Below are 142,412 nucleotides of genomic sequence, written 5' to 3'. Positions count from 1 at the left end.
AGGGGGACTAGGAGGGGCAGTGCAGCCAGAGAGGGGAGAGTCCTCCCGCCCCTCTCAGCAGGGTGTGGTCGACCCAGCCCTGGCCTGAGAGTCAGGTGACCCAGAGACTGGACTTAGCTCCATTCTGAGTAAGTCAGTTCCCTCCTCCATAAAACAAGGAGGCTTGACTAACTGGTTTCCAGTGGTTCTTCTTTTCTCTTCCTGATACTACAACATTTTTTGTGTTTCACTGGGCCTGCAATTTCATTGGCATAAGGAACTCCCTCTAGCAATGCAGGTCAGCATTTATCAACTTACAGTCTTAAAGGATTGTCTGGGACACTTAGAAATGAAATGACTTGCCCAGGGTCACATAGCCAGTAGTATAGGTCAGGGGCTGGATTTGAACCCAGATCTTCCTCAGTCTCCACTTCCACACACTGCTTTTCACAATAAAATAGAACCCGTAATCCACTGATGCCATAGCTGGGGATTCTGGTTGCTTTCCTTGCTCATTTAAACTTAACATGTCTAAAGTGGAACTCAGGGGCAGCTAGATGGCACAGTGGATAGAGCTCTGGCCTTGGAATCAGGAGTCCTTTAGGGGGAGCGGTCTGACAGGGTAGAGGAGAACCAGGAGAGAGCAGTGGGGACAGAGTGGGGACAGTGTCAAAAACTGGAGAGACCATGTAGACCATCGGATTTAGTGGGTAAGAGACAGGTGTAGGACCTAATTTCAGTGGAATGGTGTCAAGGGATTGAAAAGGGAAGGGGTGATGAGGGAAGAGCTCCACCGAAGGTAGACCATTCTTTCCAGAAGCTGAATTATGAAAAGAAGAGATATAGGATGGTGGCACTAAATGGACGTTTATTTAACAGGGGGAGGGGACGCATTTGTAGGCACTGGGGAAGAAGCCAAGGTTATGGAAAAGGAAACTGTGTCCAGGGAGTTGAAGTGATTTTCATGAGGACACAGTCATATCCACTGACCTAAGTTCTCCCAATACACACCTTCATGGGGAATGATGGGATCTCAGCTTATGAGATAAGCAGTTCCCCTCTTCTCCTACCCCCTCTGTGCTGATGGTTTTCTGAGCCTCTTTTTCACTCATCTCCCTTACTTGTAGTTGCAGGGAAGATGGTACCCCACTTTACAAGTGAGGAAACTGAGTCCTTGACTCTCACTCTAATCCGCCACTCAATCCATCTCTTAAGATACAGCCATTGACCTGCCTAAACTTGCTGCACAGTGCCACCTACTGGCCATCATGAGGAACATCTCCAGATCACAAAATGGGTTTCAGAGTTTGCATGAAGTGAGACCGGGTCAATTAGGCTAAGCACAGTTTTTGATTATAGGATCAAAGCTTTACAACTGGAAGGAGCTTCACAAGGAACCTCATCAAGCCCCAACCGCCTCCTGTTACAGAGGAGGAAACTGAGTCCCAGAGAAGTTAAGAGCTTAACCCACGGTCACCCAGGAAGTAGCAAAGCCAACATTTGAACTCCAAGTTCGATACTTTCCCCACTACACCACATTAGCCAACTGGATTTAGAATCCACACCCACTGTGGAATGTTACGGGGAAATTCTTGCCATTTAGTCTGTGAGGCATCATCCTGCAGCATCCAGGGAAAAGAACTTTAAACAGGAAATTCTTTGGCTGCCGGACACTGGGTGGTGCTAAGGAGCAGTGTATGTAAGACGCTCTTTCAGTCCCTGCTGGTATCAGTGAAATGTTACCAGCTCCTAGATCTCAGCATGGCAAAGCAGAGAAGGGCTTTGAGATCATTCCCAGTGACCAATCCACATTTTACGAAGGAGGGTGGTGAGCTGGAGAGCCTTTGAAGGCAGGCGATCAGTGTGACAAAGGGCCTTAGATAGATGGCATAGGAGGATTGTCTGGAGGAGCCGGGGTTGTTCAGCATGGAGAAGGGATAGCTGGGTGTGGGGAGGAACCAGCAACTGGAAAACTATCCTACGGAAGAAGAGTTTGGCTTGTTCTTCTTGATCCCAGAGAACAAAGAGAATCGGGCGGAAGTTACAAAGAGGCAAATTTAGGATCACAGGCTCATAGATTTAAGGGACCTCAGGCCAATATCCTTATTTTGCAGATGAGGAAACTGAGTCACTGAGAGGTTTGGGTCTAGTAAAATGCAAAAAGCTTGAAGTCCATATAGAGGTACATTGCAAATGACATGATACAGTATGATTGACATGGTACAATACAATTGATACAGTACAGTGCAGTTGACATGGTACAATGTAATTGACATAGTGTAGTCCAATTGATATAGTTTGGTACAATTGACATGGGTCAGTGTAATTGACATGGTATAGTGCAATTGACATGGTACAGTGCAATTGACATGAGTCAGTCCATTTGACATAGGTCAGTGTAGTTGACAAAGGTCAGTGCAATTGACATGGAGTCAGTGCAGTTGACATGGTACAGTGCCATTGGCATGGTACAGTCCAATTGACATGGGCCGGTCCAGTTGACATGGGGTCAGTGCAGTTGACATGGGTCGGTCCATATGACATAGGGCAGTGTAGTTGACAAGGGTCAGCCCAATTGACATGGGTCATTGCAATTGAACTAGGGATCTAAGAACCTATATGACCATGAGCAATTCTTTTCCTTTCTCTGGTCTTCAGTTTCTTCATCTATAAAAGGAGGAAATTGGACAAGATGATTCCAGCTATACATCTACAATCCTAGGAAGAAACTTTCTGACAATTAGAGCTACCCAGGAGTGGGCTGGGCTATCTGGGAAAGGAGTTTAGTTGGAAATATCCTCATTGGCTATTTCTGTGCAAAGGCTGGATGTCCATTTGTTTGGTCTGTAGGGAGGAACAAGATTGGACTGGATGACCTTTGAGGTCCATTCCAACTCTGAAACTGTGGCTCCGTTAGCAGGCCAGATAAGGCTTGATTTCAGGTAGCAGGAATTGGCCAAATTCCTTCAAAGTCCAAGCTTGTGTTCATGATTCATTAGTCACTCGGAGCTGTCTCCATCTCCCTTTTTTAAAGTGAAGAAGCCTGGTCTAACCAGTTGGCAGTACTGTCTTCCTCTCCCTCCTCCTCCTCCTCCTCTTCCGTGTTTACAGAGGAGGAGACACTAGATTTGGAAGCAGAGGACCTGGATCCTGCCTTGTGACCTTAGGAAAATCACTTCTCCTGTCTGAGACTCAGTTCCTCATCTCTAAAGGAGAAGTTGAACCGGACATCGATGGTCCCTTCCAGCTCTATCTATGATCCTATATAGCCCAGTAAGGCAGCCAGTTAGTCACAGAGCCAAGAATAAAATTCAGATTTCTTGGTTCTTATATCGTGTTCTGTCTATACTGCATACTTCTCTGTACCTTAAAGACTTTATATATGTGTATATATTCTAAGTTTCAGTTATTTATCATGTGTCATTTAGAATCACTATAACAGTTGAATATTCATTTTTAAAATATGAATTGAATAAATTCAAAATTCTTTCTATATTATAGTTCACAAAATTTTACCTAAATGCTGCTGTTGAATTGGCTACAATCAGACTGGGTTAGAAATGTCTTTTTTTTTCCTTTTTAAAGATGAGGTCTCCCCATTTATCTCAGGCTGGAAAACCTAGACTCCTCATGGGCCTAAGCCCACTACTAATTGGCTTGCCCTGTTTCTAACCTTTAAAGTGGACTGGTTGCCCCTCATTAGGCAAGCTGGTGGCCCCCCCACTCCCAGGGGCTCACCGTACTGGTGACGACTTAGAGGAGAGATCCAATCAACATAGCCCAATACAGCTCAACTCCTGAGCTCAAGAGGTCTACCATCTTCAGCCTCTGGTAGCTGGGATTACAAGGTACACCATCATACTCAATAGTGTGACTTCTTAAGTCCTATTGAGTGAGTAGGATAGAAGCAAAAATTCTGTTTTGAGTAAAAGAATAGCACGACTAGCTCTCTACATAAAGAAGATTCATCTAGAAGGGGTGTGAAGGGTAGACTGGAGTGAGGAAAGAGTAGAGTCAGGAAGATCTGTTGGGCTGTTATGGCAGTGGTCAGCTCGTGGGCATGAGATTCAGTGTCAGAGTGATAGCAATGGGGTTGGGTCCTAGCGTGAGGCCAGCTAATCCAAGCCTCTCCTTTTATGGATGAGCAACCCGCCCAGGGTTATACAGCCTGTCTGTGTAGGAAGAAGGCCTTGAGCCCAGGTCTTCCTGGCTTCTAGGCCTGCCTCAATCCACTACCTCTTAGCCTGGTACGTGGTGATTAATAAATGTTTGTTGATTTGTCAGCTCCAAAAACGCGCTTTTGTTGAAGTGGAATGCATGATGGGTTGGGGGAGAACTCGAAAATAAATCAGTAAAGTCTTTCCTTTGGGGAATATGGTTTAGGAGAAAGCAACCAATTTACCAAGAAATTATTTTCAAACAAAGGTTTCTCCCCTACCCCTACTCTGCCCCCTTGACCTAAAGTGAACGGGAAACATGGCTCCTCATTCTTAGTGTTATGTTTTTGTTTTATCTAGAAATTTCCACCCCACCCCAACCGCCCCAAGTCCCTGATACAGCTGAAGAGACGCGGTAAGAATCAACCTCACCTTCATATCTCTCCTTCCAGCCAATGGGGAATTTCTTAATCTCTATCTGCTTTTCTCTCTCTCCCCACCTTTTTCCAAGTTCATAAAAAATAAACCCCAAACTTCTTCCAAGTAACATGCTTGTGGGTTAAACCTTCCTTTTCCTACCTGGGTATTTGTGGAGTTGGTACCAGCAGATTACAGCCAAGCTTCCTTGTCAATGTGGACATTTGAACAAGTCACATACTTTGGTGGCCAAAAATGTTTTATTGGCCTAATGTTCATTCAGCCAACTGGGGAGCGGTTGTGGTGTTTCTCTCTGTGGCCTTTCTGGTATACGATGCATGTGATATGGAAGAGAGAAAATGAAAGATCGCAGCTAGAAAGGGCGCTGTCGGAGTCCACTGCCTCATTTTATTTTTTTGCTTTTTAATTAACAAGTATTTATTTTCTCTCCCTCCCACCCTATACCTAATTTAATAGAAAGAAACCCCCCCCACAACCTTTGGAACAAAAATTCCCAGTCAAACAAAACATTCTACATCCTGAGTCCATCAGCCTCTCTCTGTGGAGATGGAGTGGTGTGCTTCATCATTGAATCTGGAATCATAAGTGGTCACTGCACTGATCAGAGTTCTTAAATCTTTTGAAGTTGCTTCCTTTTACATTGTTATTGTTATATAAACTGTTCTCCTTATCAGCCTTCGTCCTTTTAAGGAGGAAGCAACAAGCCCACATTGGGGAAGTGACTTTCCCAATGTCACACACAGAATTCGTAGTGGCAGAGCTGAGGCTAAAACCCTGGTCCCCTCATTCTAATCCTGTTTTAACCTTCTGTATACTCCCAAAATAGACCTGAAAACCACCACATCTTTCAGAGGTGAACTAGGAAAAACAGAGGTGGATTAAAAATGTGCTTTATCCAGAAGCATTTAGTAACTTGGCTATACCTGACATTAGGAATCATGGTTTTGGCTTGGGGAGAGCCAGGCAGAGATCCAGAAATCCAAACATCCCTGTGGTTTAGCTTTCCGTCCCCAGGAAAACTGGAATGGTCTGCATTGAGTTTTCTTTGATAAATCCTTCTCTCCATAGGGTCAATGACCAACCGAAAGCCAACGTGGCCGAGGACCACGAAACAGAGGTGAGCTTGGAGATGGCACAGCGGGGGTCCCTAGGTCAATCGCTCCCCTCCCGCCCCATGCATGCCTTAATGTCACTATCAGAGTAATGGGTATAATACAGCTTTCTGCCCCTTTGGGAAAGTTGAGAAATGGAGCTGTACCTAGAGGCGAAGGAAAGGCAGCTTCCTTGAGTCCAGTTCTATGTTACAGAAGGTTCCAGGCTAATGTCTACAGGAAGGAAGAACAATTAGAAAATTCATGAATTTTGCTTCCCTTTACATGTTTATCCTTAATGCTTATGATGGCTAACGTTTACGTAGCTTCTTAAAGTCTTCTTTAAGTTTTTACATATATTATCTCATTTGATCCATGTAACAACCCTGAGAGACTTTTTTCTTCCTTTTTGATGAGGCAGTTGGGGTTAAATGACTTGCCCAGGGTCACACAGCTCGTAGATGTCAAGTGTTTGGTCTGAGTCCAGATTTGAACTCAGATCCTCCTGACTTCAGGGCCAGTGCTCGATCTACTTAGCTGCCCCTGAGAGGCATTTTTTTAGATGAGGAAGAAGTGAAGTGATTGGTCCAAGATCACGCAGCTAATAAGTATCTGAGGCAGGATTAGAATTCAGGTCATCTTTGTCTGAGTCCAGTGATCCCTTTGTTTCTCCACTTAGATACTTTCTTAAGACCAATTTGAGTTCTGTGCAATGATAGCTAGGTGGCTCGGTGGGTAGAACGCCAGGCATTGAGTCAGGAAGACCTGAGTTCAAATGTGGCCTCGGACAATAGCTGCGTGACCCTGAACAAGTCACTTAACCTCTACCTGCCTCAGTTTAATCATCAGTAAAATAGAGATAATAACAGCACCTACTTCAGAGTTATTGTGAGGATGAAATGAGATAATAATTGTAAAGCGCTTAGCACAGTGCCTCACACGCAGTAGGTGCCGTATAAATGTTAACTGTCATCATCATTGTCCAGCTACAGCCTGGCTTCTAGATATAAGATACGGCTTGTGAAGGCGAGAGAGACTTTGATTTACTAATGGCCTGAAGGGCAGAAACAGTTTAATGATAAAAATATTTACCAAAAAAAGCTTCTGACTTGATCATTCTTCCTCTTTGCCGTGGCCACTAGCAAAAACTTATATGAGTCTCCAATAGTGCTCACGAGTCATTGACAGATCGTGGAATGTAGAATGTTGGGACCAGTCCAGCCAAGGCTCGACGTGGGGATGGGACTTACACAAGGTCACTCGGGATGAGCCTGGATTTCTGTGATGTAAAGTCCAGGTCCAGCGGCTGCCTCGTGGGACCGCATGGCCTCTCACCCGCTCCATGGCTGCTGCTTCTTCTTCTTCCATTGTAGGTAGAAGAACATGAGGCGAATAAGTCAGAGCTGGAAGACGATGAGGACGAGCTGGACGACCTCCCCAGCTCCCGGAAGCCGTGGAGAGGGATGATCTCTCGGAAGGCCAGCAAGACCAGCGTCTACCTGCAGGAGTGGGACATTCCCTTCGAGCAGGTGGAGCTGGGCGAGCCCATCGGGCAGGGGCGGTGGGGCAAGGTCTACCGGGGCAGATGGCACGGGGAGGTGGCCATCCGCCTGCTGGAGATGGACGGCAACAACCAGGACCATCTCAAGCTGTTTAAGAAGGAGGTGATGAATTATAGGCAGACGCGGCACGAGAACGTCGTGCTCTTCATGGGGGCTTGTATGAATCCCCCGCACCTCGCCATCATCACCAGGTAAGCGGAGAGCCCCCTGTGGCCCCAGGCTCACTTCGTTTTTGAAAACTGATTTTACCAGGCAGCTAGATGGCGCAGTGGATAGAGCACTGGCCCTAGAGTCCAGAGGACCTGAGTTCAAATCTGGCCTCAGACGCATAACACTTACTAGCTGTGTGACCCTGGGCAAGTCACTTAACCCCATTGCCTAGCCAAAAAAATAAAAGGAAAAAAATTAATTTTACTAGCATCTTGTTTCTATATCACCTTCATTTCCCAATATGTCTTTCTCACCATCCTCATCTAAAGAGTCATCTCGTTAACAAAGGGTTTTAAAAGGGACAGGTAGGTGGCACAGTGGATAGAGGTCTGGCCTTTGGAGTCAGGAGGACCTGAGTTCAAATCCAGCCTCAGACACTTGACACTTACTAGCTATGTGACCCTGGGCAAGCAAGTCACTTAACTCCGATTGCCTCACCAAGAAAGAAAGAAAGAAAGAAAGAAAGAAAGGAAGGAAGGAAGGAAGGAAGGAAGGAAGGAAGGAAGGAAGGAAGGAAGGAAGGAAGGAAGGAAGAAAGGAAGAAAGGTTTTAAAAAAAAGTTTAGCAAAATTAACCAACGTGTCATCCAATTTCAATTGCATCTGCTGTGTTCCACACCCATAGCCCCCCACCTTTGCAAAGATGGGAAGGAAGTGCATTGTCGTATTTCTTCTTTAGGCCCTAAGTGTCTTCTCAATATCACAGTGTCCTCATTTTGACATTGTAGGTCTTGGAGGCATGGTGGTTAGAGCACTGGGCAAGGAGTCAGGAAGACCTGAGCTCAGATCTCGCCTTGCTTACTAAGTGTGTGACCCTGGGCAAGTCACTTAACTTCTGCCTGCGTCAGTTCTCTCAACTGTAAAATGGGGATAATAGCACCCATCTCCCAGAGTTGCTGTGAGGAGCAAAAGAGATAATACTTAGAAAAAGTCCTCAGCACAGTGCCTGGTACATGGTAGGCATTTAATAAATGCATATTCCTTTCTCCTTCTTTCATGTAGCAAGATTCCGAAAAGAATCTCATTCCCCTGAAAATTTCTTAAAACATGATCTTTCTGAATGGTGTTTGTTTTAAAACTTTTTCCTACATATAAGAGGTCTCTGCTAAAAGTCCCCCTTGACTTAGGAATTCCCCCGGTTGGCATCAGCCTTGGCCCTCAGACCTCAAAAAGCTCTGTATGAACTTACTGTAGTCCTTATTAAAGTATATTAAAGCATTAGTAAGAACTTATTAAAGTTCTGGCAAACTTATAGAATATTGTGTATTATACCTGTGCCGTCGTCCCTTCCCCTTTCTAGGCTGCCCTTCCTACAAGGGCAGGAATCACGGCTAATTAAAACCTTGTTTTTCATCCAGCAATTAGTACAGAGACCTACATACAGTAGCAGTTTAATAAATGTGTTTTATTCTATTGTATCATCTTGCAAACGAAATCCCTGAAATTTCTGCATTGACATCTTTGAAATTCAAAACTCCCCTGCTCAGTGCACAGGTCTTTTTTTTTTTTTAGTGTAAGCTTTTTTATTTAGAAGCTTATTTTTTAAAATAAAAATATGTCGCCCGCATCTGTAGTCTTCCCTTAGTGAAGGTGAAGGGGAGCCTTTTTAGGCTAGTGCAGTGGAATATAAGGTTTTCCCACGTTGGAAAGGCTTCGAGCGTGTCTGTTGTCCAGAGGCCGGCAGAGAGACTCTTATTAGGCTAGCCAAAGAGGGTTGGATTTTTTTTGGCCACAGCAATACTTAAAGCCCATCTGAGTCTCAGGGAAGGTTGTAATCTATGGGGATGGAGAGAATGAAGCCGCAGATCAACAGAGCAACAAGCATTTATTAAGCACTTACTGCATGCCCTGCACTCTTCTGGAACCTAGGGGAACAAAAGAAAAATGAGACAGTCTCTGGCTTCAGGAAGCTTACATTGTCCTGGGGAGTACCACATAGCCATTTAGATCTGTCCAGAAGAGATAGAAAGGAGATAGAAGGTAATTGGAGGAGGCCGGCCCTGTAGTAGGGGAACCAGGAAAGGCTTCATGATAACAACACTAACAATGAACTACAGCCCTGTGAAGCAGGTGCTATTCATTATCCCCATTTTATGGATGAGAAAACTGAGGGTGGGAGCTCAAGTGACTTGTCTGGCGTCACACGGCCAGTAAGTGTCTGAGGCAGGATTTGAACTTGGGTCTTCCCAAGTCCAGAGCCGGCCTTCTGTTCGTTGTGCCACCTAACTGCTTTAGTGGTGTGAGTGGATGTTACTTTATTCCCTCGGGCTCAGTGAAGGAATGTTCAGCCATGGGAGTCGTGCCCAACTCTCCATGACCCTGTTTGGGGTTTTCTTGGTAATGATATTGGAATAGTTTGCCATTTCCTTTTGCAGTTCATTTTACAGATGAGGAAACTGAGGCAAACAGGGTTAAGTCGCTCGGGTCTGAGGCTACATTTGGACCTGGGTCTTCCTAACTCCAGGCCCTGCACTCTGTGTACTATGGCGCCACCTAGCTGCTGCTGGAGGAATACTAACTTTTTTTTTAATTTACAGGAAATTTCAGGTATTAAAGGTAATGGAGAATAGATAGCTATCAGAGACCCTAGAACAGGGCCGGAGAACCTGCGGCCTCGGGGCCACACGTGGCGCTCTAGGTCCTCAAGTGCGCCCTTTGACTGACTCCAGACTTCACAGAACAGATCCCCTAGAATCAGGAAGACCTGAGTTCAAACTTTGTGACTTTACACTGTCTCTCAGAAACCATTTGTGTGACCCTGAACAAGTCACTTACCCTCTGTCGGTCTCTGTTTCCTTATCTGTAAAATGGTGATAATAATAACTCCTGCCTCCTAGGCTTTGCAAACCTTAAAGTGCTGCCTACATATGAGCTGTTACTATAGGACCAGAGAATTCTACATCCAGAGTTGGAGGAGGCCTCCAGGGCCGTCTAATCCAACCCACTCATTTTACAGATGACAAAACTGAGGCCTGAAGATGTAAAGTTCTCTGCCTAAGGTCACCCAGGTAGTAATAGTCAAAGGTGGGATTTTAACTTTTAATTTTAATGATCTTTCCACGGTACCTCTTTCATTCCTGCTTTTACAGATGAGGGAACTGAGTCATGGGGAGGTTGGGGGACTTGCCTAAGGTGGCAAGGCTAGTAAATGGGGAGGAATCAGATGGGATTCGAACCCAAGGCCTCTCGCATCAGAACCAGTTGTCTCTGCCCACCACCCAGGAGGTGTTGGAACCACAAGAGGCCTGAGATCCCTTCTGGGCCAGCCCTCGTGTGCAGAGGGCAGCTGCTCATGGGGTCTTTCTCTCTCTCCCATTTCCTCTTTGCTCTCCTGCAGTTTCTGCAAAGGGCGGACGCTTCACTCCTTTGTGAGGGACCCCAAGACGAGCTTGGACATCAATAAGACCAGGCAGGTTGCTCAGGAGATCATCAAGGTAAGTGGATGGCCACCTTTCCTAGGGAACACGGCTTTTCCAGCTCTCGCCTCCCCTCCATGGTGTTGGTTTGAAACAGATGATAAGCTTCTTGAGGGCAGGCGGCGACCTTTGTTTCATTTCTGTCTTTGTATCTACGGTGCCCAGCCTGTAGCTGATTGATTGAAATGGATGGCTTTCTACCCATGTGTCTTTCAACCCTTTAACCCTTTCTGCCCATAATCTATAAAAATGACGGTGTCGAGTAAAATCAGAGGACGCTATTTGTGTCCTGGACCCCTTTGGTCGCGTTTTGGTGACCCCCGTGGACTCCTTCTCAGAGCAATGAATAAAATAAAACACATAGGAGGGGGAGGGAAAGGGGACAAGCCTTTACTAAGAGCCTGTTGTAGGCCAAACACTGTACTAAGCACTCTGCAAATAGGATCTCATTAAATACTCACAGCAACCTTGGGAGATAGGTGCTCTTGTCGTTCCCATTTTACTGCGGAGGAAACTGAGGCAAGCAGAGGTCGAGCGCCTTGCCCAGGATCACCCTGCTCTAGGAAATGTTTGAAGCTGGATTTGAATGAGGGCAAACAAAACCAATTCTATGGAAATAGAGTTATCAAAATATTGACAAATACACGTTCACAGATCCAGGTTCTGAACCCCTGATCTAGCCTGAATCCCTTGATTTTACAGAGGATGAAACTGATGTCCAGAGAATTTCTCAGTCATGTAGGGAGTTAGTAGCCAAGAGGGGATTACTGCCCAGGTCTCCTGAGTCTTTTTCCATATCCCCTCTCCCTCCCTTCTCTCTCTTCCTCTCCCTCCATCTTCCCTTCCCTCTCCTCTTTTGCTTCATCCCTTCTCCCCTCCCTCGTCTTCCTTATCCCTGTCTCTTTCCATTTCCCTCCTCTTCCTATCCCTTCTTCCCCTTCTCTTCTCCTCTTCTCCCCTTCTACCTCTCCCTTTCCTCTTCTCCTCCTGTCCCTCCATCTCTCCCTCTCCTCTTCCCTGTCCCCTCTCTTCCCATTTCCCTCTTCTTCCTATCCCTTCTTCCCCTTCTCTTCTCTCTTCTCCTCCTCTCCTCTTCCAACTCTCCCTTTCCTCCTTTCCCCCACTCCCTCCATCTCCTCTCCCCCTCTCTTGCCTCCCCTCTGTTTCTTTTTCTTTTCTTCTCCCCCTTTCCTTCCCCTGCCCTTCTTCTCTATGTCTATATAAACAATTTGGAGGTAGAGAAGAGACTGGCTATAGGATTTCTTCAATTAAAAGTACTCCCAGTATGGAAGTTCCATTGACAGACACCACCATTCTGTGCCTTGTGTTTTCAGAGAGTCTCCCAGGGGCACTGAGAGCTGCCATTGCCGGTGGCCACAGAGCTAGTCTTTGCCCAGAGCAGGACAAGGCTGCCTCTCTCTGAATGAGTCAAGCATAATTATTTGCTGAAGACCCAGCTTAGGCCTAATCTCTTTTGATGTTTCTGAACTGAGTGCCTGCAGACTCATAAAGACCTAATACTGGTCAGTGTGGGGGCAGAACAAGGGGTGTGGTTGTATTCCCAGCCAAAAAAAAAGTGTTCATTGATTGACGGCCCAGTAAAAATACAGCCGGCATTTAAAAAAAAAAATAAGAAAATTCCTAAAATTTCCATTTTCCTCCCACTCCATGATGTAGTAGATAACTCTGGACCTGGAGTCAGAAAGTCTGGGTTTAAATCCTGTCTCTGATATTTACAAGCTGAGTGACACTGGGCAGGCCATCCATGTCTCTGCACCTCCTTTGTAAAATAATTATAAATATAAATATAAAGTAAAAATAAAAATAGCTCACATCTATACAGCATATACTCCTTGCCTGGCACTGTGCCAGACGCTTTACAATTATTATCTGATCCTCGCAATGGAGGTAAGTGCCATTATTATCCCCATTTTACAGATGAGGAAGCTAAGGTGAACAGAGGCTAACAGAGAGCAGGGTCACACAGTCAGCCAGTAAGTGTCAGGGCAGGATTTGAACCCAGGTCTTCCAGCTCTCTATCAGCTGCACCAGCTAGCTGCCTGGGGTGATAATAGCACCCACCTCCTCTGCTTGTTTGGAAACTCCAGTGAGCAGAATATTTTGCAGACTTTAACTGGGCTCTTTAAGAATGTCAATTATCATCATTATTTTTATGGCATGCCACCTCCTCCCCTCCCACATACAAATCAAGGCACTGCATGGAACAGTGGTCTGGGCGTTACAAGACCCGAGCTCACATCCTAGCTTTGCTACTTGTTACATGCATGACCCTGAGCAAGTCACCTCCTTCCCCAGATCTCAGTTTCCTCATCTGTAAAATGAGGGCCTCTGAGGTCCCTGTAAGCTCTGAGTCTGTGAGACCTTGTGCAAGTCCCCATCCCTCCATGAACCTCAGTTTCCTTCTCCGTAAAATGAAAGCACTGAGCTAGTCGTCCTCTGAGGTTCCCCTGAGCTCAAAGTCTACGAACCTCTGATTATTCCCACCACAGCATGTGCTGATACATGTTTAACAACCAGCTCTCCCAGGTGGGGTTGGGGGTGAAAACCTGTACTCGGGACACATTTTAACATTGAATATGCACTCTTGATGTTTTCTCCATCACTTTCTTAAGTCTGGCAATCCACAAAAATGGCAGATCAAGCCCAGGTTTTTGGTGTTTGATGATTCCGGAGGTTTAAATGCTCACCCTGAGTCAGCTCAGCTGCATAGCCCACCTCTGCTTCCAAATTTGTACAAAGTTTCAATCTGCATGGAAATAGGTGACCACTGATGTCTTCCCTGGCCCATAAGATCCCTAGGTCCTGAGATAAGAGCCACAAACAGGGACTTCGATCTTTAGGGTTTAAAGGAGCTGGGTCATGATGTTCTGGGGTGAATGACAGCGCTCAGAAGGCCCCCTGCCCGTGACCTGCTTCTTCCCTGATTGTGTGTTAAGCGGCCAGCAAGCATTTGTGAACACTGACCATGTGCCGGGCACATTCAGTGAAACAGCCCCTGCCTTCTGGGGCTTATGTTCCATATATCTCTAAGTAGGTACGAAACATGGGCAAAGAGAATTCAAGGCCATTTGGGGGAAGAGGTGCGAGCAGTTAGAGGGTGTGTGTGTGTGTGTATGTGTGTGTGTGTGTGTGTGTGTGTGTGTGTGTGTGTGTGTGTGTGTGTGTGTGTGTGTGTAAGCCAGGGCATCTCAGAGGCTGAAGGGAGAGCATTCCTGCGCCAGGCTGATTTCTCACCTTGCTCCCACTGTCTCTGATTTCACGCCCTTCCTTCAGCTCTCTTCTGTGGTCCAGGAGAAGAGAAGAGACCTTTCCCAGGGGTCTCCTGGAGTGGATGGGAGGTGACTCCGGCCTTGGGGAACAGCTGGAAAGGAAATGTCAAGGGGGCGAGAAAGGGTGGGAAAAGCAAACATGGCCTGGTTCACAGTCTTGGAAATGGGCCCCATGGGTGGGCAGGGCCCATTCTGGATGTAGGAAAGACTCTTTTCCTGGAAATCTCTTGCTTCACTTCAAGGGATGCCAGACTTGGCAGTCAAGGAAGGGAAGGGCTTCGGGAGTGAGACAGGTGAGGGGGAGGGAGGCTGCTCCTCTGGTTAAACAGGGGAGGAGGGGCTAAAGAGGGGGCTGTTTTAAATGCTTTTTGGATACTCTCAGGAGAAAAAGCCTGAGCTGATAGGCAGGCTAACCCTGGGGTCAGCCTCACCCTAGGTCACAGTTTCTGTTTCCCAGAAGTGATGCCTTTCCCTCCTTCTGCATTCACAGCTCCTCCCCCGTACAATCAGTCAAGTGCTTACCAAGTGTCATGCAGGATGTAAGCTGGAGATAACCAAGAGAAAGCAAAAACAATCCCTGCCCTCAGAATACACAAGATAAATTGAGTCTTTAAAAAAAAACAAAACCAAAGAACCAGAGGAATTTTTTTCTCCCTAAAGGCAGGTATGGATACTGAATAGGCTGGCATAGAGAAAATAGAAGAAGGAGATTTGACACGTCAGAGAAAATGAGATGGAGAAAGCACTATACAAGTGCTTTATATATTTGTATATTTTCATTTATAAATATATTCACATATATTATATATTTATAAATCCTTCTATATAGTTAATGTCATTGAGAGAAGTCTTGGCAGAGGGAATGCCAGGGGACAGCCCTGGCATTCAGTCCCCTCTTAATCCTCCTCAGCAGCTTTACCTTTGTCATAGAGAGATTCAGTTTTGATTTCTATGCCCTAAGTTTCCTTGACTAATGAAGAGTTTACCATATGCAGGCTGCTCCTGCTAGACTTTGTGGTGAACTAGAATGTAAGCTCCTGGAGGACAGGGCCTTTTTGTCTCTGGGGCTTGGCTCCTAACACAATGTCTTGCATATGGTGAACACTCCATTAGTGTTGAACAAATAAATCATAGCTCTAGAGCTGGAAGAGACCTTTTTCCAACTCCCTTGTTTTTTACAGTTGAGGAAACTGAGGCCTTAGAGGTCAAACAGATAGGAAGTAGCAAACTTGGGATTCAAACCCAGGTCCTCTGATTCCAAATCTAGGTCCTTTCTGCTACCCCACTCTCAGACACGTAGTAAATGCTTGTCGATATAACTTGATTTGACTCGACTTCAGACACTCTCTAGCTCCGTGACTGTGGGCAAGCAAGTCCCATAGCTACTCTAAGCCTCAGTTTCCTCATCTGTAAAATGGGGGTGGTAATAACACTTCCATAACTTATACCTCACAGAGTCATTGAGAAGGAAGTATAAACCTTATAAGGTTTATAGGCCATGTGAGACATTATGGCCCTTTAATTCCATTCAACTGAACAAATATAAAATGCCTACTATGCTCAAATAATGATAATAATAGCTAACATTTATACAGCGCTTACTTTGTGCCAGGCACTGGCTAAGGGATTTCTAATTATCATCTATTTATGATTATCATCTCAACGACGTTGGGAGGTAAGTGATGTTATTATCCCCATTTACAGATGAGGAAACTGAAACAAACAGGTTAAGTGACTTGCCCAGGGTCACACAGCTAGTGTAGACTGGCCTTGGGTTGAATCAAGCCCATTTCTGAATCGCCTAGAATTGGTGCCACTGTCTCCATTTGTTTAAACACAAACGTGTTACTGTTTCTTCCTTTCCTGCCATCTTGTCCCACCCTAATCTCCCCACTCTGACACCCATTCTCCACGGAGCCACGTCTCAGTCAGGCACCTTCAGCACCACAGCCCCTTTCCTGGTGTGGAAGCCCCCAGACCCAGCCTCTCAAGGCCATCCCTCCACCTGACCTGTTTGTGGGGCTCTCTTCCAGGGAATGGGGTACCTGCACGCCAAGGGCATCGTACACAAAGACCTGAAGTCCAAGAACATCTTCTATGACAACGGCAAGGTGGTCATCACGGACTTCGGGCTGTTTGGGATCTCTGGAGTGGTGCAGGAGGGCAGGTGAGGCCCTACTCAGTCTGACTCCCTCATTTAACAGAGGAGAAAATTTAGATTCAGGTCAAGCCATGGACAGCTCCCATCTCAGCAAAGACAGTGAAATGATAAAAAAAAATCTCAGCCATCTGTGAATTGCTGTTCACTCCATTTATGATATGCCTAAAACAAACACAAAATCCCAGCCTAATACTAATTTGCAATTTTATAGATTAAACTTGCTGCTTGGTGACATATTTATCTAGACCTAGAGTTAGTTTTTTGCTTTGTCTTTGTCCTGGACCCCTTCAGCAGACAGTTTTGCAAAGCCCGTGGACCCCTTCTCAGAATTGTGGCTTTAAATGCATAAAATAAAATACATAGGATTACAAAGAAAATCAGTTCAATTGACATGCAGTTATAAAAGTATTTTTAAGAACCACCTTCACAGACCCAGGTTTAGAACCTCTGATCTTAATCTGTGTATTGCTTTTTTAGCTAATGTGAGAAATCAGCTAATCTCCTTTATGGAAGCAGAGGAGAACCTTGGAAATACCCACTCTCCCAATTCTTTTTTTCTGCCTTCTTGTGATTCAGGCGGGAGAATGAGCTGAAACTGCCACATGATTGGCTGTGCTACCTGGCCCCCGAGATCGTCCGGGAGATGACCCCAGGGAAAGATGAAGACAAATTGCCCTTCTCGAGAGCTGCTGATGTGTATGCCTTCGGGTGAGCTGAAGCCTCCAGGCTCCTTTTCTCTTTTCTCCTTGCAGGGGCTATTTGAGGGAGTCTGGGCCAAAAGTATGTAACATCAGCCACAATGCAAGGCCCCCCAAGTCTCCAAATGCTCCCCATGTTTAGTGGTCAATGGGTCAACGAGCATTTATTAAGCTCCTGTGGTTTGCCAGGCACCTTGTTAAGTGCTAGGGACACAAAGAAAGACAAGAAATAAACAAAGATAGTCCCTGCCCTCCAGGAGCTTATAGTCTAATGGGGGAGGTAATGTACAAACAGCCATGTACCAATAAGATGTAGACAGGATGAAATCTTATCGGGGAAGGCACAAGGCTTCTTGCAGAAAGTGAGACTTTTGGCTGAGACTTGAAGGAAGCCAGCGAGGACAGGTGTAGACTGGCCATCTCCAGCTTTGGGCTGCCTGAGTCACATCACACAGCCCCTGAAGGGCCCCTTGGCCACCGTGAACAAGGCGTGGGAATGATCTTTCCTCTTTGTGAAGAGGAAAGATGCCTCAGATGAAAGCAGGTTGAATAGATGAGTGACCTTCACTTCAGAAACTTCAGAAAGGAACAATACGAAATTGGAGTCAGAGATTGATGTCAAAGAGTCGGTAAAGAGCCTGGGGAATGATGGTGATAGCTGAGAGGGCACTTTAAGGTTTACAAAGCATTTTATATATGTCTTATCTCACCCAACTGTCACAGCACGCCTAAGAGAGACAAGTATTGTCAATCCAATTTTATAGATAAGGTAACTGAGGCTCAGGAAAGTGACTTGTTTTTGCCTTTCCTTGTATCCTCACTGCTTCACGCAGGGCCAGGCACAGTAAATAAAGGCTTGTTGCCTGACTTGCCAGTGGTTACAGTAAGTGGAAGAGGCAGGATTTGAACCCAGGTCTGTCTGGCTCTTAAGTCCAGCTCTGTATCTACGACTTCATAGTCTATAGCTTTACCAGCCCAGTGGGTACCATTCACCAAAGGCAGTTAGATGGGTGGTGCAATGGGTAGCGCCCAGGACCTTGAGTCGGGAAGACTTGAATTCAAATTTTACCTCAAACACCTACTAGTGGAGAAAGTGATTTTACCTCAGTATGCCTCATTGGGGTGGGGATGGGGATGAGGAGGTTGGCTGCTAGGTGCTACAGTGGCTAGAGCACCAGCCTTAGAAACAGGAGGACTTGAGTTCAAATCCAGCCTCAGATACTTCCTAGCTGTGTGAACCTGGGCAAGTGACTTCACTCTGTTTGCCTCAGTTTCCTCATCTGTCACATGAGCTGAAGAAGGAAATGGTAAACTGCTCTGGTATCTTTGCCAAGAAAACACCAAATGGGGTCACGGAAAGTTGGACAAAACTGAACAACAAAATGCCTCATTTTCCCTGTCTGCAAAATGAGGCTCATAATGGCACCTCCCTCCCAGGATCACCTGAGGATTAAATGAGATGATATTTGCGGAGCCCTTTGCAAGCCTCTAGAGTGCTAAATAAACATGGGCTGTCGTCATTATCGTTAACGTAAATGCCCAGCAGCCAGGGTGCTGTGGGTTGGAGTTCTCCAGTCAGACAGCCTCTTGACCATCTCTGTTATGTGAAGCTGAGGAAACTAAAGAAAAGCCTGGAGAAGGGAGCCCTCCGGCGGGCCCTGGAGGCCCAGAAAGCAGGGCTGGGTGCCCCTGGGGAGGCAGCGGGTGAGGGCCGGGGAGGCCGCCAAGAGACAGATCTAGGCCTCATGGTAAGGGACAAGTTCCACATGTTTGGGCTGTCTAGAAGTGGAAGGCATTGCCTCAGGTTTGTTTTCCTTGGAGACCTGGATGGTCATTTGTCAGGTTCTTTTTGGGGGAGTGGGAGGAGGAGATGGGTTGAACTGGATGGCTGCTGAGGTCCCTTTTGACTCTGAAATTGTGGGATTCTAATTCTAGGGCCCTTCCTTCCTCCTTCCTCCTTCCTTCTGTCTTTCCTCCTCCTCTTCCTCTGTCCTTTTCTTTCTTTCCCCTCCTCCTTCTTTCCTCCCTCCCTTCCTTTCCCTCTCTCTCTTTACTTTCCTCTCACAATCAGACTCTACAGATCACCTTGCTCCTAAACCACTCTCGCATCCTGGCATATTCTCATAGGACAGGCCAAGATTTGGGAGCGAATCCTTAGAGCTCTGGCATCTTTCGTGGGCTGTTACTTTTCTGCCCTCAAAGTCTCTGGTGATCTTGGATTGGGGAGGGGGCACATGGAAGGCTTGGGGTCATAGAATCAGAGCTCCAGGGGAGAAGGAGCCCAGAGACCTCCCAGGCCAGCCCAGAATCCAGCCTTGTCCCCACTGTCCCGCTCTGCTTTCCCAACTGTCCCGATTCAGTCTAAGTGATCTTTCCAGGACGGTGTGGTATGAACTCCAAGCAAGAGACTGGCCTTTCCAGACCCAAGCTGCTGAAGCCCTCATCTGGCAGATTGGAAGCGGGGAAGGCGTCAAGCACGTGCTGGCGGGGATCAGCTTGGGGAAGGAAGTCAGTGTAAGTGGCTGCTGGCAGCCATGGTGGCTGCCTCCCTGGGACAGGAGCCAGGTTAGGGCGGGCGCTGGCGAGCAGGGTTCTGAATCTGGTGCCTGTCAACTTTTTAAAAACTCTGGATGACAGCATTTCAGTAGAATTGGTTTCCTTTGCAATTCTCATCATGTATTTTTATGCATTTAAAAAACATGATTCTGGAAAGGGGTCCATAGCTAATGTTAATTTGTGGTTTTCTAAGTCAGTATGTGGCCCACAGGGATTTTCACTTACGTTTGATCTTTAAAGTCCTTCAAAGGCCCCTCTCCAGGAATGTTTCCCCTTTATCATCTCCCCTTCCTGCCAAAGCAGCCTACTTGTAGTTCTCCCAACCTGACAGTTTGTCTCCAGCCTTGCCCCTCTCCAGGAATGTTTCCCCTTTATCATCTCCACCTTCCTTGCCAAAGCAGCCTACTTGTAGTTCTCCCAACATGACAGTTTGTCTCCAGCCTTCCCACCTTTGCCCAGTCCCCCATGCAGGCCCTCCACATTATTGCCACTTAGAATCCTTTGCTTCCTCCATGCCCCCTCCTACAGGAAGCCTTTCCCCAATCCCCTTAGTTGTTAGTACTTCCTCACTGCCTAAATTATTCTGTATTTCTTTATCTGCCTATGAGTTTCCCCACCCCTCCCCCTAAGCTCCCTTTTTGGTGAGGCAACTGGAGTTAAGTGACTTGCCCAGGGTCACACAGCTAGTGTCAAGTGTTTGAGGCCGGATTTGAACTCAGGTCCTCCTGACTCCAGGGCCGGTGCTCTATCCACTGCACCACCTAGCTGTCCCATCCCCCTAAGCTCCTTGACAGCTTGGGTGTGGATAGTTTCTCCTCCTTTCCCCTGCTGGTGCCTAGCACAAGAGTTCTCGCACAGTAAGCGCCTGACAGACGCCTGGGGAATGAACCAATGACCTGTCGCCCTGCAGGAGATCCTGTCCGCTTGCTGGGCCTTCGACCTGCAGGAGAGACCCAGCTTTCCCCTCTTGATGGAGATGATGGAAAAGCTGCCTAAATTGAATCGGCGCCTCTCTCATCCGGGCCACTTCTGGAAATCGGCTGAGTAAGTATCCCCTGGAGCCGCCTGCAAGCCCGAGAGCCTCTGCCCACCCCTCTCCTGAACCCTCTGCTCTCAGGTTCCAAAGGCCCGAATAAGCCTGTGCAGGCTGCCCCGACCCCCTGCTGGAGGGAGGGGGATCACTTCTGTGGCCCGGGGGCTTTGGGGAAGGAGATCAGGCATGGTGAACCTCCTTCCATCAGTGCTCTCCAGTGGCAGCTTCCAATCCTCACCTATAGGAGGGGAAGGGGAGGGGACACAAGGGGTCAGGTTGGGACCAAGGCAGGGCCACTGGGGCTGAAACACTTCCTTCCACAAAGGTGTTGGCTTTTGCAAATTTTAAAGTACGGTGAGAAGCGAGGAAGCATCATTTCCATCCCCCTCTACTTCCCCCATCCAAAAAATGATCTTTATACACAAATAGGATTTTTAATACATGGGCCTGCCTGCACCAGGACCACCTATGTCGAGGCACACCTAGGCCTCTGGGTTCATTTAGAGCCCATTCACATTTTTCCCACCTTCCCCTCAGAACGGTCTTATGAGAGTTATAGGGTAGGTGCTGACCTTTCCATCTGACAGATGGAGAACTCTGTCACATGTATGTGTACACACACACACACACACACACACACACACACACACACACACACACGGAGATAGAGGAGTTGTTCTAACTACATATATATGGGGGAGTGTATAATGTGGGTATGTGTATACATATATGCACACACATACATGTGTGTGTATTTACACATGTGTATACATATGTATACACATATACACATACATGTATATATCACATATATATAAGGTTGTCCTAAAAATCTTAGGGCAATCTGAAGCTTATAAAAGCCAAAAAAAAAAACCAAACCATATAAGTTCAAACCTGCTCTAAGACTTTTGGGACAACCTATATTTTTCAGACACCCATTGGGTCACAGGATTTAAAGCTGGAATCAATTTTTAAAGATCAATTAGTCCAACCCATCCTTTTAGAGATAGGAAAGCTGAGGCCAAGAGAAGTCTCGTAGGATCTTGTTTTTAGAGCTGGAAAAGGACCTTTGTGGTCATCTGTTTACTTTTTTTCTTTTTTTTTTAAGCGAGGCAGTTAGGGTTAAGTGACTTGCCCAGGGTCACACAGCTAACATCAGTTTACTTCTGCCCTCGTCTTAGTAGACTGGAAACTCTTTGAGGGCTCATGGCTGGCTTTTTCTCTCTCTCTTTTTTTTTTTTTTGTCTTTGGGTACCCACCACCTAGCATAGAGCTTTGAGAAGCCAAGTCACTCACCCAGGGTCACACCCCCAAAAGGTGTCAGAAATGAGACTACAACCTGGGATTTCCTGGGTTGCTGCCTCTGAGGCCAGCACCGTCTACCACCCCACACTGGTTGGGACACAGAAGCTGGGTCATAGATACAGACTGAATCTGCAGATGGGGACACTTAGGCCAAGGGAGAGGATGTACCTTCCCCAGTTCATGGCAGTAACTAGCTGAGCCAGAATTCACATCAGCATCTTCATACTTCACATCCGGTGCCATTTGTAACATAGAAAGAAGATTGGATTCGCAGTCTGAAGACCTAAGTTTGAATCTTGACTCAGCACCTTAAGTTCCTGTGTGACCTTGTGTGAATCACTTAACTCAGCTGGGCCTCAGCCTTCTCACCTGTAAGATAAATACAATTAGATTTGATGACGTTAGCACCCTTCCACTTCTAAATCTATGTGTTCTTATGTCTACATTGCCCTACCTCTGTATAACCATAGTCCACACACACACACACACACATTCAGAGAAAATACCTAAATTCCCTAAAATACTTAAATCCATATGTTTTGACCAAATGCATAAGCACTTACTTCCTCCTCCATTTCATGACGTCCCATTTCAGGCCATGTGCTTAGAATATACTGTTTCCAAATGCATCCATCTCAAAAGCTGTCTGGTATGATTGTTTCAAATGTAGACTTGTGTTTTGGGACATTTCCATTTGTCAAAAATATATTGGCATTCCTGGGAAGGGAGCATTCACTCATGGATAAACTGGCGGCCCCCAGTGAACTATTGGTGCAAAGGAGTATGGTCATAGCCAAACTTTGAGCTGCATTTCTAAGGTGCCTCCATGGGTTTTGTCCACATTCAGCTTTGGAAAGGGAGGAAGTCAAACCTCCAACTTTGAGCCAAGTTGGAGGGAAGATCAGTCTGGCTTCATGAAGTCTTAACTTTAAGTCTTTAGCTTTAGAGCTGGAAGGGAACTTGGGCAGGGAGGGGGTCATCTAGTCCAACCCCCTCATATTACAGATGAGAGAGGTAACATGGTAAGAATGTATAGCCAACCTGGACCTAGGCTCCAGCCTTGCCCCTGGCATCTCCTGGCTGTGTGACCCTGAGCAAGTCACTTAACCTCTAGGCTGGAGACAGTAAACTCAAGTCAGCCCAGAAATGTAATTGGGAAGTGTTGAACAAAATATTAAAAACTAAAACAAAGCATAGATAAAATTAGTTTGTGTTTTTCTAAGTCTGGCATCATTTTGTTTGGGTTTACCATCACCGGTATATATAGCTCTTTTTAAAAAAAATTTATTTTTTTCGACGATTGGGGTTAAGTGACTTGCCCAGGGTCACACAGCTAGTACACATCGAATGTTTGGTCTGTGGCCAGATTTGAACTCAGGTCCTCCTGACTTCAGGGCCGGTGCTCTATCCACTGTGCCACCTAGCTGCCCTGGTATATATAGCTTTTGAAGCTATAGAAAAAGTGCCAGCCTGCATTGATAGAGGAAGTTTTTGCTTACCTGGGAGTTTCCTATAGTAAAATCATAGGTCCAGTCCTTATTCCTGTGTACCAGGCACTACATCTATATTATATTAATTATCATATTTATTATTAATTATTTACATATTTTATTTTATTTTTTTTGCTTTTTGGTGAGGCAGTCAGGGTTAAGTGACTTGCCCAGGGTCACACAGCTAGTAAGTATCAAGTATCTGAGGCCAGATCTGAACTCAGGTCCTCCTGACTCCAAATTCAGTACTTTTTTAATTAAGTACCTTTTTTTTTTCTGCAATTCAACAAAGACTAGGCATCTTACACAATACAAGGCATCAATGTGATGCCGGGGATACAGAGATGAAAAGCAAACCCTTTGTTCCCTCAGGGAGCTTCCATTCTGTGGAGACAAGCTACCTGATCTCCTCCTTGAGGCTTGGTTTGAATGAATGAACCAATGAAAAAATGTTTCATCTTTCAACAGATCATTGATTTAGAGGCAGAAGGGACTGTAGAAATCATCTCATTATCATACGATAATGAGCACTTTTAGCTCTTCTACTTGAAAGTAGTGAGATGTTCCCCCCAAAACAGTTTAGGTAGAGCAGAGGATATCTGTCCTGTTGGTGTAGGAAATTCCCAGTGTGGAACCTCCGTCCACTAATGCAGAATGGCCACTCCTCTTGTCTGAGACACCGATGGGTTGTAAGTGATTTGCAGACCAAAGATAACTCTGAGATCTTGAGCTTTTGAGTTGGCCTCTTGGGCCTCATTTTCCTTCTCTGTGAAATGAGGGGATTGCACCAGATGTCCCCCTTCTAAGATCTAAGATGTAGATCTAAGATCCTGTGACCCCTGAGGTCCCTTCCACCTCCGATATTCTGGGATTCTGGGATGTAGCAATGCAGTTCCATCAAGAAGAGACCCAACACTCAAAATTTTAAAAAATGATTGGTAAAAATTCTTTTAAATGTAATTGGCAAATATTTAGTGAAATATGTAAAAATAATTTTAAATGATTATGTCATTTTTTTAAAATGAAGAGACCAAAAAAGGGGCCCCCAATGCCAATATATCTGCTTCTGGTTGAACACCAGCCGCTTTCTGTTCATGACTCCTGCTTTCTCAGGCTCAGCCTCTAATTTGCATTTTTCTCTTCTTTTCCAATGGTGCCTGTCCTGGGGTGCATTTCTTCTCCAACCTGGCCTGTCACATCTACTCTTTCTCTACCACTCCATTTCCTGTCGTGTCTTCCTTCACCCTGTTCTCATCTCAAACCTCCGTCCTGTTGGCTTCTGACTGTCCTGGATGGCATTCCACACCTCTCCAAATGTCAATATGGCGGCACGGCTCGGCCCCAGGCGCTGGCGGAATCGCTACTCCAAAGGGCGCTACTACCACCCAGAATTTAAGGGGACCTTCCGCCCCCTCTTGGAGGAATAGTGTGTGTCCTGGTGGTTGTCTGGTTCTCCCCATCCCCATCATATGTCCTGTATCCTCCCACCCTTCTCCTCTAGCTCCTGACTCATGTTTTCATTTTTTACTCCCATGCAACAAAGTGGGTTTTTTAGAAGTTGAACTGACACGTTGAGAGACTGATGCTTTCTTATTTCTCCGTGAATGATCTAGTTCCTCAAATAGAAAAGCAGTTTGGCCTAAGCCGCCTCCATGTCCTCCTGGTCTTCCCATTGACTGGGACCCCCAAAGCTGGAGATCCTTAGAATATCCTCCCTCCCCCCAATACAGAAGTTAATTGTCATTTCATTGACTGAGGGGGAGGGGCACTGTCGAATAATTGACAGAGGGCTAACCTCGGAATCGGGAAGAGCTGGGTACAAGTCCTGAACCTGACACATACTGACTAGATCGCTGAGTTAACATATGTAAAGTCCTCTGCAAACCTGAAAGTGCCGTCTAAATGCTAGTAATTCTGATTATGATTTTGGTTTTGTGACTCTGGGCAAGTCACTTAAGCTCTCAGTACTCCAGGTGAATTAAGTTACTGAGGAGTGGCTGCTTTGTATCAGGGAAGGGACTTTCCACAATGAGAGTTCCCCAAGGCAAAGAAATCGCTGCCCTTCGCAGGACACGTTTCCTGCTTCCCAGTTTTCTCTGCTATCTTTCCACTCTGGGTAGCGGAGCCTTAGGAGACCAAAGGAAAGATGGCAGTGGCTGGCCGACAGAAAGTGTTCGCTCCTTTAGGTCCCCTTAGGGTGGTTTATTGGTATGGTCCCTTTGCCCAGGCTGGACCAAGACGCTACATCTTAGCCCCGGTTAACCACGGAAAGACACAGCTGCTTCCGTGTGTCACAAGACCACTCCTTAAAGGGCACTGGTTGTGTTTTTGTGCCTCACACCTAAAAGGGCTCCCCTCACCCTCAGGCACCTTTCCCCTTCAGCTTTGGCTATGGTTGGAAGCATCCCTGTCACTGGTTCATCATTAAAGTTCCCCTCTGGTTTAAAGAGGGTCCTTTTCTCTGGGCCCTGGGTTTTCTTTCTGCCTTTGTGGGAGCCCTGCATCTCTGCCTGTGCTGGCTTCCCTCTCACCTCCGAATTCCTTTGTCTATAATCCCCTGCTCCACCCAAATGCACTGGGCTTTGTCTCTCCTCTTGGCTTTGACCTCATCCATTAAGCTTTTTGGGGGGAGGAGAGGTGCCCACAATGACAAATTTCCTTTGGGGATGATTGCTTAATCTGATTCTTTTGGATTTTGGAAACCTTACCTAGTTACATCCCTTCTCCAAAATGAAGGGCGAATGCTAAAAGTGCAAACACCATGTTCTTTCCTTATCAGTCAGTCAAGTATTAATAAACAGCAGCAGCATCAACGAGCATTTATTAATCACCTATTGTGTGCCAAACACTGTGTTAAGTCTAGGGATACAGAAAGAGGCAAAAGACAGTCCTGCCCTCAAGGAGTTTACCGTCTAAAGAGGAAGACAACAAGCAAATAGCTATGTACAAGCAAGCCAATTAAGAAAGGGAAGGTGCTGAAATGAAGAGCTGTTGGGAAAGGCTCCCTGTAAATGTGAGCACATGGTGAACTGTGGCCAGTCCAAGTGCACTGAGTAGGTAGGAAAATAAGCAACCCAAGAGATGCCCTCGAATCAACTCTTTGAGACCAGTTTTGTTGTGGGGGAGAACTTTAGAGAGAAACCTCTGACCTCAGGCCACACAAAGTGACATGGGAAGAAAGCCCTACCACCCCACGAAGCTCTTGCTAGGTAGAAACCAGGCTGGGGTTGGGCCAGACAGGCAAGCCGCTGAAGACGCGAAGCTTGTCTGTTTCATCTGTGGAAGGAAAGCACAGGTGCTATCAGCCCCCTCTTTTTTTCAGTGTTCTAGGACAAAGCCCAGGTTACAAAGCCCTAGTTACACCCCTGCCTTTGCTTTGAGTTTTAATGAAACTGATGCGATTGATTTGGAAGTAAGACTGGGGAATTCAGCATTTCTGATCCTTCCTTGTCACCTAAGTCAAGGAGTAAGGGCCTGGACTTGAATGGGGGCAGACATAACTTCCACAATCCCACTGCACCCTGGGAAGCCCGAATACACCAGCCATAGAGTTCACTGCTATGCCAAGAATGACTCACAGAATCATAGAACTGGAAGGGCCCTTAGCATTCAGAAGCTCACTCGCTCACCAAAGTGCTTTAGAGTTCCAGCCAGTCCAAGTACCGCAGTAGACCCCGATTTTAGGAGGCCGCTAAACAGACACATTGTCCGCTGCCTCGGGTCACTTCCCTTAAGGATGGCTTGGTTTACCAAAACATTTCTCCTCTCTTTGACTCCCAACATCTGCCTTTATGTTATGTTGGGATATTAACTCTCCAAGATAAATTCTTCCCATCCAAAAAGAAAGCGGGAAACAAGTCAATTCTGCTTCTTTCCTGCCTCCGTGCTCTTGTTATAGGAGGGGACAAAGAGATATGTTATTTGTTGTTGTTTAAGATGGGTGGGGGTTTTTGTTGTTTAATACAAGTATCTGGGCCAGTTTTTAATGTAAGAGAATTCCATGGGAATAGGATTGGTTATTCATAGTTAGCCAACAAGCATTTATTAAATACCTACTGCATGCCAGGCATGGTGCCATGTGCTGGAGAAACACTAAAGGCAAAAACAGGCTCCCTGCCCTCCAGGAGCTTACTATCTAACGAGGGAAACAACATGTAGACAACGATGTACGTGCAAGACATCTCCAGTGTCCACAGATTCATTGAGCATCAGAGATGTGGGGCCAGCAGGCACCTCAGAGGTGACCATGTCCAGTCCCCTTGTTTTGTAGGTGAGCAGATTGAGAGGAAGAGAGCCTCAGTGACTTGTCCTCTAGGTTGTAGGTGTCAGAGGCTGGATTTGAACCCAAGGCCTCTGACTTATTTATAGCCCCTCATTCTTTGTCATGAGGGTTGGACACAGTCCAAGCCCAGTTTTTGGTCAAATTCTTTGCAAAGTCTAGGGCTAGCACATCTTTACTTATTTAGGCAAATACCAAGCTTACCCCAGCATGGATGCTGGATCTATAGTAAACAAAATTATTTCTAAATTTCATTTTATCTGCAATGACATAATATCCCAGACTTTGTAGTGCACAAACTTTCAGTGGTACTTAGGGCCTGCTAGAGTGTCGGCCACAGCTTTTGAGAACCACTGGACCAGCTGGGCTTGGAGGTCCCTTCCAGGCCTAGATCTCATGATGGTTTGAGCCTTCAGAGGCAGGGCTAACATGCCTTGTAAGCTAATTGAGTTAGGTCAGGCGTGATCTCAAAGGGCACCATTTAGCCTGTTTACTCTCCAAGTCTGGGTAAGAAAGAGTTGAACAGTGGGCGATGCCTTTTTCAAATCTCCTTTAATATGGATCAACATTCAAAAGTTTTGTTTGAGAGTTTGGTGGTTAGCCTGGTTGAGTTTCCCTAGATCAGTTGATATTTACCTGTCTGCCCTCTGTTCAGAGAATATTTGGGCTTTTTTTTTCCTTTTATTTTATTTTTTTTAGCTGTTTTCTGGTGGTGTAGAAACAATAATATACGCTTTCAGTTTAATTCAACAAGCATTTATTAAGTGCTTACTATGTGCAAGGTGCTAGGAATACAGAGACACCTCTCTGTCCTGTTATATTTCACTGAGGGAAAAAATTTATACAGTAAGCGGGTCACTGGTGGTCATGAATGGGTTACACCACTTCCCCAGGTCCAGGGCGTGTCCTTCCCAGGGACTCAGGCAGATCCCCAGCTAACATTTCTCTAATGCTCGCTCCCACTGTTTTTCACTGATCGCTAACTCTCCAACGGTATGTGTATGTGTGTGTGTGTGTGTCTGTTTTTGTCTGTCTGTTCCCTTTTCTAGGTTGTAGCTCCTGGTGCTGCCTTGCATGTCTCCTTGGCTTTTTTCCTTCTCTTCTAATCGACTTCTCAACTCCAAACAGTTGCCTCTACTGACTAAAATGCAAACCCGGATTCTTTGCATTAACCAGGGGGATGTAACCTCCGCCTCGTTGAATCCTTTCTCCGAAAGTATTTTTTTATAAAAAAAAAATTCTTCCTGTTTTGTTACTGTCTTTTGTTGTTGTTTTGTTGGGGGGGGGGTTTCTTTTGCTTGTATAACACACAACTTTTTGGGATATAAGTCCTTCACTAACTGCTGGATATGGCTGCCTGTGTTTATTCCCCGCCAAAGCCCTTCAATCAGCTTTGAGCACTCTCTCCTGGATGTCACTTCTGTGTTTGGGACAGTTTTTTCTCCCTATTCTCGTCTTAGCAAGGCAGAGGGCTGGAGCCCATGTAGACAGGGTGAGGGATGTTGGCCCTCTGTCCCAGTGACTCACCCTGCTAGCAGCACCATAAGTCTGAAGCTATAGCAAGAGCCTATAAAGAAATCTGAGAAAGGTTGCCAGCCCTTTCACCCAGGTGATATAATAGGAGCAACGTGTGGTTTGGAGGCAGAGGGTTCAAATTCCATCTCTGCCGCTGACTACGGAGTGACCTTGGGCAAAGCACGTAACCCAGCTGGGCCTCTAAGGTTTCCTTAAATCAGGGGCTCTTAAGCTCATTTGCACCTGGACCCCTTAGGCAGCGGTCTGGTGAAGCCCAGGGAGCCCTTCTTACGGTCATGTTTTTAAATGCTTAAAATAAAATACATAGGATTACAAAGGAAATCAGTTCTATTGAAATACAGAGATCAGAATTTTTAAAAGAACGAGTTCACAGACTCCAGCCTTAAATCCCTGGTCCTGTGATCAGGAGGACCCCAGCCTGGAATGTCCATGGAAGAAAATTTCCTGTAGCTGCTGCTTCTGTTCCCACTATCACAGCAAGGACAGAAGGGTCGATGTCACAGGGGCTACCCTTGAGTTTGCCTTGCAAGCCTGGGGTCATCTCACATCCCCACGGGCTTTTCCCAGCACCCCTTTTTAATACAGTAAAACTAGAGGGTGTGTTTTGCAGTGGTAAAAAATATCAGATTCCTGACTGCGTGTGTGACCTTGAGGAAGTCACCTGCTTCTCCGAGCCTCAGTTACCTCATCTGTAAAAATGAAAGTGATAGGAGAGATAATGTCAGAGACCCCTTCTGACCCCAAGTTTGCTATGTGTGACTCTGGCACGGGTTCAGGATTGCCGAGTGCCTCTAATTAGGACCACAAGGATTCCCTGATGGGAGGCAGGACTTCTGCAGCCATCTTGCTCATCAGACTCAGTTTACTTGTTAATCTTGGAAAGTCAGTTTAAAAAACAACAATATTTTTTCTAAAAAGTTGTGTTTGGTGCCTTTTGTTTGTACATCTGAATCTTTTCCAGATTTGCCTCACTTCCTCTTTACCCTGTAGAGTCAGCCTTCTGTTATAAGAGAAAAAAAGACCATTATGCAAAGTCAACTCCAAGTGACCATATGTGCGACATTCTGGGCCCATAGCTCCCCACCTCTCCAGCCAAATGGAGGCAGTAAAGCATTAATTTCATGATTTCGAAACTGACCTTTGCTTTGGGTCTACTGTATCGGCTCTCCACTCCAACAGTCAGGGCTCCTTTAAGATTTGTAAAGCACTGTGCAGATATCTTCTCACCTGACCCTGTGTTATTAGTCACCTCCTTTTATATCTAAAGGTCCTGAGGCTAAGAGAGGTTTAAATGATTCACCCAGGGCTGCATACAGTAAATCACCAAGTTGGGACTTGAACCCATGTTTTCCCGACTCCCGAGCTTTCTCTGCTTATCAGATGGGAGTCTCACACTTGGGGCAGCCTGCTTTAGGAGTCTTTCTGTTATGTGATACAGTCCTGCACTCCACCTCCTTCTCACCCCTCCCCCAAACCTGAGAGACTTCTTCTGGTCTGCAACAACCAAAGCCCATGAAAACAAAATGGTAGTTTGCCTTCCGTCTCTTTCAAGGGGAAGTGATAGAAGGGTCTGTTGGCCTTGTTACTGGTGGAATCCTTTTTGTCAGAGCCTGGGCTCATTGTTGGATTCTTGAGACATCCCCCTTCTCCCACCTGTTTTGAATGTTTAGGGATTCTGGCGGAAAACCACAAGGGGCTAAAATGTGTTTTTCTTCCTTTTTTCAGCATTAACAGTAGCAAAGTTGTGTCCCGCTTTGAAAGGTTTGGCATGGGCATCCTGGAGTCCAGTAATCCAAAGATTTAGCCTGGTGTGCAATATTTCTCACTGCTGTTGATTTTTATTTTATTTTATTTTTTGTTTTGTGGGTTTGTTGTTCTTTTCCCTTATTCTCTGTCTCTCCCCCCCCCCACCCAAAAAAAAAGAACTCAACTCTGCAAAACATCAGCCACCTTCTTAGAATCATCCCGGCACAGCCAACCAGGAGCCCACCGAACTGCCACTGAGTCAGACTGTTTGCACACACATACATTTGTCTGCTGAATGTAGAACTGCACATAGTGTGTGTATGTGTGTGTGTGTGTGTGTGTAGACACACACACACACATAGATATGTGTATACACACATTACATGTATAATATACATGTGTGTACATACATATACATGCACATATATGGATTATGTATGTATGTATGTGTGTGTGTATGTATACAATCCAGACAGACAATAAGTTTACATGTAACTTTGCTGTTGAATGAACTTGGTTTTTTTGCTAGTTAATAATAAAGGAGACCCAAGTGTCTGCAGCATGGATGTTTGGATGGCCTGAATGGTGGTGTTGGGGTGAAAGGATCCTTCCCTTAGGAAGGTGAACCCTGGAAATCCATCAGACTCCCCCAGCTGGGACAGATGTCGGGGGGCTCTGTTGAGGGTAGCCAAGAGCGGGACCCAGCGAACCAAGGTTGGATTTCTTGGTGGGGGGGGATATCTTCCCCTCTCCTTTTCCCTGCTCCCCCCACCTTGGAGGTCTTCAAGCAAAGTTTGCTAGATGACCGCTTGTCAGGTACGTTATAGAGGGGAGCCCTTTTTTGCTATGGTTTGGTGAACTAGATGACTTTTGGGGTCCCTTCTGGCTCAGACATTCTGGGACTCCATTTGGCCCCTATTGTTCTGACGACAAAACTCACCACTTGCTGCCTTCCATGAACCAGTGAAAAATGGTCCTTAGTAGGGGAGATCCTTGAGACATATGGGGCAGCATAATACAATGGAAAATACATCTGATACCAGAGAACCTGGGTTAAAATCCAACCTTCGATGTTTCCTAGCTGTGTGGCCTTGGGCAAGTCATTTTTTTCTAAGCCTTAGTTTCCTATACAATGAGGAGGTTATCTGATGCTCCTCTTTAATCAATTGCTAGTATTTATTAAGCACTACTATGTCCCGGGCATTAGGGATGTGTGTACAGTACAAAGAATGAAGCAATCCCAACTCATGAGAAGCGTATGTTCTAATGGGGAGAAAAGTACCTCTTGGCAGAGTCTTTTTTTCATTCATTCAACAAGCATATGTAAAGCACCTACTATGTGCCTGGCACTATTGTGTTAGGCCCTGAAGATACAAAAAACCCAAACAACTCCCTGCCCTCACTCTGCTAGATTCCGGCTGTATCTTATTTGGGAAAGGCCCCTCTTGGATGAACGCTGTCTATCCCACAGCTCTAAGATGGTCATTGCCATGGGTGCCTTTTTACTAAGAACGGCCAAAGATAGAGAGTCCTTTCACACAGTGTGAGAAGCCCTCAAGTGTAGACAGGTGAATCTGCCTTACATAGGAGGTGTTTCAGAGTATCTCAGAGGAAGAGAGGCCTCTGAAATCTATCCACCAACTCCTTCTGGATTCAAGAACCCCCAGCCTAATCCAACACACTGTTCTGATGAGGCAGTCTTAGAGGGGTGAATGACTTGCCCAAGGTCACATGAGTAGTATCTAAGGTGGGCTTTGAATCCCAGTTCTCTGAGTCTGTGTGGATTTGGACTCAATTACTAGGTTCATAGTATAGACACAGCCAACATTTGCAGTTTGCCCCCATCCCCCCCCAAAATGGGACTTGGAAAATGAAGGCTGATCCAGTAGAGGTCATTAAGCCTGGAGAAAGAAGAAAAGGCCAGGCTTGAAAGACCTTAGGAGGCCCAACCTTTCAGCCCAGCCCAGAGCTTGACTAGGGCCAGCTTCCCAAACAGTGCCTTTCTTTATTGCTACTGAAAGAGCCTTGGGAGTGTTGTGAAGTAGAGGTCAAGCTCACCCCATCCTCATTCCCACCCCATCTCATTCCTGTGGCAGTTAAACTTGGGGTCTTGCCGAAAGGATGGGGGAGAGGGAAGGGATTACTCCTCACACCCATCCCTCCTCCCTTGTTCTTCATCTTCATGGGTCTGTCTTTAACCTGAATTTTCTCAGTCACACCTGAAGGCCCCCCACTCTAAAGAAGGTAACAAGCTTTTTGAAACTGTTCTTCATACACATTTTCATCAGTGTCATGCCATCAACCATTACCACCCCTTCCAAGCAGGGGATTCACACACTGTTCCAGTGTATGAGGGTTCCAAGAGCCCCCACTTATCTGCTAAGGGAGGAAGCCCCCCCTGGAAATGGAGATATTTCCTTTGGAAACAGGTCACAGAGCCTGGGGGTTGCTCCTGAGGGAAGACCACAGGACTCTTAGGCCCTGCTGATCCTTTCCTCTCCCCTCTGCCACATGTCCACCCATCTTAGTGGAGAAGTTTCTTTCTGACCACTTGGCATCTTCGTATCTGTGTCATACAATGTCAGAGCCAAAAAGAGACATCAGAAGCCATTGAGTCCTTGTTTAAAGTGGATGGAGTGAAAGCCCAGGGAGGGGAAAGGATTGCTAATGAGTTAATGGGGACCATGAGTGGGTCTCCAGGCCCCCAGCTCAGTGCTCACTAGAGGCGGAAGGCAAAGCTGCTAATTTCTGTTGCATTTAGATAGATGTGTCCTTGTGTGTGCATGGGTGTGTTCATGTGTGTCTGATTCCACTGGGTTTTGCTAGGCTGAGCCCCACCCACCCTATTAAGGAATAGGGGTTTTCCCCAGACCTTTAGGGTGCTGTTTTCTCTCTCCAGCCTGATACCTGTTCCTAGGCCACTCCCTGGTTTTCAAGCATCCTCCCTCCCCAGAGGGGAGGTTTTGTGCCTCCCATTGACAAGATAGAGCAAAGAAAGGCACTATAGCAGAGGAAAGGGGCAGATTAGAGACAGTGTGATGGAGTGGCTAGAGAGCCAGGCCTAGAGTCCGATCTGGGTTTAAGTCTCTCTTTAAAGGTATCATAGTCAACTAGCATTTATGAGGCACCTACTGTGGGCCCGGCGCTGTGCTAAGTGCTGGGGGTGCAAAGAACAGTGTTGCAGCCCATGCTGTCTATGTGACCCTGAGCAAATCACCGCTCTCTTTCCTACCAATAATTCTGTAAGAGCAGCTACTGTTCTGCATGGTAGATGGAATTTCCTCCCTAGGAGCTCCCAAGTGAATTAAGTCCATCTAAAAGAAAAAAATGGGACAAAGTGCACATTTAATAATGTGGTAGGAGAGGTAGGAGCCCGAGTCAAGATCAGGGCCTCCTCACTGGGCTGAGGCAATAGAACAGACACCCTCAGGATTCCCTCACAGGTGGGTGGGATGGATCTCCCAGCATGAATGTAAAGATAGTATTGCTTTGACAGGCAAGAGGAGCCCTTAGGTACTGAGTGACTCCATTTTTTTGTCAGAGGAGTTAACTCCCTTTTCCAATTAATTTCCTTTTTATTTAGTAAAGGAAGGAGCTAGCAAGCATCTAAACTTCCCTCTTTTTTCCCTGCCTGTGGGGAGTGGGGGGGGGGTGGACATAGAGGGGAGAGTTCTGCTTTTAAAGGTCAGGAAATCACCTGAAACATTTGACCCCCAGTTGGCTTTTTTGTTCATCTTTCGAGGTGACTGTGAAATGAAACATAGCTGTATTGCTTGCATGTGTCTGTTTCCCCCAGTTTTGTCTATGAAATATATTGGAAAGATAATGAATAATGTGAATTATTGGCAAGTGTCTGAGGAGAAAACCCCGGAGTCCTTCATGGGCTGAAAAGACCCCTAATTAGAACCCTGTTTGGGAACTGGTCCTTACCCACTTTTTTCTTTTTTAAAGTAAGGCCCTAATCCAAACTTTTCTTGAGATAAGGAGCAGACCTTAAGGCCTTGGAAGTCACTTCTTAATTCTAGGCAAAACCTCCCAGCCCCAGGCAACCCCCTTCATGGTCCCTCCTGATGCTGGCTGGTGTTCTCTCTATTTGGACATCCAACTTGCCAACATGGACGTCCAACTGGTGTTTTGAATTCTAGTAGGTTCTAGTTCCATTAAGAATGGCAGTAATAGACTGGATTTCTCAATGGCCATTCCTTAAATATGCATGAGGCAATGGAGTTTATGCGGCATTTATGATGTTTCTGATGATATTTAAAGATGTGCTTAGCACTGTCGGCCTGTATCTTTGTTTTGGGTCCTTGCTATGTTTTTAGGCACATAAATGTGAAACTGGTGTGGGAGAGGGAGGCGGGGCTGGTATAATACTGCTACATCCTCTGAGATTTCACCTGTATGTGTATACAGAGTCTCATAGGGTTTTTAAAAAATGGACTTTTTTTCTTTTTGAATGTGATGTAAAATTTGTACAGCAAAAATTTTTATATTTTCTATCAACTGAGTTTGTCTTCCACAGATGCTATTAATTTAATTAAAATGGTTAGTGTTATTAACAAGTGTGTTGTATTAGTCATATGTTACTGGCAGGAGTACCCTCAGTGCCAATGGAATTCTGATTATTTGGAGAGCTCTTCAGTGAATAAAATGATGTGCTCCATCAAACCATAATGTCCAGAGTCTGTGTCAGTTTTTGCTTCATTGCAGCTGGGACCGATGAATATCACCTATGTGTCCCAGAATGTGACGCTCACTGGCATACAAGTAAGTTATCTGTCAGTAGTAACATGAACACTTTGGGGCCAAGGGGAGACACACAGGGGAAAAACTATATTACAAAACAGTAATTGCCTAATCTGTTAGATACTAGTTGAAAAATAGAAAAATTGATCAGTGGACTAGATTAAGTACACAAAACCCTGAAGCAATCAAACATTATAAGAAAGTATATAAGAAACATCATAATAACACGTTCAGTAAATCCACTACTAAGGTAAGAACTCACTAATCAACAAATAACTGCTGAAAAAACTGGAAAACAATCTGGCAGAAATTAACAGGCCAGTGTCTCACACCATATACCACAATGAGTTTGTTCCAAATCAATTCATAACCTAGATTTTAAAAGTCATATCATAAATAGGTTAGAGGATAAGGGAAGGAAATAGCCTCTTGTGACTGTAAAGGAAAAGAGTTCTTGACCTAACAAGGAATAGAGAAGATCACAGAAGAAAATGGAAAAATTTCCATAGAAATTGAAAAGTATTTGCACAAACAGGAATGCAGTGAGACTTAGGAGGAAAAACAAGTAAGTGGGAAGAAGATCTTTATGGTAGATTTCTCTGATAAAGATCTGATATGCAATTTGTTTCAGCTGCCTCCAGCTCTGTGATTCTTTTTGAGGTTTTCTTAGCAAAGTGGTTTTCTATTTCCTTCTTCAGCTCATTTTACAGATGAGGAAAGAGGCAAACAGGGTTAAGTGACTTGCTTAGGGTTACGCAGTTAGAAGTGTCTGAGACACTATTTGAATTTGGGAAGATGAGTCCTTCTGAATCCAGGTTTAGTGCTTCTGTGTACTATGGGGCCACCTAGCTACCCTGAAAAAAAAGAAGATAGAGTAAGCTGATAGAGATGAGTAAGAGCAAATGCCATTCCACAATAGATAAATGGTCAAATGCAATGAACAGAAAGTTCTCAAAAAAGAAAAACAAGGTATCAACGACCAAATGAAAAAAAAATCCTCCGCATCATTAATAATAAGAAAAGTCCCAATTAAAACACCTCTGATGTCCCCCTTTATTCGTCAAATTGGCAAAGATGCCAATAAAAATTGCACACTTCTCTTGGGCAGATTTTCTTGTGTGGTGATGGAAAAAAAAACCCTTTTGATTGGCTTCTAAACTAGAACTGAGTATGCAAACTCTGTGAGAAAAGTCACAAGATCTCTCTTTTTCAAGTGATGAGGAAAAAGAATTGTTGTAAGCCTCTAAATTTCAAATCCTGCCTCAGATATGTATTAGCTCTGTGACCCTGGGCAAGTCTCTTAACCATGTTTGCTGTAATCCACTGGAGAAGCAAATGGCAAGCCATTCCAATAACTTTGCCAAGAAAACCCTATGGACAGTATGGTTCATGGGGTCATGTAGAGTCAGAAACAAGTAAATGACTCAACTGTCAACAATAACAATGCCTCTGTGTGGGGGAGAGAGAGAGGTAAAGGCCACTGAAGGTGATGCTACCGATACCTTATCTCCTCATCTGGGCTCTCATCTGACATATGCTCCTGACCACTTCTGTTTCTTTCTGTCTTGTATAAATTCTTTCTTGATCTTGGACGAATGGGTATGGGAGACAGAATAGACCACATAACAATCTTGTACACTTCAAAAGGTCAGAATAGCCACCAAAGAGAGGTCTAGCAATATAAGTTCTGGGTGGAGAATCTCTCTTTTTGGTCTGTGCAAATAAAAGGATCCAGGCAGACTCTTCTATGGACCCCCTGCTATTGCCTTTACCCCTGGACCCCTCAAGAGGCTTACGATACTTTGTCCTCACTTGGAAGGGAGAGATTTCATCTGTTCTTGCCTTTTCTATGTATACTCAATGACAGCTCAGCAGCTGACTAAATGGCTTTTTTTTTTTTATCACCATACATTAAGCTAAAAAGGAAACTGTCATGGAATGCCTGCACATTCTTCAAATTGGGAGATGGGTGCCTCCATTACCCATCAATACCTATTTCTAGAACCAATCTGTCACCACATGGATTGATTCTAAGGGGAGTATACCATACATGCCCTAAGGACTGGGCCTTTATTGGCTAGTCCCCCCCCCCCCCCACATATGTACACAGTGTTTAAATAAGATATATTGTTGTTGGTCTTTGTTTTTGAAGAGGTGGTATCATGAGTGATGTCTTGACTTACAAATGGATTGGATTAAGTGAGGCAGAGTTGCACAAAGTCATATATAAATCGTATATGTAAATAATATATACACAGACACATAAACAATGGAGTAGAGGTTTAATTCTCTTCTCCCCTACTCCCTGGCTTATTTGATACAATCACTATATGTAATCAGAGATGATGATGTGTTCATGTGTGACTAAGTTGTTAATAAATACTATTATCCCTTTTACAAAGTGTGAATCTCTCCATGATTGATTTTGAAGGGGGTAATTCCATAGGTTGGGCTGAAATTGTCCACACCCTTATAAACTTTCCGTAGCCAGGACTACCAACAGTGCTGAGAATAGAAACTCATCCAGTAGGGCATACACTATCTAGCAATTGGAAAATCTGTTCAAGAGTCCCTTTGAGAGAGTTTAAGGCTAAACTGAGAAAGTAGAGACACACACCCTCCAGATGGACACATAATCACACAGTCACTCAAACCTGGAAGCTGTTTTAAGGAGTGGGAACTCTAGAACAAGAAAAAGAATTAGCCATAGACTTGAAAAAGAGCTCAGGCAAACCAAAAACTGCTCTACAGAGAAGAGCTGATTCTGGGAACCCAGCTGAGTAACCTGTCCAACAGAGAGACACAGGGTTCAAAGAGAAACTCCATGAGGACCCCATAAAGAGAGAAAGGACATTGAGGCCCTGGAGTACCAGAATCACAAGTTTCCTCAGCCACTTACATTTCCTACATGTATGTCTCACTATGATTATACTCTAAGTTTTGGCCCATTCTTGTTAATACCGTGTTTGTTGAAGAGTATGGCTCAAGCATATAGAGGAAGTGTTTTATAGCTATACCATCTTAGTAAATGCCTTGGTTAAGGGCTGATGGTGTCTGCTGGCTGACTTTTAGTGGAAGCATATCAGTGGGGGCTCATGAGCTATAGTTTTAGAAGGATGGTCCTGTAGGGACCCTAGCACCTGAAGTAGCATTTACCCTCATGGATCCATAAGTGTGAGTGCAATTGAGTAGAGTGGCCAAGGGGAGGTGCTACGTACATATATACACATAACATGTGTAAATGCATGATTGTATTTTTATCTTAAAATAAGTTTGATTGATTTTAGGCTTGAATCAGATTACTTCTAAGGTCCTTTCTGGGTCACAGGGACTAGAGTGCCGGGCCTGAAGTCAGGAAGACCCAAGTTCAAATCTGGCCTCAGACAGTAGCTGCATGATCCTGAACAAGTCACTTAACTCTGTTTGCCTCAGTTTCCTCATCTGTAGAATGAGCTGGAGAAGGAAATGGCAAATCACTGCAGTATCTCTGCCAAAAAAACCCCAAATGGGATCACAGAGAGAGACTTGACTGAAATGCCTGAACAGCGACAAACCTGCACGTCTCCTCCTCCCTCCCACAGTAGTCCTTCATGCTCTTGTTTCCCTGCTTCCCCTGTGCCCCCACAGTTCTCCTGGGAGCAGCTTCCTGGTGTTCTCCACAGTAGATGATGGAGTTTCTGCATGAGCCAGACTTCCCTTACACTTGCTTAACCTTGCCTCAGGTCATGTAAGCTTGCCCGTCCATTTCTGAACTCTTTATGTTTAATGTGTCCTACGGCACAGTCATAGTTTACTTCATTCATGTACTACAAGTTGTTTAACTGTTCCCCAGTCAATGGGCATCTACTTTGACTGTAATTCTTCGCTGCTACTACAGGAAGTGCTGCTATATGTGGGTGTACGTGAATTAATGGATGGATCAAAATGCATTTAACACATGCTTACTATGGGCTAGGCACTGTTCTAGGCACTGGGGACAGAAAGTGAGACAGTCCATGTCCTCAAAAAGCCTATATTCTAATAGGCGAAACCCTAATTATCATGACTATTGTAATTATTATAAGTAGTAGTAGTAGTAGTAGTAGTAGTAGAAGAAGAAGTAATGAACATTTTAAGGTTTATAATGAGATTTACAAATATCTCATTTTACCCTCACAGCCCCTCATAGTAAACAAGAGCTAGGTAGTATTATTTTCCCCATTTTACAGATGAGTAAGCAGAGTCTAGAGTACCAAGCTTGGAGTCACCAAGACTCATTTCCTGAGTTCAAATCCGGCCTCAGACACTTACTAGCTGTATGACCCTGGGCAAGTCATTTAACCCTCTTTGCCTCAGTTTCCTCATCTGTAAAATGAGTTGGAAGAAGAAATGGCACACCGCTCCAGTATCTTTGCCAAGAAAACCCCAAATAGGGTCATGAAGAGCTGAATATTACTGAAAAAAATGACTGAACTGCAGCAATGAACTGGGGCAGAGAGAGGTGAGGTAGCTCGGTGGCTCAGTGGTTAGCGTGCTGGGCCTGGAATCAGAAAGACTTGAGTTCAAATAGCTCATTGTGTGGCCCTGGGCGAGTCATTTAACCTCAGCTGGCCTTAATCCACTGGAGATGAAAACGGCGAACCACTCCAGTATCTTTGCTAAGAAAACCCCAGATGGGGTCATGAAGTGTCAGACACAGCTAAACAACAACAGAGAGGTTAAGTGACTTGCCCAGGGTCATACAGCTGGTACATTTCTGAGGCCAGATTTGAACTCAGAACCTCTTGACTAAAGTCCAGGTCTAATGCTCTATCCACAATGCCATCAAGCCCACCGGTGAGCAGGTAAGGGTATTTGTTTGTTTGTTTTTGGTGAGGCAATTGGGGTTAAGTGACTTTCCAGGGTCACACAGCTAGTGAGTGTCAAGTGTCTGAAGCTGGGTTTGAACTCAGGTCCTCCTGACTCCAGGGCTTGAGCTCTATGCACTGTGCCACCTAGCTGCTCCAAGGTAAGGATGTTGTACTCTGGGAAGTCACAGGAGCAGTGAGTGGAACAGTGAAACAGTCCACAGACTGCCCTTTCCAGGATGACCGGACCACTTCACGGCCCTACCAATAGTACATTCATTAACAGGCCTATTTTCTCACAGCCCCTCAAACAATGGAAATTATTATCTTTGCCAGTCTGATGAGTATTGGGTTTGAGTCCCCTAAATTGCAGAGCAGGGACCCATCTGCATTGGTAGAGGGAATTTCCTTACTGGGAAGTCTCCTATATATGAATGAAGACATAGGTCTAATCAAGTCAAGCCAAGAAGCGTTTATTAAGGGGCAGCTAGGTAGCATCGTGAAATCAGGAGGACCTGAGTTCAAACTCAGCCTCAGACCCTAGCTATGTGACCCTGGGCAAGTCATTTAACCCCAATTGCTTCAAAAAAGAAGAAAAATATTAAGTGCCAATTATATTCCAGGCGCTGTGCTACCTGCTGAGAATACAAAGAAAGGCAAAAGGCAGTCCCTGCCCTCAAGGAGCTCATGGTCAAATAGAGGAGACCACTTGGAAATGAACATGTGAAAACAAGATACATACAGGATAAACTGGAGGTGATCCATAGAGGAAAGGCATTAACCTAAAGGGGGATAAGGAAAGGCTTCTTATGGGAGATGGGATTGACCTTAGACTTGAAGGAAGCCAGGAGGCTGGAGATGAGGAAGGAGAGGATTTCAGATAGGAGACAGCTAGTGAAAATTTCCTGAGCTGGGAGACGTGTTAAGAGGGAGCTTCTGAGGCTGGCTTTGAGTAACTCTGAGAAAGTCTTTTCCCTTCAGGATCAAGGTTGTGCACTTGGGTGTCAGGATAATGGGATCTTACTTTCTAAGTGGTGAGGTTTATGTGAAGGAACTCGGATCTGAATGGGAAAGTGAGGCCAAGTTACAGGAAGAGCTGAATTTGTATGTCAACCTAGGACCAGCAACTTGTGATTTATGTTGGGAGGCCCTGGACTTTTGCACCTTGACCCACATTCCATTGATTGAGGTTAAAAGAGAAAAGATGCAGGAGTGAGGAGGACAGGAGACTGGGAACAAATACTCTTGATCCCTTGGGTATCAATGTGGAACGTTTACTCCAAGGGTAGCAAAACTGGCTGGACGGTCTTCTGATGGAAGCTTCTCTGGGCAACTGCACCTGAAGATATCTTCACCACTTCCCACCTTCCTGCAGCTGGGCCTGAGAGTCAGAACATTCCCAGTAAATACTGAGCACCTCTTTACCATGGTCAATGAGGTCTATGGGGTATTCAGGGAGGACCAGCTCCTCTGGTGTGAGGGCTGCTCGTCTACCTTTGGTGTCCACTTTCACTCAACTCTCACCCGTGGCTCCAAGAAGCTGGAGCACGTGCAGCATCCACACCAAGGTGACCATCTTGGCAGACTGGCTAAACCAGGCTGATGGTAACCAACAGGCCTCAAACCCGCAGCGAATTATGGGGGGTGTCCCAAACGTGTGAAGACTTCCCTTGGAAGAATGGGCGGATGAGAATAATTGGTTCCAGAGGCCATGGAGGCAGCTGAAGTAGGTGACATGGAGCCCTTAGACCGGGGTCAGACATTGAAAATGCCAAGGGCATCCCAAGTCATTGCCAGTCATCGGGACTTTTGTCTTGACACTGGACTTTGATGACTTTGGGAAAGAGAGCGAGGCTGATGACTTTGTGCAGCTCTGCCTCACTTAAATCCAATCCATGAATGAATCGACATCGCCCATAACATCGCTGGTCCTCCTCAAAGTCAAAGGAAGAGCCCTGGGCCTGGAGTCAGGAAGACATGAGTTAAAATCCTGCCTTAGACACTTACTAGCTCTGTAACCCTGGGCAAGTCACTTCACCCTGTTTGCCTCAGTTTCCTCGTCTGTAAAATGAGCTGGAGAAGGAAATGGCAAAGCACTCCAGGATTTTTGCCGAGAAAACCCCAAATGGGGTCACAAAGAGTTGGACATGAGTGAAAAAAAAATCATCCTCTATTATAGTAATTAGCTTGATTTAAAAGCCTAGGGGCAATGTAATGGTCCCTTAGGTCTACTAGACTTCTTCCTCTGCTGCTTTTGGAAGCTTATATTAAATAAGAAGTTAGAAATACAATCACAATTGAAATTGAAGGTCCTTTGAAGTATAAAGGTAGTGATATTTGTACCAATGCCCAACAGGGTTGTTGTAAACCTCAAAAAAAAAGACAGTGGGCACAAATTAGCTTCTGTAAATGTAACCTTCTAGGCTATTGACAGGAAGTAATGTGGAGAGGGAAATAGTCACCAAAAGGGAGTAAGTCACTAAGAGGACAATTCTGAGCCTCAGAAAGGGAGGCCCTTTGGGTTATCCTCAGGCCACAGCCTCCTGTGCTCATGGGGCCTCATGTCCTTGCTTTACAAATGACAAAACAGAGGCCCAGGTGACTGTCCCCAGATCACACAGGGAGTAGAGGTCACAGTCAGGCTCTACAGCCTGGCATGGGCTGCTTGTGTCTAAGTAGGTTTGGAGGTGTGTCTGCCCCCCAGGACCCCCACTTTGTACTGACAGTGCAGTAACTGACATTGTCTAGGCTTAGGCCAAGCTTCAAAAAAATAAAAAAAATTGCCAAGGACAAGAGTCCTGAAGCTTCCACAGATTTCTTTAGGAATATCAAAGATGACCTTGTGGAACCTGGCTTTCAGCCAAGCCTGAGTAAGGCTGTCTATGCTAAAGCAGGCGACTCCCAATTGGTAGAGAGATTGCTGAATGCCACACTACAGAGGACCTGTTGTGAGTGGTTGATTGAGAGAGAAATACATCGATCCCAAGGAAAGACTTCGGAAATCACAAGAGACGTCCTGACCTCACCCATGGGGAAACTCCTAAGCTGAGAGGGAGATGGGCTGGAAATTAGAGCTATGATGAGGAATTAGCTTTCCCTCCACTTATAGTACACACAATGCAAATTTAATATGTAATCTGATCACAACCAGTTCTATGTCCTTGAGGTTTTCTTTTTTCTAAGGGATGCTTGCTTTGGCAGCACACCTACTAAAAAAAAAAGAAAGAAAAAAGAAAAAAAGGAGCTCCGAGTGCTAACTATATATTAGCTTTAATAAAAATAAGTATCTTGAAGACAAGGACTGGGTCCCATTTACCTTGATATTTCTGGCACTTAGCACAATGCCTTAGGCTGAGCAGGCGTGAAGTAAGTGAATCAAAGTTGAAATTGGCTTGAGGAGTGGAATAGATTTAAAAGATTGAAATGACAGATGTCAATGTCACATTTGAGCCATAAGAATAGATATCATCTCACTTCAATTCAAAGTCATTTGTTTAATTGGTTTCTTTCAGTTTTAAACAGAGATGCGCTTATGTTTCATAGCATCAAGTGAATGATAATACATGTCTATAATTTTATGCAAATAAAGAGGGGGTAATTTTAAAAGTAGGGGCTCTTTACTTTGTATTATAGACCCTTTGGGCTATGAACCCCTTCTCAGGATAATGGTTTTAAATGCGCAAAATAAAATGCATAGGATTGCAAAGGAAATCTATTACACTGAGGGCAGAGTCTGGTTTTCATTTTTTGCCCTTGTATTCCCAGAGGGGGCAGCTAGGTGGTACAGTAGATAGGGCACCCCATCCTGGAATCAGGAAGAAGTTCTGAGTTCAAATCCAGCCTCAGATACTTACTAGTTGTGTGACCCTGGGCAAGTCACTTAACCCCTCTTTGCCTCATTTCCTTATCTGTAAAATGTAAAATCTGGAGAAGGAAAAGGTAAAACTGAACAACAGAACAGCATCAATATCATGCCCTCATTTGAAAGTACATGCAGCATTCCACACTTGTAGCAATCCCCCTTCCCCCTGCCCCCTTTTCTTGCCCTCAACCACAGACAGCTAGGTGGCTCATTGGATAGCTTGCTAGGCTTAGAGTCAGGAAGACCTGGGTGCAAATCTAGCCTCAGACATTTTACTAGCTGTGTGACCCTGGGCAAATCACTTGAACTCTATTTACCTTAACTCACTGGAGAAGGAAATGGCATAGCACTCCAGTATCTTTGCCAAGAAAATGCCATGGACAGTATGGCTTATGGGATCGCAAAGATTTGGAAACAACTGAACAACAGCATTCCCAGAGTGGTATCACAGTTTTTTGTACAGAGAAGATATCTGATAAAAATTGCCATATTCTCCCCACAGTTCAAATTTCTCACTGAAAGAGAGAGCTACCCCCGCAATGGCTACCAAGAAGAAGGAAATCATTGGTACACAGGTAGGGGAGGGAGAAGGGCAAGGGAGGGGCCAGTTTCATAGAGGATATATGCAAAACATGATAGATGGTCACCTTTCCTTTGGCTGGAGAGTCTCACCTACTTCTCTGTTACAGATTCAGTATCGATTATAAAGGGTTAGAAATCTGAAGTAAGAATAGTCAAGGAGTTCAGAGCGAGTTAGAAACTTAGTGAAAGCCTGTAACTAGTTTTAACCTTGTATCTGCATCTACCAAAGGAAATGGGTTTCCTGCTTCTGACCTAATCCCCTTGACACTTCCGCCCAGATACTCTTAGCTCAGTGAGGCCAAGACCACAGGTGAGGCCACCGCATCGCCTCAGCAGCTCTTGTAGAAATGATGTCTCATGACCTTGCTTCTTATCATGGACTTGTACCTTGAAAACAGGGTCAGGCTAAGTACCACCTAGGCAGTACGGGCCCTGAGGGGTGAGGAAGGGCTGGGGAAGTGACCCAGTGTGCCAGCCTAGACACTGAAATGGGGAGAAGGCAGAGTTTCTATCCTTTGTTGCTTGTTGGAAGCTAGATTGCATAACACTGTAGGGAGAAACTCGTGGTGTTTGGCAAGAAAGAGAAGGAAACAACTGAGTTAATACTTCCTATATGGAGCCCTTCTCCATGTCCCAGGACCTTAATGGTCTTTCCACTGTCCCCAAGTAAATTAAACATTTATTTCTCTGTAGATGATGGGATTTTCTTGGCAAAGTTACTAGAATGGTTTGCCATTTCTTTTTCCAACTCATTTTACAGATAAGGAAATTGAGGCAAACAGGCTTAAATGACTTGCCCAGGGTCATACAGCTAGTAAACCAAGACTACCTGGGTTCAAGACTGATTTGTTATTGTTCAGTTATGTCTGGCTCTTCATGACCGTATTTGGAGGTTTTTTTGGCAAAAATACTAGAAAGGATTTTTTTTTTGTTTCATTTCATTTTTTTGTTTGTTTGTTTTTTGCCATTTCCTTCTTTAGCTCACGTTGCAGATAAGGAAACTGAGACAAACAGGGTTAAGTGATTTGCCCAGGGTCATAAGTGTCTGAGGCCAGATTTGAACTCAGGTCTTCCTGCCTCCAAGCCTGGAGCCCTATATCCATTGTGCCACTTAGCTGTCCCTTCAGGGCTCATACAACCTGACTTTGTGACTCTGGATAGGTCACTTAAACTTTCAATATCCTCAGCAATCTCTCTAGGATTATAAATTGCAGAAAATGTGTCAACCTGCCTTGGTAGAGGGAATTTCCTCACCTGGATGGGAAGCGTTTTTAAAAATGTTCCCTTTGTTTAAGTTTCTCATAGGAGGTGTTCTGGATAGACATAGGAGGCAGTTTTGTTTGCTCTTTGCTAGAATATGCCCCCAAAGCCCTTTCTCTCTCTCTCTCCCCCCTTCCTATCCCACACATATGACCCTCCTAATTCTGTGCCTGGAATGTTGTCCCTCTAGTTCCTTTCCCCAACTTCCTTCAAGAAGGCTCAGGTCCCGCCTTTTGCCCAAGGCTTTCTCTGGTGCCAGCTGCTAGGGATTTCCTCTATGAGGGCTTTTTTGTTGTTCAATTGTTTCAGTCACGTGTGACTATTCATGACTGTTTTCAGTTTTCTGCTTTCCAGAATGGTTGTATGACTCCACAGATGGACTGACATTTGAATATGTCAAGTCCCATCTCTTCCATGAAGCCTTCCAGGAGTTCGTTGTAGGCACAGTGGGCAGAGTACTGGTTCTGGAGTCAGAGGCTCTGGGTCAGAGGATCCTGCCTCTATTACCTGGGTGATCTTGAGCAAACCTCTCTGAGCCTCAGCTTCTTTACCTGTAAAAAGAAGGGGTTAGACTTGATGTGCCTTCCAGGCCTAAATCTGGACTCTTCCAACTCATCTCTCTCCTATTGAACTCTCTTGTGCTTTCATTGTGTGTGTGTGTGTGTGTGTGTGTATGTGTATGTACAAAAAACACTTCCTCATATCCAAATTCTTTTATGTGTGTATGCATTAGTTTTCCCTCCCCATCTAAATTGCAGATTCCTTGAGGGCAATGAGCATAATTTGTATTTCTTCTGTATCTCCATTTAGAACAGGGCTGAGCACATAGCATACGCTCAGTAACACAAACCTGCCTGTTCAGTGACCAGTGAAATGAGCAATGTTGACACAAACACTACTCCCTTCTCCCTGCCGCTGTGCCCCCCCCCCACTGCTTTCCATCTACCTGCTCCCCTGTCTGCCTGGTACAAGTTTCACATGCTTCTTCATTGCTCTCCTACATTGACACCTACGTCCTTTCCCCTGCCACCCCCTATGGAAGCCAGCGTTTTATGCCCCAGGGCAAAATTTAGAGGGGATTGAGTCTATGTGTAGCAACACAGAAACAATGGGAATAGCACCTAGCTAACCTCTGCCTCAATTAGAGGAAAGGTGCCAGGTGACCAGCTTGCACCACACCTATCCCCACCTCAACCAAATATCAGATTCCCAGTTAGCAGCCTCAATAAATTAGCAGTCTCATTAAGCTCTGGGGTCTTTGCCCTTGAAGACTGACATTCTAGGGTCTCTGTCTCCCCACCACAGAACAGTCACCTAGTGCTACCGTTCCCACAGATCCCATTGTCCGAAAGCCTTCCCTTTAGTACCCACTTCCTCAACTGAATCTGTCCTAAAAATTGATTTGAGGGCATATTTGGGTGCTGCTTGCCCCATCCCCAAAACTGCTAGTTAAGGCTCTGCACTTCTAACACTGATTGTGCTCCCTAGCCTTTGCAGGTGACATAAGGGTACATAAGAAGGTATGATATTTTCAGTTGGTATGGCATTGGGCAAGTGGTTAAATTTCCCTGGGCCTCAGTTTCCTCATCTATAAAATGAAGATGTTACTGGACACCCTCTGAGGTCCCTTCTAGATCTAGAATCCTCTAACATGAAGCCCCTGCCCTCAAGGAACTTACAAATCAGCTGGTTTCATCCAGTCACATCTAACCAGGAGACAATTTACATTAGATGCCTAAGAGTAATAGGGATCCTACATGTCCTAGGAGCTCTGCTTAGCCCAATGGGAAGAGTTGCTGGATTTGGAATAAGGGGGCTTGGATGTGAATCCAAGCTCTGCCACTGATTCTCTCTGGGCCTCAGTTTCTCTTACTGTCAAATGAGGGAGTCTGACTAGCACACTTAAAAGAAGGTTCCTTCCGAGTCTCCATCTATGAGTAGCTTCCTTCAAGCACAGCTCAGATGGCCCCTTGAGGCTGGCGGTCTCTCCCTCTGGAAATGACTTTGTATTGATGGACTTGAGTACATGTTATATTGATGTATTCGAGGGTAGAATGAACAGCACAGTGCTCCACCCATTCTTATCTAACTCTCCCCAATCTCTTCCTTCTTCTTAACAGCTCCCTCCCCTTGAGCTGCTGCCAGCTTAGTTTTGCTTCAGTTTCTATTTCTCTAGAAAATCCTCCCCGTTTCCAGCTTTTGGTTTCGTGAAAGCAGCAGCAGTAGCAGCAGTGGCAGCAGCAACAGCAGCAGTAGCAGCGGTGGCGGCGGCAGTAGCATGTCTTTCGGTGGTAGTCAGCCTCCCTACCAGAATCCGGTGAGTAAACCTGTGGTGGGTACCATATAGAGGTAGTGGGCTGTGATGGAGTGAAGCAAGCTACTTCCATGCATGTATAAGGAGCCTGTTCTGGGGACATGCATCTGGGGGTACCAGGGGAAATAGTCAGGGGAGGATGGTTTATTTTAGAGAGGACAGGGGGTGAAGGGGAGCAGCAACGCTACTCCACAGAGAATGTCAAAAGGTTGGAAGCTTTAGATGATCCAATCCAATGGTCCATTCGACCCAGAGATCTGTCCTTGATAGCAGTCAGGCCGTGAGACACATGGTAATGACTAAATGTGCTTCAGCCTGGTAGATGAGAAATCCGGGGAAGTGATTGGGAGTGTATGAAGGATCCAGTTATGTACCTCAGCTTCCCTCTTCTAGCCCAGGACCCTCTTCCGGTTCCTTTCCTTCTGCTTTTCCACAAGGGAGTCTCTGATGTGGATGACACTATCTCCCCATGAAACCTACAAGAATCATAAATTAGGCCTTACAATTTAGAGCCCTAAAGGACCTTAGAGGTGATCTGTATAGCAGTGGGGTTGGACGAGACCAATGGTTTGCAAACTCTTTTTTACACTCTAAAAATTATTGAGGATCCCAAAGAGCTTCCATTTATGTGGGTTACTGATCTCAATAGTTACTGTATTAGAAATTAAAACGGATCAAATTTTAAAATATTTAATTTAAGATCACTAATTCAAATTAATGCATTAATTTAGTAATTCCTTTTAAAAGGCAATAAAAACCCATTACCTACTAACATATTTTTAATGAAAAATAGCTATCTTTTCCAAAACAAGAAAAATGAAAAGTGAAACTGTTTTTACATATTTTTGAAAGTCTCTTTAATGTCTGGCTTAATAGAAGCCAGTTGGATTCTTATATTTGCTTCTACATTCAATCTGTTATGATGTATTGTTTTGGTTGAAGTATACAAAGAAAATCCAGCCTCACACAGATACAAAGTTAGAAAAAGGAGGAACATTTTAATAGGGTGATAACATCTTCATATTATTATGAAAATAATTTTGATCTCACAGACCCCCCTGAAGGATCTTAGGAACCCCTTCCCCTTTTCCCCACCCAAGGGTTCTCACACCATGTTTTGAGAACGGTTTGATTAGATAAACTCTAAGGTGTCTCCTAGTTCTAGATCTATGATCTAGGCTAAGTTCTCTCATTTTTACAAATGAGGAAAACAAGGCCCAGAGGAGCTAACAGGGTAGCCCAAGGCCACATCCACATGTAGCTGAGAGTGTGGAGAGGAGAGAGGAAAAAGGCGGGAGATCATAGATTTAGGACTGGAAGGATCCTTAGAAGCTGCCTAATCCAATCCTTTCATTTTCCAGATATAGAAACTGAGTGCCAGAAAGGTTATGGAATGTACTCCAAGTCACATAGGTAGTAAGTGACAAAAGCAAGATTTCAACCCAGGTCCTCTGACTACAAAAGTGGGGGGGGGGCTTGGGGGAGAGGGCTAGGCAATGGGGTTAGGTGACTTGCCCAGGGTCGCTAGTAAGTGTTATGTGTCTGAGGCTGAATTTGAACTCAGGTCCTCCTGACTCCAGGGCTGGTGCTCTATCCACTGTGCTACCTAGCTGCTCCACTAGTGTTCTTTCTCGATCCACTCCAAAATTCTTACCTTTGAGGCAATGTACATCTGTCACCAGAGGACTTAGAAACTATACTCTCAGAAAACTGGCTAGACAGGAAACTTGGTGAGTCAGGCAGGCAGTTAGTACAATGAAGAGAGTGCTGGGCCTCAACTCAGGGAGAACTGAGTTCAGATTCTGCCTCAGATACTTACTAGCTGTATGACTCTGGACCAGTCACTTAACCTCTCTAAGCCTCACTTTCCTCAACAATGAAATGGGAATGAATAATAATAGCACCTACCTACCTGGATTGCTGTGAGGGTCAACTGGGAGAATATTTGTATAAGTAATATAAATTTAATATAATATATATATATATATATATAAAACACAATATTATATGATATACAATTCTATTATCATATAAATAATATAAACACGAGTTCCTTGTGTTTAATAATGTATTTGTCTTTCCTCTTCCCTTTTCTACCCCTTTCTCCCAGTCCCACAGTCTTCAAGTTATTAAATCTCTCCAGGCCTCAGTTTCCTCATCTATTCAGGGATCAGACTAGATGCAAAATTAAGGCCCTTCCAGCGCTAAGAGCTGTGATTCTCTGGATCTCAGCTCCTCCCGTCTGGGGTAGGTCAGTCTCATGCCTGTCTCATGCCCTGGTTTCAGCCTTGCTTTGTACTATACTAATTCTCAGTTAAAGAAATTCTCTATTTCCTTCCAGGAAATGCTAACTCAAATTCAAGTGAGAGAATCTAGTCCCACAGGCCTGGACGTAGGGAAACTGCCAAGAAAGGTTGATGCTTTCACATATCCTAGATGCCGCCCTAGCTTTGCATGCTAAACACACACTGCTTTTCTGCCCTTCCAGTTACATTTGGGGTGTCAGCAGGCCATTTGGTGAGAGCCTCTCACATTTAAGAGGTAAGGGAAGAAAAAATAAGAAGCGATATTGGCAGCACCCAGTGGTGGTCTAAGGCCTGAAAAGCAGTCACTGGGCCAGGAAGGATTTGCATATTGGGTCTGAATCTTCTTTATGTGGACCGTGCTCTGACCCCACCCCCAAGATTGTGGCTGCCACTGTCCGAGCTCTCCGAAACTGAAAGCTGCCAGCAGAACAAGAGAACTTTCTGTCTCCCCCTCCTCCCTTTGTGAGAAATTAAGTGCATTCCTCAAGCTTTCTCAGGGAATAAGTGGCAAGGTGGGATTGGAAGCCAGGTCTAGCTCTCTTGCTCCCATGATACCACTTCCATAGTAGAGGCTGTTTGGTATTATGGAGGGTGCTGGGTTTGGAGGAAGGGAGAAATCTTAAGCTCCATTTCACAGCTTACTAACAATGTGACCCTGAATAAGTCACAACCTGGCTGGGCGTGAGTTTTCTCCCCTGGAAAAGGAGGGTGGTTGGACCAGATGGCTTTGCCAGCTTTCCTTTCTAGCTCCAAGTCTCCAAATCTACTAAGTCATGGAGATGTCCCAAAGACCCTTCTCATGTCCCTGTCCTCACAACAAAGTTGTGTGGTGGAGTATTATACATTACAGAACCCTATTGGACAGGCTCAGGGGTCTCAAGTCCAACCTTTTCCATTTCCAGAGAAAGAAACAGAGGCACCTGCAGGTGAAGCAACCTGTCTGGGTCACACAGCTAGTCAGCATCAGATACAGCATCTGAATCCAGCTCTTCCTCATTTCAATTCTAGCTTGATCTCCACAGCACTCCCTGCCTTGTTCTACCCTTGTTACCTCACATTCCATTGGCTTCAGGGAGAGGGGAAAAGGGTAGGGGTCTAAGAAGTCTGATTCAGCTTTGACTCCATTACTTAGTGTATGAGGAGGCAGCCTCATCACTCAACTTCCAAAGCCTTGGGCTCCATGACTGCTTGAGATTTGGAACTCAGGGGCACAAGGGAGCCACTCAGGTGGAGCATACAGAACACAGCTAAGGGCATGAACAGGGGTCTGGACATCAGGTGGAATCTGTTTTGGTCATGTTGGAAACCAGCTGGAAATCTGTGTTTAGTAAGAATCTTAAGAAGAGGTCTGTGATTTGAGTAAATTTCCTACCACTCTAGCAAAGCAATGCTTATTCTGGAAGAGCAGTTCTCAGACTTTTTGGTCTTAGGATCCCTTTATACTCTTTTTTTTTTCCGGTGAAGCAATTGGGCTTAAGTGACTTGCCCAGGGTCCCACAGCTAGTAAGTGTCATGTGTCTGAGGCCAGATATGAGCTCTATCCACTGCACCACCCAGCTGCCCCATCTCTTTATACTCTTAAAAATTATTGAGGAATCCCTGAAGAGCTTTAGTTCATGTGGGTTATGCCTATCAACACTGATTATTAGAAATGAGAAATTATTAGAAATTATCATTATAGAAATTAAAACATCTTGGTATTATGGTAAAAATAATTTTGTCCTCATGTACTCCCTGAAAGAGACTCCTAGGGGTCCCCAAACCACATTTTAAGAATGCTGGTCTAAAAACAGCTGTAAATATTTGTTCACCAAAGATGCGATGGAAAAAAAGATTGGGCAGGACAGGGTTGCCAGTTAAAAGTCATGGGACAAGAACTGAGGACTTTCATTTTTTTGGAGGGGGATTGCTGGGGGATGTAGTGATAGTATGGCAAAAAACAATAAGAAGAAAGGTAATAGAATATTTAAACATTTAAGAATGCACAGAAGACAGCAGAAGTTCAGAAAGGGGACACAGAGAAGCAGGATGTGTTGGAACTACCATGTGAAATTTAATATACCCCTTTAAAAAAAGGGGGGGCTTATAATAGATGTTCACAGTGTGATGGGCATCTGATGCACGTGTGGACCTCACCAGTTTTCTAGGATGGTCTACATGAGCCCCTCCCATTAGAATAGCTTCTTGTATAATCCCCCCGTTATGCTCTTCTTTGTATATTGAGATATTCTTATTTGATGATGTTTATTAAGGGCATAAAAACAATAAAATAGGAAGAATAAAAAATAAAATTGACAAGGCAGAAGAAAAGCGGGAAGTTGTAAAAGGGACACAAATAGGACAATTTTGTTCCTACCGTGTACGTTGAATATAGACTTTTTGAAAAATAAATTGCAAGTAAGAGAAATTCATGGTTTCATATTCAATTTTCTTTTTGTCGTTGGCAAAATGCACATTTGCTATTGATTGCTAAGTTCACAATAAAAAAGAAAAATAATCTTTAAATGGTTGTAGAAAAAAATTCAGAGGAGATAGCCATGGTCTGGAGGATGGGAGGGAGAAACACCCCCTCCCTGCCCTTCCATTTGTTGGTGGTAGAAAGCGTGAAAATCCTGGGAAGCTATGTTGTCAGGGCGCAGCCGTGATCTGCCTCATCTTTGACTCTAAGCCCAGACCTTGGAGGACAGGACCTTCCTGGAGTTTTTGCTTGGAGACCCAGAACTGACAACTATATCCTTCCTCCTCTTTGCAGGTCATTCCGTTCTCTGGGCCTATCTATGGTGGACTCCAGGATGGACATGAGGTCATTGTCAACGGGTTGGTCCTTCAGACCGGTGGGACTAGGTACTTGTTTCTTTTGTTTTCCTCCTACATGCCCTGTCTCTGAGTAGACCAGGGCATTCACCAGCAGGTGGAGGCATGAGTGGCCAGTTTCAGAATTGTCCCTGGAAATTGCCCTGATGTCTCAAGTTATTCCATCTGACTTCAGAGGCTGAACAAGCCCACGGATCAGAGAGCCATATGACAATGACAAAAATCATATGACAATGATACCCTGGCTGGCCCTCTGCAAGACATAGGTTTACAGCCTTTATCTAAATAGATGAATGCGTCTCAAACCTTCTCTTGGCCCAGCCTCTGAACCTGACCTCATCTGAGAGGTGACTGGTCAGCATTAAGGGTGTGGAATCTAGCCAGGTAACAGTTTTTCAACTCAACTTAATCAACTTGTCTGAAGTGCCTGCTATGCACAAGGCACCATTCTAAGAACTAGGGATAGCAAGATTTCCCCCCCCAATTAAGCCTCCCCCCTTAGGGAGTTTACATTATAAGGGGTGAGGGGTACAGGAATTACATGCACACATAGCTGGTTAAATACAACACAGGGTGCAATGAAGGCAGAGGAAAAATCCAGGAAAAAAGCTAATACTGGAAGAGGAGGTGTGGAGGAGGGGGTCATGAACTGACGGAAGAGATCCTTCTGCTGAACCTTGAGGTAAAAAGACAAGAAATCTGAAAAGCAGAGATGAAAAGGCAAGCACTCATTCTGGGCACAGTGGCCAATCTTAGAGTGAATGCTCAGAAACAGGAAATAGCAGGGAATGGCATTTCATTTTGTCAAATTTTGGCCCTTGACCACATAGGAATGGAAGTCAGTACTTTAGCAAACTTATTTAGTCAGGTTTTTGTTTTGTTTTGTTTTTTAGCTGTGTCTGACTCTCTGTGACCCCACTTGGGGTTTTCTTGGCAAAGATACTTGGAGTGGTTTGCCATTTCCTTCTCCAGGTCATCTGACAGATGAGGAAACTGAGGCAACAGGGTTAAGTGACTTGCCCAGGGTTACATGGCTATTAGGTGTCTGAGGCCAGATATGAACTCAGGGAGATGAGTCTTCCCAACTCCAGGACTCCATGCACTGCTACCCCTTAGCCTCATTACTTGTCTACTAGTCTGTAAAAATCAAGGAAAGCGGGTACCACATGTGATCTAAATTTTGTAGCTTCTCCTGAATCTAGCTTAATGAATATTAATAAATTGAACTTGAGGGCTACCCTAACCTACTTGGCTGTTACTGGCCTGAGCTAAACTAGGAATATGAATTCAGAACATTGCCAGGAGAAATAAAACATCATTAAATCAATCAAGCAATATTTACTGAACCTGACAAAGTTCCCACGTGGAATTAGAGCAGGGGTGGGGAACCTGCAGCCTCGAGGCCACATGTGGCCCTCTAGGTCCTCATGTGCGGCTCTTTGAATCCAAACTTCACAGAACAGATCCCCTTAATAAAAGGACTTTGAAGGTGATAGTGTGGATACAGAGCAAAAGGTGCCAGGTTTGGAATCAGAAGACTTGGGTTCAAATCTTAGCTTTTCCATCGCTACCTGTGTGACCCCAAGAAAGTCATTTCTATTCACTGGTCCTCAGTTGTCTCCTCTGGAAAATGAGGGATTTGGACAGGATCAGGGCTTCTTAATCTGGATTTCAGGGAGTCTGTGAAACCGGATGGCAAAAAAGAGATCTTCATTTCATTGCAATGAAACGCATTTAAAAACGTGATTCTGAGAAAGAGGTCCATGGGCGTCACTAGAATGCCAGAAGAATGCAGGATACATAAAAACTTAAGAACTCCAGTACCAGAGGATGTCTAAGTTAGAGAGGACTGAATCCCAGTCAGGGAACCCGGGTGCAAATCTCGGTTCTTCTGCTTTCACCTGCTGCTGGAGGAGACACGCCATGAGGGCAGGGGCTGTATGAGGTCTAAATTGTGCATCACACTCCCCTCCCAGCCTCCTTCATCTAGTACACAGAACTTCCCTGTGGACTGGGCAGACAGAAGGGGGCTGCATGGAGGAGGTGGGGCTTGAGTGATGAGCAGGAGGGGGCTAAGAATAAGTGGCCATGCCTCTCATTTACCATCTGAGGAGTCACAGGATTATGCACTTAGAGACAACTAAGATCTCTACCTGCAGGTATTTAAAAGAGAGTGCCAAGGGGGAAAGTGCCACTAAGACTAGAAGGAAGAAGGAAAGAGAAAAAAGAAGAATGACCAAGAAAAGGACAATTCTAAAGCTAAGGAGCAGCTTCTGGGCTGTCATCTTACCGATCACCAGCAGCACACTGCATCCACTAACTGCCCTTTTATTATTATTATTATTATTATTATTATTATTATTATTATTATTATTTTGCCCCTGGACTAGGTTTTCTGTGAATTTTCAGCGTGGGTTCGATGGAAACAACATCGCCTTTCATTTCAACCCTCGGTTTGAAAATGGCGGTTATGTAGTGTGCAACACAAAGCAGAATGGTTCCTGGGGGCAGGAGGAGAGGAAGAAGGAGGTGCCTTTCCAGAGGGGGGCACCTTTTGAAATTCGCTTTCAGGTCCAGTATACAGACTTCAAGGTAAGGATAGCATCAACCCTGCTAAGTCGCCTTCCTTTGAAAGAGCACAGTGGGTTATGAGTCAGAGGGCATGGCTTCAAAAAAGCCAACTTCAGTTGTACAATATGGAGGAAGCATGGTTTGGCGACAGCAGTTTGGTTGAAAAAGATCATAGGGTTTTAGTGGCCCACATGCTCAATGTGAATCAACAGTATAACACAGTCACAAAAGTAGCTAAATGTAACCTTGGGCTGCACTGAGAGGCAGGCAATAGTCTCATTGCTATAGTCTGCTCTGCTCTGACTTTATCTAAAATATTGTGTGTGGCCTCAGGCATCACTGTTCAAAAAGGGCCCTGATAAACTGGAATGTGTCCATAGGAGGCCAATAAGGATGCTGAAGCACCTTGGGTCCATGACAAAAGCAGATGAAGCAATTGGGAATGGAGTGTTTAGCCTTAGAAGGGAGGGCTCAGGACAGATAGGATTGATGCCTGCAGATATTTAAAGGACCATCATGCCTAGGAAAGATTTGATTTATTTTATTGGTGTCAGAGGTCAGAACCATGGGTTCTGGATGGGAGCTCGATGTCAACCATTCTCAGTGACTGGAGACCTGATGGTCGTGATGGCAGGTGGGTGAAGATCCTCTCATGCACCTTCTTCCTGTTGGCAGGTGATGGTGAATGGTAGTTACTTCATCCAGTACCAGCACCGGCTCCCTTTACATCAAGTGGACACCATCTCGATCGAGGGCATAGTGCAGGTGTCCTACATCAACTTCCAGGTCAGAATGGATGGCACAGGCTTCCTCCACTGTCCTATCTCCTATCCCAAAGGAGATGCGGAGATCCCACTGAGCAGCAGCTACCACTACCAGCAGACATATTCAGGGCTACAGACTGGACAGGAGGAAGCCCCTTCTCCTCCTCCCTGAACCCTCTCGCTCCCACTTCACTTGCTCCCTCTCCTGAATTTGGAAGCGCAAAGCTCCTGTTACTCTCCCCCAGGAGTGTGTCTTCTCTACTTCCCAGACGGCTTTGTCGTTTCTCCTCCTCCATATCTGGCACCTTGCACAGTGCCCGACGCGTAGTAGACATTTCATCAAAATTTGTTGAATTGAATTGAACCAGACTGAGCTGAACTGTATTTCCGCCCCTTTGCTAGGCCCTACCCACCCCGCCCCCCACTCTCCCCTGCACATCTTTGTCTCTCTAACTCCATTCTATTATTTCCGCTCGTCCTTCACTGTCTGATTGGGAGGCAAAGTGATACAGTGAAAGAACCTGAATTCAAATCCTGACTCTGCTACTCTGAGGCAAGTCATGTCATGCCTCTGACCTTATAGTCTCTTCCTCGCCACTGAATGTCTGAGGACTCTATTTCAGGTCCTTGTCACCTCTCTTGATGTAAAATGAGGGGCTTGAGTAAGATGACTTTTTAAGGTTACTCATAGTTCTAAATGCTTTGAACTTGGTTTGCCCCCATTTCTTTCCTCTCTTTTAATATTTATGGCCTTGGTTGACATTTTTCCCAACTCTGTCTCCCCCTGTCTTTACCTCTCCTCTTTTCTGTCCACATTTTTACCCTGTTCATCCATCCCTTCTCCCTACACCTGCCTTTTCCCTTCCTTCTGTTTCCTTCCTCTTTCATAAACATTCCTGCCCAAATGTAGGAAATCATTAATGGAGCTGCAGGTCATGGTGAAGTCTATCCTTTACTCACCTAATCTAGTTTATTACTGATTCAATTCATTCACCAAGCATTTATTAAGCACTTCTTATGCAAAGCCAAATGTCAGAGTAATTCCTGACCTCCAGAAACTTATATTCTACTGTAGAATACAGAGAAATAAATACAAATGATTTAAGATGACAGAGAGAGAAAGAGAGAAAGAGAGAGAGAGAGAGACAGAAAGAGAGAGAGAGAGAGACAGAAAGAGAGAGAGTCAGAAAGAGAGAGAGAGAGAGAGAGAGAGAGAGAGAGAGAGAGAGAGAGAGAGAGAGAGAGAGAGAGAGAGAGAAAGCAATGACTGGGTACAAGCAGGGAAGGCTCTCCACAGGAAGTTATGTCTGAATTGAGATGTGAGGGAAGCTAAGGATTCTAAGAGGCAAAAGTGAGGAGTTGGAGGTGGGAAAAAACCTGGAGGTGGGAAATTCAATGCTGAGTTTGGGGAGCAGCAAGTAGGCCAGTTTGGAAGGATATTGATAAGAAATAAGGTTGGAAGGCTGGGGAGGTCTTTTAGTGCCAGCTTGAGGAATTTGTGTCTTATTCTAGTGGTGTTAGGAGGTCCTCGAGGCAGCATTATATAATCAAGAGTGCTGATGTGGCAACACTGACCTTAGAGCTCAATTTGACCTGAGTTCAAATCCTAGCTCTGTCTTTTATTACTAGTGTGACTTTGGGTCACTTAACCTGGATGGGTCTGAGCTTCCTTAGCTGTAAAATGAGACAGTTGGGTAGTTGACCTCTGAGGAGTATTTGACCTCTGAATTCCCTTTCGACTGTAGATGTACGGTCCTATTATAGGAAGTTACTGAAGGCTGGTGAGCAGGGAGGGCCATGGTCAATCCTCAGCCTGTTTCCTATCTGTTGCCTGCTCTCTTCAGCTCTGGTGATCTACAGGTGAGAGGCTTGTTTAGCCCAGCTGATGTTAACTGGTGTCAGAAGTAGGGTTCCACATCTTACATGTATAATCTTAAGCAAGTTATATGATCTGTGCCTGCGGTTTCCTGCAGCCCTGACAATGAGGGGTGACAGCAACAATGAGACAAGTTTGATTCATAGCAGGGCTCCATGACCTGAACTTGTCCGTCTAAGCTCAGAGAACTCCTGGTGCTGGTCAAAGCAATACGATAATTATGTGATTTTGCCAGAGGGCAAGATCATTCAGAGGGTGAGTGCAAAGGATTGTTGTTATGCCAAGCTCAGGGCACAGCCTGCTTGCTCAACCTGAGCTCTGGAAAACAGGGGGAATCATAATAGTATCTTGACACCCTCAAGCAAGGAGATTCCCCTATTCTCCTTCACCCATTCCAGATTCTTAACAGTTGAGGCCAGAAAGTATATAATGTTTCATCCAGTCATCTCTTGTCACAAACTTCAGGAGAAGATTCTCAGCAATAACCAGGTGGGCCAGGAAGGCATCCTCTCTGTCTTCATCAGACAAGATGGGGACTGAATGGATAAAAAAAAAAATAGACCAGAAAGATGGTTTCAAGAGTGAGGGTTGTTAGTTAATTCTTGGGCTTGGGCAATGGGGAGAGTGGGTATTTTCAGGTACTGTTACAAGAGCCTTGTGATGCAGCTCATAGGCTAGGCTTGGCATCCCAGCTATAGGGAAGACCCCATTAAAGAGAGGGAGGCTCTGCTTGAACTAACCCGGCTGTTACTCACTCAGACCTGCCTGCTCTCCTCTCTTTGCCTGCTTCCTCTCTGTGCTTGCACAAGCTTCATTTTCCCAGGGAGGTCCCTTCTCTCTTCGTTTCCCTCAGCTCTACCCTGCTCCCTGCCCCACCTCCAGCTTTCTCTCTACCTTCCCTTTCTCCTGTTCTCTTCCTGGCCTGCTAAACCTGCTAATTAACCCAAATGCTGCTTTTTCTTTTTTTCTTTTAACAGAACAGCAGATTTGCTCCTATTCAGCCTCCCTGCTATGTCCTGCCTCATACAATGACAGCAAAACCTCCTCGTAGGCCCAAGAGAGGCAAACCCAAAGTGAGTGAATGAGTGAGTGAGCAGACTAACACTTCACTCTGTTCAGTCTGGACCAGGTGTTTGCCAGCAGTCAGAACCATCAGCTGGCCCAGTTAGAATAGTGCTTGGGTCTGATGTCAGGCAGCTCAGCATAGATAGGACTGAGGTCAGTCAGAACAGGGACTGTCCTCTCAGTTAAAATAACGAGTCAGTCACTTTGCCTGGGACATAGTGCACGTCAGCTAGCACAGTGGGTCAGGTTAGTTAGAACAGGGAGTCAATTAATCAGGGCAATAAGAACAGTGGGAAATGTAGTCTGCACAGTGAAAATAGGCAGTCCAGCTCTCAGGACGCTTGGAATAATTAGACAAGTGGGTCATCGAGAAGTCATTCAGGTAAGTCATAGCTAGGAGACTGTCAGATCACTTAGTCAGACAGAACAGTCAGACAATCAGGACAGTTTGAGCAGTGAGATCAACCATCAGAACAGCCAGACAATCAGGACAGTTTGAGCGTCCAGATCAACAGTTAGAACAGTTAAACAGGTCAATTACAGCAGTTAAATATCTGAAAGGTCAGTTAGAATAGGGAGTGGGTTGTTATCTCTCAGGGCTGTTAGGACAGTGGGTGAAAGAATATTTAGTCAGCAACTGTCTACTTAGCACACTAGGAAGCCACCCTGGGGACGGGCAGAAGCCTGCTCCCACTTGGGACTCGGGAATGACAAGGCTCAGCTGCTGGCATAAAAGGTGCCTGGATCCCCAGGGCCACCTCATCCCAAACACGGTCAGACAGTATATTGCTGCCTTCGAATCCTCATTAGGAGAAAAACCCCTCTCTGCTTCTTAAAGCAATCAGAGATTGCTTTGAATGAAAGAGCGATTTGAGAATTGCTGCCACTCTCCCAGGTGGGAGAGGGAAGAGACACCTGCATCAGAAATCACAACTTTGGCTTCTGACTGCTTAGAGAAGCATCTGAGATTGTCTCCTGGGAGAAGAGGAGTCTTCACGTCCTGGATATGCCTAGGATGGGGGCAGGGGAGGGTTGGGGGAATTCCCACACAGGGTCCTTCTGGGAAAGGTGGGTTTGGGAGAACAGAAAGGAGATGAGCAGACCCACGTTGCAGCCCTTCCTAGAGCAGAGACTTTTAATCTTTTGTGTGTGTGTCCTGGATGCCTTGAGCAGTCTGGTGAAACCTATGGATCCCTTCTCCAAATAACAGTTTTTTAAAAATGCGTAACCTAAGATAAGAAAATTAAATATATTGAAATAGAGATGTAATTTTCTGAAGACCCCTTGAGGTCTATAGACCCCCTAGGTTAAGAACCCTAATCTAGGCCAGTCCCTAGATCAGGGTTACAGCGCCCTGGGGCAGTAGGGCTGGGGAAACCTATGAACCTCTTCTCAAAAGAATACTGTTGAATATATAAAATAAAATGTGTAGGATTACTAAGGGAACCACTAATAGTGAAAGAGTATTATCAAAATGCTTTTTTAAAAACACACCTGTTAATGGACCTAAGGTTAGACCCTTGAGAGGGACAGAGTAGTACCTTCAACCTCACAAAATCTTTCATTTTTTACCAGCCAGGCTTCAGGGCTCATCCCCTATTGATGCTCCAACAATGACGCTGTTTTGTTTTTCATCCCTTTCAGCCTCCCCAGCCTGTCTGGCCGACTGCTGCCTCAGCTACTGTCGTAAGTCTTAAATTCCCTGAATCTTTTTGGATTGTTTTATATCTTGTTTCTGGTTTTGGTCAGGTTAGGACCTGACCTCAGAGAGCTGGTCCAGAGATTGCCTAGGAGGGAATCATCCTGGGGCAACCTTTCTTATCCCTGAATGGGACCCTTTCCCCTGCAGCCTGGTCTCTTGTGGTAGTCCCTGAAGGACAAATGGTATCATTCATATAGCACTTTCAAATTGGTGTCATGTTTCACACACATTGTCCTCTTCTTTTTAAAAAAAATTTTTTTTAAGGCTATTGGGGTTAAATGACTTGCCTAAGGTCACACAGCTAGTATGTGTCAAGTGTTTGGTCTGAGGCTGAATTTGAACTCAGGTCCTCCTGACTTCAGGGCCAGTGCTCTATCCACTGCACCAGCTAACTGCCCCTACACATTGTCTTCTTTGAACCCCACCACAACCCACGGAGGCAGGTAGTACAGGTATTACTTTTTTTTTTCAGCCAAAGACAAGGTTTATTAACAATCTGCTTAAGGAATCTGAGCACCTATGAGGTATTGGCTAGATTGTAAAAATCTGAGCAGTGGCTAGATTATAAGAATCCCAGCCAGTACGGGTATTATTTATACCCATTTTGCAGATGAGCTTTAGAGGTTAAATGAGAGTAAATATCAGAGCTGGATTTGTACCCAAATCTCTTTTAACTCCAAATCCAGAGAGCTCTTTCTTAGAGTCTAGCTTCCTTCTTAGGCACAAGACTTGCTGACTATTTTCTCCATCCCAAACTCCCAAGCTTGTCAAGCCTCTACCTTCAACTCTTAATCCATTTGCATTGGGAGTCATAGAAGATAGAGGTTCTCCATCCCACTCTCCCTCCAGTATTTATATCGCTTTTTTGTTAAGTCATTTTTCTGTCATGTCTGACTGTTTGTGACCCCATTTGGGGTTTTCTTGGTAGAGATACTGGAGTAGTTTGCCAGTTTGTTCTCCTGCTCATTTTACAGATGAGGAAACTGAGGCAAATGTGGTTAAGTGACTTGGCCAAGGTCATACTGCTAGTAGGTGTCTGAGGCCAGAAGATAAATCTTCCTGATTCCAAGCTCAGTGCTCTATCCACAATGCCACATAGCTGCCCTTGTATTTGCCTCAAAGTTAATTTATATAATTGTTTTCATACCATCTTCATTTTAAAATGTATACCACCTTCATTCCCTACCTAGAGAGCTATCTCATATAACAAAGAATAAAAGAAAGAGAAAAAATCAGTTCAGCAAATTAAACAATACATGAGTGAGCTGAGTCTAACAAAACATACGATCAATGTTCCATACCCATAATCCCCAACCTTGAACTCAGGTCCTCCTGACTCCAAGACCAGAGCTCTATCCACTGCGCCACCTAGCTGCCCCTATTTTTTTTTTAAGATCCCTACTTTTTTTTTCAAGAGATGGGGGAGGGAGGGTATTGAAAATCCTGGCATATTTGAGTGATTGAGTGAATTTCCCAAAGATGTCTCAGATGACAGGGAAGAGGGCATGATAGATTTCTTAGCACCCTTCTACCAAGGTGAAATGGAAACAGCTCTTTCTAGCTAGAGAGTATTCAAGATTAACACATGAAGCTGGTACCCTTGCCAGCTGTTTTCATGGCTGTTGCATTAACTGAGTTTTTCCTCTCTCGTTTCTCCTTTCAGACTCAGATGGTGTTACCTGGACTCCACTCTGTTCCACAGATGCCCAGTGTAAGACTTGAATTGCTGAACATTCTATGGCCCCATCCATCCATCTCTCGCCCTTGGTCTATTGAAATCGACTGAACTCTTGGAGTTATGTGTTGTGATGAGGGCTTCTTAGCCCGGGCCCTGGGAATGCTAGACACGAGATCACAGCTGTAGAACTGGAGGGTACTCTGAAGCTCTCTACTCCAACCCTCTAAGTCAATAAACATTTATTGAGCACCTACTATGTGCCAAGCACTGTGCTTAAGTGCTAGGGATTTTACAGAGGAGGAAGTGAGGTCCGGAATGATTGGATTCATTGATCTCTAACGTCACTTCCAGCTCTGAATCTATGGAGAGGAACCGTAGGGAGAGCTGACCTCAAAGTCAGGAAGTGTTGGGTTCAAATCCTACCTCAGACTCTTACTAGCTGTATGACCCTAGGTGAATCACTTAACCCCTCTGTACTTCAGTTTCCTCCTCTGCAGAATAAGGGCATTGGACTCTCTGGCCTCTAAGATTCCTTCCAGCTCTAAATATATGATCTTATGTTGAAATGACTGAGGTCATACAGGTAGTAAGTGTCGATGGTGGGATCTGAGTTCATTCACTGATTCCAGAGTCAGTGTTCTTTACTCTTCATCAGGAAGGAATGGGATACGTGCCTGAGGGGCTAGGGGTGGGGGTGAGGAGGGAGGAACTTATCTTCCTTTTGAAGGGTACAGGAGGAATAGCAGCAGCTGAAGTGTCTGCCTATGTCCCATACTTCTTGTGTTCTGGGGATAGAAGTCCTAGGATTATAGGATCCCAGGGAATCACTAGGATTGTAGGAATAGAGCGGAAAGGGGCATGAGCAACCATCGAGTCCAAGCCCCTGATTTTACAGATGAGGAGACTGAGGCCCAGAGAAGTGGCTTACTTAAGATCACATGGGTCAGAGAGAGGGCATTTGAACCCAGGTTCTCCAGCTATGGAGTGGGTGCTCCTTTTATGGCCTGTATGGCCTTCTAGTTCTGACATATTCTCTCCCGGCTCAGTGTAAGTGGGGAAGTTGGGGGACACATTCAGGCATTAGGCAGTACTTTTGAGCAGGGGACAAGGAGTATTCAGGAAACAGCTTAAAGAAATTATGAAAACAAAGGAAAATCTATCCACAGCACAGCTCCCCTTACTAACATGGGCAATGGAGAAGTGAAGTGCAGAGAGACAGTGTTCGGAAGAATTTCTGTTTTAACTTCCAGAACCGAACTGATATTCTCTGGCTTTTAGGAAGAGGGGGTGTGTGTGTGTGTGTGTGTGTGTGTGTGTGTGTGTGTGCGCGCGCGCACGCACATCTGTATCTGTGTCTGAAAGGTTGTGTATGTCTGTTGTGACAGTGTGCATGTATCTGTGTGTGTGACTCTGTGTGTCTGTGACTCTGTCCATGTTACTATGTCTGTGTGACTGTGGCTGTGTGCATGGCTATGTGTTGCTGACTCTGGGTGTTTCCATTGTTTCTTCTTTTTTCCTAGGCACCTGTTTTCCCAAACCCAGTACTCACCAATATGTTATATGTAAGTTGCTGCCTTGTGCTCATGGGGGAGGGCAGTGGGGAGGATGGTGCGAGCCTCAGACCCTGTTGCCTAGAAGGTCCTCTGGGTTGGAGGGGCCCTGAGAAATCTCGGAAAGCCAAAGGCTGCCCCACACTTGGAAATGACCAATAGCTCTCACCTGGGGCCATGTTCCTGCTCCCCTGGGATAGCCCTCAAACCCTACCTTATGCCCTGCCTCAAGGCTGCTTATGGCACATGTGACTAGCTTCCCCTGGCTTTTCTTTTCTTTTTATGGAGGTTGTTGTTGTCATGAGAAATGAGAAAAAGCATGGTGTGGTGGATAGAGAGCTGGCCTTGGAGTCAGGAAGTCCTGAGTTCAAGTTCAGCCTCTGATAAATATTGGTTGTCTGATCCTGGGCAAGTCACAACCCTTCTGAACTCTTGAAAACTCTTTAAGACTCTAGTTACAGAAAAGGTATTCACCTGCATTGGTAGAGGGAGTATTCTCACCTGGGAGTTCCCTAGATCAGTGAAATCACAGGTTTAGTCCCCATCCTGAGCCTTTGTCAAAGGCACCAAACTGTTTCCCAAGCCCTCTGTCAACTGCCTAAGTTACCCATTGTTTCACTCCTTGTCTCTCATTTTACTGCAGCCCGTACCTTATAGTACACCGATCTTTGGAGGATTCTACCCATCCAGGAATATCATTGTATCTGGCATCATCCTGACTACTGCTGACAAGTGAGCACTAATACTAAGTTCACATGGATAGCAGTTCCCTTTATCTAGCATCCCTCTCCTCTCTGGGCAGCCATGTCCCTTTGTTATCACTTGGCAGTCAATCCATAAACATTTATTAAACACCTGCTATGTGCCGGGCACTGTGCTAAGTACTGAATATACAAAGAAAGGCAAAAGACAGTCCCTGCCTTCAAGGAGTTTACAGCCTAATAGGGGAGACAATATGCAAACAACTATATACAAATAAATGGTATATAGGATAAATTGGAAATAATCAATAGAAGGAAGCCTCTAAGCTTCCTATAGACTTTAGCTGGCACTTGAAGGAAGCCAGGAAGATGAGGAGGGAGGACATTTCAGGGGGATGACCAGGAGATAGCAGTGTCACAAAAACCTAGAGAGAGGAGAGTACCCAGGAGAAAAGGGTGATTGACAGTGTCTGAGGCTGCTCAAGAGACAGTGTCAGAGAGCTCAAGAAGGATGAGGATTGGGGAAAGATCAATAGATATGGCATTCTTTAGGTTTTACATGATTGCACATGTATAACCTGTATCTGATTGCTTACGATCTCAGAGAGGAGGGAGGGATAGAATTTGGAACTCAAAACTTCAAAAAAAAACCCAACCCCAAATCTTAAAAAATTGTTTAACATATAATTGGGGGGAAAATAAAATATTATGCATTTTTAAAAAGAGATTATTAGTAGCTTTGGAGAAAGCAATTTTGTTTGAATAGGGACACAGAAGTGGTTTTCTAGCTAGATGTCAGGGTAGAAGAAATGACTTCATCACCCAGGATCACCAGTAGAAGCCTTAATTTGCCAGTTATACAAAATGTGCCTGACATTGGGAAGTACAAAAATAGATATGACCTTTTTTCAGGGAGCTGACAATCTAATGGGGAGAAAGACGTGGGTGCACACAATACCGTTACAAAGGAAAGTGAAAAATGGTGGGTGTATATATTCAAATGTACAGATTTGAAGTTTCAATTATATAAACTATGGGAGTTGACTCCAGTCCGATAGAAATATGTATTATGAATTTGAATAATGTAACTATGTCACATGATTCCTTATTCGAACTAATCAGGACCTAGCTCTGTAAGCACAAAGGAGAGAGATATAGGCAAAGTGAGAAGTAGGAAGGAGAGGTCACTTTCACCTGGGTTGGGTGGGGATATCATGGAAGGCTTCCTGGAGAAGGTAGTACCTGAGGAGGGTCTAAAGGAGCATTTCAATAAACAGAAGTAGGGTGGAGGAGAGAGAGAAGAGTTGACTGAACTGATCACCACACAAGCACCAGGCACTGTCCTGGGTGTTGGGGGCACAAAGATATAAATAAGATGCTGCCTGTCCTCCGGAAGCTTGCACTCTGTCAAAGGAAATAACATGTGTGCGTCTTGCTGCCCCTCTTCTTCAGGTTCACAATCAACCTGAGGTGTGGGAGTGACATCGCCTTCCACCTGAACCCGAGATTTAAGGAGAATGCCGTGGTCCGGAACACCCAGATTAATTACTCTTGGGGACCTGAGGAGCGTGGTCTGCCTAGATCTATGCCCTTCGCCCGAGGCCAATCCTTCTCGGTAAAGCAGGGGGAGGGAGAGAGGGCTTGGTGGTTGGAGAATAGGTAAACCTTGAACTCCAGAGTTTCCTTCAGAACACAGTGAATTGGCAAGGAGTTTGACAATCCAAGACACTAGATAATTCATTTCCCAGGGTTGAGAGCAGATCCTTTCTAGGCTTCTGCACTCATGGGAAGATGAGAAGTAGAAAGGGCTAACCCAAGGCTAATGTGGTTCATGGAGCAAGTTCTATGTTGTCATTTGTGCCTAGAGCGACACAAAATAGCACTGGCATGACTTCAATACTACAACGATCATAGATTTCATCAGCCTAGACTCTCCCTCCGCTGTCACAGACCCATACTCAGTGGTCTCCAAGAGGTGTTGGGAGCAAAACATTAAAGCTAAGCTGAAATAAGTTTTTTCTTTAGCTATTCAGGCCCTCCAATGGTGGGCTTTAACTCACTCCATCACTGGTCCCATAGAAGCATTTCCAATTTTGGTAGGACCAGAGCTTGAGGTCTACTATCACAGATTTCAAGAAACACAGGGTCTCCTCCATGCCAACACAAGGCCTCGGAAGAGAACCAAAGTGAAGGACTTGTCGAGATGTCAAAAAGATGCCTTTAAATACTGTTTTTTATCGAGGTGAATCCTTGTAGGAGGCCCAGCACACACACAAACAAATTACACTTAGAAAATTAAGCTGAGGCTTAAATGGGACCTTCCTTAGGCCACTTCCTTTGGTAGATGAAGGAGTAATTGTCTGGCTGGGTCGTAGAAGTCACCCAGGGCAAGTTCCTCTTGTGGCAGATGGGAAGAGTAAGGCCCACACTGGGAGTCAGTGGGAGAGTTCGGAGCTGGGCAAACCCAGGTCCTCGGACCCCCAAATCTATCATTCTTTCAATCCATCACTCTTTCCATTGAATCATAAAGGAATTTCATCACCTCCAAGGACCACCCCACTCTGCTCCAAATCTGTAAGCCCATGATCCTAAAGTAGGCTCTTGTGAGGATTCCATTCTAAGCAGATTTCTGTGAAATAACATGTAATCATAACTAGCATTTATACAGCGTTTTCAGGTTTGCAAAGTGCTTTACAAATTATTATCTCATTTGATCCTCACAACACCCCTGGGAAGTAAGGGCTATTTTATTATTCCCATTTTACAGATGAGGAAACTGAGGCAGACAGGAGTTATTTTTCCCACAGTCACATGGATAGTTATCTGAGGCAAGATTTGAACTTAGGTCTTCTTGATTCCAAGGCCAGGATTCTGTCTGCTGAGCTATTTAGCTGCCTTTGTGTATGGTTAATGATCAAATCCTAATCTTCTGTTTATGATACATTCAATTATATTTATCCCATATGACTCCAGGATACTACAGCTTCTTACCATCATAATCCAATAATGACTCTCTCAGAACGCCGTGTCAGAGAAGATTTTTTTTTAAGGCAATTGGGGTTAAGTGACTTACCCAGGGTCACACAGCTAGTAAGTATCAGGTGTTTGGTCCGAGGCCAGATTTGAACTCAGGTCCTCCTGACTTCAGGGTCAGTGCTCTATCCACTGAGCCACCTAGCTGCCGCCAGAGAAGCATTTCTTCCTCATGGCCTGAGCAGACTTGAGGAAGCAACGAATGCCTTCACAGGAATGAGCAGCGGCATTGTAAAGGGATGGTGCCTCACATCTCCTCCATGTGTGTTTTGTATGGACCTATTCAATGTGCAAAGTCTCCCCTGCTACACTGTAAACTCTCTGAGGGTAGGAAGTGTTTCCTTTTTTTTTTTTAAACTTTGGATCCTCAGTGCTTAATATGGTCCTTGGAACACAGTAGGCGCTTAATCAGTGCTTATTGATTGATTGTCCTCTTGTCTTCCAGGTGCAGATTATTTGTGAAATCCACTGCCTCAAGGTGTCTGTCAACGGGCTGCACCAGTTTGACTACCAGCACCGCATAAAAAACCTAGGCTCTATCAACCAGCTGGAGGTGCTGGGAGATATCCAGCTGACCCAAGTACAGGTCTTCTGAAGGGCCTCCCACCCGGTGTCCCAGCTGGAGGTGGCTGGAGACATTCAGCTGATAACAAGGCTCTCCCACCCAGTTGTTGCAGGCTGAATCTTCTTTCCCTCCTATCCTCACTTCTCCCTAGCTGATTGGACTCTAAGCACCAAGCTTGCCCTCCACTCCCAGTCAGGGAGGAGTTGGAGTAAGATGCTCTCCTCTTTGGGGGCAGGTAGAGAAAGGACTTACCCTTGCTTCTCCCTGGGTTTCTTGTACACAGTCAGTAGGATGGAAACCTTCCTGAGGCAGGGTTGCTTACTTCGCAACAATTGCAGAACTGAGTTCACTTCCCAACCTGCATGCTGTTGCCTCTGGTGTGATATTCTGATGTTTCGATACAGAACAGAGGGTTCAGAGATCACCCCTCCTCTCACTCCAGAGCAGAGCCCCTGCCTCGACGTCTTTTCAGATTTGAGCCCCTTCCTCCTGTCTCCACCTGAAGCCAGTGGCTTCTCTCCCATCCCTTGTTCCTCTGCTGTGGCCCTATTAATATCCCCTTCATCCTTCCTGGTGCTTCTAAGACCTTGGACCTCCTCAGTGCCTTGTTACATGCCCAGAGCTTTCCCTATTCTTTGTGAAGCCCTCTGCCTCCAGGGAGTACTCTCGGATAAGCAGGAGCCAGGTGTAGCCTCCTGCCTGTCTCCACCAATTTCTGTGACAATGTCTTTTGAAGACCATGAGCCAGTACCTGCTTATTTTTTTTTTTGTACACTCCCACTCTTTCTATTTGATTCTACTTCCTGAGGGCAGGGACCACGTCTTGCCTATACTTTGTATCTCTCCACTGCCCAAACCAGATATACTCACACAGAAGGTGCTTAATAAAAAGTCTGTTATGTGGTATTGAGCTCAGAACACTTGTGATTCATTAAACTTGTGTTTAGAGGCCAGTGAGATTCTTGAGTGTGACATGGGGGTGGGTTAGGTGGGGAAAGAATTTGGGCTGGTATTTGTTTAGTACATTAGGTAAAATACTTTATATACATTCTTATTATTTTTAGGCAATTGAGGTTAAGTGACTTGCCCAGAGTCAGACAGCTAGTAAGTGTCAGGTCTCTGGCGGGATTTGAATTCAGGTCCTCCTGACTCCAGGGTCAGTGCTCTATCCACTGCGCCACCTAGCTGCCCCCACATGCATTTTTTCTTTTGAGCCTCATAACAGTCCTGGGAGGTAGGAACTATTGTCCTTACCTCTATTTTACAGATGGACAAACAAACTCAGCCAAGTGAAATGACTTGCCCTAGGTCTCACAGCTAGTATATGTCTGAGGAAGCATTTGAGCTCAGGACTTCCTGACTTTGGTCCTAGCTCCCTAATTCAGACCTGTGCTGGAGAAGAGCAGAGAGATTTGTGTTAGTCCCCTGATGCTTTTGTTAATTGGCAGAGTGATGAAATGGGAGCTTCTTGGATGGACTCAAATCTGGAAAAAGTAGAAAAAGTAGTTACCTTGAGAGCTGAAACTAAGGTATGGTACCTGGACCTTTGCCCCAGGCATTTACGACTTAGGTAGAAACAATTGAGCTCAGTACCTAGTTCGCAAGAATAATAAGACAGGAAGTTATTTGCCCTGGCTGTTGGGCCCCAGATGAGCTCTCCTTGGTACCTCTTCTCCTCACCTCTATAAGTATGCCCCTCAAATGAATTTGTCTTAGATAATGTGCCCTAGAGCATTTTGTGAAGCCAGCCTAAGGTGCACAAATTTTATTTATGGCTCTTTTGGCCAGCTCAGCATTTCAGAGGTTAAGGGTGAGGGTAAGCACATTCTTGGGCAAGGGTCTTCTTGGAAGTGAGGGCCCAAATCTATACATCACACAGTAAGGCAGGGGGAACAGAGTTTTCAGTGATGTGAGGAAGCAGGAGTGAAACTGAAAAGTCAGATGATTGATAGAGTGATGGGCTTGGAGTTGGGAAGAGCTGAATTCAAATTCGCCTTTGATACTTATTATCTGTGTAACCCTGTGAAAACCATTAACCTCTGTCTGCCTCAGTTTCCTCATCTGTAAAATGGAGATAATAATAGCTACTACTTCCCAGGGTTGTTGTGAGGATCAAATGAGATAATATTTACAAATGATTTTGCAAATTTTAAAGCAACATATAAATCTTAGCTATTATAAGAATGTTATTATTATTATTTATTTCATCTGTTATTCTGTCCTTCTGTTCTTTTCTCCCTACTTCTGCCCCAGACATAGGCTTTTACAAATGATACCCTGAGTTCAAGGTACGTTGTGCTTATAATCAGCATAAACTCAAAAAATATAGTGCGAGCCCACATCAATGTGCTTCTTTTACTAGCCAAGTCAATAATTATTAGTTCAAAGGAAAGGACCCTTAAATAGTATAGTGTGGGTAGCCAAGAAAAGTGAAGCAATTCCGTTTGGTCTGCAGTTCCTCTATCTTGTCTCTGACTGTTTTTGTATTGCAGCTCCTGTCCCCATCTACAATCTCTCTTTCTGCTGAAATAGGAAGTTTCCAAAACAGTCCTGTCTCTAACCCTGGCAAAGTTAGAGAAATAGCTAACCCAAACAATTTCCTTTACTGTTACTCTTTCCCGCACCCCAGTAACAAGCCCTATCCAGTGAAGAGGTGCCCAAACTCAACTTAAATCCCACCTAACTGAAATCTATATAAATCTTACCTGTGTGTGTAGGGAGAGGCTCCCTTGCTGGCAAACTCAATATACTGTCATTGGTTCCTAAACCTGGTACAGGTTCTGGTTTGCTCTGGCACTGATAATTTTACCCACAAAGGTAGTGACAAGAAGACTCCCCTGTATGCCTAGGGGTACATTCTCTCACAGGTTATCACATCAGTGGGGGAGGAGACACACACAAGGAATACGTGTGACCAGGGCACACGTATGGAAGGCCATATACACAAGGAATGCATATGCCCAAGGCATTCCTATGGCCAGGAACACTCACTTCTCTGACACCGCAGAGCCGTTGATGTCTTTGGTGATGTCACTAAGGAAGCTGCTGTCTCTGCCCAGATGGAGTACTTTTTCTACTTTCTTCTGTCACACTTTTCTCTGCTGGGCATCTCCATGGCTGCTGCTGATCTTCAGTTACTTCAGTTATTAATGTTATGCAAATCAACTTGGGAACTAGACTGAAAAGGCCCCAGATGGAACTGGTGACCTTTGCCTAACTTTCCACCAGCAACCAAAATTGTTCTATTCCCCACAATAAGAAGGTCAGACTAGGCAGTGTCTAAGGTCCAATCTAGTTATAATCCTATGATATGGTGCAAGGGTCTTATAATACAACCCAGCAGTAAGTGAGGTAGGGGTGAAGAGCTAGCTAATATTCCATCTCATTTCCTTGCTGGCATGTCAGGTGAAGGGTTCAGAGTAACACAAATGGTCAGAGTAGAGCTCAAGGGCTGCTGTGAGGACCCTCTTGATTGGCTCTATGCCCTGTGGGCTATAGTGGAATGAAATTATCTTTTTTTATGGACATTGAATACTACTCTGAGATTCAGAATGAGCTTTCTGGCTTGAGAAGCAGTGTGGTACAGTGGATAGGGCTCTGACTCCAAAAAACATGGAAAACAAAATAACCATGTGTCGGCCCTAGCCATGATTACAGAAAAAGCTTGCCTGTCTTTTTTATCTTCTTTTTATCTTTATCTGTGTGGTCCCTTAGTCTAAAAGGATCCAAATGTGCCTGCCCAGTCTTTGCCCAAAGGTACAACTGGGTCCTTGTGGGATGAAGACAGCCAACTCTCCATCATCTGGGGCTGGGGGAGGGGGTCAGCAGTGGACCTGGTTTAGGGGTGGTGTGAGTTCCCAGCATAGTCCTTTCTCTTCTCTGTTGCCCACCTTCACTGGCAGGTTAGCAGCAGCCACAGGTGGCAGGTGGGGCAGGAAGAGGAGATGGAGAAGGAGCCAATCTCAGTTTGTTTCCCTGGCAGCAGGCAGAGGTCAGTGGGGGCAGAAGTCAGGGGTGGGAGGAAGTGGGGGGAGGAGGTCAAATCTCCTTCCCTCTGTGGCCACAGATGATGAAGAAGTGGCCACACCCCTCTGCAGTAGCTCTAGCTGAGCTTTGCCTCAGGGATCTTGGCCTCCTCAGGTTTTGATGCTGCTGGGTCAGTTTTCACCTCATAGGGAAAGACAGCCCCAAAGATGTCTTCATGGTATCGCTTTTGGCTCTTAAAGAGAGAGACAGAGACAGAGAGAGAGAGTAAATGAGCCCCCTGGGTCAGCTGCATTAATGGGGGCAGTGGGCAATGTTGGTAGGGACAGCAAAAGTACCACAAACCCCAGTGATAAGAGAGCTTTTTGACATAACAAATTTCAGTTTACAGAACAATGGTCCCAAGAAGGAGGAAGTGCAAGGCTTATTACAGCAAGAGAGCTGGGGGAGAGTCAGAGGACCTGGGTTCAGATCCAGCCTCTGCTCTTTACTAGCTCTACGGCTTTGGCCTCTCTGATGACAAGGGAGTTGGATGAGATGGCCTGCAAGGTTCCTTCCAGTTTCCTCCCATTCCCTTGTATTTCTATAGCGACTCTCTTTGAGAGAGCCCTCAAAACATTTTGTTTCCTCTCTGAAATGAGGGAGGGGCAGGAGGGTGGAAGAGAGAAATTTCTCTTCCTATTTTATAGCTGAGAAAGTAAAAGTGCTTCATTGCAGGTCACAAAGCAAGCTAGTAACATAATTCATCTAAGCCCCCAAGTTGCTGGGGTTGTCATCATTTGCCCAGCATTCTGGGCATGGGCCCTACCTTGAGTTGGAAGAAATAGTTCTCAGTCTGCTCTTCGTCCATCTTCAGTCTATTGGCAGAGAGATCCTTCAGAGTCTGGGCCACGTCCTGGGCCATCCTCACATCCCCACAGACATACAGGTGCCCCTTGTCCTCATGTAGTGCCCGGATCACCTCATCTGCCAAGCTCTGCCTCAGGATATCCTGAACATAGACCTGGGAAGGAATTGTAGTAATTTAAAAAGAATGGTTTGCTTCCAGGACAGGTGCCACTTGGATTTGATCTTGCCCTTCTAGACACCCTTTCAGCTGGAGTCTGTTTCCCTAATGTGGCTCGCTCATCCCCAAACAGCTGCTGCAGAAGGACATGGTGGCAACCATGGACTTGATGGTAAGTTCCCTAGGGGTAAGGACTGAGTCTTTACTATTCTTATATAAAAGGAATTCCAAAAGTCTTGTTACGGGTTTAAAATTATTACAACTTAAGCTTTAATAAATGAAAGTTGAAGTTTTAATAAGCTTGGGGCAGCTAGGTGGCACAGTGGATAGAGCACTGAACTTGGAATCAGGAAGACTAATCTTCACGAATTCAAATCTAGCCTCAGACATTTACTAGCCATGTGACCCTGGGCAAGTCACTTCACTCTGTTTGCCTCAGTTTCCTTATCTGTAAAATGAGCTGGAGAAAGAAATGGCAAACTATTTCGGTATCTTTGCCAAGAAAACCCCCTACGGGGTCATGACGGGCTGGACAGGACCAAAGCAATTGGACAGCAACAACAGCCCCCCAAAAGTATTTAGAATAAGAAAGTCGTCCATCACCTACCCTCATCCTTGGCTGACAATAGCTTCCCCAGAGGAAGCCTCAGGGAGTCTTAGGGTCTCCATCTTCCTATCCCAGGGATTTGTTTTCCAATTCCCTTCCACATGGCCTTCCATCCCAGGATCCCCCACAACATCCCTAACCCCCACAACAGGATTTGTCTTCAAAAGTTCTGAGGGTTCATTTGGGTGCTGCTTGCCTCCAGTGCCAAAATGGCACTGCTTTACTGACATCTCCTGTGATCCCTAGCCTTCTCTAGGTACCGTGTGTGGACATAAGGATGTATAATATGCAGGCCCTGTTCTCAGGGGATTAATAGTGTGCCTGGAAATAGAAGAGTCAGCTCAACCAGTTAGATGTTGTGAAAAGTGCCCAAATGAATAATACAGACAGCAAGCACTCTGTGGAGGTAGAGACAGTGTGACACAGTGGACAGAGCTCTGGATTTGGAGTTAAGGGGACCTGGGTTTGAAACCTGCTTCTGTCATTTACTACCTAAGGACCTTTTCAGCTTTAGTTCAATGACCACCTTCCTTCAAAGCCCAGATTTGGGGTCTCCTCCTGTCCTGATCCTGCCCCAGTTATAAGGACCTCCTGCTCCTCGAAATTTCTTTGTAAGTTGCAGCCATTCTCAAACTTTTTGATCTTAGGACCCACTCTTAAAGATTATTGAGGACCACCCCAAAGAACTTTTGTTTATATGGGTTATGTCTCTCAATATTTACTGTATTAGAAATTAAAACATGAGTATTATTATGAAAATGGTTGGTTTTTTTAACCTTATGGAATCTGTGAAAGTGTCAGGTACCCTGGGGTCCTAGACTATACTTTGACAACCACTGGGATGAAGGATAAGTACTGTACTTGTGGCTTGTGAGGTTACTCTATAGAGATTTTCCTTTTCCCTCCTTCCTCCCCTTGCCCCCCCCCTTAGGACACTCTTTCTACCAACGAAGGTCTGCAACTGAAAAGGAGGGACTTGAACCCACATGTCCTTGACTTCAAACCCAGCACCATGGCCACTCCTCGGTCACACTGACCCATGTGGATTTGGAGCCAGGAAGACCTGGGTTCAAGTCCCTTCTTTGACAGATACTGACTGTATGACCCCAAGTAAATCTTTTGACCTCTTTAAGGTTAATTCCTCACCCATAAAATTAGTGGGTTGGGCTCACTGATCTCTAGGGTTTCTTCCAACACTAAATTTATGATCATACCTTTTACATTTATTGACCTATGTCCATATCGTGGCCCCTATCTCCATAAACAGAAGGTAAAGTGTCATGTCCTCCACTGTCCCATATTCTTCTCCCCACCTTCTGGCCCCACTCACAGACCGGTCCCCCATACTTCCTTCCCCTTGAACCACTACCAGGTTGTACTTTGATCAGTTTCTGTCTCTCAGTTGAAGCTTCCCTTTGCACAGCTCAGGCAGTTCTGACTGAAAAACTCCAGCAGCAGCAGCAGTAGTAGCAACAGCAGTAGTAGTAGTAGTGGTGGTATTAGTGGTAGTAGTAGTAGTAGTAGTAGTAGTAGTAGTAGTAGTGGTAGTAGTAGTGGTAGTAGTAGCAGCAGCAGCAGTATGAACTTCAGGAGTGGCCAGCTCCTCTACCTGAGCCCTGTGAGTCTACCTGGAGTGGGCACCGTGATGGAGGGTAGTGGGGAGGGCTACTTCCATGACCCTGTGAGGAGTCAGCTCTGGAGACATGGACCTAGGGATATTAGAATAAACAGCCAGGGGAGAATGCTTTGTTTTGTTTGCATTTTGGAGGGAGGGGCTATCAGGGAGCCAGGTAGAATGTGAGTACTGGGTCTCATATTTGCTTTCCATGGTCTACATTGTGACCCCATCTCTGAAACAGTGGCTGCTTGATACCAGGGTTTTTGGAAGCTGAGAGTAGACAGTGGGCAGCAGGGATCCTCTGAACCTTTGAATCACAGCCTTGAGATAGAGAGAGGTCAATAAACTTGCTCAAGGTCACACAGGTAATAAGGGACAGAGCTGCCATAGGAACCGAACTCAGGTCCTCTGACTCCATGCCCATCCTTCCGTCCATTGCTCTACGCTGTCTGTATGCAGGGATAAGGGTGCTGGACTCGGGATTAGAAAGATCTAGGTTCAAGTTCCACCACTGACACACATTGACTATATGACCCAGGGCAAGTCCCTTCACTCACGAAGCTCCCCAAAACCTATCTCCTGAGACTTAGGGCCTAAGTCATAGATGGGTAGCATAGATGGAAAGAGTTCCCATGGATTTTTCCCATATTTGTATCCCCAAATCCAACCTGTGAGATGGGCAGCATAAAACATAGGACCCTAGTTTCTGAGCTGGCGGGGGTATTTCAGGTCGTCTAGAAAAAACTCTCATTTACTTCTGGAAAATGAGACCCAGAACAGTGACTTATTCAGGGTCACCTGGCTAGTAAGGGTTGGGGCTATTATTGAACCCCAGATCTTCCTTAATCTAGTTCCAGCTTGTTTTTCTCCATATAATCTCCCTACTCTGGTCTTCCCTTGTCACTCCCCTCTGTGTGGACTTGAGTATGGGAAGAGCCCTAAAAGCAGCCCAGCTTAGGCTAGATCTGCTCCCAGCCCTATGAGGTGGATGAGACAGATCTTGTTACTTATTTGCAAATGTAGAAACTGAAGATCTGAAGAATTAGGATTTGCCTAAAGCTATCTAAGTAAAAATGGTAGAATAAGGACTGGAACCTATTTGTAGCAAAAATTCTCCCTCTCCCCTTAAAAATAACCCTATCTGGATGCCAGGAGTATTTATAATACCCACCCTTTAAGTTCTTGGTTTCCTTCCATTCCAGCTAAAATCCTACCTTCTACAGGAAACCTTTCCCAATCCCTCAATTCTAGTGCCTCTCCTTTCTTGGTTATTTCCTATTTATCCAGTATATAGTTTGCTCTGTATATATTTGCATATTATCTCCCCCATAAGCTTCTTGAAGGCAGGGACTATCTTTTGTCTCTTTTTTATACCTCAGGTGCTTGGCACAGTGCCTGACACACAGTGGACACTTCATAAATGCTTATGAACCGACTGACATTGGACTTTAGAAAGGCAGATGTTGAGACTGTGATAAGATGAGATGGAACCTACCCTTTCTTGGTGGCTTTGGTCAGAAGGCCTGGATGGGTGATGTTAGGGGAGGGTATTTATGTGAAGATATAGAAGAGATTTTTTTTTCTACAGGGAGGGCAGAGCTTAAATTAAAATGTGAGAAATTTGAAGGGGAAATCGCAAAATGATTTGGGGTAGATTGCTGAGTTGACTGGCAGTCTTCAGAAAGACCAGTCTGTGTTTCATTTAGGATTCATCCTAATTCACCAGAAGCCAGTTAGCAACTTAAAAAAAAAAAGCTGGCTTTCTAGCAGGAAATAGCTGCTTATGAGAAGTTTGTCCCAGTAGGGGAGAGGGAGTGGAGTTTGCAGAAGAGACAATTGATGAACACGTGCCCTTTGATCCAGTGACACGGGCCATCTGGCTGTTGCTCTGGTCATTCTCTCTGGCTGTCCTTCATGCCATTTGTCTTTTCATTGATTTCTTTTTGTGTCCTTCTGTGTCTGCTCTTTTTTGAATGTTACATTTTAAAAAATTAATTTATTTTGATTTATCAACATTCACTTCCATAAGCTTTTGAGTTTTAAATTTTTCTCCCCCTCTCTAAGACAGTGCACAATCTAATATAGGCTCTACATATACATTCCTGTTAAACATATTTTCACATCAGTGATGTTGTAAGAATTAGAACCAATAGGAGGAACCACCAGAAAGAGGAAACAAAACACAGCAGAAGAAAAAAATAGCAAATAGTATGCTTCAATCTGCATTCAAACTCTACAGTTCTTTCTTTGGATGTGGATAGCATTTTCCATCATGAGACCTTTGGAGATGTCTTAGATCCTTGCATTGCTGAGAAGAGCTAAGTCTATCAAAGTCAGTCATCTCACAACGTGGCTGTTACTGTGTACGACGTTCTCCTGGTTCATTCAGCATCAGTCCATAGGAGTCTTTCCAGGTTTTTCTGAAGTCTGCCTGTTCATCATTTCTTATGGCACATTAGTATTCCATCACATTCATATAACACAACTTGTTGAACATTACATTTAATGAGGTAGTGCCAGCATTGCCCTGTTTTGGGCCATTTGTGTTCTTCTGTTTGTCGAGGACCACAGGTGAGCAGGACTCTGACCCTGCTGGCTGTATAAGCCCTCTCAGGTGAGGAGCTTGCTCCTTGGCCTGAATCGGTTCTCCACTCCCCAAAAGAAGGGCGACTAGGCAAGCTCAACCATAAACAATGTTGCGAGCTCGAGCACAGCTAGCTCTAGCACACACGTGTATCAAGTATTGCTAGTTCACGTATCAAGTATTGGGACATTCCGGGAACGAGAAGTACATGGTGTTTTCACGGAAACAGCACGGGAGAAGGACACGGCCGGGAGAATGTTGCATAAAGATGGGCTTGTTGTTCCCGGAATGTCCCAATACTTGATACATGAACTAGCAATGCTTGATACATGTTTGTGCTCTGCTCACTTCTCTTCGGGCCAAGCACACCCCAGAGATCTGTGAGACCTGGGGTGTGGACGGTGAGACAGGCACCTTGGTGGACATGAAGGAGTTGGGCATCTGGGAGCCACTTGCTGTGAAGCAGCAGATCTACAAAACCGCAGTAGAGATGGCCGTCCTCCTACTTCGGACTGATGACATTGTCTCAGGCCACAAAAAGAAGGGTGCGGATCAGAATCAGTCGGGGGGTAACCCTGATGCTGGGCAAGAGTGAGCTGGCAACACAAGTGTCACTGAGGTGACAGCCCACAGGACCAGCAGGTTTTCTCCATCCTTTTCCCGAGCCAGGCTGCCAGGGATGTCCCGGTGGAAATTAGGTTGAGAGGCCTCTCTCAGCCTCTTTCTGCCCCAGTTCAGTTTGCAGAAGGCACTGACAAGTTTCTCGCTTTTAGATTCTCCCCGTCACTTTGTTCTGTTTGTCTGTGTCTGTGCGAATGATGCTCTGTGATTAATGTCTGTCTTCCAAACTCTTCGGATAGCTGTGATATTGGCCCGCATGAGGTAGTGCCGGGGGCCAGCTGTGAGCTGTGTTGAGTTGGGGCAGCTGACCAGCAGCGAAGTCTGCGAAAGAGTTCTTAAAAGGGTTCTTGACTGAAGACTGTGAGGCAAACACGAAAGAGACGGGACTCCAAGCGTGACGGAAAACGGAGTCAACTTTATTAGCGCACGGCAGGCAGTTTTATATCATTGGGGAACATACCCCAATGTAACAGCGGACAAAGCAACAAAATTTACATATCTTTACCAGCAGGCAACACCGAGGATTTTTCTCATAGGAATACCAATCAAAGTATCAATGAGCACATCTCTTTGCAACATTCTCCTGGCTGTGTCCTTCTCCCGTGCCAATCCCGTGAAAACACCATGTACTTCTGTTCCCGGAATGTCCCAATGCTTGATACGTGAACTAGCAATGCTTGATACACGTGTGTGCTAGAGCTAGCTGTGCTCGAGCCAGCAACATTGTTTATGGTTGAGCTTGCCTAGCCGCCCTTCTTTCTGGGGAGTGGAGAACCGATTCAGGCCAAGGAGCAAGCTCCTCACCTGAGAGGGCTTATACAGCCAGCAGGGTCAGAGTCCTGCTCACCTGTGGTCCTCTACACTGTTCTGTGAAAATATTTTATTAATACTTTTTTTTCCATCATTATGGCCCCTCACTCTCCCCCTTCCCAAATGAAAGCCGTTGTGTAACAAACCGGCATAATCAAAATAAATTTGCCTTGCCTTAGTCGTGCCTGGAATTATCTCATTCTGCACCTACGATCCATCTCTTCTCCAGCAATTAAGGTCTTTGTATTTTTAAGAGTTCTTAAGTCTTTCAAAGCTGTTTTTCATTCCATTGGTTAAGGCTGAAATGCAGGACAGCCTCTTCGTCTTTTTGACATTGCTGCAGGTCTGTCTCTCTGCCGACTGCAAGCCTACAACCGAGGGGGCTGGGGTTGGAATTGTTTTTGTCTTTGTGTGGGACAATGGCCACACTAGAATTAAAAGTTTCGAGGCTGAGTCAGAGATCAGAAAAGGTTTTATTCTTTCTCATGAGAAAGGGCACAGCCCTCATCGCTCAAGCAGTGACAGCTGGAGAGTGCAAAGTCTGTTAGTAGGAAACAAAGTCTTATAGTCCTAATGCGATACCCCCTCCCCATTGCTGAATCCTTCTTCCCATTGGCTGGTTTTCAGGGTGCACAATCTAAACGCGGGTTTCTAAGACCCTTAGTACAATAATATCCTTGTTTGGAAATATTTACCTAGAGACAAAGGCTCGGGAAGACTTTTGATAATCTACTTAGAAGTTCTACCCAGAGACAAAGGATCTGGAAGACTTTCCCTAACGGTTTAGAAGTTTTGCCTAGACACAGATAAGCAGCAAGCCCCTGGTGGTTAGCTAGCAGTCTTTTGCAATTTTTACCTTGCTAGAGGAATTGGAGCACAGATTAGCACTTGCTTAATGCACAGCAAATGTTTGCAGATTCATCAAGTTTTACTGCTTTGGGGGTACAAAGGGAATTTATGAGTTTTAGTACTGAGGAAACTTCATCTATCTCACTCATCTTGGTGGTCTAGAACTTAGCTATATCTCTCCTCCTCTTCTCTGCAGCTTGTGCCCTTCTTTGAATCTATTTGAGGTGGACTGCAGGATGGACTTGAGGTCACTGTCAATGGGATGGTCCTTTCTTCCACTGAGAATGGGTACTGTTTGTGTTTGCCTATCTTTTTTAATTAATCAGCCTTTATTTTCTCTTCCTCCTACTTCCTCCCCTGCCCCTCACTGGAAAAATAAAAATAAAAACAAAACTCTTGTTAAAAAAAAAATGTGCAGAGCCAAGCAAAACAAATTCCCCTGTTGGCTATATTCAGAAATATTTGTCTTATTCTCTGCAGATCAGGGCACCCATCAGCAGGTGCAAGCACAGTCAGCCAGGCAGGCTGTGGCTTAAGAAAGGTCCAGAACTATCCCTAAGCAATTGCTTTTGTTTCCTGAAGTTGTTCCACTGGACTTCAGGGTGTTAACAGGTCCAAAGGTCAGAGAATCATTTATGATGATGATAACCTGCCCTGTCCCCTGCAAGACGAGGGCTTAGGGCTGTGGTCCCAAGCCAGGAAACAGTTTTTCATCTCAACTTAACAAACTTATCTAAAGCGCCTATTATGTGTAAGGCACCCAAGCTAGGAACTTTGGATACAGAGTTTTTAAGAAGTCTCTCCTCTCAAAGAATTTCCTTTCTATGCAGAGAGAGAAGAGGAAGGAACTATAAGCACACAGAGCTGAGTAAATACAAGATAGGGTGTAAGGAAGGCAAAGGAAGAAATTCAGATAAAGCCAGATAGACGCTGAAGCTGAAGCTTAAATACTTTGGACATCTAATGGAAAGATGGGACTCATGGGAAAAGACCCTGATGTTGGGAAAGATTGAAGGCAAAAGGAAAAGGGGACAGCAGAGGATGAGATGGATAGATAGTGTTACAGAAGCATGAGCTTAGACAGACTTGGAGACATAGTGGAGGATAGAAGGGCCTGGTGTGCTGTGGTCCATGGGGTCACGAACAGGACTGAACAACAAACAATAGAGTCTGACTTAGGGATGAGGAAATTCCCACTATCAATACAGGGAAACAACTTCTCTGCAATTTATGGTTTTAGACTTGCAGGGAGTTCTTAACCTAGGATCTATGAACTTGGTTTTTAAAATATTTTGATAACTGTTTCAATGGAATTGGTTTCCATTGTAATTTTGAGCATTTTTAAAACTTTATTTAAAAACTCTTCTGAGAAGGAGTCTGTGCCAGACTGCTGCCAAAGGGGTCCAGGACACACAAAAAGAGGTTGAAATCCTCTTTGGCTCAGAGAATTGCTTCCAGTTTAAGTGACTAATGGGTGACCAATGGGTGTTAGAAGCAGGACTTGTCTTTGTAGCTGTGAGGCAGGCTTCATGGCCACTCAAGAAATATTTGAGGAGGAAGAGAAACCTGATGAAGAAGTGTGGAGGTTTAGGAAGACTGTCTGGTGCAGGGGGCGTCTCTGCTGATCCTTGAAGTGAGAAGATAAAGATTCTGAAAAGTGGTAATTAAGAGGCATCCATTCCAGGCATGGAGAGCAGTCTGTGAGTGAATGCCCAGAACTGAATGGAAATGGAAAAAGATGGTATTTTCTCTAGTAAACTTTGCCTGACTCCTGCCCCATGTAGAATAAAACTTGGAAATTTAGTCTCATTATTAGTCTACTGTAAAATCCATGAGGGAAGCCACCACATGCAAACTAAATTTTGTATTTCTGCCAGCATCTAGTTTTGTGCTCTGCACACAGTTGGTGGTAAATAAATTATTTCTTCACTCTAATTAGCAATCTAATCTACTGAGCTATTAGCCCTGGGCTAACCACCTACATATATTGAGGACATGAATCCAGAAATATACCACCTTTCCATAAGGGAAAGAAACTATTTCTGTGTCATCAAATCAACCCCCCAAGACAACATTTACTGAACCCTGGCCATACGGCCCAAGTCCCCTAGAGGAGGAGGCACTGGGGAGCCATGGAAAGGCTGCTGGGTCTCAGTGCTGGGAGTCAGAAGACGTGTGTTGAAATCCCTGCTTGGCACTTAACTGTGTGTCCCGGAACAAGCCACTGCTTTTTGTTGAGCCTCCAGATTCTTCCTCTATAAAAGGGAGTTGATATCTCTCCTAGCTCTATATGTGTGATCCCAAGAGTAAGTTTGGGCTAGGTGGCACAGTGGATAGAGCGCAGGGTATGGAATCGGAAAGACTCATCTTCCTCAGTTCAAATCTGGCTTCAGACAGTTACTTTCCTTCTCCAGCTCATTTTACAGATAAGGAAACTGAGGCAAACAGGATTAAGTGACTTGCCCAAGGTCACACAGCTAGTGAGTGTCTGAGACCAGATTTAAACTCAGATCTTTCTGATTTCATGTTCAGTGCTCTATCTACTGCACTACCTAGCTGCCTTCTAGGACTATCAATCATTAGTTAATAACTGAGGGAGAGATAGGGAGTCAAACCACTCCTGGACTATGTTCTATGTGGATTTTCCGTGTGGGACCAGTGGAAATGACATCACCTTTCATTTCAACCCTCGGTTTCAAGATGGTGGCTACGTAGTGTGCAACACAAAGCAGAATGGTTGGTGGGGGAATGAGGAGAGGAAGATGCATATGACTTTCCAGAAGGGGGAACCTTTTGAAATTTGTTTTTGGGTCCGGAGTATAGCCTTCAAAGTAAGTAAAACAGCCTTTCAAAGTTGTTTCCCTTAGAGAAATAATAGGGTAATGTAGTGAGGAAAGATCTTAGGGATACAAGTCAGAGTGGCTGGGACCTTCCCCACCAAAAAAAAAAAAATCAATTTTGGAAGTACAAGATGGTAAAGGCATGGTTAAGCTGTAGTTTGTCTGAGAAAGATCTGGGGACCTTAGTGGACTGAAAGCTTAACTTGAAAGCCCAACAATATGACATGGAAGCCAGGAAATCGAATGTAATCTCAGGCTGTATTTAAAAGCAGCAAGGCTTATAGGAATAAGGAAGTGATAGTTCTGTAGAACTGCCTGCTCTGTTCAGTTCATGTCTGGAGTATTAAGTTTAGTTCTTTTCACTTCTCTCCCCAGTTGCTCAACCTCCTCAAATGCCATGACCTCCAATTCACCCTGGCCAGTCACACTTGAGATGTTACCATCACCCACAAGCATGCTGAGGTGGGGATGGGAGAGAGATGAGCAGGGTGACAGTCAAGAAGATGGCAGGAGTGTATTGTTTGTGCAATGTAAATGGAGACGATCTTTGGGTGACTCACCATTTGGGTTCATCCATGGCATCGATGCTATCCATTGGCTTGGATGATGGAGGCTTAATCACACTTTTCCTTTCAGTAGTAGGCCTGCAAGCCAGAGCGGTTCATAGGGCCTGAAGGAATGATGAGAGTGGTATTGGGTGGAGGTAGACCCAACCTCAAGGGCTCACCATTGTGGCTCCCAGTGTCCCACTGGATTTCTTGCTAATGAAGCTTCTTCCTGTTGGCAGGTGTCTATGAATGGGAACCCCCTTGTCCAGTATCAGCACCAGATGCCTTTCCAATGTGTGGACACCATTATAATTGATGGCATAGTGCACCTGGCCTACATCAACTTCCAGGTGAGAACAAGTGACATCAGGCTCCTCCATCATCTCTTTTCCCTGTCCAAGCTGAGAGCCCACTGGGCAGTACCCCTTACTACCAGTACTCATTGACCTATGTATTTCAGCACTGAGTTTGGGGCTGTAGTGTGGCCAGAGAGAGTTCCCTACCAAATTTTTCCAGCTCCATCAATTGGCTCCATAGCAAACACTGATAGTGTCCGAGGCTGGATTTGAACTCAGGAAGATGTGTCTTCCTGACTTCAAGCCAGGCACTCTATGTACTATGTACATATGTACAGCCCCCTAGCTGCTCCAGATTCCATTCCAATTGAAAGATACAGTTACGTTATCCATGTCAATTTGATCCGAAAGAACAGTAAGTCAGATAGGTCTGTTACAATGAGGAAGTCACTGAGCTGAAGAGAGGGGGCATTAGTCAATGAGTCACCTCTCACCTCTGACACTTACCTGTGTGACCTTGGACAAGTCATTTTACAGATGAAGACCCTGATGTTCAGGGAGGAGAAGTAATTTGCCAAAGGTCACTTAAGTTATTGTCAGAGGTGGGATTTGAACCCAGGTCCTCTGACTCATATCCCATATTCTGTTCTCTTTGACAGGAATCCTCTTTCCCATCTGAATCATTCTCAGAACAGAAATATGTAGGTTTTTCTGTGTGTAAGGAAGTGTGTGTGTGTGTGTGTGTGTGTATGTGTGTGTGTGTGTGTGTGTGTGTAGGGTAGAATCCCCGGTGACCTTGGACTCAGAAAGTCAAAGACGGGTCCAGACTTGGAAATGATACAGGGGATTCACACAGCAGGGTGGCCGTGGGGGAATGAATAGTAGGGGGGCGTCCACCTCATGCTTCCACTTTCCTGGCCCTAAACCCCTCCTGTGAGCCCACCACACGACCATTTTCCTCTGGTCTTTTGTTGTCCAGGTTGTTTGTCTTTTTGTCATCCTTTTCTAGAAGGTACTACCTTGTTTCCCACCTCCCTGCCTATATCCTGGGCTACAAATTTCCAGACTTATTTCTCAAGGCAGCAGTAGTGTCTTTATCACTGCTTAATACCTGGTGCCTTCTGTTTTCTTGAAGACCTTACCTTTCTGTGCCTCGATTTGCAGGGGACTCTGTCTAGCCAGACATGCTTGTGTTTGGCTCTGTCCTGCCTTCCGCTGACCGGTAACTCACAGGCAGAGTCATTGTCCTGAGTTCCCAGGTTTATAAAGGTCCCAACCCCTTCATGAATCCTAAGCAAAAGAGAACAGCAGGGTTGGTTTTTCTGCCAGATAGCAAAGGGAAGACATTCTTGAGTCATCCTGAATTATTCAGCAAAAATAATTCAACAAATGTTAAATGCCAACTAAGTCCAGGGCAGCATAATATAGTAGATAGAGCATTGGCCTTGGAATCAGGAACACCTGGGTTCTGTTCCTTCTGATACATACTGGCTGTGTGACCCTGGGCAAGTCACTGCACTGATCAGTTTCTCAGACATCTGTCGAAGATAGAAAGTTGCAGAGAAGCTGCTGCTCTCCATTTGTTCTCCATTTGTAGATGGACAAACCTGTCCTTCAGGTTTGTAATCAACTGAGAAGTGGGAATGACATCACCTTCCACCTGAACCCACAATTTCAAGAGAATACTGTAATCCGGAACAGTCAGATCACTGGCTCGTGGGGACCTGAGGAGCATGATTATGCCCTTTATCAGAGGCCAGACCTTCATGGTAAGGCATGAGGATGGGGAGGGGGCTTGGGTGGTATAGGAGAGGGAGATAAACCTTGAACTTCAGTGGTACTGCTACAGAGTACTGTGAGCTATGTAAAGGCCTTCAGTAAGTCAGGGTTTTTCATTTTCTAGAGTCCTTCCCTGGAAAGACCCTTTCAGGGATGAGAAAAATTCCTCCCAGGCCTCTGTACCTTTAGGGAAAGTGATGATTTCATTGGTAAGATCAGGCATAGGGGAGCTTCTAGCCCTGATTTATGGGGCAAATACTGAGAAGTGAGCAAATTTATACCTAGAATGACAAAGAATGACCCTAGCATGACTTCAGTACTACAATGTTCAGGGATTTCTTCAGCTTGGACTTCCCTCCACTGACACGGATCATATAACCAGCAGTCTTGAATTGGTGCTAAAGTGTTGTTCTCCTGAGCTGGTGTTTATAGAGTGCTTTAAAGTTAAGAATGTGCTCTCCTGCCCACAACTGTGGGTGGTAGGTCTTGAAAACATTACTAAAGAAAGCCAGTATGGCTAAGTGGGAAGGGCACTGTACCCAGAGCCAGGGAAAGCTCTCTGCAAATCCCATCTCTAACATTTACTAATTGTGTGACCATAGGTAAATCGTGTGATGTCTCTGAACTTCAGGTACCTTCTCTATAAAAAGGAGAAGGTAATAATGCCTATGTAGCCCTCTCGTAAGTAGTTGAGGAAACTCAGATGAGAGAATGCATCTAGGTACTTCATCCACTTTAAAGCATGGTTTGCATGTTAGCTATTATTATCTAGAGAGGAGGTGTGTCTATAGTGGATAGAGAGCCAGACTTAGAGTCAGGAAGAACTGGGTTAAAGTCCTGCTGGGAAGCCCTGGGGATGTCATTCATCATGTCGATGCTCCTGGGAAAGTCTCCCTGACTGCTTATAGGCAGAAGTGTACTGGTACAAGGAGTTTCCACAGGAAATTGCCTTTATCAGTGAAATCACAGGTTCATTTGAAGAGATTGAAGATCAGAAAAGTGAAACCACGCCAATTTAGGTCTCTCTTTTTCTGAGCCCTGCACAGAGGGTGGCCTGAAAGGCCTGTCTCCTTGTTTTCCAGGTGTGGATCACCTGTGAAGCCCACTGCTTCAAGGTAACTGTCAACGGGCAGCACCTGTTCAGTTACAACCACCGAGTGAAGAACCTGCCATCTATCAATGACCTGGAAGTGGCTGGAGACATCCACCTGATTCACATCCAGATCTAACAAAGCGTCTTCCGTCCGCCTGTACGAGCCCAAATCTGCCCCTGTTTTCCCCACCACCCTTCACTCTCCCAGGCTCATGCCCATGTACTCTAAGGATCAGGAGTTCTTGCCCTGATATCTTTCCCACTGAATGCTTAGCAAGTTGTAGTAAAGTGTACCTATTGTTCTAGGGGAAAGTGGGTCAGGGACATATCTTTATTTCACCTCAAAGGCTTAGTAAAGGACCTGGTTTGTAGTAGGTGCTTAATAAATGCTTATTGATTAATTGAAGGTCACTCCCATTCTAGTAGAATGGAGGTTCTGTGAATACAGGGACAGCTTCATTTTTCTTTGTATCTCCAATGCCTAACACAGTGCCTAGTATGCAGTAGGTGCTTAATAAATACTCAGTTGATTGAGGGTTGCTCCCATTCAAGTGGAGTGGAAGTTTGATGAGGACAGGGGCAGCTGCATTTCTCTTTGTATTTCCAATGCCTAGCACAATGCCTAGTATGCAGTAGGTGCTTAATAAATGCTTGTCAGTGGTTAGATGGATGGACAATGCCTTCCTCACAGGTAAGCTAGTAAACTGCTTTTCAAACTTTTGTTAACTTTCATTCATTTCCAACAAGCATTAATATAAAGAAAACTCGGTTGTTATTGAGAGCTCAAGGCCCATCCACCCACCTCCAAGAAACCACCACAGAGATCTTTGGCTCTTTTCCTAAGTGCAAAGTCATTTATTGGTAAAGGTAGAATCCAACTGAATCTAAGCCAGTTCCTGAAGAAAGTGGACAGTGAGAGCCCAGTCCATTTCATTCCAGCCTCCATCCTTAGTGTCGGTATAGTAACAGAAAAGAAACCCCACTTTTCAAAAATAATAGGAGACACTGTCCATTGAGAGACAAAGCCCATTTCCCAACCATACCCCAAATGTGTGCCTATGTTTCCTCTTTCCCACCCTTTTCCCTCCCTCCTCATGTTTCCATTATACAGATGCTTTGTCTTCTGTCTCATTTCTGCTTCCCCATGTAGCAGCTGCTTCTGCATTGCAGATGGAATACTGGCCCTGAACTCAGAGGACCTGTGTTCAAGAGCTCATTCTGCCCATGTGGTCTTTGGCCCTCGAGTCTCAAAATCCTCCTCTCTAAAAGGAAGGAGTTGTACTAGAGGAACCTCGAGCTTCCTTCCTAGTCTAAATAGACAATCCCATGATGCCAAGGGGCACAGGCTTCAAGAATGAGAGCTCTGTCACAAGTGAAACTGGTGCTGGTTCAGACTTAACCCAGCACCAGCTGTCAGTCCACTCAGTGCCTCCAGAGGTGTCTGTCACTCTCAGGCGTCTGGATAGTCACACAGATCACAATTATCTGGGGCTCAAAGTTAGGTGACTTACTTTTCCCAGGGTCACACAGCTAAGAAGTGTCAGAGATGGGATTTGAACCTGGGTCTTACAACATCCAAGTTCCCTATTTGTCACTTGCTTGTCTATATATGTCTAAGGGATAGGGGTAGGGAATAAACCTAGGATTCACTGATAGAGAGAGCTTTTGGTGAGTAAACTCCTTCCATCAATACAGGCTAGCACCTTCTCTTCAGCTCAGTCTGAGAAAATTGACCAGAGCAGTGAGAGGTTAAGTTACCTATCCGGCATCACACAGCAATGTATGGGTCAGAGATGGGATTTGTCTGAGTATCCAAAATTCATTTTTTAAAAATCATCTTTAGTAACCATTCTGGGTAAGCCCAAGGGGCACTTGGGAGAAGAATTTCTCCCATGTGGGGTTTGGGGGGTTTTAAATAAAGACAATATAAATAACTGTACATACTAATTGGCCTGCCTGCAGTCCCTTACAGTAGCTCGGTTCTTGGCAAGCCTGAGGATTACAGCACAACACACCCATTGTAAACAGAATAACCACATGTTGGCCCTAGCCATGATTACAGAAAAAGCTTGCCTGTCTTTTTTATCTTCTTTTTATCTTTATCTGTGTGGTCCCTTAGTCTAAAAGGATCCAAATGTGCCTGCCCAGTCTTTGCCCAAAGGTGCAACTGGGTCCTTGTGGGATGAAGACAGCCAACTCTCCATCATCTGGGGCTGGGGGAGGGGGTCAGCAGTGGACCTGGTTTAGGGGTGGTGTGAGTTCCCAGCATAGTCCTTTCTCTTCTCTGTTGCCCACCTTCACTGGCAGGTTAGCAGCAGCCACAGGTGGCAGGTGGGGCAGGAAGAGGAGATGGAGAAGGAGCCAATCTCAGTTTGTTTCCCTGGCAGCAGGCAGAGGTCAGTGGGGGCAGAAGTCAGGGGTGGGAGGAAGTGGGGGGAGGAGGTCAAATCTCCTTCCCTCTGTGGCCACAGATGATGAAGAAGTGGCCACACCCCTCTGCAGTAGCTCTAGCTGAGCTTTGCCTCAGGGATCTTGGCCTCCTCAGGTTTTGATGCTGCTGGGTCAGTTTTCACCTCATAGGGAAAGACAGCCCCAAAGATGTCTTCATGGTATCGCTTTTGGCTCTTAAAGAGAGAGACAGAGACAGAGAGAGAGAGAGAGTAAATGAGCCCCTGGGTCAGCTGCATTAATGGGGGCAGTGGGCAATGTTGGTAGGGACAGCAAAAGTACCACAAACCCCAGTGATAAGAGAGCTTTTTGACATAACAAATTTCAGTTTACAGAACAATGGTCCCAAGAAGGAGGAAGTGCAAGGCTTATTACAACAAGAGAGCTGGGGGAGAGTCAGAGGACCTGGGTTCAGATCCAGCCTCTGCTCTTTACTAGCTCTATGGCTTTGGCCTCTCTGATGACAAGGGAGTTGGATAAGATGGCCTGCAAGGTTCCTTCCAGTTTCCTCCCATTCCTTTGTATTTCTATAGCGACTCTCTTTGAGAGAGCCCTCAAAACATTTTGTTTCCTCTCTGAAATGAGGGAGGGGCAGGAGGGTGGAAAAGAGAAATTTCTCTTCCTATTTTATAGCTGAGAAAGTAAAAGTGCTTCATTGCAGGTCACAAAGCAAGCTAGTAACATAATTCATCTAAGCCCCCAAGTTGCTGGGGTTGTCATCATTTGCCCAGCATTCTGGGCATGGGCCCTACCTTGAGTTGGAAGAAATAGTTCTCAGTCTGCTCTTCATTCATCTTCAGTCTGTTGGCAAAGAGATCCTTCAGAGTCTGGGCCACATCCCGGGCCATCCTCACATCCCCACAGACGTACAGGTGCCCTTTGTCCTCATGCAGTACCCGAATCACCTCATCTGCCAAGCTCTGCCTCAGGATATCCTGAACATAGACCTGGAAACGAATCATAGCAATTTATAGAGAATGGTTTGCTTCCAGGATTTGACTTTGGATTTTACCACTGGGACCACCTATATTGGCCACTTGGATTCGACCTTGCCTTTCTAGACACCCTTTCAGCTGGAGTCTGACACACTACCTCCTTCATAGAGTTATTATGAGGAAAGTGCCAGGTGCATTTGTTTCAATGGAGTTCAAATAAAACAATTCTGAGACAAATCTTTAATCAGCTATGAAGCTTTTATACTTACTTGAACCCAATCCTCCAGATGTATCCTGGTTCTCCTAACCATGCCTGGTCAGACCACCATTTTCAAAGAGCTTCCCTGAGAGGTTGATAAGGCATGAATGACCACACCCATTTTATGGAAAGGAACACTCAGGCTCCAAGAGGGGAGGGGAGGTGACTTGGCCAACTTTACCCAACCAATCAGTGTCCATCCAACTCAGGACTTGAACTGTGTGTCCTGATCCCACTTCCTTAGAAGGGAGGGTTGGAGGAACTCCCTCCTGTTTTCCTTTACCCAGCTCTCCAGAGCAGGGCTTCTGAACCTGGGCTCTGTGAACTTGGCTTTTAAAAAGATTTGGGTGACTATATTTCAATATGATTAACTTCCTTTGTATCCTATGTGTTTTATCTGATCTATTTAAAAATGTGATTTTGGGGCTTCACCAGCTGCTGTCCAGGGAGTCCAGGCCACAAAAAAGATGAAGACCCCTTGGGCTAGTGGCCAATGCTGCTTTGCTCACGGACACATGGATGGCTGGAACTTTGAGGGCAACTTCATGCCAGGCTAGGGATGCCTGTCTAATAGGGACAGGTCTGGAGGGGGAGGGGATGGCATGGGAGTGTTGCTGATCCATAGGGTCAGAGATCTAGAGTGGGAAGGGACCTCATTGGCCCTCTAGTTCAACCCTTCATTTTAAAGAAGAGGAAACTGAGGCTCAGAGACATTAAGTAGATTTCCCAGAGCCACAGAAGCAGCTCCTCTGGTCCCAATGAAAGTATTTCTTCCATTGTATCATGCCCTGGAATATAAGGGCAATCTTTGGCATTGGATATTCATAGAAAACCCAGCTTACTTTGGACTGGCCAGGCTGGCGGGAGTAGGCTGTGTAGACATCCCGGAGCACCCCCTTCAGTGTCATCTCCTTCATCTCCTCTCGATACAGGTGGTCCATGTCTGGGTGTCGGCATCCGAACACCAAGGTCATGCTGGCGGTCTTGATACCTAAGGGAGGCAACAGGCTGCAATTACCAAGACAGGCACAAGAGGGCGCTGTGCCCTAATAAACACTGACCGAGGTCTAGAAGTTTAGAGGGTTGGATACAGTGAAATAATAGAGATTTGGCAGGAGAGGGGGAAGGAGTGTGGGAAGGGTTGCAAGGTTGAAATCCAGTTTTAAACACACACACACACACACACACACACACACACACACACACACTCTTAGAGCTGAAGGAGATCTCAGAGGCATTCTGGTCATAGATAAGGGACCTTGAAGACCATCTAATCCCATTCCTTCATTCTACAAGTGAGGAAACTGTGGCACAGAGAAATTCAGTGACTTGCCCAAGGTCACACAGGTATTATGTAGCAGAAGTAGGATTTGAATCCAGCTCTTTTGATTCTGAAGCCATTGTTCTTACGGAGTATAGGAGATGGAGAAGAAAGTAGTGACGCATGGGGGAGGGGGAGCTGGGAATGGGCAGGGACAGGAGGAGATAGGAGCTGAATGGTATGGTTGATATGAATCCCTTGAGAGTAATCGGATTCTAGAGTGTTTATCTCCACGTCGGCCTGATCCAATGCCTTGAACACAGCAGATGGATAGTAAGTGACTGCTGCTACCCTGGTTGGTGGGATAACCAGGGGTGGGGAATCTGCTGCCCTGCTTCTCTCAGGTGCTCCTGGGAAAATGGCATAGTGGAAAGAACCAGAGAGCAAGTGTGGCAAAGTGATTAGAGTGCTGGCCCTAGGGTCAGGAGACCTGGGTTCTAGTCCTGGTTCTGACTCTTACAAGCTCTGCTTCCATGGGCAAATCATCTCACCTCTCTGGGCCTCAGTCACCTCCTCTGTAAAATGGGGATAATCAGCCTCCCTCTTCCCCCACAGGCCTGTTGTGAGGAAAACACTTTGGAGTTTGTAGAAGTGTCTTTGGGACCTTTACCTTTCTTCTCTCTGTCCACCAGTCGCTGCTGCCAGAAACTTCTGAAGGGGGCAATCCCGGTACCTGGCCCCACCAGAATGCAGGGGTGGCTGGGGTTCTCTGGCAGTTGGAAGCCGCTGGCACTAAAGTTGGGGAAAATAAACTTGAGATTACAAGCTTCTCAAGGTCCATGTCCCCAGGCCATCCCTGCTATCCCTCCCTCTTTGCCTGGTTCTCCACCTCATTAAACTAAGAAAAGAGTGAAGAAGCTTGAGCTAATGTCATTGTTCTGTAACAGACAGGGGCCCCAGCCTGTCCTATAAAAATCCTAGTGAAAGAGACTAAGAAGGAGGAACGGGGGGGGGGGGGAGAGAAAGAGAGAGACAGAGAGACAGAGAAAAAGGGAGAAAGGGAGAGAGGAAGGGAGGGAAGGAGAGAGGGATAGAGTGGAAGAGAGACAGAAACAGAGAGACAGAGAGAGAGAGAAAGGGAAAGAGGTAGGGAGGGAGGTATAGACAGAGACAAAGAGAGAGGAGAGAAAGGAGACAGAGACAGACAGAGACAGAGACAGAGCCAGACAGAGAGCCACTCAGAGAGAAAGAAGGGAGAAAGGGAGGGAGGGAGAGACAGAGGGAGAGAGAGAGAGAGAGAGAGAGAGAGAGAGAGAGAGAGAGAGAGAGAGAGAGAGAGAGAGAGAGAAAAGGAAAGAGAGCACTGTGTCCATTCCTCCAGGCCTGACATCTTTGGAGGCCCTGGAGGGCTAGCACCATCCTAGGTTTCCTTCACCTGGGCCCTCAGTTCATGTCAGGGTCCTCACCTGCGTACAAAGCAGGGCACAGTCTCCTGGAGGTTCAGGTTGCTGAGCCATGTGCTGCAGACCCCGTGGTGGAGGGGGCCCTGACCATCTAAGAGAAAAGGGAGAAAGTGATCAGTGAGACAGTGGGGCTCTCTTAGCCCTTCTCACAAGGTCCAGGAGTCCAGGATGGACTGAGGTGTGCCTTGGCTCACACACTATTTCTGACCCTCCCAAGAGCACCTGCTCACCCTTTTTAGGCTTTTTTATTTGCAAGCTTCCTACTCAAAGTGATGCTGCTGACCTGCCAGAGGGAGAGCACATTACACAGTGCAAAGAACACTTGACTGCCCAGGAAGTCAGGAGAACTGGGTTTAAATCCTGCTGATACCACTTGAGCAAGAAATTTCCCATCTCTAGACTGTTTCCTTGTCTATACCATGAGGGGGTTGGACAAGATGATCTCTAGAAGTTCCTTCCAGCTCTAATATTCTCTGTCTTAACATTCTAAGTTCCAAAGTCATTTCTAGCTCTACCACTCTGTGTTCTAGGTCCCCTCTCTCTTTGGCACTCTCCATTTTAACATTCTGCGTTCTAGGTCTCCTCTCTCTTTGGCACTCTCCATTCTAACATTCAGTGTTCTCTTTGGCATTCTCTATTCTAACATTTGGCATTCTAGGTCCCTTCTGTCTCTGGATCCAGTGAAATCCCCCAGTGACCTTAAAGGCAGTGCTTATTTTTGCCTCTAATTGGCCTGCCTTTGTTCTTGGGACCCTTACTTCTGGTCCGGTAAGTGACCACAGCCACGGTCAGGTGGATCTCCTTGGGGGTGAGGTCCCGAGATGAGCTTATGGAATAGTAGCGAGGCTTCAGCAGGGGCAATTGCGTGAGCAGGAAAGTAGCTGAGATCTGGATGGAGGGAAACTCTTCCAGCACCTCCAGGAATGTGGGGCTGTTGTTAAATTTCCATTTATTGTATTCAGAGGTCTGAAATGCAAAGGTAGTGTTAGAGACTTACTGGAATTCTCCTTGGTACTGAGCAACCATTGGTCAAGGGTCCAACCATTGGAACTGTAACTAAGCCCCTGCAGTGGAAACTTTGCCTCAGGGTGCTGAAATTTAGAGGGTGCTAATGGCACCCAGATTCTATTGGTGTAGGAGGCCTTATGTCTTACCTAACTTTGCAGCTCTCCTTGGACACAAGTCTGCATATAGTGGGCACTTAATAAATTCTCAATATTTGAATTAAAATACTGTATTCTCCTCCCATAATTCTTATTAATATTACAAATCCAAAAGCATTTATTGTGAGACTATTATTGTGCTAAGTGCTGGAGACAGATACAAAGACAAAGGGCTTATATTTTACCAACCTCTTCCTAAACCTGTTTCAAAAATCCCCTTCTCCCCACTCCCATCCCCCTTAAGTACTACATAAATTCGAGCCAGGCATGAAACAACTTCTGTTCCTTTTCTCCCCCTAAGAATATCAATATTCCCTGCAGAATGTTTTAACTTCCTTCCTTCCTGCCCTTTCCACAAAAAATTAAGACTATAGTCCACCCAGGTTTTGTTTCCTGTATCTGTCCTGTCTGTGGTCTTGAACTGGATAGCTCCTGGCAAGCAGAAATTGGGTCTTTGTAAATAAAGCAACTTTGTACAAAGCCTTGTGCTTGGGCAGACTCCACTGTAGTGCCTCAAGCTCAGGGCTTCCCCTGAGCTCCCTGGTCACCCTCAGAGGGCCAAACCATGGAGCAGTGAGTCCCCCTTGGTCTCAGTCCACAACTTCTCCCTCCTGTCCCCCTGCAAAAGGGGCAAAGAGGATAGTGTCCCTGGTAGGTCATTGCTGGACATTTGCCCTGTGTCCAGTCGCTCCCTGCAGGGAAACCTATGTTATTTACTTCCTACCAATAGACAGCCCAGATTGACACTAATTGAGGAGTCCAAAAATTATGGGTAAGAAAATACACTTCATTTCCCACAGCCTCTTCACCAAGCTTCCCTCTTCTAAAGACTTTTATGGGGTACCCTAGTGCAGGGGTCTGCTCTTGGATTGGGAAAAAGTTACATCTTTATTTTCACAAATCCCTAACTAAAATTAAGCATTTCCTTCAATTATTTAAAACCATTATTCTGAGAAGGGGTCCCCAGGCTTCACCAGCCTGCTAAAGGGTCCAGAACCCAAAGAAGGTTAAGTATTTATGCCTCGGTGGAACTGATGGGTTAAAGACCAGCCCTGGGGGGTTATTCCTTTCCCTACGCTTCTAACCCTGTCCCCAATCCCATCAGCACCTGGCACAGCACCTCCAGCCGCCTCTTCTCTTCCTCTGAGGTGGTCAGTTGAGCCAACTTTCGGAGCAGCAGCTGGGTTGGGGGGGTAGTGACATCCAGGAAATACGTCAGGGCCTGGCTGAGCGAGCAGGGGGGAAGCTTCTTATCACTTATCCAGTAATCACCTGGGCAGGGGAGGAAGGAAATCTTCAGAGATGGCCAATACATGACTCACCAGAAAGCTGCTGAAGACCCGGAAGAGAGAGATAGGGCTGCTGTGGATGGGGCCATCCTGATAGGTGGGAATTAACCCCCACACTTATTAAGAGGAAGAGAAGGAAAGCTGACTTCTGCCAGATCTTAAGCCCATCACCCAGAGGGGTCTGACTTATTTCAGATGATTATCATTGAGTCGTTTCAGTAGTGTCTGACTCTCCATGACCCCTTTTGGGGTTTTCTTGGCAAAGATATGGGAGTAGTTTGCCATTTCCTTTTTCAATTCATTTGACAGATGAGGAAACTGAGGCAAACAAGGTTGAGTGACTAACTCCAGCCTGGAGCTCTATTCACTATACCATGAAGCAGGTCCAATGTCTTAAGCTTCTGACACATCCCCATGGTGTTAGGAATCTTGTTTAACACTAACTTGAAAGGAAGAAACTTTCCAGCCTGTACCCTATACGGATTTTGCTATAAAGAAAGGTTGTCCTTTGGATGAGAAGGGGATGCTACTGATCCATCACAGAATGGTGTGTTCAAGTTGTTGTTTTTTCCCTTGCGGGGGGAATTATAGGACAATTGATACGGAACTAGGAGGGACCACCAAGGGCATCTCGGTCAACACTTTCATTTTATAGATGACGATCTGGGGGTCCAGGGAAGTTGGGTCATGGAAACCTAAGTCATGCAGGTTGTGGGCAATTGGAAGTAAGATTCGAACCCAGGTCATGCTCTCTCTTCTCTTATACCATGCTGTATCCTTATTTGGGCTGAATAGCCACACTCTAATTCAGCCTTCCTTTTGACAAGTGGTCTACATTTAATAGGACAATAGGCCAGGGTCAGAGCCTTGAATAAAACAAAATTGTTTCCCCATCCATAAAGGGGAAGAATCATCATTTCTCCTGCCAATGTCATATGTAAGAGTTGAAGGTAATATGAGATAATATGATGGGAAAGTAATTTAAACCTCAAGTACTATATTTTTAAAAACCCATAATTTTATTAGTATAGGGAGCTTGCAGTAAGGAAAGTCCCTCTGTCAATGCAGTTTAAATTAAAAATAAAATAAAATAAATATTTATTAAAATAAAATAAAAAAACAAATATAATGAAATACTGTAAATTATAAATACAAAAAAGAGAGAGAGAAAGAAATGGCTCTTCAGTTTGGTCTTAGAAAGTTGTCTGGGGCCCTGACGGGTTACTTGACTTGTCCAGGGTCACACAGCCAGCAGGTATCAGAGATTGGACATGAACCCAGGATTTCTAATGCCAATGCCAGCTCTTTATCCACTAAGTCAGATAGCCTCTCTTTATTAGATATCATCAACCAGTTGAATAGAAAAAGGACTTAGTCTTTCTGCTCCCTCCCTCCCCAAATCCTTGTGAGGACCCCAAATGACTACTGAGATATGGGGCTTTGTAACTATGAAGTATTGGATAAAATGCTTGGAAAAATATGTGGTTGGTTCAGTTCAAGAGACAAGGGGTCTAGGGGATAGAGGGTTGGATTTAGAGCCAAGAATACTTGAGTTCAAACTGCATTTCTGTATGATTGTGGGGGAGTCATTTAACGTCTATATACCTTGGACAAATTCTTAGCTTTCGATGGGTTTGTCCTGATAAAGTGATTGCACAGCAGCTGCCCCCCTATGCTCAAAGATCCTTTCATTATTTACATTCAACCAGTCTATTCCCCTACTTCTCCCTGAGTCTGCTTTAAAAGCAACATGGTGCCATGGAAAGAGAGTTGAATTTGGGGTCAGGATCTAGGTTCAAATTGTGACTCTGTGTGACCTTAAAATAATGAATTTTGAGCTGCTTTCCCATTTAACATCTCATGCTATCTATCTCCCAAGAGGCAGAGGAAGGAGTGATTCCTTCCATTTTCCAGATGGGGAAACCATTTTGTTTAATTCCACGATCATAGGCTAGCCCCCTAAGCCTTGAACTGCTGTTACAAATGTAGTCCACTGGTCAGCAGGCTCACAGAGCAGGAGCGTGTAGCTAGCTTGGTCCAAACTGGGACTTAGCATGTTACAGTGGAAAGAATGAGGATTCTGGACTGAAAAGGACCCCCGCACAGCTGCCTCCTCTGATGCTTTCTCCATTGAAGGCCCCTTGTGACCTTTAGCCCTTAGCTTCATTTTATGTAAAACAAGGGCGTTGGACTCCATGACCTATGAGGTCCCTTTTAGCTTTATGTCTTTGGTCCAATGAAGACCCCAGAGAGACAGGTATCTCTTCCCCAGCTCTCTCTGATAGGCAGGGTTGTTCATAAGGGATACTCTTTCTTGTTGGCCTTTGGGGCATTTTTGCTAGAATTTTACTAGGTGCTTGTTTACAAGGCTGGTGTACCCGCCCCAGCCTGGGGAAGAGTCCCTCCCTGACTCATTTATGGCAAATGCCCAATGAAGCCTTCGGGCTGAAGAACCAGTTTAGATATCAGAGTGGCAGCAGAGAACTCTTGGGTGAGGAAGGGAGGTTGGGAAGGGACTGGTGTCTTAGATTTACCCCTTGGGAAAGAGCTTACCATTCTCACTGCGGGTTTCTAGACAGATGGATTGGTGAGGTGATGGGCCATCCTTAACTCGGTCTATAATGCCCTGAACTAGGGTGGGCTGGTTGCCAGGAAAAACCCCAAGATGCTCTCCTGGTACATAATTCAGATTCTCATTTCCTTCACAGGAAAGCTTAACGAGGAGGGTTGCTCGGCTAGGAGAGAAACGAGAAAGCCACAGTGACATCAGTAGGATTTCCTTTGTGGCCTGAGGATGGGTGGACCTCTTGGGCTCCAGTTTCCCCAGGAAATGTGCTCATCCCTTCACCCATCAACCTGACCCCCAGGTCTAGTAAAGTCAAGGAGCTACTTCCAAATACCTGATGGTTAGAGGAATGGCTGAGTCTTAGGGGTTCAGGGGGTTGCTCCCAGAAGGTGGGTGCTACTTGGACAGGTTTTAGGATTCCCAGAAAGAGCCAAAGTCCATTTACTGGTCATTTTCCCCAAGTGAGTAGCCTTGGCTCACAAGTTCTAAGAGCAGATTACCCCACCCCTACCCAGTAGAGATCTCTTCCTGAGATATTTACTGATTAATCCCTTTTATTCATATCTGTTCTCTTTATATTTATTCTGTATATATTTCTATATGTACTTGTTGCCTTTGAAGTATAAGCGTTCTGAGAATAGGGATTATTCCATTAATTTTCTTTGTAGCCCTAAGACCTAGCTCAGTGCCTTACACATAATAGGCTCTTAATAAATGTCTGTTGATTGATTAACTTGATTTCTCATTACTTTTGCTCATTAAACTCCTTTAACATCCCTTTGGAAATTCTGTTCTGTATTGGAAAGTGCTGCCCACCATACCTGGATTTGAGACTCTGCAAATTCTGTCTCGATTTGAGCCGCATGGAAAACACATTCTTGGCGTGCATACTGCTAAGGGCTGTGGTGGAAAGAAGTATAATGAATCCAGGATTTGCTTACGTGTTGCATGGGGGGAGGGACAGGGGATTATTGTCCTTTGCCTGAGTCTATTTTCTGAGGCTACTCTTAAATGAGGGATCTTGGTGGTCCCTGGGAGAAGAAGGCAGGGGACATGGAGGCTCGTTAAAGAGGCACAGGATGAATAAAGTCATCTAATCCAGAGACTGCAGATTGTCATCACAACAATTAGTGCCCTAACTCACACATCTTTACTAAAACCTTGCTAGCATTTGTCACACGGTACCAGGGGTATGCTGGAGCTAGACCAAACCCAGCTCAAGAGCTGATTGTTAATTTTTCAGTGTGAGCATTTACACCTCAGAAATAAAAAAATGTTACAAATTGGGGCTCAATTGTTTTGTTGATTGTCTTGGCTTAAGAAAGGGATGGAGAAAATAACAATGATGCAGGTTAAGCTTTAAAAGCATGTCATGTGAATATTTCTTCCTCCAGAGGGTTGGTTGTTAAACGTTTACCATGGTATGATTCTCTCCTTTCATGCTAACTCCATCACCTTTCCCTGCCTTGCCCTATCTTGAAAATGTCTTTCTTAGGGAGAGACAGTGAAAGTTCCCTGAAATGCTACCTATCATGCTCCCCTGGACCATTGATTTGGCTATTCTCACCAACATTATGCCAAGTAACCTCTAGCTAACTGGCACACGTTGGGTCCTGCGACCCTCAGTTGTGTGGCATGGACCTTCTAAAATTCCAGGACAGGGAAGGATGGAAACTCCTTGGATCCAGAGAAGCCAGGTACCTTTGTTGAGGTCCAGGGGCTGGGGATCCTGTACAAGGCGATAATTTTCAGGGTTCCAGGTTTCATTGGTAGTATACAACTTGGGGATCTGAATTGTTTGCCTGGCTTGGATGTCAAAGGTCTCACAGGCCACCTGGGACAAGAGAGGGAGAAAGATTGGCAACATTTCCTGGTTCAATGACCAGTTTTCTGGTGCAGTGGTGTTAATGAGAGGGTCAACAAACATTCATTGGGCACCTGCTATGCACTAGACACAATGAAGGAAAATAGAACTCATGCAGATGAGCAAAGAGATGGGAGAATGATCCTTTCTGGAAAAGAGAAGGCCAGAGAGGAGGAGAAGAATGATGAGTGTCATGAGAAGGATCAATAGAGATTCCAGGCTTTGGGGAGCATATGGTGGAGCTGTATTGTACACACCTGAAAAATTAAATATTAGTACAAGGATTAAAAAATGACAGAACATATGTCACATGTCAGGACAGGACAGAACTAAGTGAATAGAACCAGGGTGGTCCTATAGGAATTCAGAGGAAAGGAGCTCAGCTACTAGGGATTGTCAGGGAACGTTTCCCAGATCAATTAAAAAGTTATTTATTAGGTACCTACTATGTGCCTGGCACTGTGCTCCAGCACTGGGGATTCAAAGATTAAGAAAGAACAGCCCCTGCCTTCAATAAGCTTCTATCACAGATTTGAGGTAGGCCTTAAAGAATGAGAAAGGGAGGTTATTCCAGGCAAAGGAAATAGTGTCAGCAGAGGCATGGAACTGGGAACTGTGAGGTATATTTGGTAGACACTATGATTCTGACTTCCAGTTCAAATACAGAACATAATTAGGAGGACTAGAGTATTTGCATTTAAATTTAGACAATTTTATGATTCAATATAAGGGGAAAAAAACCTCCAAGGTATTGAAAGTGGAATGGATTACTTCAAAAGAGAGTGAATTCCCCATTACTGGAGGCCTTTAAGTAGAGGTGCCATTTGCTGAGGATGGCCATGAGAGATCTTATTCCCATAGGGGATATCAGTTGAAATCCCTGATATCTTTTCCATGTCTATATCCCTTTTCAAAATGAAAATGGATTTTAGAGCCTTATACTTTGTCATGAGCATCATTGTTCCCCAAGCCCTTCAAGCTTTGCTCATGAGGGGACTTTCCAAAAAAGCCATGAGTTAATGACCAGAGACTTGTCCCAGAATGAGATGGAAGACCCCAACTGCCTGAGCCTGATCATGGCTAGGTATGATGGCAATGCACCCAGGCAACACTAGTGCCAACATGCCACCCTGGACGTCTACAAATGCTGTTTACTCTTTTCTCCAGACTCCAGCTAGGAAATTACCTTGAAGGTATGCAGTGCCCAGCTGCGGTAGGCCTCATCTTGGCCGCTGAGCTCATCTCCTTCTCCAGTGGGTGCAAGTTGAGAGGCCCCTAGCTGCAAAAACTTCTGATCGATATCATGGGCGAAGGCACAGAATTGGGGGTACATGCTGGAGCCAAGACCAAATATAGCATATCTGCCCACAAAAGAGACACATATGGGGGAGGTAAGCAGGAGGTGAGAATGTTGGGGAATTCACCAAGGGACCTGGCCTGACTGATATCAGGCAGCAGGGGGAGCAGGGAAAAGACCTACCTGAATTTATTTTTTAGCTCTTTCAGGAGAAACAGGGACTTCTTCAGTTTCTAGAAAGAGGGAACATCACAGAATTCTCAGGCCCCAAAGTCAAATGAGCTGGTCCTTCCCAGTACAACTTAAACTCAACATGTTCAAAACTGGACTCATCATCTTCTTCCCTACCCCCGAATGTACTTCTCTTCCTAATTTCTCCAGGTACTTCTTAGCCCTTCTTTTTCCCAATAGGTACACACTGTAGCCAAGTCTACCTTTATAAATAAGTTCTAGAGGGAGAAGGGATCTCAGAAACCATCCTGTCCACCCCCTTCATTTTACAGATGAGGAAACTGAGGCAAACAGGGGGAAGTGACTTGCTCAAGATCATATAGTTAGGAAGTATCTGAGGTTAGATTTGAACTCAGGAAGATGAGTCTTCCTGACTCCAAACTCTATGCAGTATGGCACCAACTAGTAGCCCCACAGGGCAGCCCGTAAGGACCATAGTCCTTACGCATGGTTTAGCCACCCCTGTTTCTACTTGAATTTGACCACACTGCTCTTGCCTTTTACCTCTACCTATTGATTTCTCTCACTCCTATTAACACGCAGTCCTACCTTCTACAAGAGGCTCTTCCTAGTCTTCCCAGCTACTAGTCACTTCTCCTCTCTGATTGTCTTCCATCTAAATATATCTTACATATACCTAGTTATTTACATATTATTGTATTCTCCATTAGAATATACACTCCTTGAGGGCAGGGACTTTTTTGCCCTTTCTTTGTAGCCCCAATGCTTAGTACAATGCCTAACATGTGGTAAATACATAATAAATGCTATTTGGACAGCACTCAAACCCTCTCTGGCCACTGCCATAGCCAGGAGTCAATACTCTGAGAATTTTCCCCTAGTATGCTCAGGGGTATAGTAATGGACCTCCACAGGACAGACCTATCTACAAAGAAAGCTGTTTCCTGCTCTCTCACCAGTGAAATATTGGCCATCACGTGACTGTTTTAAAACAAATGAATCGTTAACAAGTCAGAGGCAATGTGGCCCAGAGGAGAGAGAACTGGCCTTAATTTAAGAAAGCCCGAGGCTCAAGTCCCATCTATGATACATACTGACTGTGTGACCCTGGGAAAGTCGCTTAACCTTCTAGGCAATTCTAAGACTCTAATGCTTTCTGGTTGCGTCCCATAATCCTAGTGGAATGGAGGAATTCTATGTTTTTCATTCATTTTGGTGAAACTTACCTCACCATTCCCAGGAGAATCCCCATTTCCAAAAGTGCTGGTAACCACCAGAAGTAGCTTCTCTTTTTCTAAGTCACTCACTTTGTATTCGTCCATGCAGAGAATCTGAAAGAAACAATCACCCTAAATTTAACCTTCAAGGGAGCAACTTTACCAGAGTTGGGCTTTTCAACGTGGAACAAGGCATGAGAGGTGAGCAGGGAGTGGATCCAGGAAGTGCTTTGGGACTCTGAGTTGGCCCTACTGTGGAAGCTGGTGAGATAAAACAAAGCAGAGTCTGGAGGGTGGTGGGGATCTAGGGAAGGCCGAGTAGCAGACATTCCAAGAGCTGTTGGTCTGGGTCTATACCAGATCATCTCAGCTCTACGCTTGATATGGGTATCCAAGGAAAAGCAGAGTCTGCCCCATCATATCTATGAATGACATCCTGAATACTGGTGCCATGGTAAGACAATCAGAAATGAAGATCCCAGAATCCCAGAATCTCAGTGTTTGAAGTGACCCCAGAGGTCACCTAGACTAACCTGGACCTGAATAGGAGTCATTTGGCATCTTTAGAACTCAAACATTTGGCCTAAAGACAATAATGGATTATTTACCCAAAGTTATTAGTTGAGGCCTGATCTAACTAATGAGGAGTGACTTCCTTACTGTTCTTCAGACAGGATAGACATTTGAAAGCATAAGATATCATGGAAAGATTACTGGATTTGAGCATGGGAGGACCTGAATTCAAACACTGTCTCTACCACGTGCTCTCTGTGCAACTTTGGGCAAGTCATTTAGCTTTTCTTGGCCTCAGTTTCCCTATTTGTAAAATGAAGGAGTTGGGCTAGAGGACCTCTATGCTCCATGACAGCTTGAAATCCTATGATTTCTCTCCAGCCACTGCCATGCATTCAAAAGAAATGATTCCCATCCATAGTGACGGTCCCCAAAGAACAATGTGTTCATAAGAAAAGTCTATCTCTTCCTCTCTCACTTGTAGGATATAACCCATAATTAAGACTTTAAAAAGAAATGTCTTTTCCATTGGTTTGACTCTGCCTCTCACAAAACTCATGACTTTGGAAGATTTTCTGATCCAAGCTCAGAGTATCAAGATCTTCCACTATTGAGATGTTTTATGAGAAAGTGTCAGGAGCCCTGAAAGCCACTGCAAGATAGGTATTCCAAAAATACTTTGGATCATTGCCATTGTTTAAGTTATGAAGCATATGTTTAAAAATATTAAAATAATTTTAAAATTCATTATTTGATAATCATAATGTGTATCTCATTCTAGTTGGGTCCTCATTCAATTGCTCATCCTGGCCCCAGGAGGCAGAACTGGGCTCTGTGCATGAAGGGTAGAGGAAGGCACATTTCAGTTCAATATAAGGGAAAGCTCAACAATTAGAGCTATCCAACAATTAGAGCTAAATGTAGCAAGTTGCCCATCAATAGAGGTCTTTAAGCAGAGGCTAGTGACCACCTGGGGATGTTGTCGACTGAATTAATGATTTGAGTGGAAGATGAATTCAGAGGTGTCCAACTCAAGGCCAGTTGACCAAGACGCCTGCAAAACTCCTGAGTGCAGCCCAAACCAGATTAAAATGGAATTGGCAAATGCTTAACAATATAAATTAAAATAAAATATAACAGAAATAATGATAATTTGTGGTTTTCTAAATCAATATATACACCACAGGGATTCATTTTCACTTGTGTTTGACACCATCAGATTAGATGATTTCTAAGGTCCCCTGCAACTCTGAATTCTACGATTCTGATTACAGAATGACTTAACTCCTATATATATTCCATAAGATTTGGTCTGGTTCACCCCAAGGAGTCTTCACAAAAAGTGGCTGATGTGGACCCCAGACTGAGCTTCTGGAACATGAATAGTGTAAATTACCCCCAAAATATTACATCTTCCCATCCCTACTCCCCTTCTATTTACTCAGTACAGATAATCTGATAGGTTGGATAGGTGCTCAGGTTAAAAGGAACAGCTGAGTGTGGGTCTGGAAGGAACCAACAATTTACCTTGGTATTGAAAGCACAGCTGAACAACTCTCCCAAATCCCTGGCCAGAGTTTCTGATTTGCCCGTCTCTGTCGCAAAGAGGACAGTGGCTTTGATCCGAGCTGCCATGGTCTTGCACATCAGGACAGAGACAAAGAACACTGCTCTGTGGGGATGGGCAGACAGATTGCCAGGTGAGTGGTGGCACATAAAGCAGAGAGGGCTTGGGGATGGGCGAGGTTAATGGAGCCAGACAAGGCTTGAGGTCATAGGAGTTAGTAACTTAAATGATTGTCCACCCACCAACTTAACCATTATTCCCCTCTCCTCCCCTTCCTCTTACTCCCTTCCTAGCCACTTTAGGGAAGAGAAGAGAGGAAGACAGATCAGACGGTGACTCCAAAAGTGAATTGCACCCAAGAAAGTTGAATTTATTAGATAGTGTTAAAAGAGAACCATTCTTCTTTGATTCTTCCCACCTCAAGGCTTGGGGAGTGGAGAAAAGTGAGAAAAGAGGCTGGTAGGAATTGATTGGAGGGAGATACTGCCATTCAGATTTAAAAACACTGAACTCTCATACTTACCTGATCACGACCTTTAATTTGATCTCTCTTTTCTTGGGCCTCTTCTTCTCATCATGCCAGACATGGGTTTTCCAGGCCTCCACCTGGAAAAAAATAAATGTGATACAAGGGAGAAAAGGCCCATTAATCTGAATTTACTCAGAGAGGCAAAAGGCTTGGTGGGAAAACTCAGAAATGAACTTAGTTTGAAACATTAGGTCGAGGAAGTTTTCAGAAGAAGAAATCAGAGCTATCAATATTCACATGAAAGATTGCTTTGAATTACTGTTGATTAGAGAAATGCAAATTAAAATAGCTCTGACATACCACCTTACACCTATTAGATTGCTAACATGACCGAAAAGGAAAATAATCAATGCTGGAGAGATATGGAAAAATTGGAACACTAATGCACTGTTGGTGGAGTTATGAACTGATCCAACCATTCTGGAGAAAAATTTGTAACTATGCCCAATAGGCTATAAAACTGTTTATAACCTTTGACCCAGCAATGCTAAGTCTGTATCTCAAAGAGATCAAAGAAAAGGGAAAAGGACAAAAATATTTATAGCAGCACTTTTTTTGTGATGGCAAAGAATTGGAAATTGAGGGAATGCTCATCAATTAGAGAATGGCTGAACAAGTTGTGGTACATGATTGTGATGGAATACTATTGCGCTATAGGAAATGATGAGTAGGATGCTTTCAGAAAAACCTGGAAAAATTTACATGAGCTGATGCAAAGTGAAGTGAACAGAACCAGGAGAACATTACACACAGTGACAGCATATTGTATTATGATCAACTGAAAGACTTAGCTACTCTGATCAATACAATGATCCAAGATAACTCCAAAGGACTTATGATGAAAAATGCTATCCACCTCTAGAGAAAGAACTAGTGGATATGAGTGCAGATTGAAGCATAATTTTTTTCACTTTCTTTATTTCTCTTCCTTTTTTTTTTTTTGCAACATGGCTAATACAGAAATGTGTTTTGCCTATACATACATGTATAATTGATATCAAATTGTTTGCCTTTTCAAATAGGTGGGGGATGTGTGGGAGGGAGGGAAAGAATTGGGAATTCAATTTTTAAAAAAAAAGAATGCTAAAAATAAATAATTTTTAAAAAGAAATGTTAGTTCAGCTGTTAACACAAATTCACAAAGGAAAATTTGATTTCAGTGATATGGGGAACTCCAAGGGCGGGAACTTCTCTACCAACTCAGACCCACAACCCACCTACAACATGGAAAATTACCTGAGGCTCAGAAAAGCTAAGTGATTTACCCAGGGTCACTCAGTTAATTAATAAGTGTCAAAGATTATATTTGAACCTAGGTCAGTTAAGGAATGGCTGAACCTATGTCTCCCTGATTCTAAGCCTGGTCTTTTACCCACCATGATGAGCTGCCTTTATTTTGTTGTTTTTTAGTCATTAAACAATATGCAGAAAAGAGCCAGTGTAAACAACAAACCTCCCTATCGGAGGAGAGCTGGTTGAATAGAGTGTATCATTGGCTCTGCCACCTAATAAATCACCTTTTCTGTTTGGGCTGAGAGGGAACCTTTTCTGTAATTTAGAATCATAGATTCACCATTTCATTTTTTGTCTTTTGATCTTCAGCATCAGCATAGTGGCTGGCACACTGGTGCTTAATAAATGCCTGCTACTTGATTAATTGATGTATACACACGTTGTTTCCTCCCCAATAGAATGTAAGCTTCTTGAGGTCAGGGATCATTCCATTTCTGGTTTTGTAGCCCCAGCATCTAGTACAATGGTTAGCACATAGCAGGTGCTTAACAAATGCCTGCTGCTTAATTAATTGATGCATATACAGGTTGTTTCCTCCCCAGTAGAATGTAAGCTTCTTGAGGTCGGGGATCATTGCCATTTCTGGTTTTATAGCCCCAGCATCTAGTGCAGTGACTGGCACACCATAAAGAGGCAATTCCTAAATGCTTGTTGGACAAATGACCCTCTGCTGAGCTCTTTCAGGCTTAGCGAAAGGGGAGGCCAGAAGTGAACACAGTGCCAGACAATACTCTCTAGAATGGAAGTGAGTGTGAGGGCCTGCGTACCTGGTAGTAGTAGAAAGGAGAAAGAATGTAGTTTAGCATCTCCTGATGAAACACGGGGGTGATGCTGCCAGAGATCGGTGGGACCAGCCAGACCCAATCTGCCGGGCAGCCGCCTCGAGACTTGTGTTCATTCTGCATGTATTTCATGAAGGATTCCGCTGCGGAGTGGTGATCCATGATGGTGACATTTTGTTTCTAAAACAAAAGGAAGTGCAAGGTGATATAGTGAGCTGGCAAGGGGCAAAGAATGTAGGCAGGCCTCGTTTTTCACTATCTGTAAAATGGGAATGACAATCATCCTTGGTCCTATTCTGTACTATTCTGCAACTAAATGAAGCAAGAGACAATTCAACAACAGGTGAAATAAATGGGAAAACAATGGAAAACACTTCCTTGGGAGGAAAAACACTTCCAGAAACATCACTGTTAATTCTGGCCATAAAGAAGCTGTGATTATGTCAGTACAGAGAACTCCTAGTGTGGGAATTCCCTCTATTGATGGAGTAAGGTCCAGTGGACAGTGTCCTGGCTCTGGACTCAGTAAAAGGAACTCAGTCTAATCCTGCCTCTGTCATTTACTTCCTAGATGCCCTTGGGCAAATTACTTTAACCTTCTTGACCCTCAGTTTACACATCTGTAAAATGAGGGGGTTATAGGAGAGAAACCAACAACAATAATAATAACTAGGATTTACAAAGTGCTTTACATGTTATCTCATTTGATCCTCACAACAACCCTGTAGGTGTTAGTATTCCCATTTTACAGATGAGAAAACAAAGTCAGAGAGAAGTTAAGTGATTTTCCCATGATCCCACGGTAAATGTCTGACAGTAGATTTGAACTTTGCTCTTCTTGATTCCAAGACCTGCACTATATCTGTCACAACACTTGGGAGCCTGCAGGTGGCCTCTGAGGTATCTCCCAGGGGTCTGCTGTTTGCCAAGATACAAGGCAGAAAGCCATGATCGAGTGACTTCAACTTTCTGATTCTCAAAGAGCCAGATAACAAGGTAGATAGAGTGCTAGACTTGAAATCAGGAAGACCTGAGTTCAAATCCTGCCTCAGACACTTAGTAACTGTGAGACTCTAGGGAAGTCACTTGACCTCTCTCAGTCTCAGTTTCCTCATCTGTAAAATAAAGTAATTAGACTTGGTCCCCTCCAGAAGATCCCTTCTAGCTATAATTCTAATTTATATTCTCACTGTTACATATTACTAGTGTGTATATTATAGACAAAGTATTACATATAGTATATATATATTAATAATATATATTATTATAATTATATAAGCTGATTGATCACACTGTTTAAGGTTAAATCAATACTTGGGGGTATGGCCATAACCATCTCAGATAAGAGGTAGCTAGGGGTCATAGAGAATAAAGCTCAGAGTCAGGAAGGTGGAAGGCTGAATCCTGCTTCAGACATTTACTAGGTGTGTGACCCTAAGCAAGCCATTTATCCTCATGGGCCTCAGTTTCCTCATCTGTACAATGCACAGGTTAGACTCTAAGGTCCCTTCCAGATCTAGATCTATGATCCTTTTTGACCCTAACTTGTATTTTGAAGTCTTGGGGACACTTTTGTGAAAGGATTTTCAAAAGGATTTGTGGAAGGATGACACTTTTGTCAAGTACTAGGACCTTACTAGATCTGGAAGAACAGAAGCCTAGGAAATTGTCTCATTGAATTCCGGTTGAATTCAATTGGATTTAATTAAGTGAGCGAAGGGGCATAGCCTCAACATCTCAATATGAAGCAGAGCTGGTAGCACATTTTCCTATCCTTATCTCAATTCTGCCTGTTTCACAAATAGGGTTGGGATTCCCCGGGATAGGAGTTATGCTCACATAGCTCTTTCTGAACTAGGTCAGCTTCCAGACAGCCTTTTTTTTCCTGTTTGTATCCAGGTTCTTACTTCTGTTGAAACCAAATAGCCTAATTGACTTTAGAACCCCTAGGGAGTTCATAGAAGCATAGTCCTTGGGTGCCGTAATTATAACTAGGGCAGAGACAACCAGGACTTTGTCCCAGGCACCAAAATTTAGAAGGATGATAGTACTCACAGTCCTTCAGCAGCATATCAAGGAGGGGGCTTAATTAGAAAGATTAGTTAAATGACTAATATGGTAATATGTTTTGCATGATTGAATACACATATCCTATATCAAATTGCTTGTGGTCTCAGGGAGGGAGGGAGAGAGAAAATTTGGAGCTCAAAATTTTTTAAAAATGGAAGTTAAATTTTGTTTTTACATGCACCTTGGGAAAATAAAATGTTATCTATAAAAAGAAAGATTAGTTAAAGTAAGAAACCATGAGGCTCCACCCCAAGTAAGTGCCTCATTGATAACCCCACAGTTTCTACCACTGTGATTGAATACCATTTTGTACTATTTGCCCTCATACAAAAAAAATCTCTTATCATGCTTTTAATGGAAAGGACCCTAGAAATGATGTGAAATAAGCCTCCCACTTTACAGAGGTAGAAACGGAGAACCAAGGAGGTGAAGCTCAGCTCAGACACGTCTGGTTTGATTCACTGATGCCAGCCTCTCATTGCCAGCTGCTATCAGCAACGTGGAGAGAAGCCGTTTGATAGGGAGCTGGGCTTGGCACGTTTTTTTTTTCCCCTCTCTGTTGGGATGTCTCAATATCTTTGACTGCTATTTGTTGCCCCAGCCATGGAGAGCTGGTGTGAGAAATGTCTCTAATTTGTTTTAAATACACTTCTCACTCAATCTGCTGCTGTTTCAAGAAGTGTGATCAGTGGCAGAGCTGCTAATGAAATGTCTGAAGGGGCTCGTTAACTGTTAGTGATTCACTTCTTGAATCAGGTCCAGTGATGCTTGTCGATGGCACTGCTCCCCTCAGAACAAATGGCTCCATCTATAAACATTTCAGCCAAAGCTGGATCATCTACCTTGACCTCATTTTACAGAAGAGGAAACTGAGGCTCAGAAAAGGGAGGAGACTTTTTTGTCTGTTTGGGAGGAAAAAAAAATCTCTCCCCAAGAAGATTCTAAACATTTTGATCTTTTCCCTTCAAAAGTCTATGTATGATATCTTATCTTTTCCAAATGAAAGGCCAGAGTCTTTGTCTAGGCTTCTAGCATTGGAAGGTAATATAGTAATGGCCTGCAGCTTTCTACCTAGTCAAAGGAGACACTGGAAACTACTTCCTTATGGGGGCTACTGTCTAGTCATTGACCCAGAGGATCATAACTTTCAAGCTGGATGGGTCTTGAAAAGTCACTGATGCCAACCCTCTCATTTAACCAACAAGGAAACAGAGGCACAGAAAGGTTATGAGACATGCCCAAGGTCACACAACTGCTATGGGGAACAAGGTCATAGAGCTGAGAGGGACCTCAGAGGTCACTGAATCCTACATCTTACAGAGGAGGAAGCAGGTCAAATGACTTACCCACAGTCACAGAGCTACTAAGCATCTGAGGCAGGATTTGAACCCAGGTCTTCCTGACTCTCAAGGTACATGGCTCCCCCACCAAGCCACACTGCCCTTGGAGCATATAGGAGGGGCAAGATAATGAGCAGGGCTTTAAGGTCTCATCATTCAATAGCTGATTGAAGGAACAGGGAATATTCAGAGAAGACTTAAGGAGGAAATGATGACTGCCTTCAAGCATTTGAAGAGCTGTCATATGGAAGAAGGATTTGACTTTTTCTACTTGGTCTGAGAAGAAAACACTATGACCTCTGGGTGGAAATTGCAGAGGCTAATTTAGACTAGTGTAAGGAAATATTTCCTAGCAAGGAAAGCAGATTGGGAGGCATGTCTTGGCAGGGAGTGGCTTGCCCTCATTTGAAGACTTTAACCAAAGGCTGGATGACCACTTTTGGGGCATTTCCTAGAGGGAATTCTTGGCCTCTGTGGTCCCTTCCCACTCTGAAATTCTGTGACTCTATGATATGACCTCTTTGTGGAAGAAAAAAACAGTTTCATAGACTGGTAGAATCATAGAAATCCAAATCTGGAAAGACAATCCAACTCCTTTCATCTTACGAGAGAGGAAACTGGGGCTCACACAGGTTACGGGACTTGGTATAGCTTGGACTTCTCAACTGAGCCAGCTCCCATCTATGGTATGAGACAATATCCCCATTATGAGATGAAAAAGGAATCTGAATTATTCTGATCTATAGCTGATGATTCTCTCAAGGATGTGAAAGCAAAGGTACCAGGGGAAAAGAAAGTTTCTCTCTCTGTCTCTCTCTCTCTCTTTTTTTTTTTATCATTGTCTTATTAAAAAACAGAATAGGCAGAAAGAATTAGCTACTCCATAGCTTCATTTCTTACCTAGCCTTAGTCACTGGATGGGTGTTGCCTCAGATCAACTGAGACCTGGGAAAGACCTTAGCTTAAAAAAGCCAATATCTCCCACTGCATCCGAGGCCATCTCCAGTCCTCCTGATCTATGTCTTGCCATTGGACCCAGATGGCTCCTGAGGAGCACAGCCCTGCTTCACTTAAACCCAATTCTCTTGCAAGTCATGACATCACCTTCCCGATGTTGTGGTCCTCTTTGAGCACAAAGGACAAACAATGACAACAACACCACCAGAGCACTGATCTAGGAATTTGCAGCCCAGCTCTGCTCCTAATTGGCTGCATAACCTTGGACAGTTCATTCAAACTTTCTCAGTCTCAGTTTTCTCAACTGCAAAACAAAGGAAGAAACCTTTCCTCTAAAGCGAAATCATGGCAGGTCAATTAGTTAGTCAACAAATATTTATTAAACACCTACTATGTACCAGACACTATGCTAAGTGCTGGGCATGCAAAGAAAGGGAAAAAAAGCCCCTGTTCCCCAGAAACTCCCAGTCTAGTAATATCAGAACATTTTGGTTCATTTCTCAGCCTGGCATGATGCATGGATTGCTGGTCTTGTAGACAAGAAGGCCCTGGTTCAAATCCTGCCACAGAGGCTTGCTACTTGCGTGATCAAGTTACTTACCCTCCCTGGTACTTGGTTGGGGTTGGCCTAGATGAGGTCCAAGGTCCCTTCCAGCTCTGGATCTATGACCCAGTGAAGCATACCCCCTGGGGACTGGGAGCAAGCTGCACTGTTTCCTTCCCAGGGAGGATGGAGCCACAGCGACCCAAGCCCCTGGGATCCCTGCCCAAAGGCCTTTGCTCCAGAGAACTTGCCAGGTGTTTGATCCGAGGGTGGGGCCGGGCTGAGGAAGGGGTCCAGAATGCTTTATCCTGGAGGTCCTCCAGCATGTTTTCAACAGCCCATTTTGTGTGTTCATAGGCCCTCACTCCAGACAAAACCTCAGGGGGACAGGACTTGTTCCTGACGGCTGCTGGAGTCTCCCTCTCTCTGGTTACGTTCCATTTACTCTGTCCCTATCTCCCATGTACTTACTTAGAAGGGAGCCGTCTCCCCATGAGAACTTAAATTCCTTCAGGGCAGGGACTGGGTTTCTGCCTTTCTTTGTGCCTGGCACATAGTAAGTGCTCAATAAATGTTTGTTTATTGAAAAAGGAAGGGAAGTGTTTACCTTAGTAAGGACAGAGAATACCCCGTAAATGCCTGACTTACTTGGAAACTGTGTAGCACAGCCACATTGATCTCAATCACTGCCCTGTCCTTCCAGAGAGAAGACAACTTGTGGGTTTCCAGACCCATTCTCCTTCCAACTTCCTGCAGGGAGGCAAGAGGACAGGAGCCGGTTAATCCCTTTAAGGCAAAGAGATCAAAGAAAGAGGAAAAGGGTCCATATATTTTAAAAAACAACATTACCAGTATCTCCTTTTGTGGCGTCAATGGACTGGAAAGTAAGGGAATGGCTGAACAAACTATGGTATATGAATGTAACGGAGTATTATTGTTCCATGAGAAATGTCAAAAGGGACAGATTCTGAGAAACCTGGGAAGACTTGCATGAACTGATGCAGAGTGAAATGAGCAGAATCCAGAGTACAACTTAGACGATAACAACATTACAAAAATGAACAGTCTTGAAAGACTTAAGAGCTCTGCCCAACGCAATGATCAGCCATGATTCCAAAGGGCCAACGATGAAGAATACTGTCCGTCTCTGGACAGAGGAAAGACAGATTCATCATGCAGAATGGATACACTTTTTTGGTCCTGGCCAACGTGGGGATTTGTTTGGCTTGGCTATTCCTGTTTGTTACAAGGGTTTTGTTTCTTATTTTTTCTTTTCCTTTTCTTTCCGTCTGTGGTTTATCTAGCTTTCTCTTACCTCTAGGATATTGTACCTCTGGACATCACAGAAATCTCGGACACCGATCTCAGTCCCCATGTACCAGCCATTAAATGGGCTCCCGGGGAACTCTAGGCCACCCACTTCCAGGAGCATGTTGGCCACGGCAGGCAGAGCATACCACTTCAGATCCAGTTCCTTGAACCACTCATACCTGTTGAGGAAGGAGGGGATGTTGCAACTCAGGGTCCCTGAAGAACATTGAGTTGAGATCCAAAGGACCTGACTTCAAACACTGCTTACTCTCAGTGCAAACCCAGGTAAATTACTTCTCTTCCCCTCCCCTGGGCCTCAATGTTTTCATCTGAAAATGAGGTGAGACTAGATGATCTAGGGAGGCAATGTGGAGTAGTGGAAAGAGTCCTGGTTTGGGAGCCTGAGTTCAAATTTCAGCACTGCCATGTGTTTCTTATGTGAGTAAAACATTTAACCTTTCTGTGCCTCAGTTTCCTTATCTGTAAAATGAGGGGATTTGATCTGTGACCTCTAAGTTTGCTATGACCTGATGTTATCCCTCTTTGGCCAGAAATACTTTCAGAAGGACGCCACCAAAAAAACTCTCTGCTTTTGGGCCAGAGAAGCAATATGGTGCAGTAGCCAGAGTCAGGAAGATGTACATTCAAATCCTACTCTCTGGCGTCCTCTTGAGATTATGAGCTCCCTAAGGGCAGGGATTATCTGTGCCTTTCTTCATACTCCTAGTGTTTAGTATAGTATCTGGCATAAAATCAGGGCTTAATAAATGCTAGTTGACTTGACCATTACTTAGTTTTGTGACTTTAAGCAAGTCCCTGAGCCTCAATTTCCTCATCTGTAAAATGGGGATAAAAATAATAGAAACAGATAATACAGGATAGGGAAAGGGAACAGGATACAATGTTATTTCATTACAAGGCTTCCCCCCCCCCAAAGCAGGAGAGTGGAAGGAAGAGAAAATGTCTCTTAAATAGAAATATATATACATATATATATATATTTGTACATATATATGTATATGTATATACTACAGGGTTTAGGGTCAGGGGAACTGGATTCAAATCCTGGCTTTGCTACTCTCTGTGTGACTCTGGTAAAGTCACTTAACAACTTCCCTGGGCTTCAGCATCCTATCTGTAACATGAGGGGATTGGACCAGATGTCTTTTGATAAAGTTTCCAGCTCTAACCCTTTGATCATATGACCTTTTTATCTCTAAATCTACAATGTTCTCATCATGTAATCTGTAATCCCCACCCCACAGGGCCCTTGGGATGCTCCAGAGGAATAAGGTACATAAAACCCTTGGTCAGTCTTAGAGCACTACCTAAATGTTAGCTGTTATTAAGATCAAGCCAGGAGATTTTAGCTGCCTGAGGGGAATTGAGATCAGTAGGTAGTTTCTCTTTTTTTCCTTTTAAAAAATCTTTGGTTTCTTTATATCTGCCCTTGGTGCACAGGATAAGACTGTGTCTGTGGTCACTCAAGCAGGGGCATTGATGAGATAATGGATGGGGTTTTTGAAAGCTGATCCCTGAAGCTGGACCCTCATGGTGCTGCAAAGGTCAGGGAGGGTAGGCAGTGACTGGGGAGACATGCCCCCCGTATTGGCATCCTGGGGGAGAATCCCAGTCACTCTCACCCTGGCTACAGCTCTAAGAGGACCTGACAAAAAAGTGCAGCCCCCAATTTGGGTCCCTGGAGTGCTAACTGTGAATGAAAGTGCCTCTGAAGGATGCTTAGAGAGGGGATCCAGGATGGAGGAGCTGGTGTTGCAATAGAAGCCTCTCTCTGAAGTCCTCCTCATTTCCACTCCTCCCTCATGCGTCAACACGCTTTCATATGTCTTCACTCCAAAATGAAAGCACATGGTTGCTAGAGAAGGTAGCTGTGATATGGCAGTCTATGAAAGGAATTCCCTCTTGGCTTTAAATGGATGCCATGTCAGCTTTAGGGGAAAATTATTGCAAGGTTCTTTGGGGGCAGAGAGTCAAAGCCTATAAAATGTGCTGGTGGGGGATGCGGCATGCAGTAAAGACCAGACTTCTAATCCCTCTGCTCGGTCCACTTACTTGGGATGTTCTATAGCCACCTCAAGGACAAGGTCTTTTGGGATGTCAAAGACTTCTGGATCCTGGCCATTGGCTTGTAACACGAGAGGCAAGATATCAAAGCGGCCATATTTGGGCACCCATCCCAAGTTTATGCACAGCTGGAGAGGGAGAAAACAACATAGTGATTGACACTGATGGTGATTGGGCATTGAGACTCCTTTGGGGCCCTCTTGCTGCTTGCCCTGGGACTTCCCACCCCGGCCCCTGACCACTGGCTTTCCCAATGGAGTTGGAGAGGATCTACACACCTGGGTGAACTCAATGCTGGCGGCATCTCCTACGATGGAGCCATCTGGCATCTGGTAGCCAGCATATCGAAGGAGCTGAGCATTCCAGACCCGGAAGTCATGTTTCCCATCACTCCTCTGGGGAAAGATGGTAATGGCTGACCTGCCCCAAAAAAAGGGAGAATGTGTGTTTGGCAAGTAATATTGGCCTCCAGTCAGATCTCCTGGAAACTGCCATACCTAATGGGGGTCCAGGAAGACAGACCACTCAAAGGGGTAATGGTCCCTCTTGTCCTTCACAAGGAGGCTTGGACTCAATGATGAGAAAGGAAATGAGGTGTACTTTGGGGTTGAGGTTTGGGGAGGATGCAGCAAAAGGAGGAAGCAGTAGTAGGTTGAGACCCTGGAAACTCAACCTCATGGGCTGCCTCCCTCAGTTTTTGTCCTTTTGTCATGCTTGCCCTACTTTGGCTCTCTCTAGGTAGGGCCGATGCTGAAAGGGATCTCAGGGGTCATCCAGTCCTAATGCTACATTTTACAGATAAGGAAACTGAGGCCCAGGGAGGTTGTGACATCTAAGTCACTTAACACATGCAGTAAGCTTCAGAGATGGAAAATGAACCAAGGTCCTCTCCTTCCTCAGCCAACATTCCTTCCACCATGTCATTTAATCCATCACTAACCATTTATTAAACAGCTAGTATGTGCCAGCCGCTGAGCTAGGCTCTGGGCAGACAAAGACAAAAATGAAACAGTCCTTGCCCTCAGGGAGCTTAAATCCAATGAGGGAGACAACTTGTGCAGACATAAGTATATGCTGAAAAAATAGAAAATAAATACAAGATAGCTTAGGGTGGGTGGGCACTTGCCATTGAGGAGAGCCACATAATGAGGAGGTTGTATGAGATAACCTCATAGAGCTGGGAGGAACCTCAGTGGTCATCTAGTTCACTGATTTCTTTTACAAATAAGGAAACTGAGTCTCATATAAATGAATTGACTTGCCTAAGGACATATGGTCAGTAACAGAATCAGGATTTGAATCTATATCTCCTCACTAAAAAGCCTTTGGTCATTCCATTGTATTATGTTGCTTCTGCCTCTGTTTCAGTACAACCTCTGCCTCTTGTGCTTATGATGGGGAGAGTCGGGGGATGGCATTGACCATTGTCTCCAGCATAGCATAACCATATCAGTTCGGGATTTGTTAAGAGGCAGGATTCCAACTGGCAACCAACCCTAGGCAAAAAGTGCCTCAAAGGTCACTTCATCTTCCTCTGCCTTCACCCGGCTGCCCAAATGATCTTCCTAGAACACAGTTCTGACCCTGTCACTTCCTACTCACTGAATACCAGCAGTTCTCACATCCAGGGTCAACTCTAAAATCCTGTTTCTGTTTTAAAGCTCTTCATCGCCTGGCCCCACTTCCCTTCTCAGTCTGCTTACATTTACCACCCTCCACACATTCTACCATCCAGTGACACTGGCCTGGCTGGAACTTAAACAAGACACTCTTTTTCCAGTCTGTGTTTTCACTGGCTGTTCCCCCACGCTTGGAATTCTCTTCCTCCTGGCTTCTTCAAATCTTTGCCAAAATTCGGCCTTCTACCAGAAACCTTTCCTGGTTCCCCTTCATGTTAGCACCTTCCCTCTGAGACTGCCTTCCATCCACCCTGTACATATGCTATCGGTAAGCAGCTGTTGGCATGTCGGTGCCCTCATTAGATAGTCAGCTCCTCAAGGCCAGGGACTATTTTTGATTTTCTTTGTATCCGCAGCACTTACTGCCTGGTACACAGTAAGTACACAGTATACAGTAGGTGTGTAATAAATGCTTGTTGACCTACAGACAGGACTTCATACAGAAAGCGATTCACTCTTAATTTATAAATCCACTCCATAACCACCTCTGAATGAATACATTGGGCAGCATGGCACAATGGATACAGGACTAGATTTGGAGTTAGAGACCTCAAGGCCAAATCTTGGCACTGCCATTTAGTGCCTCAGGCCAGTCACATGACTTTCCTCAGTTTCCTCTTCTGTAAAAAACAAGAGGGTTGGCCCAGACGATCTTGAAGTTTTCTTCCAACTCTAAATCTATGATGAGTCTATGTTTAAGTATCCTCAGTCTTCTAGTCTAGAAGTTACTAAATGGAAATCCAAACTACCAATTTTCTTTCTCTTCTTTCTTTCTCTTTCTTTCTTTCTTTCTTTCTTTCTTTCTTTCTTTCTTTCTTTCTTTCTTTCTTTCTTTCTTTCTTTCTTTCTTTCTATCTTTCTTTCTTTCCCTCAAAGTGACTCCAAGCTAGAGGGAGACAAAAAAAAAACAAACCAGATGTAGAGATGATGAATACCAGGGTAGGGCTAAGCATGCTACTTGTCAGGGAATCTTACATCCTTTTCTTTCTATCTTAATTTCCCAGACAACCCTGGGCTACATCTCTGGGATGCCTTTCCCATAAACATCTCTAATGACTTAAAAGCTAGAGATTATGGGGGTGGGGGTTTATGGAAAAGAGGTCTCACCTGATATTTCCATTGTTGGTTGCATAGCGGATATGCTGACAGATGTGCTCAAACATCTCCTTGGCTGTTGTGCAGTTTCGAGCATCAAACACCTACAGACCCCAACGAACCCCAAGACCAAGGTCATCGATGACAGTATAAATGTTGGTCCTCATCCAATTATTGTCAGAATCTAACAAATCCCCCAGGGTAACTTCAACATCTCCGTATTTGTATCAAGCCATAGCACTGCTTCCAAAGCAGCAGATGTTTTAATCAGCTGGGAAAATGAAAACCCTGTCCTTTCATTCCTGATCATCGTCATTCTTTTCTACTCCTAAACAGAGAATTAGACACTGTGATTTCATTGGTATCAGGAACTTCCAGATGAAGAACTCTTCCAAATGTGAATCAGTAGCTTCCCTTAGATGGTTACTTGGGACACCAAGGGTTTAAGTGACTTTCTCAGGGTCGTACAACCAGTATATGTCAGAGGCAAGATTTGAACTGAGATCTTTATGACTTCAAGACCAACTCTCCACTATGTACTGCTGGCTCTCACCTTCTACATAGTGAGCACTTAATGAATGCTTGATTAATGGGCAGGTATTGTAGGGATAATAGTATTAGCATTATATAATATTACAAATCAGTTACTGTATTGATATGCCCACATTAACAAACAGCCAGTGACCCACACCCAGCCAGAGGTACTGGATGGCATAAGCAAGCCAGAGTGAGTCAATGCTCCTTGGGAGCTGATATTTAAAACTCAGCACCGGGACTTTTGACCAATGATCTGTGCCGCTGTGCTAACAGCTGCCAAACCAACTGGTGTGTCCCAGGGGAGCTGTCCCAGGAGGCCTGAGTGCCTCCCCTCCCCTTCCCCTTCCATTGAGGTCACAGCCTCTCCATCTCACTCCCCAGAAGTTCACCTGCAGGTTTGACCACTGGATCCTCCCAATGCACCGAGGGGCATTTCTCCAGGCCTGCTTGGTTGCATAAATGAGCTCATCTTCCGTCAGCTGGTAGGTTCCTGTTGTTTCTATCTCTTTTGTTACTGCTTCCACTCTGGCCAAATGCTGCTCTATTTTTGCCCTATGGGACAGGAAAATGTCAGGAATAGAAACAATAGGAACTGACTTATTTCCCCCCTCCCCGAAGATCTGTGATTTCAACCTTATGGGAGAAGTTCCTGCGTGGAAACTCCCTTTACCAAAGCAGGTGTGCAACTTGCCTGTAACATGTGTCGTAGAGAGAAATTCAGTGACTGGCCTGTGATCACCAAAGTAGTGAGTGTCAGAAGGGGGAGGGGTCCCCCTGCTCCCAGACTCTAAGGCCAGCCTTCTATTCACTACACTGTGCAGGATCATAGGATCATAGATCTTGTGTTGGAAAGGGCTGCAGGGGACATCTGGTTCAACCTCATATTTTTGTATTTAGGGGAGCGAAGGCCCAAGGGAATGCACTGACTTGCCCAAGATCACAAAGGTAGTAAGTATCAGAGTTAGAACTGGAATCCAAGTTCTCTTACTAGATAGTCAGTGCTCTTTCCATGGCAAATTTCATTGGATTTTGAGTTGGAAGGCACTTTAGACATCAAACCTAACTCCTTCCTCTTACAGATGAAGAACCTGAGGCCCGGGGAAAGTAAATGGCTTGCCTTTGGATGTGCAGGAGAAAAGGAGCAGAGCCATAATTTTAATGATTTCCTCCAAATCCAAGCCCAGTGCTCTCACTACTGAACTGTACTTCCTCTTCCTCCAAAGTCCCAATCCTGGGCTCTTGACTTTAAATTCCAAATACGAATCATAAACTCCTTGAGATGAAGGGCTGCCCTGCCTCTCTCTGTGCCATATCCCAACAAGATGCAGAATAGTCTTCTGCAAATCCCTGATGCTTGCACAGTGCAGTGAGAAAGGGGCTAGATTTGGAGTTAGAGAGTCTGGATTCAAATCTTAACTCTTCCCCATACCAGCTATGTGACGTTGGGCAAGTTTCCCCCACCCCAATCTGGCTCTCACTTTCCTTATCTTAAGGGTTGAACCAGCTAATTTCTAAGCTCCTTTTCAGCCCTAAATTTATGGCCAACTCACTCTGAGAAATACCTGTTGGTATTGAACCTAGACCTGGAACTGACAATAACTTTTGTAGGTCAGGTAAAGAAGTTTGGGGTCAGAGGACCTGAGTTCAAATATTGACTTTACTATTTCATACTTATCTGACATTGGGTAAGTCAAATTTCCTGGATCTCAGTTTCCCTATTTGTAAAATTATAAGAGCTGTGTGTGAATGTGTGGGAGTTGACTAAGTCCCTTCCAGCTCTAGAGCTATTTCCCTAAAAATCATTTAACTTCTCTGGGCCTCAGTTTCCTCTTTGGTAAAAGAGAGAATTAGACTCAATGGCTTTTGAGATCCTTTCCAGCTAGAAAGCTATGGCACTCCCCTTCCTCGGACCTCAGTTTCCTCATCTATAAAATGAGGGGGTTGAACTAGATGATCTTTAAGGTCCCTTTCATTGATCAGTCTATGATGCCAAGTCTACACCCTGGACTACGATGTCCCTTAGTTTCAGACACCAGTAAGTGCCATGAGAGAATGGATTCAGAACTGAAATGCTTCAAAACACACACACACACACACACACACACACACACACACACACACACACACCCCATCACAACAACCTTGAAGTTTCTACAAAGACACTTGAAATGGCAACAAGGAAAAGTATTTCAAGAACAAAGTCAGTCTTGATTACAGATAGGATGGACAAGGCAGAACAAAATGGCCTTTTAGTCAATGAAGACGGTCTTGACAACCCTCCTTTTCCTTGATAAAAAGGAGGCCACAGACAAAACACTCAAAAATATTTATCCCCAAGGACACAATAGGAACACAGGCTCACAAGAGCATACAACAGGAAATCAGCTCCAAAACAGGACTTTTGGAGGACTAATAATATCTCTTCTCCTTACCTCCCATCCCCCCACATCCCATACACAAACACGCAGACCAAGTCAGACCTGGTTGATGATGGGAATGACACAGGTTGACAGAACACTATTATTAATCACCCAAACCTAGGATGGATGGATGAATAAATAAATATTTATTAAACACTTTCTATGTGCCAAATACTGAGCTAAATTCTGGGAATACCCTCCCTCCCTCAGAAAAAGGCAAGATAGTCAATGTCCCCAAGGAACTCACTCTAATCTTAGGATCTAGGCTGTAGACCTGGAAGAGAGCTCAGAGTTGAGGCCTGTAATTCAACTCCCTCATTTTACAGATGAGGAAATTGAGGCCTATAGAGACAAAATGACTTGTCCAAGGTCTTCATGCCTGTTCATATTGAGTGACTTTTGTCTGTGACCTCCCATAAACTCACCATAGGGAGTCCATCCTAGGGCTGCTTCCTCAAATTGTCTTCTTACATCATGATGAGGATTCTGGCTGTCCACCTATCATCTCTTATCATAATAATCGTTATTATTGTTATTAAAAATAGTTATTATTATTCTATCTTCCATTTGTATAGTGCTTTATGCTTTTCAGAATGTTAACACCTACATAATCTTGGTGAAAAGGATCATAGACCTAGAGTAGAAGGGACCTTAGAAGCCATCTAGTCTCATAGCCTCATTTTCAGATGGGGAAATTGAGGCCCAAAGTGCTTGTGTTGCCCAAGGGAGTAAGTGTTGGCATCAGCATTTGAACCCTTTGCACCCCTCCACCCCCAAATACAGCATTATTTCCACTGTACCATGCTGCTTCTGTCTTATTCAATATCTTCTCTACTAAAGATTTCAAAATGTTAACAATACCTACTATCTTATAAGGGCTCTTGTCCTGGCTCTGCTACTTACTTTCTCTGAGATCTTAAGTCATTCCCTATCTCTGGGCCTCATTTTTCTCCTCTGTTAAATAAGGGAAGTGATGACCTCCATGGTCCCTTCCAGTTCTGATAGCCTATGATGTCATAGCTCTGGAGTGAAGGATTATAATGTTCATTTTATAGACAAGAAAACTGAGGGCCAGAAAGACACAAATGCTATCTGATGTCAAACAATGAAATAGGGTTCCTAAATGCCAAGGTATAGTGCTCCTTCTAATATCCAGACAGAAGAAAGATGGCACCCCTCATCATCAATAGGATGGACCCATTTGGGTTGCTTTTGCAATAGTAGGCTTGAGCTGTGTTGGATCAGTTACACACCTTTACCCACTCCCCTTCTGGGGATCCAGGATGGGTAGTCTGTGGCCATATAACTGAGTTTTCCTCTGACAAACTCACCGCCTTGTGCTGGTCCATGACCTGGTCTCACTGGGCTTCATAATAGTCCATATTAATCACTTGACTTGCTGAAGAAATACTAGCAGGACCTCCCTAAGAACAGGAAGGTTAAGGAGGAAAAATCTTTGGGGAAGAAATAGAAAGCCACTAGATAGTGAAGTGGGTAAGGTGCCAGGCTTGTAGTTAGGAAGAGTTGCCTTCTTGAGCTCAAATCTGGCCTCAGACACTTGCTAGCTGTGTGACCCTGGCCATGTCACTTAACCTTGTTTGCCTCAATTTCCTCACCTGTAAAATGAGCTGGAGAAGGAAATGGCAAACCACTTCAGTATCTTTGCTAAGAAAACTCTAAATGGGGTCATAAAGAGTCAGACACAACTGAAATGGCTGAACAACAAGAAAAGCAAGAAAGTCCAGGACTCAAAATGATCTTCGGTCACCAGGTGAGCTGAAAAGTTATAGAATATTGCAGAAAATTCTCAGGGAAGTAGGGTGAGACAGTGGAAAGAGCACCAAGCCTTCTATCCAATTCCCCTCTGTCCTTTACTTCCTGAGTGACCTTGGACAACAAATCATTTCATTTGGGCCTTAATTTCCTCATCTGTCAAATAAGGAGAGGGTTGGATCAATGACTTCTAAGGTTTCTTCCAACTCTAAGTCTGTAATTCCATGACCTTGTGATTCTTCCTTCTCCCAACCCTAACTTAGCCCAGGTTCACTCATTTTTTAGCACTAGATGAGCTTTGGGAGTTTTGAGGAGAAATGTAGTCCTGTCTGGGCTAATGAGCCCCTTGAACATCTTCTGTGCTAAGCACATGGTAGACACTGGATGAGTAAATAACCTGGTGAATGATCTGTCCTGCACACACACATACATACACACACACACACACACACACACACACACACACACACACACACACACACACAGAAGCAGGGGATGGGGGGAGAGGGAAGAGCTGGAAAGGGAAATGGTCTTACTCTTTGAAGGAGCTGTAATACTGGTTGATGAAGTCGATGGCTTGAGGCAGAAGCTCTCCCGGAGGGATCGGACTGTCTCTAGTCCCTCTTGTCATACTCTTAGGGGTCATGATTGACCCCCGGCAAGTTTTCGACTGGCAATCAATAGCCTGAAAAAAGAGTGGATGGATGATCATAGGTGCAGAGTTGGGAGGGATCTTCGTGTCCATCTGTCTGGTGTCCTCATTTTACAGATTAGGAAAATGAAACACACAGAAGTGATCCCATAGCTAAGAAGTGTCTGATCAATCAGTCAACCAATAAACATTTATTAAGCACCTATTATGTGCCAGGGATACAAAACAGAGGCAAAAGGCAGTCCCTGAGGCAGGATGGAAATGCGTCTTCTTGATTCTAGGTCCAGGGCTCTATCCACTATACCTAGAGTGTGAGAGAAGGTCAGGGAAATGACCCAAAATGTTTATGCTCTGCTTACGTTAGCACCAGGCATCTCCTTTTCCACCATACACACCTTCCTTGCTTATTCACTCCACTTTGCCTAAACCAGGCTTTCTGCTCCTTCTCTTTCATATCGCGGTTTTCTCCTTTGTTGCCCCCAGGGACAACCCTCCATTCCTACCTAGTTTGACAGCCTCCTGCTTGCCTTGTAAATATCCTCCCTCCTCCATCACAGGTTGTCCCCAGCTGATAATAATAATAGTAATAATATCTAGCATTTATATAGCATTTGAAAGTTTGCAAGGCACCTTACAAGTAATATCTCATTTGATGTTCACAACAACCCTGGGAAGGAGGCACTATTGTTATTGCCATTTTACAGATGAAGAAACTGAGGCAGACTCTGGTTAAGTGACTTGTCCATGGCCTCACACAGCTAGGAAGTGTCTTAGGCTGGATTTTGAACTCAGGTCCAGAACTCTGCCCACTGCAACCCAGCTGCTACAGCTAAAAAAATGCAAAGCGCTGTCACCTTTATCCACTCTGGGCCCTTGAGACACAACATGATATAGTAGAAAGGGTGCTGGTTCAAATCCCAGCTATTCCACTTACTACCTGTGTGACCTCAGGCAGACCATTTAACTTATCTGAGCCTCAGTTTCCTCATCTGTAAGGTAAGGGGATTGTACTAGGGACCTCTGAAGTTCCTTTGAGTTTTAGAGCTAGGGTCCTTGTATGGTTGGTCACCCAATCTGTCCTCCTGTACAGCCTCCGGCTCAGAATAGACATGACCCCACTCCTTATTTAGTGCCTCCAGCTGAACTGCTTTCTCATTTTCAAACGGTCACGTTGGAGCCCCCACAATTTCCTTCTTGCTTCCTGGCTTGTTTGTAAACGGGGCATCCAGAGGACCCTGAAGGGTGCTTTAAAGTAAACTTCAGTAGGAATGAAAATGGACTGGGAAGAAAAAAATCTTTGAATGCAATCCAATAACGTGGAGATTCTCTCAAGCTCTGGATTAGCCATCCTCTATCTGAACAGTTTCTTAAGATATGCTAATTAACATTTGCTTCATCTTCTAACTGATTATGGGGTGTAATTATCTATTGATATTCTGGGTGTTTGTGACAGGTCAAATGACAGGAGGCCGTAAGCTCCTGAAGGTCAAGGACTGTATCTGTTTTGCTGCCTTCAGGGGGGTAGCAAGCACAGGGTATGGAACCCTCCTCCAGTCCCTTTTGAGAAGGATGGTTTTAGAGCCTTGGGCTACTCACTCACCAATTTGGCTTTGTGGTGTAGAGTGTCTTGGAATGTCATTCCATTGCCCCAGTTTTTAATCCTCACATGCCTTGGACAGCCTGATAGAGCATGGGTCCCCTTGACTTGGGGCTCAGGCGTCTTCTAGATAGGAGGAAACAAGGTGACAGGTTAGTCAGGGTTTGCTAAGTATATTCCATCTAATGACAAGGTCCAAGTCTCCTGGACTTGTGGGATCAACTAGCACCTAATACTAAGCTTTACATAGAAGATAGTCAATGACTATTAATTAAACCAATGAATAAATTTCAAGAAACCCTGTCCCCTTACTGACAGGTCTTGATAGGGATAGAGGAAGCAGACAGAGCGGGATCAAGTTTCATGTGTCATCTTCTCTTCTGTTGAAACTTTAGGCCGCCTGTACTGAGTCACAATTAAGAGCTCTGAATCCTTGGGACCCCGAGTGGCCATACCAAATGCTTCTTCATTCCATGATCTCTAGTAACACAGACTAAAGAAATTGACCTAACAGCCAATGTGGCTTAGTACTGAAACTAGAACTGAGGAAGACATTCTAAGCTCCTTCCCCAGGGGACTTAATGGACTGTTTCCCTATACTCTGTACCATGTTTTGGGAGTGCCAAGATCAAATGTACTTAGTGGGATGTTTTAGCAAAAGAGATGGATGTGGATGGCTACCCTCAAATCCAGAGATGCTATATCTAGCACCCCAAAGGGCATGTTATTGTGGTCCATGAGTCCCTAGAGTAAAGGATCAGGTGTGAGAGGATGGTCTATACCCTGGACCGGGAATAAGGGTTGGGACCTCCTCCACTGACCTTTGTCTCCACCACAGCTGATTGTCGTTGCTCATTCCAGGGTTTGCTCAGAGTGTGAGGCTTAACATCATCCTCTGTCAGTGGACTGTGAAAGCAATGATAGTAATAATAATGATGACAGCAACAATAACAATAATTAGGATAATAATAATTATAATAATAATTGGAGCTGACATTTATATAGTGCTTTACAAAGTATCATCTCAACTCCCTAAGTGCAAGAATTAGCACCATCACTTTACCAATGAGGAAAGTGAAATTTAGTGAGATGGTGACTTGGACGATGTTAGCACCAGGACATTGAGGAATCCAGGCAGCTAGATGGCACTGTAGCCAAAGGGCTGGAGATAGGAAAACCTGAGTTTAAACCCTGTCTCACTTAGTCACTTACTAGCTGTGTGACCTTGAGCAAGTCACTTAACCTCTGCTGGCTTCCAGTTCCTCATCTGTGAAATATCTGTTTCCTTGTCTGTAAAATGAATGGGTTGGACTAGCGCGTCCCCTTCATCGCTAAATCTATCATCCTAGAATCTAGGTCTTTCTCATTCTGGGTCCAGTGTTTTCTGCTGCTAGGCAGGATAATCTAAGAATCTCACTCTGTCAGAGCTGGAAGGGAACTTGGAGGTCATTGGGTCCAATCTCTTATTTTACAAGGGAGAAGACAGATCCAGAGAGGGAAAGTGACTTATGTGCCTTAGTAGCTTAGATGGCGAGCTAGCTGGGGCTGGTGCGGACGACTGCTGAGGTCCCTTCCAGCTCTAAATCTGTGATCCTGAGGTCTGGCCCAACCCTTTCATATTACAGATGGGGAAACTGAGCCCCAGAGAGATTAAGCAATTTGCCCAGCTGCTGGCTTGCGGTAGAGCTGAGTCTCAGTCAATAGTCAATAAACATTTATTAAATTTCTACTGTGCCCAGCACTGTGCTAAGTACTGGGGATATAAATACTAAAAAAGAAGAAAGACAGTCCCCTGCCCTCAAGGAGCTTATACTCTAATGGGATTTCATTCTTCTCTGCTACAAAACTCCAGCTCTACTTTAATATATAAAAGGGGCAAGGGGGAGAGAACCAAACCCAGTGGATAAAAATGGTAACCGCAAAGTACCAAGAAGCATAGTGGAGGAAGAAGTCTCACAACTCTGACTCGAAAGTCAAAGCACTGGGGTTCAAATTCTACCTCTGATTCTCACTTCATGGGTTACCTTAGATGAGTCACTTCATTTTCCCTGAGTCTCAGTTTCCTCATCTGTAAAATGAGTGGATTGAAATAGATGTTCTCTGAAGCCCTTTCCAGATCTTAAAGTCTATAATCCTGTGAGATCTAGACTTTGCATGGTCCATCCTCTATTATTGTGATTAGTTAAGAGCTGCCTCTATTTACCCAATTCATTGTGGAAGAGAATTCTCTATTTGTCTGCACAGTTGACTGTTCTATGAAACTCACCTTAAAAGTTTCAAAATCACAAGCATCAACCAAAAGTTGAGTTTGAACAGGGATGGCATATGTAAGAACATGTAAGAACACATTTCTTATTAGTTAAAATGACAACAATAGTAATAATAGTAATAATAACCCAATGACATCCTACAATGCCTCATCATGGTGTGGAGATGACCTTTACTTCTCAAAGGCTATAATATCAATAATAATATTTCTTACCTCAGTATTTCAAGGATCTGTGATTTTGTTGGCACATATGGGCACCCTAACCACCAACGTAATTTGCAACCTCTCAGTGACTTAGTAAACAATCTTAGCAAGTTGCCACGGCTAAAAATACATCACCCTGGGGGAAGAGCTCAGAACCTAGCTAAAATGGCCTTCAGATGACAGGCAGTCTAGGAGTAGCTATGCAGCAGAAGCCTTTCCAGCATGCTACAACTCCAGGTGGGGCTCAGGCTGAGCTTAAAGACATTGAGAACTCTCAGTTACCTCCATACCAATGGGAGGAAGTGTGGAGTGGTGGAAAAAGTATTAGACTTGGAATCAAAGGACCTGGACTCAAATTCCAGCTCTGCCACTTAGCTGTGAAAGAGGCAAGGCAAAAAAGAGGGGAAAGGAATCAAACCCAATGGACAGAAACATCAATCACAGAGCTCCAAGTGACAGAATGGAGAGTGAATGCTAACTCTGGAGTCAGAGGACCCAGGTTCAAATCCTGTCTGTCTTTTTATATATACATATACACACATATACATGTATATGCATGTACACACATATACATATTATATGTGTGTGTATTATGTATATTTCATATATGTTTGTGTATTATATAGAGAGATATATTCTTGTCTTTTCCATTAAAACGGAATAGCTTCTTGAAGTATGAGACATGTAGGATATATTTCCATATTTGTATCTGAATCCTTAAGCACACTAGGCATTTAATAAATTCTTATTGACTGATTGGATGATTTATGAAGTTCATGGGGGGAATATCAGGGGCTGTGAACAATCTGGTGAGAGAGAACCTAGACCAATGAAGTCAGAGACCTTTGGAAGTATCAGAATAATCACAATAATATTAACTGATATTTAGCAATCAATCAGTCAGTTAGATGAGGGGTTCATAACTTGGGGATCCATGAACTTGTTTTTTCTTTTTGAACATTTTGATCACTTTATTGCAATGCAATCATCTTCCTTTGTAATCCTATGTATTTTATGGTATAGGTTTAAAAACTTGATTCTGAGAAGGGGTCCATAGGATTCCCCAGGCTGCTGGCCAAGGTGTCCATAGCACACAAAAAGTTAAGGAGCCCAGATTTATATAGTGAAATACAATTTATGAATTCCTCCTCCCTAGGAAATCTAAATTGTCTGGTCTTAATCGGTGTTTTCCCCCATCTTTTTCAAAGAAGGAAATAAAATTAATATGGCATGACCTATTTTTTTAAATGGATATAAATTTTAAAACTTTTATTTATTTTATTTTTGTTTTATTCCATAACTTAAAAATAAAATAATTTTTAAAAATTGATATATTTTGTTTTTAATGTCATATTGATTTTGGAAAATCCTTCTTCCTCTCCTTTACTTTCCTTTGAATAAAAGTTTTTTTTTAAAGGAAAGAAAAAAAGAACAATTCTATAAAACCAACCAGCACACATTGATTGAGGCTGATTGTGTAGAAAATATTGCACACCCATCATCTCCCACCTGGGCAATAAAGGGAGGCAGGCAGGCAGGCAGGGAGGTGCGTTTTCTTATCTCTCCTCTGAGCCAAGCTTGACCCCCACCATTGTATGGCACTCAATTTCCCTCGGTCATTCTTTCTGTTTATTATGTTACTGTAATCATTTTGTCTTCTGTCCTGATTTTGCTTCCTTCCCTTCAAATCACTTCACCTACATCTGCTGGTGTTCTTCGGGATTCCTCATACACACTAACCTGTCTTTTCAACAAGATTGTAAGAGGTTCTGAGGTTAGAAATGTTACATCGTTTGAGTTTTTGAATGGAAGCCTTCCTTTGGAGAAGGGAAAGGAAAGTCAGCGTGATCTGAAATCTTTGTGGATGTGCTCGGTTTGGGTTCGGGATTTCAGGTTAGCTTTCTCAGCAAAGGTAGCTATCGGTGAGGTAGGGAATAAAGAAAACCTTAGTTCTAATCTTGCCTCTGAAACTTAGTAGCTGTGAGACTCCACCCCCTCTGTGTTTCAGGCAATTCTAGCGAGTAAATTACAGACTTGTTGCAATCTGTGGTGGCAGAGGTGAATTCTTGCCATAGGCGGTATCCTGGCCCACACAGCAAGAGGCTGTCATACTACTGTAGCCTCTTTGTAGGTGTTACCGTATTACATACAAGAATATCAAAGGCTTAGCTAACGATCTCTGGTGGGTATTTAAAGGCCTTCATGACCTGGCCCCAGCCAACTGTTCCAACTTGATTATAAATGACTCTGTGCACTGCACGGTCCAGCCAAATTGGCCTAATTCTTGCTGTTCCTCCCACAGAGCACTCCTCCCCATCTCTGGGCTCTGTATAGGCTGTGCCTCTTAGAATTTCTGGCTTGCTTTACCAGGCTGTCAGTAACATACAAGCGATCATTTGGGACATAGCATGGCACAATGAATGAGAATTGACTCTAATGTCTGAGGGCTTGGATTCGAATCCCACCTCAGACGTTTACTGCCTTTGTGTCATCTTTCAGTAGGATCCAGGTGTGCGCCCACATAAGAAAAGCTGACCAGAGATCAGATAGATACATTAGGAGATGATTTGTCATTCATCAGTCTTCTTCTTCTTCTTCTTCTTCTTCTTCTTTTTTTTTAGGCAATTGAGGTTAAGTGACTTGCCCAGGGTCACACAGCTTGTAAGTGTGAAGTGTTTGGTCTGAGGCCAGATTTGAACTCAGGTCCTCCTGTCTTCAGGGCCGGTGCTCTATCCACTGCACCACCTAGCTGCCCCTCTTCTTTTCTTTAATAATGATTCATTCATGAGGCAGCTAGGTGGCGCAGTGGATCGAGCTCTGGCTTTGGAGTCAGGAGGACCTGAGTTCAAATCCAGCCTCAGACACTTGACATTTACTAGCTGTGTGACCCTGGGCAAGTCCTTAACCCCGATTGCCTCACCAAAAAACAACAACAACAAAAAAGACTCATTTCCAAAATGCTTTAGGGTTTGCACAGTGTCTGTCTTGTAACAACTCAGAGGTGAGATGGGTATCCCCATTATACAGATGTGGAAAATGAGGCTCAAAGAAATGAAGAGACTTGCCCAGTCACACAATTAGTCTGCAGTAGGATTTGAACCCTGGCTTCCAAGTATAACCCTCTATTTCTTATACCATGCATTCCAAAGGGGTGAGGGTGGGAGAAGAACATCAATAAAGCTCTTAGGTGGCACAATACAGAGATCACCGGACTTAGAGTCAGGAAGATAAGAATTCAAATCCAACTTCAGATGTTTACTAGCTAGGTGATCCTGAGCAAGTCACTCACCTTTTCTTCTACTTCAGTTTCTTCATCTGTAAAATGGGGATAATAATATCACCTCCCTCTTAGGGTTGTGGAAGAGGAAGATGAACAGGCGTACTATGAGTTTGGGGGATAAAGAAACTTTTGAAGCCAAAGAAAGAGAGGCATAGGGTTGTGCCCATAGAAACCCTCGGGCTGTATTTCATTCCCCTCCTTACTACAATCAGAGGTTGTCGGCCAATTCTATCTTGAAGGATGCCTTGACTATCTGTTATTGTCACTCAGTTGTGTCTGACTTTCTATGACCCTATTTGGGGTTTGCTTGGCACAGATGCTGGAGTGGTTTGCCATTTCCTTCTCCAGCTCATTTGACAGATGAGGAAACTGAGGCAAACAGGGTGAAGTGACTTGCCCAGGGTCACACAGCTAGTAAGTGTCTGAGGTCGGATTTGACCTCAGGTTTTCCTGACTCCAGGGCTGGAGCTCTATCCACTGTACCACCAAGCTAGATAACAAACTACTGAGAAGGCAGCTGTGAATTTTACTCAAGCCGCAGATCCCAATCTGCATGCTAAGAAGATGAGTCTGCTACTAGCCCAAATAGTCTCTCTCATCTTTCTAATAATTAATCTTTTTTTTTCAGGTTTGCTACACCGGTTACTTGAACCCCAGACAGCAGATATAGTCGGTGGATGAGATTCTCCCCACCCCTGCTGGACCCTCCAGGAACCCAGGAGGAGAAAACTCCCACAATAGGAACAAAAGAGGTTGTATGTGTGTATAAATGCTAGCTATCAAAAGTAACAAAGCGCACAGAAGACAGCAAAGCATTCAGAGGGAGATGCAAACAGGGCAATGTTACTGCTACATTGGAAATGCAGCATACCTTGGCAAGACGTACTACACAGAGTAGATGTTCATGGGACTGTAAACAATCTTTTTAGTTCTCTGCAGTTTGAAATATTTGTGCTTGTTGTATTAAGTTTATTATTAAAATGAAATTTAAAAGTTTTAAAACAGTAAGCTTCTCTATTGTATTTAAAATGCAGTGCAATTTACAAAAAAAAATCAATCTTGATTCATCAGTCAGGGAAAGGTAGAATGGAGATAAAGGCACCTGTTACCTAACTGCTCTTTGCATGCATACTAAACATTCATACAAATATACCTATACAAATGCCTCATGGGCAGCTAAGCAGCACAGTGGAGAGCGGGCTGACCTGGAGTCAGGAAGACCTGAGTCCAAATATGGCTTCAGACACTTACTAGCCGTGTGACCCTGGGCAAGTTACTTACTCCTGTTTGCCTCAGTTTCCTCACTTGTCAATTGAACTACAGAAGATAATGGCAAACCATTCCAATATCTGTGCCAAGAAAACTCCAAATGGGGTCACAGAGAGTTAGACACGGATGAAACAATTGAATAACAAATATCTCATCCTTTATGTAGGGAGATGGCTTTCCTGACCCTCTAGCTAAGTTCTGACCAGCAGCGGGGATGGATTTGCTCAGCGCCATCCACAGACAAATCTTGACTAAGCCTTTCACGACTCAGAAACAGCTGGCCTCAAGGGTATTGTCTATGATCTTGAAAACAAGTTTTCATCCATGAGAAAGTGTTTGTCCACCAGACCAGAGCAGTGATCTTGACTTTATTAGCATCTATCACCAAGAAATGGATCAAATAGGACATGGGCACGTAACTAGCACCCATCTATAGATGTATGTCAAACCCTTCTATGAATGAAATGCACCTAATTTTTGCAGTCTCCTTTGCTTTTTGGACTGTGCCTCACCTAGTGAGATTACTTTTCACCACACTAAAAAAACTTCAGGATGCTGAAATGATTTCATCTCTGATCAAGCTTGTATCCACAATCACACACACATGTGAGAGAGCTCTGGGTGACTACCACGATAGACTTGATCTTGAAAAAAGAAAAATGTAAACTCTTGGGTTCAAATCCTACTTCAAAAACGTACCTTTGTGACTCTGGGCAAATCACTTAATCTCTCTGGGCCTCATGTTTTAAAATTCATAAATTTATAGGATTGTAAAGGAAATAAATTATTTTGAAATAAAGATGTCATTTTTTCCTAAGTTGATGGATGCTGAGTCCAGAACCCTTACTTAAAGGTAGCCCATCCCTTTATTGTTGGAGTTCCAACCTAATCAATTGATTAAGTTGTTACTTTGGGTAAGTCACTGTACTTTTCTAAGCGTCAGCTTTTGCTCCTAAAAGCAAGAGGGCTCAGGCTGGATGACCTCTAAGCTTCCTCCCAGCTTTAACAATCTCAAGTCCTTTTCTAGAATATCTATGCCAGCACATGCCCTTTTCCCTGTCCATTCCAGATCTGAGACTCTGAGCAGCTCAGTGGTAGCTGGTAGGCTCCCCAGAGACTGACCCCGGAGTCTGGAAAGTACCTGGATCCATTTGGACAGCACACAGGATGGCTCCCAAAGATCCTTTTAATCAGCAGGAACATCCTTGGCATGGCACAGGCAGAGCTGACCCCTTCCCTCATGGTCCCTTGTGACTTCAGGAAACTGGGCTGGAGCAGAGCAGCTAAACTTGGCTCGGGAGCACAATGCTTTGCTCTTGTTCTGGGGGGCCCCTCCTTTTCTCTGGTTTTAAAGCCCTCTCTGTAGGCCCCCTCCTCTTTCCCGGGGGTGTGGAGGGAGTGGCCGGAGCAGGAGGAGTGGACCGAGACCAAAGGACTGCCTGATTTAACTCAACATTACCCAGGAGGGAGGAGAATGCAGCTGTGTGGGGCTGACATTTGCACCCTCAGCTGCCCTGGAAAATCTCAGATGCTAATTAGTGCCAGTGTGTTCCTTGGCAATCTTAAGGAGAAAAGTTTATCTGAGAGGAGGCTAGACTGACCTGGCCGAGAGCACAGAACTGCTCATTCATTCTCCCTCTGAATGGAATACAGCGGTAATAAGAGATCTGCTGTTGGGAGAGAGGTGGGAGAATCAGCGATCTAGAGCTGAAAAGGAGGCAGGGGAATCCTGGATCTAGAGCTAGGAAGGAAGCAGAGGATCATCGATCTAGAGCTGGGAGGGAGACCGAAGATCGAAGATCTAGAGGCGAGAGGGAGGCAGGGGGAGCAGGGATCCAGACCTGGACGGGAGTCGGGGAATGGTTCTAGAACTGGGAGGGAGGCAAAGGATTGTAGATTCAGAGCTCGAGAAAGGAGGCAGGCAAATCGTTGTTCTATAGCTAGGAGGGAGGCAGAGGATCGCTGATCTAGAGCTGGGAAGAAGGCAGAATGATCACAGATCTAGAGCTGGGGGGGCGGCTTACCTTAAAATCCACCTGGTTCAACCCTTCCCCCCTCTCAATTAACAGATGACTAAACTGAGGCCTGGAGAGCTTCAGGGACTTGGCCACTATCTTCCATGTAGCAAGGGACAGAGTCAGGATTTGAAACCAGGTCCTCTGACTCCAGAGCCAGAATTTTGCACATAGTAGGTGTTTGTTGAAGTTTTAAGAAGGCAAATCTTCTGAAAAGGTTTGTACCAGAAAGGGAAGTAATCTGGGGTATCAATAACAGATAATTTTGTTTCAAATCCCACTTCTCTCTCTTTAATCTTGGACAAGTCACTCCCCACTCTGGCCTGTGAAGTGTGGGGACTCAACTCAATCTAATATCCCTTCCGTTCTTTAATCCATGATCCTGTGACTTTAAAGCTCACCCACTCAAACCCTTCACCCGAGGCCCAGAAAAGTTAAATGATTTCCCTAAGGTCATCCAGATAGAAAGTATCAGAGCCTAGAATCAAACCAGGAAGGTCTTCAGACTCCAAATCTATTAGCCTTTCCACTACAGCAAGCTGTCTTTCCCCAACATGAAACCTTCTAAGGCTTTGTTCTCTCTCTTCAGATAAAAACTATCCCAGGAAGGAAATCTGATGTCTGGGAACTACTGCAGACAACCTGAAGTACATTATGGAGGGACCCTGGAGGGTTTAAATCAAGTATGTGATCGTATGAAAGGCACTAAGCTGGGAGTTAGAGGACCGGGTTGCTAATTTCAGCTCTACCATGAACTACCCACATACCTTTGGGCATAACTTTACTCCTTTGTAAAATGGGTATGTTTGGACTAGCTGATGTCCAAGGTCTCTTTTAAAAAACTCCAACATTCTAGGGTTCTTTAAATTCATGGGCTGCTCCAGAGAGGGATGGACAAGTTCAGAAACAAACTACCTTTTCTCAGAGCAGTCACTCAGACCTTCCCACCCACAGGGACTCTCCCAGTAGGGAATTGGGTAATGTTTCCTGTTTGCCCTCTACAGTGGGCCAGAGTATCAAAAAGAGGCTGAAGTGCCCTCAAAACTTTCTTTTTTTCAGCTCCAAGATCTGTCCAGTCAGCTTTATGGAGACCACCCTACTCAGCCTTCTGCCCCCTCCCCCTCCTCCATCCCACTACACCTAAGGAAACAGCCCTGATCAGTGGAAGGAGTGGGGAAGGGTCAAGAACATTTGAAGTCAGGAGACCCATGTTGTAAATGTGACCCTGATGCTGATTGACCAAGCCATTAGACCTTGGACAAGTCACCTCACTGCTCTGAGCCTCAGTTTTCTCATCTACAGAATGGGGATACCTCACAGGGTTGATGGAAAGAAAGAGCTTTCTGAACCTTATGTCACTGTGTTGATCAATGACCCTGCTTTGTTTAAGTATTTTAAGCCAGCTAGGTGGCACAGTGGATAGAGTCCTGGGTCTGGTGTCAGAAAAATCTGAGTTCAAATCCAGGCTCAGACAGTTACTAGCTATGTGACTCTAAACAAATCACTTCTGTCACCTCAGTTTCCTTAATTGTAAAATGGGAATAATAATAGCACCTCTACTTCCTGAGGTGGTTGTCTCAAATAAGATCACATTTGTAAAGGATCTGGCATATAGTAGGTCCTTAATAAATTCTTGGTTTTTTTTCCCTTCCTTCCTTCCTTGAAGATAAGCATAAAGTCAGGCAATGGAGAAGGGAATGAACTTGAGTACCATGGAATTCTGGGAAATATCTTCTTCCCAGAAAGTCCATGAAGTACAAATGCCCTTCAGCAAATAGAAGCAGGTGCCTAGAGTCTAGGGGAAAGTTGAAGTCTGGAGTCATAAAGCTGAATCATCAGCAAATATGTGACAATTTCAGACTAATCAGGAAACCAGGAAGAAAACAAAAGGGAAATCTTACCTAAGGGATTTGATGCTGGCTTTGCCTGTGTTGTTATTGATATCTCTGTCCTCTTCGATGATGTGTTGAGAGCTTTTGGTCTGGAACAAGAATGCCCAGGGGCAGGCCATTTTTGAGACTGGAGCAAAAGTTTGTCTGCTTCTAAGTCTTCTTGTTGGCTCTCTACACTCAGGTAGGAGATGGCAGAGCTGAAGAAGGGAAAGGAGACTTTAGCACAAGGTGGAGGAAGGGTTCATGGATGGTTCCAATACTTCCTAGGACCATGGGTTTAGAGCCAGAAAGGATAGGAATAGCTGACATTTATTTATTATTGTAAGGTTTACAATGTATGTTAACTCATTTGATCCTTATAACAACCTTGTGAGATAGGTATGATTATCCTCATTTTACAAACTTTGGGTGAGACATACTAAGTGACTAATGTAGAGTCACACAGCTAGGCAGAATTTGAACTCAGGCCTTCCTGACTCCACACCCAACACTCTATCCACTAAAGTGCCTGGCTGCCTAGAAATACCCTTAGAGGGAATTCAGGCACACCCTTTATTTTATAGATGAGGCAACTGAAGCCCAGGGTGGGAAAGTGATTTGCCCAGGGTCACAAAGGCAGCAAGTGATGGAGTCGGGGTTCAAATCTAGATCCTCTGACTTTAACTCTGTCAATCCTTCAATTATACCACTGTTCATAAAATGCCATTTTCCTCCCAAATGCCTAAGGAAGTCATATTATAATTAATTTTTTTTTCTTAAGCTTTTGTCAAATAGTCATTTTTTCTTTTTTAAGACTGGATCTCCTTATTTCGCCAAGGCTGGTAGTACAGTAGCCACTCACGGGGCCAACCCTAGTGCTGATGGGCTGAGAAGCTTTGACAAGCTCCATTTCCAACCTGGGCTGGTCTTCTCCCTCTTAGACAGTCTGCTGGTCCCTGTTCCCGGGAGTTTGCCATATTGGTACTGAACTTAGTAAGGACACCCGGTTGGCTTTCTCCCTACTTTAGCTCTAAACTTTCTGAGCTCATATGATTAACCATCCTCAGCTTCCCTGGTAGCAGGAATTAGAGGCATATGCCACCACACCTGATTCACAAAGACTCCTCGAAGATTACGCCAATGTTGGGAACCTGAGGTCATGAAGACCTAAGCTTAAGGTAAAACAACCAATTGAAATTAAAATACTGGAAGACAAGTATCATACTGACAAAAAAAAAGTGAAATATTGTTGTTACCAAAATAAGATTTTTTGGGTGGGTATAGACCTATGATTTCTATCAGTGTGATGGAACTCCAAGTGTGGAAATCCCCTCTGCTGATACAGAAGGGCAACTCGTCTGTAACTATAAGTTGCATGTATGAGTTGGTTGAAAAATTGGTGAGTTTTTGCATAATTAATCAGAGAACAACAAAACTGGAAATATGAGAGGTTATCTAGTCCAACTCATAATTAAGGACAAATTAAGAACATGCCAAATGAATGGCTGTCAAGAATTTTCTCAAAGAGCTCCACTGAGGGGAACTCACTACCACCTGAGGTAGCCCATTCCTCTTTTGGTTAACTCTAATGGTTAGAGAGTCTTGAGATGAAGAGCACATAATCTGAAGGCAGATGGCCTGGGTTTGAATTTCAGCTCTGGTGCTTCCTTTCTGTAAGATCTTGGGCAAATCTCTTGACCTCAGTTTCCTCATCTGAACAATCATGGAGTTGTGTTCAATGGCTTCTAAGGTCCCTTCCAGCTCTGGATCTATGATCCTAAAATAATAGTCACCTGTTTTCAGCTACATCTTACCAATACCACAATGATTGTTAGACTTGTTAACTAATGCCAGTTTTAGTCTCCTTCCTTCCTTTCAGGAATTTTCATTTTTCAGTCAACCTTGGTAATCATTACCTCCTGTTTCCATTTAAATTTATGGAGGTTTGGTGGGGGGGGGAGGTCCTTTGGAAGAGAAAGTAGTGAAAAGAGAGCTGGATTTAGGTTTGAAACAAAAGACTTTGGTTCAAATTTCAGTTCTGTTACTTACTATCAGAGAGACCCTAGGCAAGTCACTAAATCTCTTGGTTTCCTTCTCTGTAGAATGAGATTAAATTGCATTAGATGACCTTAAAGCTGCCTTCCATCTCTTAGATGCTGGTTCTACAATCCCATGAAACTCCTAAACTCTCAGAATTGTGTCTTTAAAAAAGAATCAAATAAAATGAACTGATGCAGAGTGAAGTAAACAGAACCAGGAAAACATTGTAAACAGTAACAGCAACGTTGTATGATGAACAACTGTGAATGACTTAGCTATTCTCAGCAATACAATGGTCCAAGACAATCTCAAAGGATCGTGATGAAAAATGCTGTCTGCCTCCAGAGAAAGAACTGATGGTGTCTGGTTGTAGACTGAAGCATGCTATTTTCTCTTTCTTCTTTCTTTCATTTATTCATTCATTCATTCTTCCTTTCTTCTTTCCTGTCTTTCTTTTTTCCTTCCTCCCTCCCTCCCTCCCTTCCTTCCTTCCTTCCTTCCTTCCTTCCTTCCTTCCTTCCTTCCTTCCTTCCTTCCTTCCTTCCTTCCTTCCTTCCTTCTTTTCTTCCTTTCTTCCTTTCTTGAATTTTCCACAAAATAGCTAATATGGAAATGTTTTACACGATTGCACATGTATAACCTATATCAGATAGCTCACCTTCTCAAGGAGCAAGTGGGGAGGGATAGAATTTAGAATTCAAAATTAAAAAAAAAACAGAGGCAGCTGGGTGGCTCAGTGGATAGATCATGAGGATCTGAGTTTGAATTTGACCTCAGACACATAATACTTACTAGCTGTGTGACCCTGGGCAAGTCACTTAATGTCATTGCCTACCAAAACAACAACAACAACAACAAAGAATATTTACAATGGTCTTTACATGTAATTGAGGGAAAAGAAAATAATATTTAAAAAATTAAAAATAAATGAAAATAAAACAAAGAAAAAAAGAAAAGAATTTTTAAAAGAGCCAAGAAGGAAAACTAATAGAGACTTAAATAATACTGTGGAAGGTCTGCAGAGAGCCCCCTGGTGCCATTCTGTGAGTTGGAATTTCTTAGGGCTTTCCAAGAACATCACAAAATATGGAAGCTCCAGCAAACCATTTGACATTGAAAGAAATCTGAACAAGAAGCCTGATTGTTACTTAATTACTCAACCATCCAGCCTGGAACTGTTAATCTCTGTTCTTAGGTTTTCCTATTAGCTTTAAGGTTAACAGCAGAATGTTCCCACTGCTTACTCAACGCTTTCAAGCTACCACGAATCAACCTCTCTCAAAGAGAGTGGAACCCTGATTCGCTGCTGATGTAGATGGCATGCCTTTTCAGGTTCTCTGGCAGGACCTTGCAGTTAAGAGCAGGAAAGAGGAAAAGCATCAAAGAGCCTGAGCTGTGAGAAGTCAGGTCAGAAGCAGCTAGCTTCCATGTGCCCTTACCTGGGTGAGGTGGCCGGGCTCAGTTGGGTCACAGCAGAGTCTGGGAAGACCAAGGTCTCAACCTTTCCAAGTCCTATAGCACTGTGCCTCACCAAAAGCTAAAAGGGCATTTATACTGTCCTCTGGGAAAGGAGTTTTGCATACAGTCACAATGTTTCCCCTTTTCATTTCAAAAGGGAGTGTCGATTAACTGAACTGTTAGCCAATTTATGATGACTACTGCCAGTCAACAACCTGGTCTTTGCTGTTACATCAACTCCACAGCCTGGGAACATCTCAGAGGTCCACCCCTTCCTGGTCTAGGTTCTAGAGAAAGATGAGCTTCTTGACCAGGACGCAAGGTCACGATGAAGGGCCACGATGCCATCACTTGGGAATTTATTCGTACCATATTACCTCATTTTCAAGAGCTGGGAAATTCTCATTCTTTCTACACCTCTCATTCTCTCTCTCCTTTTCCTCTTTCCCTCTCTTTCTTCCAACTCCCTCCCAACTCTTCCACCCTCTGTATGGAATACTCAAATGTATCCCCCGCCTTAAGTCTGTTTTCAATTTCTCAAGCTGAGACAGAATTTTCAGAAGCCTTGACATATTTCCATTTTCCTAACTTAGAGGAAAATGTTCAGGCTACAATGATGTCAGCCTTCAGAATAGACTCCAAACACAGTCTGTGAGGTCTTTGGGGAAGATTGGGAAGCAAATCAAATCGGAAAGAAAAAACACCAGGAGCAGAGACACTCATCCCATCGGGATCAAGATACTGACCACACTTTAATTCCCAGAGAGAATTTGCCTGGAAAGAAAATGCTTTTTTTTTTTACTCGAAAAGAGAAGAGAGATATATTTGATTTCTTGAAGGAATAGAACTTGTGGCTTTATGGTTTAGCTCCTAGGTGATGAAATTTGACTCTTCAGAGTTTGAATATAGCATATATGTGCTAATGCTTTGATTCTGGTCTTATGGTGCTGCAGCATCCTGAGGCTGGAAGGGAGCCCAAAGGTCACTCTCCAGCTTTCAGCTCCAAGCCAGTCCATGCTTGGACAATCCATACCAACACAAGTCCCAACACTTACAGCTCATCCTGGTTAGCCAACCAACAAGTTATTAGATTATAGAAACTTCCAGCTGGAAGGGGCCTTGGAGACCATCTAACCCACATCCCAGAGAAGGAAACTGAGACATAGAGAGGGGAAGACAAGCCTTAGAATGTGCTTCAAGGTTCTCTCTCTTCTCAGTGCAAATCCCATCCTTGGCTCTGGCTCACACTTTCTGGTTGAACCAGACAATCTGACTTCCCAAGGTTTCATTTTTCCTTCACATTGTTTTTCCTTCACATTGTTTCTACAGCCTAGATTGTCCTTCCTTCTATCTATTTCCCTATAGCCAAATCCTGCCCAAAGCTGGCTCCCTTCCCACCTCTCCCACATCCATCCTTCTCTCTGCTTTCAAGGAAGTCTTGCCCCCAAATTATCACACCTATTTCCGATCAAATCTATTACAATTGCCCAATCTTCCCAGCTCTCAGTAGTT

The 142,412-nt window shown here is 44.6% G+C and overlaps 5 protein-coding genes across 9 annotated transcripts in view; 3 read left to right on the top strand and 2 right to left on the bottom strand.

Moving 5' to 3' along the window:
• Window positions 1–35,620, top strand: part of KSR1 (kinase suppressor of ras 1) — a 218,096-nt gene extending 182,476 nt beyond the window's left edge. The window contains 10 exon segments of the mRNA XM_020963178.2: window positions 4,497–4,551; window positions 5,643–5,691; window positions 7,039–7,418; window positions 10,774–10,870; window positions 16,176–16,309; window positions 16,880–17,011; window positions 19,380–19,515; window positions 20,468–20,601; window positions 24,731–24,811; window positions 30,926–35,620. Coding sequence (XP_020818837.2) covers window positions 4,497–4,551; window positions 5,643–5,691; window positions 7,039–7,418; window positions 10,774–10,870; window positions 16,176–16,309; window positions 16,880–17,011; window positions 19,380–19,515; window positions 20,468–20,601; window positions 24,731–24,811; window positions 30,926–31,004 — 1,277 coding nt within the window. The 3' untranslated portion in view covers window positions 31,005–35,620.
• A 12,791-nt stretch (window positions 35,621–48,411) lies between these two features.
• LOC110192173 (galectin-9-like) lies at window positions 48,412–70,071 on the top strand. Of its 4 annotated transcripts, XM_020963181.2 has the most exons (11): window positions 48,412–48,539; window positions 53,595–53,686; window positions 56,047–56,248; window positions 56,903–57,013; window positions 59,845–59,940; window positions 61,577–61,618; window positions 63,298–63,345; window positions 64,833–64,874; window positions 65,506–65,594; window positions 67,016–67,178; window positions 69,042–70,071. In XM_020963181.2, the coding sequence occupies exons 1-11, from the start codon at window positions 48,501–48,503 to the stop codon at window positions 69,189–69,191; spliced, it is 1,074 nt and encodes a 357-aa protein (XP_020818840.1). In that variant the 5' UTR covers window positions 48,412–48,500; the 3' UTR covers window positions 69,192–70,071. The 4 variants fall into 4 exon arrangements, with proteins under 4 accessions (XP_020818840.1, XP_020818839.1, XP_078010931.1 ...); XM_020963179.2 differs by lacking the exon at window positions 59,845–59,940 and having other exon boundaries at window positions 48,414–48,539; XM_020963180.2 differs by lacking the exons at window positions 56,903–57,013; window positions 59,845–59,940.
• A 3,192-nt stretch (window positions 70,072–73,263) lies between these two features.
• LOC110192176 (nitric oxide synthase, inducible-like) lies at window positions 73,264–86,249 on the bottom strand. Its single transcript, XM_078154807.1, has 4 exons — window positions 86,067–86,249; window positions 84,641–84,750; window positions 73,954–74,148; window positions 73,264–73,380 (listed from the first exon to the last, which is right to left on the bottom strand). Exons 2-4 carry the CDS (start codon window positions 84,641–84,643, stop codon window positions 73,264–73,266), a joined length of 315 nt encoding a protein of 104 aa, XP_078010933.1. The 5' UTR covers window positions 84,644–84,750; window positions 86,067–86,249.
• On the top strand, window positions 74,142–88,202 carry LOC110192174 (galectin-5-like). The gene is given in 6 exon segments (XM_078154806.1): window positions 74,142–74,323; window positions 84,868–84,978; window positions 85,584–85,625; window positions 86,522–86,661; window positions 86,663–86,693; window positions 87,786–88,202. Coding segments are annotated over 6 exon segments (495 nt in total). The 5' UTR covers window positions 74,142–74,299; the 3' UTR covers window positions 87,933–88,202.
• A 426-nt stretch (window positions 88,203–88,628) lies between these two features.
• NOS2 (nitric oxide synthase 2) lies at window positions 88,629–140,979 on the bottom strand. Of its 2 annotated transcripts, XM_078154804.1 has the most exons (27): window positions 140,882–140,979; window positions 137,433–137,620; window positions 127,316–127,400; window positions 126,498–126,620; window positions 124,782–124,930; window positions 120,442–120,604; window positions 119,528–119,619; window positions 117,020–117,161; window positions 116,730–116,869; window positions 114,661–114,835; window positions 113,994–114,095; window positions 108,420–108,614; window positions 106,354–106,436; window positions 105,791–105,935; window positions 103,760–103,864; window positions 102,525–102,574; window positions 102,231–102,405; window positions 100,882–101,014; window positions 100,002–100,080; window positions 99,168–99,349; window positions 96,434–96,597; window positions 94,921–95,128; window positions 94,166–94,253; window positions 93,370–93,491; window positions 92,281–92,429; window positions 90,997–91,191; window positions 88,629–90,420 (listed from the first exon to the last, which is right to left on the bottom strand). In XM_078154804.1, exons 2-27 carry the CDS (start codon window positions 137,540–137,542, stop codon window positions 90,304–90,306), a joined length of 3,471 nt encoding a protein of 1,156 aa, XP_078010930.1. In that variant the 5' UTR covers window positions 137,543–137,620; window positions 140,882–140,979; the 3' UTR covers window positions 88,629–90,303. The 2 variants fall into 2 exon arrangements, with proteins under 2 accessions (XP_078010930.1, XP_020818836.1); XM_020963177.2 differs by lacking the exons at window positions 137,433–137,620; window positions 140,882–140,979 and adding an exon at window positions 134,658–134,823.
• Between the last annotated feature and the right edge of the window lie 1,433 nt (window positions 140,980–142,412).

This window comes from Phascolarctos cinereus, unplaced genomic scaffold, assembly GCF_003287225.1.
Source record: "Phascolarctos cinereus isolate Bilbo 61053 unplaced genomic scaffold, phaCin_HiC Scaffold_5;HRSCAF=322, whole genome shotgun sequence".
Classification (NCBI taxonomy): Eukaryota; Metazoa; Chordata; class Mammalia; order Diprotodontia; family Phascolarctidae; genus Phascolarctos; species Phascolarctos cinereus.
The sequence above is the reverse complement of the archived record's forward strand: the minus strand, read 5'-3'. Positions and strand labels throughout refer to the sequence as shown.

Excerpts from the sequence above, each read along its gene's own strand:
- LOC110192173 (XM_020963181.2), top strand. The coding sequence starts at position 48,501 with ATGTCTTTCGGTGGTAGTCAGCCTCCCTACCAGAATCCG. Across the intron at positions 64,875-65,505 it reads TACTCACCAATATGTTATAT|CCCGTACCTTATAGTACACC; the intron begins GTAAGTTGCTGC and ends ATTTTACTGCAG. Across the intron at positions 65,595-67,015 it reads ATCCTGACTACTGCTGACAA|GTTCACAATCAACCTGAGGT; the intron begins GTGAGCACTAAT and ends CCTCTTCTTCAG.
- LOC110192176 (XM_078154807.1), bottom strand. Across the intron at positions 73,381-73,953 it reads ACTATTTCTTCCAACTCAAG|AGCCAAAAGCGATACCATGA; the intron begins GTAGGGCCCATG and ends TCTCTCTTTAAG.
- NOS2 (XM_078154804.1), bottom strand. The coding sequence starts at position 137,542 with ATGGCCTGCCCCTGGGCATTCTTGTTCCAGACCAAAAGCTCTCAACAC. Across the intron at positions 114,096-114,660 it reads AGAGGTACAATATCCTAGAG|GAAGTTGGAAGGAGAATGGG; the intron begins GTAAGAGAAAGC and ends GCCTCCCTGCAG. Across the intron at positions 90,421-90,996 it reads ACTATTTCTTCCAACTCAAG|AGCCAAAAGCGATACCATGA; the intron begins GTAGGGCCCATG and ends TCTCTCTTTAAG.